At 38.6% G+C, this 102,580-nt stretch overlaps 5 protein-coding genes across 6 annotated transcripts; 2 read left to right on the plus strand and 3 right to left on the minus strand.

The window, feature by feature from the left end:
* Nucleotides 1-1,906: 1,906 nt before the first annotated feature.
* On the minus strand, nt 1,907-61,850 carry grk3 (G protein-coupled receptor kinase 3). Its single transcript, XM_084401143.1, has 21 exons — nt 59,763-61,850; nt 51,728-51,804; nt 31,949-32,022; nt 31,587-31,688; nt 30,773-30,847; nt 30,566-30,627; nt 30,405-30,456; nt 30,176-30,267; nt 29,991-30,090; nt 29,799-29,877; nt 28,458-28,588; nt 26,562-26,656; nt 22,079-22,186; nt 21,263-21,329; nt 17,482-17,582; nt 16,859-16,925; nt 14,908-15,003; nt 14,408-14,570; nt 12,746-12,882; nt 8,974-9,087; nt 1,907-5,667 (listed from the first exon to the last, which is right to left on the minus strand). The coding sequence occupies exons 1-21, from the start codon at nt 59,873-59,875 to the stop codon at nt 5,506-5,508; spliced, it is 2,067 nt and encodes a 688-aa protein (XP_084257269.1). The 5' UTR covers nt 59,876-61,850; the 3' UTR covers nt 1,907-5,505.
* A 1,563-nt stretch (nt 61,851-63,413) lies between these two features.
* cryba4 (crystallin, beta A4) lies at nt 63,414-66,506 on the minus strand. Of its 2 annotated transcripts, none has more exons than XM_084401251.1 (6): nt 66,430-66,506; nt 66,099-66,145; nt 65,699-65,817; nt 64,196-64,337; nt 63,871-64,013; nt 63,414-63,781 (listed from the first exon to the last, which is right to left on the minus strand). In XM_084401251.1, exons 2-6 carry the CDS (start codon nt 66,135-66,137, stop codon nt 63,634-63,636), a joined length of 591 nt encoding a protein of 196 aa, XP_084257377.1. In that variant the 5' UTR covers nt 66,138-66,145; nt 66,430-66,506; the 3' UTR covers nt 63,414-63,633. The 2 variants fall into 2 exon arrangements, with proteins under 2 accessions (XP_084257377.1, XP_084257378.1); XM_084401252.1 differs by having other exon boundaries at nt 63,493-63,781; nt 66,099-66,142; nt 66,430-66,462.
* Nucleotides 66,507-70,524: 4,018 nt separating this feature from the next.
* Nucleotides 70,525-72,584, plus strand: crybb1 (crystallin, beta B1; the record flags this gene model as incomplete). The annotated part of the gene is given in 7 exon segments (XM_084401249.1): nt 70,525-70,620; nt 70,624-70,683; nt 70,957-71,103; nt 71,482-71,600; nt 71,800-71,932; nt 72,009-72,151; nt 72,236-72,584. Coding segments are annotated over 7 exon segments (876 nt in total). The 3' UTR covers nt 72,414-72,584.
* A 589-nt stretch (nt 72,585-73,173) lies between these two features.
* On the plus strand, nt 73,174-79,589 carry acads (acyl-CoA dehydrogenase short chain). Its single transcript, XM_084400791.1, has 10 exons — nt 73,174-73,274; nt 74,441-74,604; nt 74,705-74,854; nt 75,977-76,088; nt 76,258-76,409; nt 76,602-76,772; nt 77,476-77,613; nt 77,685-77,780; nt 77,975-78,031; nt 79,068-79,589. Exons 1-10 carry the CDS (start codon nt 73,193-73,195, stop codon nt 79,218-79,220), a joined length of 1,275 nt encoding a protein of 424 aa, XP_084256917.1. The 5' UTR covers nt 73,174-73,192; the 3' UTR covers nt 79,221-79,589.
* An 8,554-nt stretch (nt 79,590-88,143) lies between these two features.
* cldn5b (claudin 5b) lies at nt 88,144-89,745 on the minus strand. Its single transcript, XM_084399728.1, has one exon. The coding sequence runs from the start codon at nt 89,595-89,597 to the stop codon at nt 88,944-88,946; it is 654 nt and encodes a 217-aa protein (XP_084255854.1). The 5' UTR covers nt 89,598-89,745; the 3' UTR covers nt 88,144-88,943.
* Between the last annotated feature and the right edge of the window lie 12,835 nt (nt 89,746-102,580).

Below are 102,580 nucleotides of genomic sequence, written 5' to 3' on the forward strand. Positions count from 1 at the left end.
AAAGTAAATAAATAAAAGGGTCAGTTTTGAATGCAATTGCATGAGGACAAAAACAAAGCCTTTTAAAGAAACAATTTAAGGAAAACACTTTCGAGTGGGGAGCTGACTCCAGCCTAGCAGCATTTTTATTTTCTTATCTAATGACATTTAGACATTGACTCGAGTCCAAATACTTTTGCGGCTGCTGCAGTTTCAATCAGTGCAGTTAAAAACATCTAGGCCCAAGAAGAGAGGCGAACGAGGACAGATATTACAACATGGGGAGGATGGTAAACCTCAAGAACCCTTAAAGGGGTCATATTATGGTACATGCACTTTCACAAGTTGATTGTACTGAAATGTGTGTTGGCAGTGCCTGTACACAACCATCATAAAATGATAAAAATCCATCCAGTGTTTTTTTTTTAAAATCTTCTTATATGTTCTCCCCCCTCTCAAATCAAGCCGTTCGATTTTGTGATGTCACAAAATCGACGCCCTTCCCACTATTGTTGATTGACAGCAGCGTTTCAACACAGACCCGCCCTCGCTCGTGAGTGAGCTGTCAATCATAGTCGGCGCGGACTGGCGCGGTCATTGTTGATACGCTTGAGCACTGTCTATGAGCAGAATGCCGTCTAAGCGATTGTGGTGTTCTGTTCTTGGGTGTAATAACGAACACAGCATCATTTGCGCTGAAGACGCAGTGGCTGAGTTTGTTTTCGAAGGGAATATTCCCCACGATCAACGTCAATGCTTTCATGTTTGCGCAAATCATTTCACACACCAGACTGCTTTACAAAACGAGGGTCAGTAACGTTATAAAGCTGGTTTTGCTAAGAAGCTGCTCCTGAAAAAAGGATCGGTACCAACTATTCGTGTTCCTGCTGCACCTCCAGAAGAACTGAAGTGAGTGTAACGTTTTATTAACCTTTATATTAATCTTTATCTATATTAATCTAATTTTATCTTTGCAAATCGCTTGCTGCACGCTTCACGATGAATGCGGCTGTTTACACTCAGGGTACATTACGGCATGTTTTCAATGTACGACGTTCTCAATACAATTCATAATCCCACATTTATAATGAACTAAAGCCTGGAATTGTTTACCCACTGATCTGAAAGGAGAGTCAAACTGGGTTCTCTTCAAATATAAACTTAAAGACTCTTTAATCAGAGGTCAGAAATGCGACCACTGACTGTTCATTGCATTTATATTGTGTTACACTGTATTATTATGTTTATTTTACCAATGTATTGTTTAATTTTATGTAAAGGCCCATTTAGGGACGAACATTGTGAATTAGCTTCGGCTAAAATGTTGTAGTATGTAACATGAGTTTATGTAACATACTTATCCCTATTCAAATAAACTTAAAAAACAAAACAAAAAAACAACGCGTTATGGTTATTGTGTTACAAAAGGTGTACGCACAGACCAGAGGGGCGGGGTGAGCAAAGCTCATTATCATTTAAAGACACATGCACTTAAACGGCGTGCTGAAAACAGCTGTTTTTGACCAGGTAAAATTAGTGTTTTCTTACAATACTAATGAGAATTTTTAATTAAAGTATATTACAAACTTTTCATTTAGACCCTAAAGAATCATATTAGCTTGTACAAAAATGGCATTATATGACCCCTTTAAGATTGATTTGAGCTTTGGTTATAGCGGCAGGATAACGGAGGACATCCAAGAGAGGACTGTTAACTTCAGAACACTAATGCACAGCTCAATCACACCGAGATCTGGCCACAGTTCCTCCAAATGGCTTTGACTCGCCCTGAAAGTTGCCTAATTGAGGTTTCAGTTTATAAATCTTGCACTGAAGAGTTAGCTTAAATCGACTGCTTTAAGTACCAGCGCCCTTGTTCTGATATAAACAGGATGAATCCTGAAAGCATGGAGACAACAGACACGGCAACACGAAAAAGGGGCTTTTATTTCTGAACTGTTTTTATAAGCAGTCCAACACACATGTTCCTAGCTGTTCTGAAAAACAAAACAAAAAACAAAAGATTTTTTTTTTAATAACAATTATCATTCATTGAATAATATTATCAATAATTATTATTATAATCATCATCGTCATCATCATCATTATCATCATAACCTTAAATGGTAATAACCCCAGACAGTAGTATTTGCGTTTGTTTGTGACACATGAAAAAGAGTTTCGGTTGACTGTAAACCCGGATACTCGACAGCTCCGTGCCCTAGGTAAACCCACGCACAGAGGGACTAGCTCCCCGACCAGACAATAAATATGAAAGAGAGCAAGAGAGTCCTGTATTAAACAAACAAAAATAATAAATCTGTAACTTGTAGGTACAATATCTAAACTTTTATGTGCAAGATCTGAGCTGATTCTTCACCACAAATAGTTGAACTCACATCAAACCCGATCCCTTCCCGAGTCAATTTGTGTCTACGTCGTAAAATCTTTTAAATAAACCTAAGCTCATTTGTTTTCATTTCATATACACATATATACTTAGATTTTTGTTAGTTTGTTTTTATTTTTTATTTTTTTATTCCTATTTAATCGCCCTCTTCCGTTTCAAAACCTGCGTTCGCCCACAGACAAATTCACCGCTACGGAACAGACACACAAGCACTTGAATGAAGCAAACACTGACGAAGTGAATGAAAAGCTACCGTTAAAATAAAATATAAAACCCCTGAATAAAACATGGATATTTAGGACTGGCGGAGGTGCCACCCTTCTTGAGAAACGGGCTAGCAGTTTCAAAACACGGTACCGGTCGCCGCCGGTCAGTAGCTTTGAGGCGTAGGATCGTTCGCCCCGCGGCACACTTGTTCCACGTCACCTGAATTTGGTCACATTTTTTGTACCCTTTCTCAAACTCGTCGACACTTGCCTGTTAAAACGTACCAATTTTAGTTTCGAAAATAAACAGCGAGCGTCGCATGAGCTTTATCATTGGTTCAAGGACATTTTCCTACAGTCGTTTGGCACATTTATTTTTTCATCAGCTCGTGAAGCGTGATGGAAAAGTGCAGAGATAATATTTCAAAACAAGCCATTTTGGTTTGAAAATATAACCCTTGAAGGGCACTAAAACATCCTCAGGATGGCACCTCCCAGACACTCAAAGGCTACAAAAAACTGGTCGACTCCCCCAAAACCCTGCAATTTTTGCAGGGCGTCGCATGCAAATCACTCGAAATGCACAGACAGGAGTCATAGAAAAAGAAAATTACTGCATGGAAAAAAAAGAACCTGAATATACATGAAGAAAACACTTCTTTAAAATCATCTCATGCCTGTTAAGCTGTGCTTGTTTTTCCATTCAAACCAAAAAAAAAAGAAAAGAAAGAAAAATAGACCAAAAATAAATGCACGTAACATGCTCAAAAAAATATGTCATCTATAGAAATCTGCATTTGCGTCACATTCAAAACAATATAAAAATTTAAACTATATTCAAATCAAGCCTCACAACAAATGGTTTTAAGTCGTCTCTCCTTCCACGATCCAAGCAGCCCACCTTACCGAACAACCTGTGAGTGCGAGCGGACTACCTTCGTTCTGAATAACAGTGTGTCTGCCCGTAAATGGATAATGGTGATGCCGCTTTGCGCGTCTCACTCTCAGAAGCGCAGGCATAACTAAACACAAAGACAGACAGAAGACCTCTTCGCACCTCATTATGAGATAAGTCATCCAACTCTCCGCTCTTTTACACCGATGGTCCTAAAAGAGGCGCGAACGCACAGTTCTCTCAGCCTGAGCGGTTTGCGCGCGTCGCAGATTGACAGATGTGAACCCGCCCACCCCGCCCGCCCCCAAGCTGAGACATAGGGACAAACACAGACAGGCAGAGACAGAGATTCGCCATATATGCAAACATTGTCAAGAAGATTATACTGTAGATGCACAGAGAAAGGATTCGTATATACAGTCGGATAAAAGACTCCAGGGATGCTGCTGCTGCTTTCTTCCTAAGTGGTCCCTCTAACCGAGACATCATGCATCGTCAACCGTCCACTGGCGTCTACGCACGCCGAAGCTGTTCGAGCGACTGGAGGTCTGCAGTTCAGTTTATTCCTGTGCGTTCAGGTTCCAACACTGTTCTCGGAGCCGTTCACAGGGAGATCGAGGTGACGCGGCCTGGACTCGAGGAATTCTCGGGTGTCTCTAGTCAACATTTATTTCATTGGCACTTTTTGCACTTCTGCGAGTTCAAGGGGGAGGGGGGGGTTGGGTTCAAGAAGGGGGCGTGTCCTCGTAAACATCCCGCCACATTCCTTCCCATTGTGTCAAGCAGCGTAAAATCACTCCACCATCGGAAAAACAAACAAACAAAAAAAGACGAAAAGAGAAACAAAAAATACATTCAAGGTGAAAGAAAACAATTCTTCCAGGTGACAACATGGGCATATCCTTTAAAGCAACAACACCTACATTTTGCATCGTGTACACACACAAGTACACGCATTTAATGCACGTGAACGGGCACGCAGCAACCCAACTGAATTTGGTGTTTACAAGGGCTGAGCACCAAAAAAAAAAAAAAAAGCTCCCTAATTTTTACACAGTTCGTTGTCCTCTAAGAGCACAACTTGGATGTGCACAACACTCGCAACTCATGCTGTTACACTTGTTCAATCCGACAGCGAGTATTACGGAAGTGTAGAAGACTTTTGTACTTTACAAGTACAGGACAGGGGTCGGGTGCCACAACAGTCCACAAATCAGAGTCAATTTAGTATGAAACTGCATGCATGCCAAGCACCCACAATGTTGACAGAAAGTGGTGCAAAGCATACGCTTCAAGAACTGCACAGTCAGTGAGGTGGCCTTGGCGTTTCCACAAAGGACATGAAAAGACAATGGGAGTAATATTGTTCAAGCCATCGTCTATTGAGATCGTTTCCATCTGATTAGCTCTCTCAGACCGAATGGCTCTAGTTTCCCTTGGCAAAAAGGATCCACCGGCTCCCACAGCAGAAGCACTGATACTGTCCGGCTCTAGCACACTGCCACTTGGGAAAGAAGCTCCAAGTGAACATTGGTTGGGTTTTTGGGACCCTTACAGCAGAGGCCTTTATCTTTGCCTGTATACGAGCATGCCAGCGTGTGCATGGAGAATGTGGGGTTCACAGAAGAAACTAGAGTGGCGTGCTCACAACAGAGGCACAGTATCCCAGCCTGCACCACTGGTCAAAACAAGGTCCCAGATGCAGCATTGACATCGCTGATTGTTCTTGAGCATTATCCTGGAGTGACGCCAACTGTGTGTGTGTATGTGTGTATGTGTGTATGTGTATGTGTATATGTGTATGTGTATGTGCATTTGATTGACGGACAGTTGTGGAACAGCAGCCCAGCAGAACCTTCCAAGATGGACCATGTGGCGGCTCACTGTGCCGGTTGGGAAGCCTGATGGTGCTGGACAAGCGTTTTGCTGGGAGAGAGTGTGAGAGCGTGTGCATGTGTGTGTTGATGAAAAGGATGGAGAGGAGCAGTGGACAAGGGTGGCGGGAGGTGGGCGGCTCACAGGCCGTTGCTGTTGCGGTGAGTGAGCGGAGGTTTGGACAGTTCCACCACGTTAGTTCGCCCCTTGCCGATGACTTTGGGGGCACGACGCAGCAGCTTCTGGGCCTCGGTGAATGCTTCGGTGAGTTCTTTCTTCCACTGTACGAACTCTGGGTCACTCTGTGAGAAGAGAAAGAACATTATAAATAAATTGTTCTAATAAAAAAAATGCACCAATATTTTGGTGTGCTTTGTATTGTTTCGTGCCTAGAGTATCGTTGGCATGCAAATGTCTGAAGGCTCATTAACGTGAAAGCTATTTGTATTGCACGAGCGGCCTGAAAATAGCATTTTAAATCAGCCTCTTATGTGGTTTAATTTCGGCAAGGTCTGCAACTGTGTGGACATGCACTTCCGATGTTGCTCCTGCGCTGATGGGAAAAAATATTCTCGGCAGAAAGCAAACTCAAAAACTTCAAGAGATAAGGAACGTGGCCTAGAACAAAAGTTCATAGCAGCACATACGGAAGCCAACAGAGACTGTGCTTTTTTTTCCTGGATAATTTAATATTTTCACATATAAGAAGCCCACAGAGGACGATATAAGAGCAAAAGGGGAAGAAAGAAACAAAGGTTGGGCATTATGACCGAGGCTTAATATTATGGCAACAGTATATCAGACAATATAACTGTTTTTACTAAAAGAAAATCATTGAAAAAATGTCTGTTTTGTTTTAATATTAAATTATCATGCTGCAATAGCTATTTATTGGGGGGATAATCCAGTCCAACATCCAATTAAATATTTTAATTTAATATCATATATAAAAAACAGTCAGTGCTTTACGTTTTCAGTCCTATTTTTGTGACTGAAACCAGTTCTCTTCTCTTTAAGAAAAACAAGGCCATAATATAACAGCCACACATTACACTAGGGCTGCACGATTTGGGGAAAATGTCATATTGCGATAATTGAGGTCAATATTGCGATTGCGATATAGCAAACAAATGGTTTCATGAGTCAACTTGCTTGGTTCTCAAGGAAAATAAATGCACACGCAGATTAGTGATAAACTGCCAAAAGAAAAAAGTTCTTTCCGTCCTTCGGATGAGACGTTAAACCGAGGTCCTGACTCTCTGTGGTCATTAAAAATCCCATGGCACTTCTCGTAAAGAGTAGGGGTGTAACCCCGGTGTCCTGGCCACATTCCACCCATTGGCCCTTACCAATCATGGCCTCCTAATAATCCCCTTCCATTGAATTGGCTCTATCACTCTCTCTCCTCTCCACCTATAGCTGGTGTGTGGTGAGCGCACTGGCGCCGTTGTACTGTGGCTGCCGTCGCATCATTCAAGTGGATGCTACACACTGGTGGTGGTTGAGGAGAGATTCCCTGATATGATTGTAAAGCGCTTTGGGTGTACAGTAGTACATATGAAAGTGCTATATAAATGCCTCATTCATTCATTCAAGAGGAGTGAGTGTTTTTCTCTGTTCCCTTTGTTCTTTGATTAACTTTAGCGACAGATATAATTAGTGGCTACTGTGTACTGTCCCTTTAAGACCAGCCGCTGCTGTCAGAGACGCGGATCTCACACGCGCCTCATTCTCTCACGAGTCACAACTCTTCACGTTCATCATAAGACTACTCTTATGTTATGAAGATACTCGACAAAAAGACATCTTGGCATAATTGTGTGTGTTATTGTTCGTTCAAGCTCGAAAGAGAACTGTATTCTGGCATGCTGTTTTGTGCGCACGCACGATATCAGCGCGCGTCTTTCTGTGTGTCACAGTCAGTCAGGACATTCACTGACAGCGCGTTCTTTTTTGTTTTATCGCGCATGAATGGTTTAATTAAAAGCATTTGCACGAATAAGAGCGGGATCATGTAACACTAGCCAAAGGATGCCAAAAATTAAACCTACCCGTCACTGGGGTTACGACCAACCAAGAGCGGTTGTGGTCACGTGTGGTCCGGATAACCGTATAGTAAGTTACCTTAACGGATGCTGCGTTATTTGCGTTAACAGCGCTAATTTGTTTATTTAATATAAAATCGCTAGCCTGGGTTTCCCCATGCTGCCTTGAGCGCGGCGCGATTTTATTCACACTGCTAGGCAGCCTGGATCCCATGGACCAGATTTTCGCCTCAGCTAGGGAACCAATCACAGAACGGGGAGGGAGCAGCAAGACGATGACGACATAACCGCGCGTGCGATCTGCTTGCAGTCGTCGAGATGGATGCTGAGGAGTTGAAGAAAATAATAGCTAGTGGAGATTGTAAAGTTGTCGACAATACGTCATCAGAAATCAAGTCCAGTGTGTGGGAGAAATTTGGAGTTATCTGAAGAAAATATTGTGAAAGGCTTTGCTGCAAACATTTTCGTGTTGGATAGCCGCAAATGTGGAACTTCATCCCCGAGGAAGCACGCAGAAACTGTGGTAACAAAGCAGTTCTATCGAACGGTATTTTTCATATTTAACACTGTTAAGTATGTGTGGTGTGCAGGGCGTGTTTGAACCCAAAATGGTCAGATGTAGCTAGACGAAATTGTGTGGCATATAGTGTTGTAGCCGCGTCTGTTCGATTGGTAAAATGTTATAAGGCTACTCAGTTTTGTGGTCACGTTAGCCATGTTCTTCATGTATCGGCCTTTTGACAGCTTCGGCTGAAGTTGTCCTTGTGTTAATTGTAATAACTTCTGTATGACCTGGCAATAAACATTTTTGTAAGTGTGTCTATAATGTGATAGTCTAAACTGATTTTATTTCGGGTGCGGGTCGGGTGTCGGTTCTATTTTAAGCGGGTCGGGTGCAGATTTTAATTAGTGCTGCTGGTGGGAAAACGAGTCGGGTGCTGTTTTAAGCACTGCGGGTACGGGCGGGTGCGGATTTACAAAATCGGACCCGTGCAGGACTCTGGTGTAGGCCTACACACAAATATCTGACCCATCGTCGTCTTCTTCGTTGAATATCTGTCGCTCTACATACGTCATCTGGTATAATTGAAACGATTGGCTATGAGCTACGTACAGGCGCATTTGATAGACATTTGTAGCGCCCAATAAACGGCTCTGGGCATTCGTAAACCACGCCTCAAATACGAGAAAATGAACATGTGGTTCCCAGACCACGTCTCAAAAAGAAAGAGGTCTGACGTCAGCCAGGCTATAAAATCGCCGCATTTTGCGTCATATAATCGCGTAGGCTTGACATCGCGATTGCGATATGATTAATCGTGCAGCACAACATTACACTAGGTAAAATGTATTATTGATTGTATATTATTATTATAAATTACATTATTTCATCTCATAAGTGACATTTAAATACAAAATGTATGATTTATTTTGATATTTAATACTATTACAAATAGTACAAATGCATAGGTAGCAATAAAAGTGAAGCAAGATGAAACAAGAACAAAAGAAGGAGAGGAAAACCCACAATGAGACAGTGAGAACAGCATGAAGGTGTCCTACCTCGCACTGCAGGACAAACTGTTTCCCTCCTTTGATCCTCAGCAGGATACACTTTTTGTCCTTGATCTGCGTCTCCTCCACAGTCACGATCTGCTCCATGGTCAGCAGGTTTTGCTGGAGGGAGGAAAGACTAATTAGCACATCCCTCTAAGAGTCTTCTCACAGACTATCCTACTGAGTTTGTGAGCAACACGCCATGCTACCCGCTAGCTCCGCATGGGTGGGATTTTATTCTATTCTTCAGGTACATGCTATCTATCAGCATCACTTGCACTGAAGCAGAACTTCTAGAGGTTGTCTCAGACTACGAGGGTGACAAGCTGTTCTTGTACTCAATGAGTCAGTGTTGGTACAACAGGCTGCAGACGTAGCGTCTCATGTAACCGTCTGATCTCGGATACCTGATTCCCATCAGACCGAAGGATAAATGGAAGACATCTCACTTCTGTACAAACATTTTTCCACTAAATGACAACCGCATTCAGTCTGGTTTCTATGGACCCTGATTTAAAATATGCTTCTACATGAAAATCGAAACCTTTTTTCCCCCCCTAAGCCGCCTTTTGATCATCGTTCCAGCTGTCAGAATAGAAAATGATTTTCAAACACCACTATAATCACAGCATAAAACAAGTGATGCAGTGATCTTTTTTAAATAATGGAAAAAGAAAATAATTCAATACTAAGGTTAGGCAGAATGACCAAAGTTTTATATTATGGTAACAGTAAATTAGACAATATAATTATTTTTGCTTAAAATTAAAAGTTTTTATTTTATTTTATATTAAATAACTATGTTGTAATTACTTTTTTTAAATATAATCCAGTCAATTAAATATTTAGTGTAATATTATCATATCAGTTCAAAAACACAGTACAACAAATAAAATAACATTTTGTTCATGGATCAATTTGCCAGAATAGAAAATGATTTCTCAAACAACACTGTATTAGAGCATAAACCTAGGAATGTACAGATTATTGTGTTATGATAATATATATATGTGACCCGTGCTGGAAAAATGAGTTGGAATGCATACAGGCTCATTACGAGCTACAGGCAAAACAATGTAAAAAAAAAAAAAAAAAAAAGTAAATTTTGGTCAAATTAGAGGTTTTCACAAAAAATGTATTAAACCCTCGTCTAGCAATCCCAATGCTCCAAACAGTAATTACATAACTAAAAGTATCTTTATTTGTACGTTTCTGAGAGGAGTACCTTTTGTTTTGTCCATGAAAATGCTGTTATGCCGTTGCTCGCTTCTCGAAGACTGGTGCTTCCCATCAGCACAAGTTTGTCATTGTTTTAAAGCGAAGCATTCCAACTAGATGGCATGAGCCTGAACCAATGAAATGTGATTTTCAAACTCATGCTGATGTAAACAAAACGATCTTACTCGCTCTGCCTGACACATCCAAAGCGTGCGCACAGACTCTCAGACAGCGTGCAATCCTGATATACACAGACTTACAGAAGCCCATTTCAAAATATCTGTCTTGGCGAGTATTCACACAAACATCATGTGTTATGTCTTAAGTTAACGTTTGATTAAATGTTGGGGAAAACATCTGATGTGAAAAATTTATATTAGATCCGTGCGATAAAGTAGGTCTTAATATATAGGGCTGTCTGTCTCAATGTTAATCAAACAAGTGTGTTATCATGGGGGGGTATATATATATATTTTCCTATATATATTTATTTATGACTTGGTTTGTGCCAAATCTAGTGCTATTACAAGGGATTTTAAGGTATGGTTGCTAAGTGATTTTGTTTTGGAACCTTCAGAAAACTTAGATTTTTCTCAAAATTTACTTCTGACTCAATCGACTTCAAACAGGTGCAGCTCATTATTATTATTTTTTTTTAAATGTTTTTATTTTTTTGATTCCAACATACATACATATGTGAAAATAATATTTTGCTCAAGACTCATTTTGCTAGCATGGGTCATATGTATATATTAGGGGTGTAACGATTCGTTTTAACAACGATTCGGTTCGTATCGCGATTCGTGGTCGTCGATATGATTCAAGGAAGATATTGGTTCATTTAGAACAATCCGATCCGAAACGATTCAGTGACTTTTTAGCCAAAAATTCTTGAAAGAGTGCACGCTACGAGGACAGTATAACGATGACACAGGACATGAGATTTCGTTTTTCTGAGGTGAGAGACTTTATTTCGTTACAAGTTATGAAAATAATGATAGAATAATGACACGGACATATAGCCTGACAACATCATCTGACTGCAGATACTGAATATGGACAACACGTTTTTTTTTCTAATTTAAAACGTAACGACGTTGCATGCTTGTAGTTTATTTTGTGCTTTATATATAGTGAAACGATATAAGCCTGCAGCACGCGCCGCCGCATTTGCGCGTGCAATTGAAGAGTGCGCGCTACTGCAGTATAGCGGCTGAGAGGACAGGAAAGTCCGTTTTTCTGAGGTGAGAGACTTTACGCTGCTTGTTGTCTTCGCGCTGCTGCTGGCGCGTCACGCATGGCGACGACGTCACAGATAGGCAGACTGAATCGAGTAACGTTTAACGCCTTTATCATTAAAAGTGCTAAGAAAAAAACATCCTTATAAAGTCTGACGTGCTTAAATCCAATGCGTTATTTCCTAGTATCGATACAATCGATTCATTACCTTTTAAAACGATGTTAGATCGATATATGTCGTCCAGAAGACCAATTTGCCGAGCACAGATTGATGTAGTTGGATCATAAGAATATAAATCGATACATCGATGTAGTTGATGAATCGTTACACCCCTAGTATATATGAATATAACCTATATAGCCAATATTACATCTCTATAATAAGGTTGGGCAGTATGAACCAAATTTATTTAATTTACCATTTAGATTACCATGTTGCAATAGCAACTTTTGGATAATCCAGTGAATTTAATATTAAATTGATAATTAATAATAATAATATGAACTATTTTATTTGGAACAGGATGGGTGCAAACTAAAATATCATACATAAAATTAATGAAAAAAAGCACAATATACAGCATCTTAAAATCAAATCAAATGAATGAATGAATGAATTAAATCCAGGTTGCCTCTCTAAAAGTCTCCATGTCCGTCTCCATGCATCTCGTCTCCAGCATATTCCACAGGAAGTGCATTTACCCTTCAGATTGAAGATTCGGGAGCTCAGGGAGTTAAAAATGCAGGAAACTGGTGAAATCTGCACTTCTTTATCTTAGTTACAGATCAGGGCAGAAACTCTCTGGCCCCAGGGAATCTGCAGTGACCTACTTCTGCATTACACAGACCTGCGCGCAAACGCAATCGCTTCCTCCGGATGGGAAAGACTGAGGGATTGGTTTAGCGGTGGAAAGAAGCAGAGGATATTAAAAAGAGAGGTGGGCGTCTCAATGTTTCACGGCTCCACTTAGCCACCCAGGCTGCAGGTGAACCTGCGTCACTATGGGAATTTCGCAGCAGGATGGAGCACTACACAGGGCATAAGCTAATCTTTGAAGTGATGCGATTCCTCCTCCCCTCCTTCTCAGAATATTTAACAAAATCATGATAATTCCTGGCCTAAAACAGATGATGAAAAATGAGAGGAGAGGGGGAATCAGCTAAAATGCACCAGACTCACCTTGAATTTACGTTTTTTTAAAGTTTTAGTCCAATGTTCCTACAGCGCAGGGACACACAGGCAATGTTCATTCTCAGAAAATGGTCGAATAACCCCTTATACAGATTCAAACACACAAACAAAACACACAAAAACACTTACCCGAGACTCTCCTTCGCCTCTCCACTCAACGCGGTTGGGAAATAGGTAGAAATACCGCCGCTGCCACTGTGTCAGGAAGGGGTTTCCTAGCTTCAGCATGTAGCCGTGCATAATACAGTCCTTCCCCAGCGCGTAGTCTGCACAGATACTCGCAATTACATAATGCTCAAATGTTGGACACTTAACATCATCTTGCTGTATTTACTTCAATTTTGGTATTTTCTCAATCATATTAATAAAAATCGTGTGTTCTGGAGAAGAAAGTCACATTTGGAAAGACATGAAAGTGAATTAATGACAGGATTATATTTTTGGGTCACCTATTCCTTTGAATTCTCACTGAGGTTTAAGCCATTTGAATTCCAGCTCACAACTCCTGTTCTTGTATCTTGGGGTCATGACGCATGCGATTAATTCAGGGTTTGCTAAATTACATGGGCTCTTTCAGATCTATTTCTGACCATCACACAGACGGTCATGTGATGGGTGCTGTGTCTTTCCCTTGAGGGAAGCACGTGGCTCCAGCACTGCTAACAAGTACGCAGGGTTCAAGCCTGTCCTTGAGGTCACTGGTGGAACTGACACTGGACCAGTGAAAGATGATTAGCTGACGTCACCTGGGCCTTTTAATTCATGCTGGAGAATGTAGCACTACCGTAGCAGAGGCCGTTTTCTTCTCTCGGCACCGCTGTGTGAAATTACTGCTTGTCAATTCCGTAAACGGCTTATGATTTAATGCAAACTGGAGTTTCCACCCAAAAATAATCTTTTGGACCCCCTTAAAACTTGGGTAAATGACCGAGTGCTGCAGACAATGTGACGCCTGGAGTGGCTGTTCATTAATTTCATGAAAACACTCCCAAGCAATCCGCTATAGTTCTCAGAAGTTAGAAAATGAGAGTTTGCTGTATAAGAGCAAACAGGATGTTTACAAACAGCATTTCGCAACCAGCTGTTCTGTGTACATTGCCATGACACAAACACTAGTCACACAAATATGAAAGTGTATATGAAAAGATTGTTTTTTATTTGAATAGTTTTTTTTTATATTTATTATTTTATAAAATAGAATAAAAAAGTAAGACTTTTTTGAAAGAAATTAATACTTATTTTCAGCATTAAATTAATCAAAAGTGACAAAAGACATTTATAAATGTTACAAAATATTTCCTTTAATATACGCTGTTCTTTTGAAGTTTCTATTTATCAAGGAATTAAGAAAAAAAAAATTGCATCACAGTTTTCACAAAAATATTAACCATCACAACTGTTTTCAACACTGACAATAATGAGAAATGTTTCTTCTGCATCAAATCATCATATTAAAATGATTTCTGAAGGATCGTGGAGTAATGATGCTGAAAATTCATCTTTGATCACAGGAATAAATTACATTTTAAAATATATTTAAACAGTAGCTTGTAATATTTCACAAAATTACTGTTTTTACTGTATTTGATCAAATAATTTTAGCCTTGGTGAGCTTAAGGGATTTCTTACAAAAACATAAAAAATACCCACCCCAAACATGGAATGATCGTGTATAAATATAAAATAACATTTTAATAATAAGCTATCTTACATTAAGGAAATGAGAATTTGGGATATAATGCACAGAAATTAATGTCACAATAAAACAAATCCTAATGTGCAGTGTCTCACCTTCTTCATGGCCCTGCTGCTTGTTTTTGGCCCGCTTGCGCGCCTCGTTCTTATCCGTGTCACTGTTGACAGCGTCATACACAGTCTCGGCCACCTCCTGCTGCCAGCGCTCAGAGATCACCAGAGGAAAGTTCTTATAGAGCTCCTGATCACTGTCAAGCAGCTGAGAGGCGACACACAAAGATGACAATGACATTCAGTCTCTTTCTGTCTACATGGGCAGTCTTAGCGAGAGTAAGTTGCAATGTGGACCAGACTTTTTGCTGGAAGTCAAATTCTGGCAACAAGGGAGAAATTTAAAAAGCTCACAGCATAATGGAAAATTCCTGCAGATTTTAAAGCATGAAACCCAAGCTCAAGTGCTCTTAGATTTAATACAGCTCTCTGAGTGCTTACACTTGGGTACACTTGAAAAACTGTAGTCCACTGAGCCACTGAGCTGAAGCAAAGACATCAGCCTTGTTTGCCAGCCAGTTTGGTCCCACGGTGACTGGTTTTACCTTAATTCCCTTGGTGTCCTCCTCGTCGAAGGAGCCGATGTCAAAGGCGTCTGCAGCGTTGACCTCTCCTCTGGGGGGAATGAGGGGAGGGGGGTACTGCAACCAAACAGCAGAAATTCATATTACACAAACCATCTGAGAAATTATCATGGCAGGAATGTGTAAAACAACCGACTAGTTCATCTTGCAGAATTAAACGCTCATTTACATCAGGAACCGTCATAAAACATATAAAGCGCATTAGTGCACGACCACTTTTTCTGCTGCGTTGATTCCAGAAGTACTTTTTACATTCATATAAGTCTTTGTTAAAGCATTATAAGTCATAAAGCAAGCCAACCAGCTATGAGTTGAATACTTTTGGGCACGATTTGCTCACCACAACTCTACGATTGGTGGAATTTTCTGTACAGCATCATGGGTAATGTAGCTTTTCCCCACCAATTCAGTAAAAAAAATACTGTTGAAAAGACTGTTGCACTCTATTGGCTCAGTAACCAACTATAACCTTTTATTTAAAAAAAAAAAAATCATATTTATATATATATATACAGTACCAGTCAAAAGTTTGGAAACACTACTATTTTTAATGCTTTTGCAAGAAGTCTATTATGCTCATCAAGCCTGCAGTTTAAAAAAAACAAACAAAAAAAAACAAAAAAAACTGTAATATTATGAAATATTATTACAATTTAAAATAATGGTTCTCTTTTTTAATATACTTTAAAATGTAATTTATTTTTGTGATGCAAAGCTGAATTTTCATCAGCAAGTACTCCAGTCTTTGGTGTCTTATGATCCTTCAGAAATCATTCTAATATGATAATTTGATACTCAGTTATTATCAATGATGGAAACAGTTGTGCTGCTTAATATATTTTTTTGGAATACTTTTTTCAGGATTCATTGATGAGTAAAACGTTAACAGCATTTATTCATAAAAACAGCATTTATTCAAAATAAAAACATTTCTAACAATATAAATCGTTACCATCAACTTTTATCAATTTAACGCATTCTTGTTGAATTAAAGTACTAATTTCTTAAAAAAAAAATAGTTATTGTTCCCAAACTTTTGAACGGTAGTGTATATTGTTACAAAAGATTTCTATTCTAAATAAATACAGTTCTTTTTAACTTTTTATTCATCAAATAATCCTGAAAAAAGTATCTCAGGTTATAAAAAAATATTAAGCAGCACAACTGTTTCCAACATTGATCATAAATCAGCATATTAGAATGATTTCTGAAGGATCATAAGACACCAAAGACTGGAGTACTTGCTGATGAAAATTCAGCTTTGCATCACAAAAATAAATTACATTTTAAAGTATATTAAAAAAAGAGAACCATTATTTTAAATTGTAATAATATTTCATAATATTACTGTTTTTTTGTGTTTAACTGCAGGCTTGATGAGCATAAGAGACTTCTTTCAAAAGCATTAAAAATAGTAGTGTTTCCAAACTTTTGACTGGTACTGTATATATATATATATCATAGTCCTCATCATACAGAAATCTACAGATTGTGCACACTAATGGGAACACTGCTCACAGGAAGTGATTTGAGTGATTTGACAGTAATTGTCTTATAAAAATGTATTGTTGAAGGCTTCACTTTGTGCATTGATGGTGCTGTAAAGGGGATGAAATTGGAGTCACAACTTCCTGGGGAGGACTTTAGCGTGCTAACAGCCACTGTGTCAGCACTCTAATACACACTCTCCGTGATGATGTTTATCTAAATTCATTCCTTTTAAAGCAGCAGCACTAAAAAGAAAAAAATCTTAGCCTTGCTAATCGATTGTTGGATGGCTTGTCAACTATCCGGACTCTACATTAGATCAGTTAAACATTGCAGTTACACAAAACCATATTCTAACAGATTATACGTTATTCGACAAGGAGTCTTAGGGCTGATCCCGAAAACAGAAGGTCAAAGGTCTCACCTTCTGGAGATAGACCTGCTGCCAATCGATTCCCTTGAAGAACACATGCTCCTTTACCTCTGACGCCCTACAGTGTGTAAAAGAGATCACATTCAGACAAGTAAAGTCGCATCTATTTGTATAGCGCTTTTCCCAATAGACACGGTTTCAAAGCAACTTTACAGAAGATCACAATGTTAATGTTTATAATATCTTTATATTTTCATGCCTTATAGTTGTGTTTAGCAGATTAGAGAAGTGCGATTATATAATTTATATTTTGCGACGATACAAGTAATTTTGTGACAAAATAAAAAAAATAGGCTTTGCTATACAGTATATATTGCTTTACAGGTAAAGTAGGATGTACTTTATCAAGCATCACCACTTCTGAACAGCAGGTGTCAGCAATTCAGAACGAGCTGCAAATAATTCCCAGCATGCTCTTCTGCCTAATCTAAATGCTTTCAGACAGTCGCTCCATCCAGACAAGAGTCATCAAACTATTTTTTTTATTATTTGAGTAGTCCACAACAAACAAAATACAAATAAATAAATAAATAAATTAATTAATTAATTAACATAAAAACATGACAGCAGTATTTCAATGTCTAATCTTGAAGATGGAAGAGTGTTTGACTTACCCCCGCCCCAGACACCCCAATCTTTTGGCAACATCTCGCTGTAAGAGTCCTTCCAAGAGGGACTTGAGCTCAGGTGAGAAGGAGTCAGGCAACTCCACATTCTGTGGAAACAGAGGAACAGGAAGTGGCTCATGAGTTCGATTGCGGTCAAATTAAACACGACTTTATGCAGTGTTGCCTGGTGTTTGACAATTCAAATGAGTGTTTGCTTTTGTTTTATTAGCTTTCCTCATTAGTTACACAGAACATTCATTAGTAAAATGCAAATATACAGGAACAGCAAACTTTCTACTTGCCATCTAGATCAACAGAGCATTAACAGTACCCAGTGCTTAACGGTATTTAAATATCCTCATAATCATACAAATGAATGTGAGGACAACCAAAAAAAACAATTCGCTTACATAACAGGCAGTGTGCCAAATGCACATTCAAATCAAGGTCAACATTCACTAAAGTCACAGTAAATGCAGACGAACAACCGCAAATCAGGCTGTCAGGTACCATCACAGTAACGCTGAACTACATGCATTGCGTTATAGTTTTTTTTTTGAGTGGTTTTAGTATGTTTCTATGTAGTTGCTAAATAAACTACTGTTAAAATGTTTTTTATTCATCAAAGAATCCCGAAAAAAAAAATATTCACAAAAAAGGACATTTATATGAAATATTTCTAGAGCAGCAAATATTAGAATGTTTCTGAAGAATCATGTGACACTGAAGGCTGGAGTAATGATGCTGAAAATAGAAAAGAGTTATTTTAAATTGTAATAACATCTCACAATATTACTGTTTTAGAGGATTTATCATCAAATAAATGCATCCCACCTTTTGGACAGTAGTCTTTGGTTGCCAACTTTAACCTTCTTTGTCATGATTAAGTTTTCCAGTCCAATCTTAACTAAATCTGATGAGAGTATAAAACCACTTATTTTACAAGTTACCTTCTAAATCCTTGACTAATGAAATCTGGAGATAATTTTCCCTGGGAGGTTGGCATCCGAAAACAAAACCCTGAGCAGCTAAATTATTGTGACAGGATTGTCAGGAGTCCACTGGAATTTCTTTTATTTCATCAGGAAAAACAAAAACAAGATTTACTGCTGGACATTGTGAAAAAAAAAAAAAGTAAGAAAGTTAAACAACAGTCTTGGCTCAAAATCTTTGTGTTCCAGTTTCCAAATAAAACATGATTATCTTGCCTGTCAGAGGAAAACTGTTTAACGTCTTTAAGTGCATCATCCGGGTATTTAAAGTACAATTTTTCTATTTGGAAATTCTCAGTGTGAACACATTACTCGCACGATTTGTATTACAAAACGTCAAAGAATTAGGGCTGCCCTCGACTAAAGATTTTTCTAGTCGACTAGTAGTCGTTCATTTAAGTGATTATTAGTTGACTAGTCGCGTTTATATTAAAGGGTTCGTTCACCCAAAAATGAAAATTCTGTCAGTAATTACTCACCCTCATGTTGTTCCAACCATGTAGGTCTTTCGTTCATCTTCGGATCACAAATTAAGATATTTTTGATGAAATCTGACAGTTGTCTCACTCCTCCATGGGCTTTCAGAGGGACCGAAACTCGCCGGCCCAGAATAGTTATTAAAAACATCGTTAAAATAGTCCAAGTGACTACAGTGGCTATACATTAAGTTTATCATGCGACGACAATACTTTTTGTGCGGAAAAACAACAAAAATATAGACTTTATCCAACTATTAGTGTTCTTCAATGTGGGCCTCTGACGAGAGTTCACGAGAGCGCCAGGACGCATGCGCGAGAACTGCGATTATGGCGTTCTTCTTCTACTACTAACTTACTTGTTACTGGCTGCTCACTCCTTGGGAGTATTACCGCCATCTACTGTACACGATGATGTCCCGACATCATCAAGACCTAAATCACAATAAGTGTCGAATTCAATAGCTTACATACAGCGCGCGTCTTCCTCTGCTTATAAACAGACCGCTTTGCGCTTCCGGCAATGTCGGGACGTCATCTTGTACAGTAGATGGCGGTAAGCCATAAATCATAATAAAGAGCCTTTAATTGCCTATATATTACATAGCCTAATCAGCGCTAAAACGCACGCATAAAGCTTGCCACAGCTCACCGGCAAACGCTATGATTATGAGTGTATCATGAAAAAACAGGAGACGACGGTCTAAACATTTTAATAATTTATTGATAATGTTTTCTGTGTTTTTGGCTGCAGAGATTAAGTCACGATGCTGACTCGTCATCTCCGCAGTAGTGGACGCGCCTATATGCACGTTTCATACGGATTACATAATCGGAGAATATTTATTTTCCACTTGAATCAGTTCATTTAAAAGTAGACATTTCAAGCTTTCTATAGATATATTTCTCATGTCTGTGAGGAAAGTATACACTGCGTTTCGGTTCACTGAGACCAAGACTACAGAAAGCACATTCTGATTGTTTTCATTATTTTACAAAAGCACAACGTTTTGTTGTTATTGTGAGTCAGGAGTCTGAATGTAATTCCAGTAAGCGCTTATGCGCTTAAGCTCTTAACACTTATGCGCCTAATAATAGCGCACATTTATCTAGGTTAACATTAGAGCGAGCGGACTTGTAATGTTGCTACTACTACCATGTTTCAAGTGATAAGCCATATTATTTAAGGTCGATGAATGATAGGCAAATGTTTGGCTTTCTTGCCATAAACACTCTGTCCATCACAGATTGTATGATTTCTCCACTTCCTGTGGAGGTTTTTTTTTTTTTTTTCTGCGACTAACCGACTAATAAAATGTTGGTCGACCAAACCTCTTCTAATCGACTATTAGGCCGCAGCCCTAGAATAGTGCATAAATATGTGAATTGGGACGCACTTTATGTTTTAAGTTATGACTCATTTGAAATTACCTTCATAAGCAGCGAAATAGAGTCTAGCTACCTGATACTGTAATAAGCACAAAAATACATGGCACACTCAAATACTGTGTATTTCTAATTAGTTTTAACTATTTTCTATCAATACTGGAAAAAAATTTGAATTTATAATTGCCATTTGCACTGAGCTAAGTTTTCGCAATGTATTCTGGGACTGCCTTATCGTTGAAAGACGCATGCAATGCTGCTTTTGATTTTAATTAAAGCCAGGAGTCTCAAAAGGCAGCATATCTTTGCCTTGGGAGAATTCATGCCTAAGTAGACAGCTCACTTGTGTCTCAGCTTTAAAGGGAAACCACAAAAAGTCCCAAATCAGCATTAAAAACAAGTGACTTCCTTTCTAGTGACTACAACAGTCAAGAGCGTGGCAGCTCAGTGAGGACTAAATTACTGCAATGGTGAGAGGAGGACAGTAAATGCAAAGCGTGGATGCAAATTCCTCTCCATTAGCGTCCCGTTGTTAAACAGTGGGTGTAAAGGCACAGGTGCTCCAATGATGAAATGCTCGCTCTTCACTTCCACGGAAAGCTATGGCTCCTTTATCTATCTCCCGCTTCACGGCAATATCCGTCATTCAGCATTAAGAAGCTCTCCAAAAGACACTTTCCAGTTTGAACTTCATTTATAGGTAACACTTCACTAGAAGTCTTTAACGCTTTCAAACTAAGATCTGTGTGGTTGCCAAGATGTTCTATGTAACTGCTGGCCTATTTTTTTCTATGGGATTTTTCAGTCTATTTCATCATGCACAATGTAGCAATTTTAAATGAGATCACTCTCATATATATGTGATTATGTGTGAAGGTACATAAAGACAAACAATAGAGAATGGTAAAAATAAAGCTGCGTGTAGTTTCTTACCATGGTAAGGGTCATGCGGTCAATTTCATGTTTGTCTTTGGTCTTGTGCTGCCTGAATGGACTGTGCCTTTGAGAACAGAAGAAACAGAGTTCATGTAACCGCGCACAAAGTGCACAGCCTCGCAACGTCAAACAGAGGACACATGTGGTAATTTAGCAGTGACAGGTAGGCGGGAGGGGGGGGTTTCCATGAGAGTTCAAAAACCTTTCAATCTCAGTTGTTGACTGTGAGACACATCTGTGAGTGTGTGTATATATATATATATATATATATATATATATATATATATATATATATATTTTAAAATGATTATATTTAATTTTATATAAATAATTTTTAAATAATTACATTTTTACTTTTATACACATACATACACATACATACACACAGGTTTTATATGTACAATTATTTATGTGGAGTGTAAAGTTTAAATGTATAGAAAGCTTTCCATGCCTGTTTGACCCACTTTCATTCTGCTTTTAAGTGTGTGTGTGTGTGTGACATACCCCTCAATCGAAAGACATGCACCAGACTCCACCCCCCATTAGATCTTCCTCTCACCCCCCCCCACTCTCTACCTAGCAACCGTTTCAGTGGTCTCTCCTCCCCCTCTCTTTCTGCCTTTCTCTATGATGTCTGCTCCTGACCTCCTGCTTCCAAACCCCTGACATTTAAACCTTACACTCCACATCAAACAGGTGATAAACACAGACAGAGACTAAAAGAGAGAGAGAGAGAGAGAGAGAGAGAGAGAGAGAGAGAGAGAGAGACAGATAAAGAATTCATGAGCGGGCCGCTGCAGAGGGCGGTCTTACCCTCGCAAGAGTTTGAACAGCATGCAGCCCAGAGAGAACCAGTCGGCGCTGCTGTCGTACGCTGTTCCTTTCTGCAGAACCTCAGGTGCCATGTAGCCATGGGTACCTCTGCAAACACAGCAATTAATGCACATTAAAATCAAACCGTACACCCCCCCCAGGCTGAGCACACACTGACTGTAAACATAAAGCTCATTCTTATACATAACACAAACAGTCAAAAGAATTGCTACATTAGTCCACTGTACTAAAAACAAATTTTGTTTTCCATCCTCTCTCTGTCCCATTGAATTTACCATGATGTTTTTGCTACTGTGCCTTTAAGATTGCACCGTCTTTATTTAAATGAGCACATTTGTTGAATAACTGCTTTTTTTTATTGAAATGAGTATTAAATAAGTGCTGACATGTAAATGTTGGGGGTAAATATGTAAAATTGTCACGGCTATGGCATCATATCCACAAGAACTTCGTTTCAGCTTTGCATTGTAAACATCAGTTTGTCTGCTTATTGCACCAGGACTACCATTCAAAAGATTGGGGTAGTGATTTATTTTTAAATAAAGTATTTTTGTTCAGCAATGACACTTTAAATTGATCAAAAGTGACAGAAAGCTTTTGTGACATTATAAATGTCTCTTCTATTCAACCCTCGGCAATAGAATCGCCATTGGCTAGTAAATTTCGCCAGACTGATATACTAATTTTATTTTGATTCAATAATGAGTTTTAGTTTTGGGAGCTGAAGCCCATGTGGGAGAAAGTTAGGAATGCCTCTGCACCAGACCAGAAAACAGATTTATATATGCAGAACTTGCACCCTGGTCTGAACTCTCTGGATATGTATAAACTAACTCAATGCATTAAAGCTCACTTTAAAACACCATCGAGTATTTGTATCATATTCCGTTCGCGGTTTAAAATGGTTTTAAGTCAAAAAAAGATGTTGAAATATGTTATATTTAGCATTTTATGCATTATATTATCTACCTTGCTTAGCACGTATACTATAAACATTCTCTATTCATATGAAAATACCCCAAATCACGTTGGTCCACGTGAGATGATTGACAGCTGTACAGCGAATGAGAGAGCGCTGATATCATAAACCGACGCGAATCAGGAAGAGCAGAGACAGAGCTCGATGTGTTCGCTGTTTGAGCTCTTCAGATCGCATAATGCAGTGGAAAATTAATAGAAATGTTATTCTGTAATGACAAAATATTTTACAAACATGTGATAAATCATTATTTCTCCAAATATGCGCACCATTGGACTAAGAGCCCTGGCGGATGCTGTATAGTGCATGTATGTGAACACAAATAAACCGGAGAAGACGTGAATGACTGCTTTATGAGTGATGATTTCTATTCAAAATAACAAACGTTACAGATTAATTATTTTGCACTCCTGGCAACGTTACTAACGTTGGTCGCGCAGGGTTGCCCGAGGAGGACGAGACAGTGGGCCGCGCAGCATGTCAAACACGCTACACCATGCAAGCGTAGGTGTTTAGTCATATTTGTAGTGCATCCGCCCGTGCAAGAAATAAGTTTGTCACATGTGTTGCACTCTGCCGACCCAGGCTTTTTTAAGGTGAAATAAAGCCACACTTTTGAGCGCCGCTTACTGTGCTCCATGGCTGCAACCATTTTTTACAGTCTATGGCTGCAACAGAACAAGCGGGCGCGGCAAGGACTTCCGGAAATCCAGTGGCCACTATGGAAACCAAAACTTGCGCGTTTGGAACCGATGATCGGAATCGAAAACAAATATTCTAAACAATTCCAATGGCATCGTTATTTTTTAAACGGTTCCCAGTTGGAACCGGTTCTCGATGCCCAACCCTATATATATATATATATATATATATATATATATATATATATATATATATATATATATATATATATATATATATATATATATATATATATATATATATATATATATATTAGTTCCACCAAATCAGCTTATATTTTTAAATATCTGAACGTACACTCTTAACATCAGTCAATCAAGCATTATTATGATACTATGCTAATCAAGCACTATTTAATGATAGAACTTCAGTAATTATAACTAAAACTTGGTAACCATTAGAGATGTGACGGTGATAATATTCTCCCACCGGTTAATCGAATTGTGACAACACCGGTATTACCGGTTTCATCGTGGGGGTGGGGGGTGTTAGAGTGATGTAATTTTTTTTTTTACATGGCGTCAATTCATCATTCGTATTGAGTTTGATTGACATGCGATCTGACCAATCAAATTCCACCATTTTTGTGCAACAAAGCAGTCAGAAGAGTTATTGATTAACTTCGGTGGTTTTGAACTTGGCTTTAACTGAGGCAATCTGTCACGACACATTAAAGAGCCAAAAAACGGTAGGCCTATTTTATTTTTGTTTGACTGACCAAATTTGAAAGTTAAGACTTTGTTTCATATTAAATATTACCTGCTCAGTCCTGTATTTCAGCGCGTTGTCAGTGTCCTCTATTTTTCACTGCTTGAGATCATGTTGAGAACAATAACGCCCGATTTGAGGGTATAGGGCGCGATTTCGGATTCAACCACAGTGTTTTGAATGGTGGGTTCGTTATTATTCGTTATTATTCATGAAAAACGCAACAACAAAACGGACATTTTGGCATAATTTGTGTGTGTTATGTTTTGTTCAAGGCCGAAAAGAGAACTCGATACTGACGCGCGTCTTTTCCGTGTGTGCGCACGTGTGTGTAATAGGCAGGACTTACAGCGCGGTCTCTTGTTTTGTCGCGCTTGAATGGTTGAGCGTGATCATATAACGCTAGTCAACTGGTGACCGAAAATACGGATACTGCGTAATTGCTTAAAAAATTTTTTTTTGCGGTGCTGCGGTGGGCAAGTGATGAAACCGGTGTTGCGACTGAACACCGTGTAACACCGGTAACACCGACTATCGTGCCAAGCCTAGTAACCATGTATGCATATTTGTCATTTTAACTGAACTTAGGACTGGTGGTGGTGCTTAAGATATAGTTGGTCATTCAGTTACTGTAAAAAACAGATTAGAGTAATATATCACATAAAATATTATTAAAAGATAATACTACTACCACTAATACTACTACCAATATATAACTAATGATGAGCTGCTGGGTTCATGAATGTTAATCACGTTGTCTGCGTTCCCTCGAAATGATTTGCTGATATCAAAACTGGGATGAGCGTTAGCCAATGAGATTGCCGTTTGCACATTAGTTCCGCCCACTACCGGAGAAACCGGCATATCTTCTGCTTGTTCTTAAAAGCTGAATAATTCCAAATGAACTCCGTTATTTTAACAGGAAAATACGACAAAGAATATCATTTCCATGTAGGGCGTCGATTCTGTGTGGTATGTAAGGCTCTCCCGCTCTCTCTCTTTGTGTGTGTGTGTGTGTGTGTGTGTGTGTGTGTGTGAGAGTAACCCAGCGCTCTCAGCAAAACGATCGCGAGTCATGCACCTTCACACTAGTTTACGGTTCGTCAAATACAGGTACGCTGCGCATCCATTGAGCTGCATATAAATAGTACAGATGGCTTGACGGAGAACGAAACTCTCAAGCGCTCAATCAGTGTTCAGCGAGTGAAAATATAAACTTGAAATTAGACTAACACACACAGGTGAGTAAAAACTAAGAATTTAGCAGCCAATGGCTAAAGATAGACATTATTTAGTTGCCAGAGTGAAGATTCAGTCGCATATACGAGTGATTTACTCGCAATGAAGAGGATTGCTTCTATTTTAAATAAATGCTGTTCTTTTAAACTTTGTTCATCAAAAAAAATGGTTTAACAAATATAATAATAATAATAATAATAATACAAAGAAATGTTTCTCGAGCACCAAATCAGAATGATTTCTGAAGGATCATGATACTGAAGACTGGAGTATTCCAGTTTTGCATTACAAGAATAAATTACATTTTAAAATATATTTAAACAGAAAACAATTATTTTAATTTGTAATATTATTTCACAATGTGACTGTTTTTACAGTATTCTTGATCAAATAAATGTGAGCTTTTGAACTGAACTCTTGAGTGGAAGGGTGCATTGAGGTCATTTCAAAAGAAGGTGTGTAATTTTTCTAATGAACAAATGGATTACAAAATAAAATTATTCATTTGAACAATTCAGATAAAATGACACTGAAATAACACTGAAACATACTGTATACAAGTATGTGGTCGCAAACACCAAATGCATGTTTAACATGATTGCTTATATTCAATTCATTGGTTAAAGTGGCAAAAAACTGATTAGACTGGTTTAAGATTTTATAACTGGCTGCAAAAAGCTCCAATACGCTCAAACATGAGTATGAGACAACGAAGAGCTTGTGTCAACTCAGAGGAACACTGTCAGAACAAATCACACTTCCCCCAAACAAGAAACACTTTTATTTTACACTAATAAAAGATGTGGTTTTGATTCCTTGAGAAGAGGAACTTACACGCTGGCGTGTGGCTTCTTCTTGGAGAAATCGCAGGCCAGGCCCAGGTCAGAGATGCGTACGTGTCCGTGTTCATCTAAGAGGATATTCGCAGGCTGTGGGGAACAGCAAGTGATGTGGAGGTTAGGACAGTCAAAATAAATGTTTAAGAGCCTGATAAAGAAGACTGTCTTTTTGTGAGCAACACCTACAAAATTACTGTGCATTACTGTGATTCAATGAGTACATTTACTGAAGAAAAAAACAAAACAATAGTGTAACACTTTGTCTAAGTGCAAAGCCAAAAGCTTCCTGAAAAAAACATGACCATGTACACAACGGAAAGCGTGCACAATAGGGCTGGGTTAAAAAAATATTGCTTTCTCGATTTTAATTGATTCCCATTTTGAAGAACCAATATCGATTCTTACACCCGAAGAAACAATCTTTCAGCCTATGCTGCTTTCAGTTGATGAATGAACAAAGCTTTGTAGCGAGCCTCCCATCCAACAAATCCCAATTAGCATTGTGCTTTGTTACTTCTGTAAAGTCTCAGCTTTCAAATTCTGTAAATTTTATTACGAAATTCAAACAAACACTCTTTAATGTAGAGCAACAGATCGCTTTAGTGCCTCAGTAAAGCAAAGTGGCAGCGCAGAGCGCATGTGAACTGGTTGTCTCTTCCGCTTTACGACTAGTTACAGCGCATTCACACGGGGTGTCGGCATTAACGCTTCTCATTTACTTTGAATGGGTGACGTCATGTGTTGCTGAACTGAATTGTGGGGTCCGTCGAGCTGCCATTGCTCGCAGCAGAAGTTGAACATTTTTAAACTTTAAGCGCCAACGCAGATGCCAGCCAATCAGATCGCCTATGCAAATACCCTAGCGCTGACGCTAGCCAATCGCGTTAATGCAACACCGAAAAAGTAATGTGATTGGCTGTTGTCACTATGACGGTCGAGTCGAAATAAACATGAAAAACAAAGCAAAAATCAATAAATAAAACATTATAATATACTTATAATAAATATTATATATACATTTTATATATATGACCATTCCACCATTGAATGTAACACAATCCCAGCCAATGAGAACATATTTGATCTTTAATATACAGGTATTTAGACCAATGAGATTTCCTATGAGCCATATATTAGCATTAATCAAAAAATTATTATTAAAAAATGATCTTCCACATACAATTATCAGCTTACAGTTTTGGAATGATATGACGGCGAGTAAACAATAACGCATTTCATTTTGGGGTGAACTATCCCTGTAATAGACATTTCGCACTGGAAATCTTCCCATGCATTCTGGTTCTCAGGAACGTTGCTCAGAGGTATAAGCAAGCAAACGTGATCTATTTCATGCTGAGTTTTTCTTCTACACAACAGCAGTAATACTGCACCCCGCTCGCATGTGCAGTCTCCCGTTTCAGGAGCTTGCCAGGGAAGATCCTGCATATCCTCAGCAATCTGGCAGCGCGAAGCCCAAACATCTCACTTAAAATTGCATAATTCACAACGATTGCATAACTATACTCCTGCTGCTTCCACACGGAGGGTCGACAAATGACATGATATTAGCGGTCATCGCAATGGCAGGCTAAACTCTACGTTTGGGACTGTAGGTTAAGCTCCGTCATATGACGTACTTTTCCGTTTAAAGACAATAAACAGTGCTGCCAAGAGAGACAGCTTAGCCAAACTTAATAAAAAAATAACCTCAGACGACGACGCAGAACAGATTCAAGCTTACGTTACAAAATACACAAACTCGAACGGAACATTTCGTTTTCCCTTTTTAGCGGGAACAGGGAATCACAAGAACAGTTTTTCCAGTGACAGAGGACAGTACAAACAATCCTTTCAGTGTGAAAAAGAACGACTGGGATGGCGATGAACTTACTTTGAGGTCTCTGTAGACGACGAAACGATTGTGCATGTGTTCGAGGCCCAGTATGATCTCAGCTGCATAAAAACGCATATCCTTCTCGCTGAAGACCCCGTGCTGAGAGAGGTGATAGTGAAGGTCTCCGCCTGAAAGACAAGTACAATCAAACTGCATTATAAATGTATAAGATCAGGGATTCCACACCATGTAACCAATTCATTTACTGTTTGTAGGGAGTTAAAAAAAAATCTAAATTAAAGTATATTAAGCAACATAAAAAAAAAGAGCATAATAAAATAAAGCAAGATAAAAATTTAATAATAAAAAAACCAAACCAAACAAAAAAACAAATACTGAATAAACCCCGGAAAATGTATATATTTAATCGACATTTATAGTTTGAAAAATCATAAATCCTCTCTAATTATATTTCAAGTTGTAGGTCGGTTAAGGATCTTCTAGTCTACCAAGTATGAGTTTAATTAATTATTGTAATTTGATTGAGATGTCACATGAACAGCCACTTGAACAGTGTCCATTTCTGAGAATTCGGGGAAAATGTTGATCATTCTGATATGAAGGAAGGGTTATTACGACTAGATTCATGAGTGTCTAAATGCTTTTGTTGAGTTAAATCCACTGTTTCTGAAGTGTGTGATATGATTGTTTCCCAAATCAAGAAGGACGTTCAGAGAAGTGGCCCGTGCTGCAGCGCAGATACAGGAAGTGTGAGTGTGTCTGAAGAGGAAGCTCCGCCCCATGTTCAGGCTGACATTGAGTTATAGAGGAAGGCCAAAATAAGAGCCCTAAATGGCCTTCTACAATCTCACACTGGGTGGTGTTGGCTTGGATTGGTGAGACTATCTAAACTATAGCACAAAAATATGCTCATGAATCTAAAACAAAACATAAAATCGAATCAATATGAACACATAACACAGAGTCCAAAGCATTGTACTTCTGCTTTTTTTTTATTTGGAGTCTTAAAGCTGTAACACACCGGGCGAGAAGCGCCACGTAGCGTCTAGACGTATTGCACACAGATGCAGACATTTTATTGCCAGTTTGTGGTCAACAATATTGATTGTTTAAAGGTATTATTAAATTAAGATAATGTCTGTACAGCAGTCCTGATTCATAGCTGGGCGCTGGTGTGAGTACACACATTGAAAACAATGTGTTTGAATTTTAACCATGTAGTGCGATGCGACACTGCGCTTCTCGTCCGGTTGTGCGACCCCCTTTTAGTCTTTTGTGTACTGAAAAATTCATGTATTTTAGGTTTTGGCATTAAACTAGTTTTAGTATAAAAATTTGAACAAGCCTTTAGACCAAAGAGACGATGGCTGCCCTTACCATTCATCAAGTCCAGGATGAAACACAGTTTATCAGGGGTGTGGAAGGCATATGTCATACACACTATAAAAGGGCAATCCTGCAGAGAGAAAAAGAGATGGAGAGGGTACAACAAATGAAACAGGGATGTTACTGTGCAGTCTGAGTACGACGACGACGAGTTGAGTTTGCACTTGTGAACGTGTTACTCACCCCGGTGCTGACCAACGACAGCATGATTCTCTCATTGAGCGCCAGCGTTTCTCCCTGCTTCATTTTGATCCGCTTTTTATCCAAACACTTCATGGCATACCTGAGACACACACACAGTATCACATCCTTTTATCCAAACCCAAAAGAAGCTTCTTTTTGGTTTCATCCTTACAAACAGCACTTACATTTTCCCTGTGTCCGCCTTTCTGCATCCGTACACCTCTCCAAAACCCCCTCTACCGATGATCCGATGCACACTGAAGTCATTCATTGTCAACTACATGCAAAAATAAAACAATTAAATAAAACAAGATTTCAAAAGTTTTTAAAGGTGCATGAATCATTTTTGGGTAAATAAAGCACAAGAGACCAAAACGTAAAAAATGTAAAAAAATAAATAAATAAAAAACTCACATGGATGTTGAGCTCTACATTCTTCCACTGGCAGAAACGCGTGAACTTGTCGCTATAGAACAAATAGAAAGGTTTTAATGTTAAAATCATTCCCAAGCACCAAAATAACTCAAACACGAACATCTGCATTTTTTTATTAGCTTTGTAGCCGTCTGTGTCACCTTTCAATGAACTTCTGAAAGATCTTTCCTCGAAGACTGTCACAGATTTCAACTATGTATGGCTGGAAGGAGACAAGCAAACAAATGCATCAAGGATCTGTTGGGAGTCCCTGCTTTCTAAACACTTTACTTCCTTTGTGTTAAATGCACAAAAGCCTATCTGCACCCGGAAAAACAGGTTTGATTATATCATGTTGGGGGACTTACCTGAAAGAGATTTGGAGGAACTTGTTTCTTTGCTAGGTGAGTCTGGACATGGTCTACTGCCTTCTTAGAGAAGGGCTGTGAGAAAGGAAGGTAGATTAAGTGACATTTGCGATAAGGTAGGTCAAAACACTAAAACAACAAGAACAGCTTCCCCTGAATAAACGTCAAGCGTCGACATTAACCTCCTAAGCATTCCTGGTTATCACAACATAAAACAGTGTGACAATCACACAGGCCTTGAGTGTCCTATAGGCCATTGTGTTGGTTCATTCAGGCTTCCTGTTTCTGAAAAGCTACTACTACTGGAGACTGACGGAGGCTAATGGTACTCTTGTTTTCTCGACAGAAATCATTTGAGTCTCCGGATCTTCAATGGACAATAAGAAACATCATCCCTCCAGCTAGCAGCATTATAGAACCATGTTCCTTTGCATGCATCATAGTAGGGCTCATGATTATAAACAACATTTTAACAAAATATCATAAAAAAAATAACAATAAAAAAATATATATATCGTTTAGTATATACTATTATTATTATATATAATGCAAGTACTCATCTTCACTGATTAGTTCACTGTTGGATCACTATTTGATCTTGCAAATAATCATGTAGCGAATAGAAAGCTTTGACACGACAGGAGCAGATCTAGATTAGATACTGTAACCAACACGTTGCAAAATTAGTAGAACTGAAATGCAGAGACAAAATCTTGAGTATTGTTCATTATTTATTAATTTTGCAGCCCTACGTTGTATAAATGAGAAATTGCTGCAAGTGACCATTTTATAGATCCTGAATTTTTTTTCTTACATGTGAACACGACAGAAGCTCCTTCATTATGTAGACGTCGTAAATCTGTCGACTGCGCGTTAGCCTCTCCTCTTCTGAATCCAACTTCTCGTACTCTTTAATCTGAAAGGGACAAATCAAGACTACCGTCATCTCAGAGACAATCTCACGCTGTTTAATAGGACACATGGTGTTCTTCTGGTCAAATGGAATGGGAAAAAAAAACAACATATCAATTAGCCATGTCTTTGCGGGTCATAACCAGCATGACGATAAGTCAGGTCAAATACAAAAATAATCTTTAGTAAAAACATGCACAAATACCACAAAGCCCATTGAAGGGAATATACAGATGCTTGCTTGCATAGAAAAACCAATTTTACCTCCTCATAAAACTTCAGCTGTGGAACGGCCTCGTCGATCTCGTTCATGCAGAAATCCTTGAACAAGAGGAAACCTGGACAACAGAGGCAGGAAGGCAAACAGTTAGATAAGGTGCAAAACAGAATGAACGATAGAAAGATTTGACCTTTTTGAGAGTGCGCAATGCAAGAAAATGTATTTATAAATATAAAGCAAATAAAACAGCAGCTATATTGATGCCTCTGAAAGCTCCCGAAAGGCATTCATGCCAAAGTAAACAAACGTATGACTAGAGTAAATAATAAAGAGACAACTCAAATAGCAGCTTTATCACCATGAATACATATAATATGATTTGCTTTGAAGGGGGAAGTTGTTCCAACGAAGCAGAATTCCATAACCAAATCAATATCACGCGGTGAAGAAAACACAAGAAAGATCACACGCGGTATATATTTTATGGATATTCATCATAAACATGCATTCAGCCTTGCAAAGAAAGTTCCTGATTTGTCATGGTGTCATGAAAATAAATGTCATTGAAAGGTTATGTTTTTATGCACAAGAATTTCATATTTTCAACCTTTGGATTGAGGATAAAATATGACGCAAACTGCTTCTGGGATTCACCGAAACAGTTTAGCTCTCATTCGTGACTTGCGGATACCGGTACAGTGCTGATGGTATACGCTCTCAATGAATGAGGGACGATAACAACAACCTAACCAGTTGACTGCGGATTAGTTACTGTTAAGAGGATTATCCTTAAATCACAGGACAGACACCACTATCCTAATTCAGAAAATCCCCCATCAGACAGCCACCTTGACCTTCCATTTCACTCGATCCTGCCAGCTGGAGCATTTCCCTTCTCATCTTCAACTTGTTTGCTTTTCAACAAAGCACAGCAGAAGTTACCAGTTAAACAACCCATGCGCTCACGTGGTGACGACGTGGCACAGAGGGAGATCATCAGCATAGACAGCAAAGTTGAGACTGTTCCCATAGCAACAATAATGGGCCACCATCATGAGCGGAGGGGACGGGCCTCGGATAGAGATCGCTGCCCGTCTCAGTGTCTGACTGGGTGACCGCGCAGGGCAAAAGTCACAGGATGAAATGCAATTCAAGGGTGTCAAGAGTGCTATGGCCCTTGCAAGTCATATAAACAGAGCAGATGAAAGATGCAGGAGGAAGGAACGTTGTTCTAGAGGTGCCAGTTCTAGCGTTGGGCTATGAGATCTGAGAGCGTGGCCACTTCTGATACCTGCAGCATTAGTGCGAGCTGATTACCACTGTTAAAATAGGAGGGCAGTGCAGACGTTAATTGGATCACAGTGGAATTATCTTTTAGGAGATTAAAAGCAACAAAAAAAAAAACACCACAAACATGGTGCTGCTGGGCAGCTACAGCACAACATCTATACATATTCATTTTAAATAGTGTTTTAAAAAGACATCACAATAATACAACACAGCTAAAATTATATGGGCATAATAATTTACATTTGCGCATTACATTAACAGATGCTTTATATTCAAAATGACTTATATCCAAAAACAGTGTTGTGATACTTTATTCTCACCAGTCCATGCAGATATATTTTTAATATCTTTACAAAACAAACATTTCCATAATTTAACTTATTTTTAAATAGCCTATATATTTAAAAATGTGAATGTACGTATGTGCATTGTCACTTATATTTTATAAATGTATAAAACGAACAGCTAATACTAGGATGCATTAAGATAATGAAGGGTGATAAAGCAGCTCAGATAAATATGGCCTGATTTCTAGGGACAAAACTGTCATTCTTTTCACAACCAACTACAATCTTCAGGTCTGAAACTGCTCCTTTTCACAGTCCAATCAATTCACAATGGATAAAGTCATGTCTTGTCCTGCTATGTTCATAAATGCATCACAATAATGAATTAAAATTGTCAGTGAATGCTGGTTCACGTTGACATCACTGTAACTCAAAAAGCAGAATGCATGAACTGAGGAGCATTTACACCAAAATATTACAACGCAAAGCTGAAATTACATGGGGCCGAATAGTGTTGTCAAAAGTACCGACTTCGGTACCAAGTGGGTACTGAAATTTAAAAAATGTGACGACATCAGCATTTCCCTCTAGCATTTTGAGCACTGTTGAACGGATTCTTAAACACCTCTGATTGGCCATTGTGTTCACGCGCTCAACATACTGTATATGTCTGTGATTGGCCGTTTGAAAGCAGGCGACTATCAGCGGATCCGTCTATCGGTGGTTATATTATGGATCCGCTGAGAGACGCCTGCTTTCAAACGCTCCCGTGTGCATCTTGCGCAAGCGCTTGGTGAAGAGCATCAAAGATAACTATTTACAACATGTTTTTGAAGCGCTGATCGTTGTAGCCAATCACAGACATACATGTTGAGCGCATGAATACAATGTCAGTCTATGGGATATTTTACCCATTTTCACAAGTTCAATCACTTTTAAAAGTACTCACAAACTCTTCCACAAGCTACACTATTTCAGATATAGTTAATTTCCATGTCACAAATCGGACCCCCAAGTATGAGCAATAGTAATGAAAAGTAGTAGTGATACTAATAAGGGCCTTTCAGCACATTTTCTTCTCCTCTTAGTATCTTCCCCGCCGTCCTCTTCCTCCTCTCTGTTATCTCTCAGACACTCATCTTTGTTTTCCTCCCTTTCCTGCTGTCTGCAGTGTAGAGTCAAGAGGTCTCAAATACAATCCAGAGAGGAATAAACCCAGCGGCTAGTGACACGAACACAGATGTATGAAAACGCATGGATCACAGTGAAAACATATTGATCAGATGGCAGTCATATAAATGAGATGCACAAATGCAAGGAATCAACAGGCAGATGAGGGTAGGTACAAACTGGTTAAAAACTAGTTTAACACTTCCAGCTCTAAATGTCAGATTAGCCACATATAAACACACACACACACTGACTGCACATCAATTGAAACTGCAGATAATATCGTCTAATTCAGGGTTTTCTCATATCCTTATGTTCTGAGCAGGAATGAGTAGGTGAGCTAGAGTGATAGATATAGAAATCACGCTGTAGAGGACGTGGCTTACGTCACAGAGTTAATGGATTACCCTTAATCGTACTTTGAATGCACAAAACAATCTCTCTCCTTGATTGCAGGATTCTGACTCGAGCCCAAGTACAGGTGGGGTAAGCTTGCTGACGGACCACTCAGTGTGTGCTTTCTCTTGAAGCACGGGAGATCTGGGAGGACGGTCACTGAATCACATAATTACATGTAGGTCTACAAGGAATCTTCACTATTTTTTTATTTTTTTACCACCGTGTTGATTCAAAGTCAACTTTAAATCAAAATTGCCAAATCGCCATTTAGTCTATAGCTGCATACATGGAATTTATTATATATCTGCATTATACACACACACATACATATATTAGGGGTGTGACGAGACTCTTATCTCACGAGACGAGACATGAGATTGGGTTCACAAGAACGAGACAAGACTTTTGCACAATATTTTATCAAAATCCTCAATAACAAAATTCATGACTGGAAGAATAGTCTGCAGGTGCATTTTGAAATGTTTTACCTAATTATCTTGTAATGAATGTCATTTCAGTTCTACTTTGTGAGTATGAATTATCAAATGCATTGAAAGACAACAATAGAAAAGCACTGTAAAAGATTTTGCTACAAACTGGTTTGAGGCTGTGTGTGACCTCCACAAATTGAACAGAAATAAAAACAGTAAGTAGCAAAAAAAAAAAAAAAAAAATCGTCGTTTTATTAAGTGCAAACAATAAGTGCAAGCAACCATAATCAAAGTACTGTAGCACACACTCTTTATAATTGTGAAATTGCGGTTTTATTTTGCACCGGCAGTTACAGGGTTAAGGCGTTCGGGAAAAGGCCGGGTCGAGAGAAACGACCAAGTGTACAGTTGTTCCTCCGATTTGTTCTGATTAAAAGTTCAGAAACGGAGCCTCCCTTGTCTGTCGTTCTTCAGACGTTACAGTAACCTCTCCATATTCAAAGTGCAAACAGAGAGCAAAACGGAGACCAGAGCCACAACCACACAGTCCAGAGATAGGTTTGATATTGTGAGACAGGCTATTGGGGAGCTCGTGTTTTACTTCCACTTTCAAATTCGCGATCGCACGTACTCTGTGTATAGGGAGCAGCGGTGCTGAACACGCATCCTACAAGACAAGACATTTATCAGACGCTCAGGCTCTGTTACGCAACGAATCCTCCGGCCCTCGTCACGCGATCAGTGAACCGTGATTCCTGCTTCGCTGTGCGACTGCAACTCGTGCTGGATGAGCAGAGCAGACGTTTACAACGGTTTTTATTTTTTATAAAAACAGCAAAGCGACAGTGGAGGCGGTGCCGCGGTGGGAACCGCAACGTAATGTGAACGTAGCGGTGGCAACCGTGGCATATTCTAGGTTAATTTCACCCTCACGCTCCGTCAAGGCGATATCATGAGACAGCTTTTCACTCGAAGAGAAATCTTGTCACATTTTAGTCTCGCGAGATCTCGTCACACCCCTTATATCTCTCTATCTATCTCTCTATCTATCTTTTTTAGGGCTGCATGATTATGACAAAAATCATAATTGTCAATTATTCCCTTGCAATTGTAATTGCGATTATTAATTACGATTATCACAATTTACATTGAATGATGTCTTGAATAGCTTTATACCATTGTACCAAGCAACTGCATGCCATATTTTTAAATAAAAATAAAACAAGAAGCTGAAAACACTGTTCCTGAAAAACTTTAAGCCTCAAATGTCAACAATACATTGGTTTGGTTTCTTTAAATAAATAAATAAATAAAAAGTTAAAATATGCATGGTATAGCAGGGGCTTTCGCACTGGGTAGTTCTAGGAACTTAGTTCTAGGAACTAGCCATCAAGGTGGTTCCCCGAGAACTAATGTACCCAATATGGCCGTGTTCCTGGTTGCGTTCCCACCACCAGTAGGAAATCTGAAGTGACGTAAGCCACGCTTGTTGATGTGATTTATTTTGCATGGCAGACTTTTATGTTGATTTGAAATCAAAGCAGAAATACATAATCATGTTTCGCCTGGTCCCCTCAAAGTTGCGTTGGATTTTCTCCTTAGTGTAAAGATTGAGAGGTCCATCTATCACTGTTTTCCATGTTCGTAGAGTTACCCTTAATGTGACCACTTACCACTGGGTTGTCTGAAGTAGTCGTGATTAGTCGTAACTAGTCATAACATGCTCTAAACACACCTCTTAAGCACGAAGAATAATGTAAGTGAACTTTTTTTTGTAATCGTGGCATCCGTAATTGTAATCGCGATCAGAAATTCGATTAATTATGCAGCACTAATATGTATATAAATACGCTTTAACTATTTACATGCATGTGGGTTACCTGCGTCTCAGAGTAAATGCTGTTCCACAGGAACTGTTGTCATTTACATGAGTGGAGCATCTCAAATTCCAGCTCTGCATTTGCTGTGAGTTTAGGCTTGCTTATAACGTTCATCTGGGATTTCATCAGATTTGTTAAACCTACGCCAATGTTTCTACACGTGAACTATTGTTCATCGCGATTTCAAAATGAAAGTTTAAATCATCACTCATGAGTTTGCATGTTTTGATGTCCACATATTCCTGGTCAAGAAATGACAGATTAAGGGAACATTGGAATTAAACGTTGTTTGGCCAATATTGAACAAGTTATTATGTTGTATGTGTAACAACAACAATCACTAGGCCGTTGGTGCCCTCTGTAGGCATGTGTTATAATATGTAATGTAAGTAAGATTATTGTTTATATTATGTATTTTAACACTTATGTTCTAGTAACCATATGATTACTTGCTTTTTGATATTTTATTCGAACCAAGTATTATTGCCTCATTGTTATAATATATTTATTTAAGTCATTTTGAAGGCTTACGTCTTTGCTAATGGTTTATTTTTATTACCTCAAAAAAAAAAAGAAAGAAAAAATGTAAAATGGGCTATGAATGCCGGATCTGAATGATAAATGGATAAAAGCGTCTGGCAGAAGAAGAATTAGCTGAGAGTGCTATAGTCTCATTAGCAGTTAAAAGCATTATCAAATGAGCCTAAAAGCTACATAAACATTGAGGGGACTAATAAAAGGCCTGACTCTCTCCTCACCACTTGTTTGACAAGACTGATTCTGCCGTTTTTACCAGCCACCCGGAAGCGTATACTGAGATCTCAATACTGAGATGTGGTACTCTATGAGAGAAGGGGAGGAGCGCTCACATGCGTGTGCAAGAGTGCAGGCCAACACTAACCACACTGCCCACGCATAGCCCCAAAACACAAGGAACTACATTAGAGTTTACTGTTGGCCACTGCAAAGGGAATTAAACACCATTTCGTGGGCGACCTTCAAGAGCTAGCTTAGTAGGCCAGGTTAATGTGTCTTTATTTTACAATACCTTCCCAACAAGGTGAGTGTCTCAGTGATGTTTACAAGGCGAACGAAGATGGAACATGGAAAAACGGACAGCCCATTAAACACACACAAGCGCACACAGACACACACCCATGCGCATACACACACACACACACACTGCAGACTCAGCAAACAAGTGTCAGTTTATTTTAGGTCTAAATTGTCATGACTATTTCACACACGCCCTTGCACTTTCTTATTCTGTTACACACACACGCAAACACTTCCCTATGCAAAGTTTCAATATTAACAAAAGCAAAAAGACATCATGCTCATGTCAGGCCGAATAGAGAATGGGTTTGAGACTCACAGCCAGAGCTTCTAAATCCTTCTAGTCTCGAGCATCATGACTATATATATATATATATATATATGATGAATCACCCAAAAATGAAAGTGCATTCCTCATTTCCTCGTGTTGTTACAAACTGGTTTGACCAACTTTCTTCTGTGGAACGCAAAAGGCGGCATTTTTAAGATTTTTTTTTTACCCTACAATAAAAATAAAATTGTAGTCCAAACCTGACTTTCACACACACACACTATCCCTTGCTCACTCACTCACTTGCGCTCACTCACTCGCACACACACACACACACACACACACACTCGCTCACTGGCGCGCACACACACGCTCACTGTTGCTCGCGCTCTCACTCACTCGCGCACACTCACTCTCGCTCACATACTCAACCCGTGGAGGACCGTTAAAAAATTAAACATGCTAGTCTATCGCAGACGCGCTGTAGGTTGTCGCCCAGACACACTGACTATACGAGATGAAACGATCGAATCTTGCGTCCCGACACCCGTTGTCGTTTACGCATCCCCACGACACCCATAGGTCAAACGGATCGTGCCAAAATCGCGCTAAAATCGTGTAATCTGAACCAGGCAGGTAATAAACGTTTGACCTATCACGCAAAGAACCTATTAAAGCACTAAGACATGGGAACAGTATAGCTAACATTCACATTTGAATATTTATCGCAAGTCATATCGTCATCGCAATATTAAACAATGTTATCGCACATCGCAGCTTTTCCTTACATCGTGCAGCCCTAGTATCTACAGAAGGAAAAATTAATGCGGGTTTGGAACGACATGAGGGTGAGTAAATAGACAATTTCAGCTTCAAAGAATAAAAACAGTAAAATAGTAAAGGCATATATCAAGATTATCATCCGATAATGATAAAAATGCTGTGCTACGCATTAAACGCAGATAATTTCCACGCTAGAGAGAAGAACTAACATTTTTTTCTTCCTGGTAAAAGTAATACCAATAAAACTTCAAACAGGTTATTTGTCATCCGTCATGTAACAAACCTTTCATCAAAGAGCCCACATGTTGTAAACTAGCTGCCGCCGTTGCTTACTTAAATGACACATCATCACCTTAAGGTAAATTTTCCCTTGATACTGACTTGGCATTCTGAATGCATTACTACTTCATCTGGAAACCAAAACATCTACTGCTCAGCGGGAAACTCCCGTGGTGGAGCAGCTTGGAGCAGAAGATTGCTCTTTTGGAAGCTATGGCTCATTCTTCAAGCAGTCATCTCACAACGTCAAACTGGCAGGTTTGGCAAACGGCCGTGCGTTCAAGGAAGGTCATAAGCTTAATTTGAAAAGCCGCAAACGTCTCCAGCTGCATATTGACAAATTGGTGACAGCTTTTTAAAACAATCATTCAAACACTCCAAGAGTCAACAGGATGTTCAGTATCGCAGTGATCTAACCTACAGGACCTGATTGGTAAAACCGGTGGTAAGAAAATAACTTAAGAGCCGTGTCACACGACTAGAATAAACACCGCAATTACAGGGCAAAGGCACATATACAGATACAGCCCGAGTCTGCCTGGGAAAATAACTGTACGACAGACCACAGCGCGTAAAAAGCAACATGGGCCCTGGGCCAAAACTGGACAGAGGACGAGAGACTGTGGCAGAGAGACAAAAGAGAAAACAGCCTGAAATGATTAGAAAACTACACAACATGGTGACCGGCCAAGAGACAATGATTCTGTGAGAGAACGCCTGCAGTCACGGCATATAAATGCAGTTCTAAATGCTTAAAAGGATCAGACACAAATTGGATATGTTTGGAAGTGAATCAACCCAAAACACAGAAAGGATGTGAATTTCGGTCATTCGGACTGCTCGAGTACCCGACAGATAAATACATGGGATGCGTCAAATATGAAGTGATGGGGCGAGCTCTCTGGAATGCTTTTATTGAATATACAAATTAAGTGCGTGCATAATTATGCAAGTTGATATTTTGAAAATATTTTTTCCAAGCACATTTGACCAATTCCAAACCACATAAATCTGAATAAGTACTATTCATTTTGTATTTAATCATTCATAAGTAGGGTTGAGAACCGAGAATCGGTTCTTATCCAGAACTGTCAGTGTTTTTGAAAAATACGCACTTCACACTTTATTTTTTAATCAGTAGGGATGCACAATATTTCGATATCGTCCGATAAATGGTCTTTTTTTTTTAAATGTTATCGTTATCGATCCGATAAGAAAATTAGGCCTATATATCAGAGCCGATAGATAATAGATTATTTACTTCAGTTAAGAGATGCGTGCTGTTCGCCATGATGGTTTTGAATGAATTATAAATTGATGACTTGTTTAGATACACATTGTGTAGGTAACTATAAAATTGACTCTATTCTTCTCACACTTCACCAGCCACTTACTTTAATGTATTTCGGGAGAAGTGGATGAATTGACGTGTTGTAGCCTGACAGATACAATTCTCTGAACTGCAGCGCGTACTAACAATTAGGTTAGCTAATGTATGAAAGGTATTGCGGAGGATTTTCTTTTTCCGGGTGGATCATCAAGACTATTGGTCCTCCTAGTTGTCAATCATTCTGGTGATATGTTTACGTAAGGCCGTCGTACGTGCTCGTCCCTAGGTAGTTTTCGCTTTCTGCGCATGCGCACTTTTGGGTGTATGTGTGTGGTGAGCTACGGTTTCAGCCATTCATTGAAGCTCGCCTCACCGGGTTTTTTCAAAATGTCTGAGGGTCGCAAGAGAAAAAGTGTCAACAAATTGTATGACGAGAAGAGAAAGGCCTCTGAAGAAAGAAAGAAGACCAGAGTGTTTTTGGGAGAATATTTCACAGGCTGGCGTGCGCTAAAAGCACAGGTTGGGCTTCCCACTGATGCCTCAGTCACGAAGTTTCTACTCAACAGGTAAAGGAAAGTAGGCTTGTATGAGCCATGCCAACAGCAACTTGTAAACAGAGCGTGCACGAGGAGAACTAGGCTCGTGCATGCTCTCTCGTGCACACGTTTAATAGGCGTTCCCTCTCGGGAGCAGGTAGAGTGTTGCGCATGTGCATTTTTGCAAAAAGTGGAGAGGGCGGTTCTTTTCTAAAATTCGGGAAAATCCTCCGCTATACCTTGAAGTAAATAATCTATTATCTATCGGCTCTGATATATCGGCCTAATTTTCTTATCGAATCGATAACGATAACATAAAAAATGACCATTTATCGGCCGATATCGATATATAGTGCATCCCTACTGATTAAAAAATAAAGTGTGAAGTGCGAGGATGCTGGTGGAAAGGACGAGCCAACGAGCCAGCATACAGACTCAGACCATGATGACGAGAGCACAGGTGCGGACAGGCAGGAACTGAGTGAGCAAAGGAAACAGAAAAGGCAATATATAGGCAAAGGCAAAAATAATCAAACATCAAAAAACATCCATGGTGTTTTATGGTGTCACGGTTTTCATTTGACAGTTAAAAGATCAAAACATTTTGCCAACATGGGGTCTTGTGTCACTGCAGCCTTTTAACATCAGTGCAAAACTAGGGTATGCAAATTAAGAGAACTATTCATCAGCATGCATTGATTAATCCCATGTTGTAGCCAAAAAAAAAGAAAAAAAAAGGTGCAACCAACACATGTACTGGTGGGACCGACTTAAAAATTTGTCGCAAATGCAGTGGGAAGAATGAGTCTAGAGCCCGGCATAACTAACTGAACACTACTATAAAGTGCTGTCATCTAAATGTATTTCTAACTGACATTTCCTCTCTCTTTGCTCCACATCTAGGATGTATTGCTTTCACTAACCTTGTTGCACTGCTAAGTGGGATTGCCTTCTCCACATACATGCAATGTGTTCAACACCGCTTTGCCAGGTAGACTAGCTCTCCAGAGCATCTCCTAGCAGTTCACACAGCAACGGGAAGAGAAAAGCAGCCTTCAAATATTAATATGGTCTCTGGTCTATACTCAAAGGAGAGACAGCCACCACAAACTAGCCATTGATTTTGTCTCTTCTATGTCTGGACTGCATGTGAGCAACACAATGCAACAAATATATAAACTCTAGTATGTAAATAAAATGTGTTAAAATTCACATCATACATAATAAATGGTAAATGGAAAATGGAAAGGGTTTTTAAGACTTGTTAAGAATGTAAAAATGAAGCTGGTAAAAGATATAGATGTAATTGATAGTTCCTGCAAACATTAACAATCTATATTACCAGGTCATTTTATTCACTGACCCCAGTCACCACGCATTTTCTAAAAGTGTCCCTTAAGCTGCGTAATTTGAGTATCCCTAGTGTAGGCCAAAGAGAGAAAGAGAGAGGGCGAGTGGGGTGGAAATAATGACATTGACTGGCCAATTAATTCTCCAAATCCCAGAGCAATTAACAGAGGCTGGTGGATCAAAGAAGTGTCAATTAATGCAATGCTAGTGTACACATGCACACGTATGCATGAGCTCAATCACACACACATCTGGGCACAGGCGCTCTGACTCGCTGATAAAGGACACGCATCAATATGTTGCACTCTCGGGCACGTATCACAATGGCATTACAGACAATGGTCGCACCAAATGTGTGTTTGGCCCATCTAAACGCAGTGAAAACGAAACCTAAACCATTAATAGGCATTGATCAATCCAACCAATCAGAGCTACCAGCCTAGGGCCAGAAAGAGGATGGGTCTAATTATCCTACTATTATATCTGAGTATAATCTGTTAGGGGTTTTATTTGCTTCCTTTGAATGGAAATCATCGATTTCCTAATTCATCTTTTAATTTCATTTTCCCGGTCGCCAAGCAAACAAAGAATATCTTTGGCGTTCCCATGGAAACCGCAGTTGCTAAGCAACACAAAACTCTGAAACATCCATTCCAGAACTCTTGACAGATGGAACGAGAGAGAGATAAAGGGAGATGTGAATGAGGGAGGAGGAGGGGTGGACAGGCAGAACACAAATGAAGAAACCAGGAGGAGGGCAGATAGAGGAATAACAACATAACAACAGATCGGAACGTTAGGGAGATCAATAGGAGCTGTGAACGCCTCCCTCGGGCATCAAAGCCATGAGATGCATGCAGCAGAATAAATGACAGCTGACCGACCGAAAGCGATCGCAGAGATACGAGGATGGTTTTAAGATGTGTGCGCACTGGGACGGAGTGTACTGTGTCCTTTGACAGCTCTCTGGCCTGTCATCGTGAAACCATTAATGACGATAAACAGGGAGGCGGGGTCTGCATGATAAGTGATGGGTCTGGAGGGGGGTGGGCCAGGAAATGAAGAGACTGCTCATCTGGCTGTGTATCATAAACAAGTACTCTGACTCACAGCAGAGCAATCACAGCTATTGATGGTATTTTCGTTTGTTATGGATGACCCTGACAGGACAAATTAAGAAGCGGGATCGCACTAATACTACGTCTGAACTAACATTAAATATTCATTTCTTTCATTCAAAATGATGTGTGAAATTGCATGTAAGAGTGGTTTAAAGGATTACTTCTGACAAATTTTTTAATTGCGTCATTTGCTCACCCTCACGTTGTTCCAAACCTGTTAGTCTTTCTTCCGGAATACATAAAATAAGAAGCTTAGCAGAATGCACTATATACACAAGTCTTCTGAAGTTATACAATAGCTTTGTGTGAGAAACAGACTGAATGTAAAGTCACTATTCTCAGAATGTCATTCATGCATGTGCATTTTTTCATCAGTAAAATATGCCTGTTCTTTCACAAATTACTATTATCATCATCATCATTCCTGTAGCTCAAGCAGCAGGGCATGTCATTGCCAAGGTCATGGGTTCAATTCCCAGGGAATGCATGAACTGATAAAGTGTTATAGCTTGAATGCGATACAAGTTGCTTTAGATAAAAGTGTCTGCCAAATGCATGAATGTTAAATGTGTTATTGATATCCTTTCATGCCACATGGAAGAAAACATCTATAGTTTCATAACAACATAAGTAGGGCTGCACAATATATCGAAATATCGCAATATGCATATCGCAACAGCTTGCAATAACTGGGATCATGAACAAAAGACAAAGAGAAAAATCACTCACTGCTCTTTGCTAAATAACTTTTGTAGCTGCAATAAGAATCAGTATCGCCTATATTTAATTCAAACAGTGAAAACTAAGCAGAGTTTATTTTCACATTTGATTATTCAGTTTGTTGTTAAATAAACCTAATGTAGGATAACCCGAAACCCTAAACCCTGTGGTTTACACTGTTAAAATAATACTTCTTATGTTTCAGTAAAACACTGCTGTTCACTTTCAGAAGTTGTAGGGATGTTTTCTTGTCACAAAAAGAGTGTAAATAAATCTATTTTAAAGATAATTTAAGTTTACTTCACACACTTTTTAAGCATTATCGTATCGCATTATTTAAAGGTACAATATGCAAGAATTTTTTGCCGCTAGAGGGCGCTACATTCCAAACAACAACAACGGCGTAGCTTGATGACGATGTGAAGGAGCGTGGAATGATGGGAACTGTCGTTTTAAACTCCACATTGGATGTAAATCAGTCAGACGGGAATCGAAAAATCATGGTCATGGATGAGGTTAAGTTCTATTTTTATAAATGTTGCGTTTAATGACACGCTTTTTGTGGCGAGGGGGGCGTGGTTCAGCGCGGTCTGCAATGGGAGAGAGAAGAGACGAGCAAGTAGGTCAAGTGCAAATGACGAACACCTGTGTCTTATTGCAGTGATCCGCGTGGAGAGACCGCTTATAAGCCGCGCGCTGGAACGAGAGAGAGACTGAAGAGAAAATTGGACGCAGAGAAAGAAAACCGGTGGATCCGAGCTCTCATTTTTGAACTGTTTTGTGCCGTCGCGGTTGCCACGGTGAATGTGCGTTGTGCGCGACTTTTGTTTGTTTTGCTTTATTTTAATAAAGTACGAGTCCCAGTCACGCCGACCCCTGTCTTCTTCCTTCCTGACTCTTGAACCTCATCACACTTTTATTTCATTAAAATGAATTAACCGCAAGAAAAGTAAGGTTTAATACTACATTGGTTATCATAGATGTTACTGTATGTCGAATTCATTGTTGTGATAACGCGGCGCAGTTTTACGTGTTCTAAACAATTGTTGTAAAAGTACATTCGAACATACCCACATCATTTGCCAAAATACTGATTAATCTTTATGTATAACACATGCTATGTTTATTTACATGGCCATAAACACCAGACGTGATAAACAATGTCAATAAACTAAACACAAATCTAAAGCAATAATACTTCCCTTACATAAACATAACTATTACCGAATGCTACATTTGGAAAATATAAAATTAAGCATGCTTTGTCGACAGAACCAGCTGCAATCATTAAAGAATAATTGTGTTCCATAACGACTGCAAGAAACAAGCTAACGTTTGTTGCTTGATAGACGCTACAACTACAACTTCCGCATTTGTCCAGGACTCCACGCAGTACGAGCGGAAACCGAGGGTAACGCGGATATGACGCAATTGACTGGCGACTCCCAGCTCCCCCCTGCTCTAACGCCCCGTTTCCTTGGTTAAAAATCGCAATTTTCTCACGATTTAAAAATAGTTGGAAAAATTTGGGATATTGTAAGTAATCACCTTAACAAAATATATAACACTGGTCTTGAGATTTTGGGATATTTTAATGCAAAATTTTTACATATTGTACCTTTAATGAGTTCTCGCATATCGCATTTTTCTTCAATATCGTGCAGCCCTAAACATAAGGATGAGTAAATGATGATGAAGATGATGAAGAAGGTTCCCTTTGGGTAAACTACTCCTCTACATCTCTGGTTGTCATGTTAATGTTCAAACTGTAGCACAACAGAACAATAACATTAATTTCTGCACAGGGTTTAAGACCTTGTTCCAAAAATTCTGCTTGTCGCAAAAAGCTAAATTGATGTCAGCTGCTACAAAGTGAAGCATGCTAACAAGTAAAAGATCAACAGGAGTAGAAGAGTGCAAAGGAGAGAGAGAATTGCACTGCAGTGCAGCATCCTCTGTTTCACAGTACCAACATCACTGTCCAATAAATCATGTGTCATGAAGAGGGGGATGTAGAGACATCATCAGCCCAAAAATTGCTGTCAAACAGTCACGTTTCTACACAGATCCATGCATGCAAGTGTCCATGCACCGATACACCAACGTCGTTCAGCTAACAGGGCTATTCATCTTCAACCTGAGCTGCCCCACATTATTTATTACAGCCAGTCGTGACTTCCCAGACAAACAAAGCATCAACGCAACAAGCTTATTGATCTGCAGAGCATGCAAGATCTTTGGTGCATGCAGGTCATGGAAGAGTTTAAGAATGGGGGCAAAATTATTTATCTAAACCTGTGAGCGTAGAAAGAGAACAGTGATAAGCTGTGAAATGCTGCACTTGTCGGGCACAAAGGGGGAAAATTATGTTTTTTCTCCCATTACGGCAGACAGATACTGGTCAAATGGCTCGAAAGGACTGTTAATCACTTCAAAACGTACAATGCTGAGAAAAAAAATGCATTAAAGTCAATCAAAACATTCAGAACAACGTTGACAAACGATCTTAACCTAAGTATTAAACTTCAGCACGACATCTCAAATCTTACGGAAGAAAAGGAAAACATTTCAGACTTGGATAAACAACCCCTTTGCTCCATCTTTCAATGTTTACTAATGCTTTTCATATTATAACATGTAAAGACGGTATCTAGACCATTCCAGATGTGCCAGTAAATCGAGTTCTGCTGCCAATAAAGTCAAACATCAAACGCTCGTTTTTTTCCATGCGAACGTCTTCATGGCTGTGACTGTCAAACCAAATTAAATCAATGAAGGAGGATGGCATTTTCCCCCTGTCATTCTCGGCCGACAGACACCCCTGAGCCTGAGCTTTTCATCCTCGTGTTTTTCCTCTACATCTCCTCCTGCTAAACAAGATTCATTTCTATTAATTTCTCATGAAATTTTAATGGTAAAAGCTACTTATTGCTCCCTATTAGGTCTCATATGACTAAGTGGATCACAAGCGAGTGTAGGGTCTTCACAGTAGGTAGTTTGGGCAGTAAATCAAGACAGTCTGCTAAAAAGAGACAAATCATATGAGAAACAATGCAATATTAACGTTTTCTGGATGTTAACGTTTATGCACAAAACAAACCAATACGCCACAGCTATGACAACTGAACGCGACCTGTAAGAATTAACTCATCAACATTATTCGGTTCATCAAATAAACACGAAATGCCACAGCAACGAGGGTTAAAAGACAAAGACAGAAGGGAAGCATCTGATTATGCAACCAGCGGCTGAGTCATTATCTCCTTCCACTGGTCAGATGCAAAACCGAGACATTTGTCATTCAAATTCAGTACGGTGAACTAGCGGCATCGCAGCAGACTTTGGTTTCCTGCTTCACGTCTCTCTTCAGAAAGGACCTGGAATATTTGCAAACATCAGATATTTGCATTAGTGAAAATACTTCATTTAATTAATGCTTTTTTGTTGGTTTTACTAAGCTTTATAGACATGTCACTCGCATAGCAGTTTGATTTCCCTGTTAAGATCACAAACAGGTTCCCCACTCAGGAAGGCCACTTGTTTATATATATACACAAGAGTGACTCATCATATGCTATGCACTTTTGTAACAACACTGACAGTCACACGAACGTATAGCTTATGAAAACATTAATAATACATAAACACTACCAGTCAAATGTCTGGATGCACCTATGCATTATTTATTATTCGTTTTTTTCAACATATTACAATAGCTTCTTAACTACAAGAGGTGCATCATGGGATGCTTTTCAAACAGTACTGAAGGGGGATGTATGATTTTAATGGGCTACTTCAAAAAGGTTAAAAGTTTTATGTCAACATATAGAGCAGAGAATAGGCTGGGAATAGGCTGGGAATGCAAATGTTCCTCAACTCATATCGGCACTCGCACTGTCTGACACACACCCGAAGCGCGTGCAGAGAAAGCTGCCTCTCGGACAGCGCGTGATCCCGAATTCAGTTCTCTTTCGTGGCTTATTGCACTCAAACAATCAAATACACACACAGTTAGGGGTGTAACGATATTCGAACCGAACCGAAAACCCGCGATACACCACCCACGATACGAATCGCGATACTCTCATGGCGTACCGAACACGCCCGCCCCGCCCCCTGCTGTCCCGGCTCATTGGACCTCATGTCTTATGTGTACACAACGAATACAGCGTTGCCTAACCACCATTAACCACATTTAATCGCATTAAGCTCAGTGTTTTGTTACATTCGATAATAAGCAAGGTGTAATCTTTCAAATTCTGTCTATTTGATCACGAAATTCAAACATTAAATGTCGTTTTGGCGCTCTTTGATGTGGCGTGACGGATCACCGCACTAGGCTCCTCATTTAAAGCGGCAGCGCGGAGCGCGAGTAAACGCGATTCTCTTCCTCAGTTACAGAATAAACATGAATGGACACCTGAAGGTATGTTGAAAGATACAGTATACTTACTGAAAGGCATCATAACTCGTGTAATTGCTCAGTCAGTGTTTCAACAGCGGAAATGCGTCAATAAAACGCTTAGTTTTTCACATAGCTTTATTTACCTCAGGCAAGTCATTCAGTGCCCACAGCTTGTTGGTTTGCTAAGGAAATGAACTCTTTCACTAAATAAATGCACAATATTAGCCTATATATTATATTTGACTTAACCTGTTAATGACATCTTGATTATTTAATGTATGTTTAAAATATCTGTCATGAAAATGACAGCAACTGTGTAAATGATTATATTTCAATAATAAATTAGAGTAAAAATGTTAATGTAAAAACTGCCTCATGTGCAGTTTACATGTTTTCATACAATTTGTTACTTGAGTGTTGATTATTATATCTAAAAATAAATAGCAACTGAATTTAGGCTAAAAGTCTAGGCTCTGTTGTTAAGCTTTAATGTTATAGTAATGTGCAAGTAAGGGCTCCCATATAGTTTACAGCATTAGCAGATACATTTTTTTTATCCTTTGTTTACTTGTAATTGAATTAATTTAAAGACAAGGACACAATTTGTTAATTAAAGCACTGTTTAAAAAAAAGAAGAAGCAATTTTAGCTTTCTAAACCCCCCACTCCACCTAAATGAACCGAACCGAGACGTCAAAACCGTGGGACATACCGAACCGTCAGTTTTGTGTATCGTTACACCCCTACACACAGTTATGTCAAAATGCCAGTCTTGAGTGAGTATTCACGTAAACACAGTCGGTTATGTCTTCAGTGAACGTAAACAGTTGGGAAAGAAATCGGATGTGTGTCAATGGGATGTGTGCATTAGCTCTTAAAGTGACAGCAGTCTAATATAGTATGCAACAAAAGAAAAAGAGAATCACTTTTGTAGCTTTAATATGAATCAATGTATATTGAATTAATCTGAAGACTGCAGGTTTACATTTGATTATTCAGTTTCTGTATCGTTTCTTACTTGAATGCTAAATAGATTTAATGTAGGCCTATCTGAAAAACTTAAAGCACTATTTATTTCATTTTTATTGTATTTGTCTTATTGTTTGTAATTTGTCTCTTTGTTCTTTTTTTAATATAACAAAGATAAACTAAAAAAAACACAAAATAACTAATCGTCTATCCTTAGTTTCAGGTGTTTTTGTATACCTGGATGTTCTTGATGTTAAGTTTTCAGGTTGATATAACTATACATTACCAAGTTGAGCAAAGAGTTTCTAGAATTTAAATAGTTTTTTTTGTTTTGTTTAAATTGACGTTAAAATTACATTGTCAGATTTGTGACAATACTTAGTACGTAATGCTAAAACACTGCTGTTCACTTTCAGACGTTCTAGTGATGCTTTTGTTCCCAGAAAGAATGTGAAACATATATAGGTTATATCATGTTCAGTTTTTAAATAGATTATAATACATTATCGCATCACATATTGTGCATTGCATATCGAATACCGCATTATTTAACACGTTTTCACACTTTTTTTCAATATCATATGGCCCTAATTTTACTTTCAGTACACCCTGAGATTTTAAGGTTACATTTAATAATTCACATATTCACAGATCTCTGATGTCGGTTATGTGACATGCAGTTAAACAAATAAAATATAAAAAATGTATATATATATATATTCAAATATATTTAATCTTTTTAAGATCAAATTTTATAAGAAGCGATTAAGGGTTTTATTTTTTTTACAATTATTTTAATAAGAAACTTTTGATCAACTCAAAAACCTCAGTTTGGGAAACCCTGTTCTAAAATATCTAACCTGGCTTTTCTCATTTTGATGGTTGAAATAGTAGGTGATAAGAATCTCAGCTAACATAGCATAACATAAGACACTATCAGCGTGTTATTGTATAATCCATGGAGGCAATGTGAGCGAAAGACGTCAGGAGAGGGAGAGAGAAACCACTGAAGCAGATCCTCACTTGGGACTTCAGACACAAAAGTAAGTAAAAATTAAAGTTAATCAAAATCTGGGGCTGGCTGCCGTGTTCCCATGATGCCTTCACAGCTCACACTTCACACATTACAGCAAACGCCTTTTCTCCAAAAGCGCCAAGCGGAAAAAAGCGTGCTTTCACTAGGGTATACCTGAGGTTATTTGGGTATATGCATTCATCAAACTACAACAAAAGCGCATTTGTACGACACGCTGTCTGACAAAGAGTTTAACTGTTCAGGTGACTGTTCAGAGAAAAGCAGATATAATGGCCAGTGATAAAGAACAAAGAGCCTTCTTTGACTCAGATAAGAAAAAAGGAATTACAAGATCCTTATTTAACTTCATGGTGATTAAAATGTTCTCCTCGAGGGTATGTGGTGTTTTCTAGATGCTTATTCAAAGAATTACTCTGTTTGGGCCCTAAAAATATCCCTTATACAAAGCTGAAATGACCTTTTGGCAATGCAAAACTGGGTCAAAGCAACAAGAAGCATTGAGAAAACTCACCAATCTTCTGGTTGAAGATTTTGTCAAACGCGAGTTCATCCCTTTCCTCCAGGTACTTCTGCATGACACTCCGAATACTGCGAGAAAATGGGTAAAAATAAAGAGATGACTTTAGTTCAACACTTCATATGCAAAACAAACAACATTCAACCTCCACACCAGCTAAAACCCATCTCGCCCTGAGAGAGGCGCAACTGGAGTCACTGAGGGGAATATTTTCCTGAAGTCAGCCTCCCACACTTGTCCTTCCACCTCGATCCCGGCCTTAGTTTAGATTTCTCCACAACCACCTGCTCAATTCTCTGCCCATCGCTTCCCAAAGGAGGGCACTGCCGCGCTGCCCTGGGAGAGGGTGTTAATGAGCAGCAAGTTTGGGAGACTGAATCAATTAGCACCCCCTCCAAGGGCTCATTATCACCCAACCACAGCCCCACAGAGTCAGAGTGCAGGTCAGGAGAGATAGAGGTGTCCCCAAACATGCTCCTGCAGTCCTGGACCAGAAACAGACACTCCTGTAGTGACCTGACACATTACGGCCAATGGACAGGGCTGATATCAGGATTGCTATTATAAATAGGGCTGTGCAATGATATATTAATATTCATTATATTCATATAGTAATTTATTTGGCAATATTGTGAATATCATGAAGAAATAACGCACTTTATGTTTGGCCTAAAGACAGCGTGCACTGCAAAAATGGCATTGGAAAGTTTGATCCTTTTCTCTGAATCGATTCATGGCTCTAATTCAACTATTTGTTTTTATCATCATTCAAAAATGTTCATTAAAATGGTAAGATATTTTTTTTAAAGAAATATATACTTTTATTCAGCAATAACACATAAAATTGAACAAAAGTGACAATAAATACATGTATAATATTACAAAAGATTTCCATTTCAAATAAATGCTGTTCTTTTGTACTTTCTATTCATCAATCCTAAAAGATAAAAATATTACTGTTTCTACATATATAAAGCAGAAGTTTTCAACACTGAAAATAATAATAAATGTTTCTTGAGCAGCAAATCAGCATATTAGAATGATTTCTGAAGGATCATGTGACACTGAAGACTGGAGTAATGATGCTGAAAATTCAGCTTTGATATCACCGGAATTTTATGTTATTTTAAAATATATTCAAATAAATAAAAAAACAGTTCTTTTACATTGTAATTATATTCACAAAATTAGAGTTTTTCTTTAATTTGTGATAAAATAAATATAGCCTCGGTGAGCATAAGAGGCTTCTTTAAAAAAAAAAACATTATCAACCTCAAACCTTTGAACAGTACTGCTGTTTATTAGCATGCATTTGTTATATTGGTGCATATAACAAAATAATTCTATTTCTTGCATTTAACATGCTGATAACCCACCCTTCAAGTCATTTCTAAGCAGATACATAAAAAGAGCTTTATCGGCTCAATATAGGCTTAAAAGCAACATTTTAGCGCGCGCCCTAGTAAACGACCTGACACATTACTGTAAAAACCAAAAGCTGATATCTGGAGCGCTCATAAACCATTCACTTGAGTGTTTGAAACCTCAAGCCTGCAATGAGCCCTTTTAAGACATAAACAAACTTCTCATTTATTAATGACTACATGTTTTACTCGTGCAGCGCATGCATATTTTATCACCTGGCCTAGCCTACATTATTATGACACATTAACTGGCCTTTAGCATCGCAGAAGTGGTAACTAGCTCAAAACCACCGACTAATGGATGCGATTTAAAACGTAGGATTGCGCCCGTGCGTTCAACCACAACATCCTCGACCCCTCGATGTCCGTCTCTCACTGGATTCAGACACATTCATCTCTCTGTCTGTCTGCAATCGCATCAGTTCCGTCCCACGGTCCAACGTCTACGTGACTGAAACAATCTCCAGTCTCTTCCACTCGTCTCGCTGTCAAACAATCCCGCCCAGCTCCTCAAACACTTCCAGTCATGCTGTCAAAATCTCACCTCTCTGCCAGCGGGCTCGCGACTGGCCCGAGGAGAATGTAGCAGAGCCGCGCTATCTCTCTCCGCCGCTACTTTCACTGCTGGCAAAGGACAAAGTACCTTCTATTTATTAACAAACGCCTTTATTGTACCATCAGCTTATGTTTTTATGCACACTGGATCCTTACCGCTGCCAATATGGGATATTGATATGGCTCTCTTACAACCACAGTTGTTTAAAACCGTTGCTTACTGAATAGCAACAAGCACTCGAATGTCACCAGGAGATTTTGATGTTGAACGGCTCGTGTAGGCTAAGTCAGAAGGTGCAGCTGGGAGTGGCACAAAGCTTATGGAGCCCGTAATAATGCTAATGATGGGGACGCTGATGTCAACGGCTAATGCTTTCACTCGATCTGTGGTAATGCCGCCCTGCTGCGGACTACTGTAATCCCTCAGAGCAAACAGAGCCACTAAAGCAGACTAATTACAATGAGGAGCGGATGTATGGCTTACCATTTGTTGAACAGAAAAGCCAAACGTTATCGTTTCAGATTCGTACCATGCATTACCACTTCATCCGGGACGCTAAATAGCCCACCGGCAAGCATCAAGCATCATCTCGGCCCATGGAGAGACACTATATTAGCCTTGGCGTAGGAAGGAAGATGATTAAGCGTAAATGAATCTCGCTGCGAGTTTACCGTGGCTCTGTTCGGATGCTGGCCTACTCACAGAAGTTGAATGCTTTTGCTATATGGGCTATATGTTGTGTTTACATGAGTGACGATCACTAAGGATCAGATCTATAAATAAGTGGGGAGGTAATCCCAAAGATTCCGTAATAAAATTAAGCACTTAAAATGCACTAAAGATATTTTTGGATCGAGGTTTAAAGACTCATCACATAAACAAAAAATCAGGGGAACGATTTTAAACTGCATGCTACAAAACAAAAGTCATGAACACGGAGGTTAATGCATGCAACTTTACATTTAACTAACAGTTAAAGCAACAACATTTTTATATCTTTTACCAGTGTTTGGAGGCTGGTACATTTTTAAAGTTAAGTGAATCAATCTGGGCACTTTGAACCAAAGTGCTTTGACCAAATTGAACAGAGAAAACAGTCTTTGCATTGACTTGTGCCTGGACTTTAAAGTAAACTCAAACCTCTTTTTAGTTGTGATAGCGTATCAGTCAACATCACATTCACACTGGTGTTTATTAGGAAGCCAAACAACTTGAATATAATACCAATAATAATAAATTATTATTATTATCATCAAATAATCATCAGGGCCTGAATTTCGGCAGGGGATTGCAGGCCAGGTATTGTGCATAATTTTACTAATTCCTGCAGGTTTAGCACTCATAATTCAGGTAATTTCTGCAAACATTTATGCAATATAACACGTTGGTTAAATGTGTAATTTAAACCACACAGATCATCAGATCAAATCGTAGCGAGCTGCACGCACGCCACAAGACTTTCACGTAAGTTTATCATTTGCACATATTTAAGTCTTGCAAACTTAAACATTCAAGCAATTTCAAACCATTCGCTCTCCAAGCGAGCCGAGAAGATAACTTAGCCTATCTAACAGCAAAATTATCGAGACATATCCTTTCTTTAAGTTTCGTTGAGGGAGATGGGTTTAAGAACAGAAAACACATAGCACGGTTAGAAACTTTCTTATATAGCCTAATAAGAAACTTATCTTTGTGTCCCTCACTCAAGCATGTGGATATTCGTGTTATTTTTAACATGTGAAACAATATAAACATGATAACCATATGCTGGCTCAAGTGTATATATATATATATATATATACACACGTTCTGTACAATAATCAAATATTGGTGTTTTTTTTTTTATGAGCCCAAATATTCCAATTGAATATTTTTGAAAAATGCCCATCCCTAATGAAAACAATACCTATTTTATTATATTTATTAATACATTTTTGGGGTGGGGCCACACATTTGAACCCAGCAGAAAAGAATCCTTAATGTTGAGCCCTGAGCTACACTGAGAGATCACTAATCACTTTTAAGAGTTATATAAACTTTAAAAACATTCCAACTACTGCAATTCCACGGATGCAGAGTCTATATTGAGACACGTTCATGTAAACTGTACAATAAAACCTTTGTGTTGAACTACAGGCTTTACATTGAAAACTGACAGTCATATCACCATAGTGATACCATGAGATGAGCAAACTATGAAATCTGAAATACCATTTCCTTTTGATTTGGCCTCAGTTTGTTACCAAAAGCAGGTTTAAACAACATTTACACAGTGTTCACTGTTCAGTCTCCCGACAGGGTTGTAAACAGCCAAATAACTACATAAAAAGTGACGGCATAGCCAATTTATCACTTTTACAGTTTTCGGACAGTGGCAATAAAAAAAATCCAATACATACATTGGACTTCTCGCATGATATCCCGAGAGAAAAGGTACAATCAACTCCAACAAAGACCATAACTAAAAATATACTAGGTCTATCTAGTTAATTTTAGTATTTCCATCTGATTAATGTATTCGCTTTCTAAGGCCCTGTTTACACCTGGTATTAAGATGAGTTTTGGTCGATGGGATTATATAGGCCTACATGGCATTTTAATCCGTCTCTTTTGTCCACTTTCAACCACTTCTGTCCCGAATTCTTCGAGGGCAGGGTCTATGGGCGGCTAAATGCATGTTTTTTTCAGATCTTTCAATCTAATGGACAAAATAAGCTCGAGCAATTTACATGTGAGCACACCCGGAAACGATTGAAAAACATACGCGAAGCGAACGAGCTTTCGTTTCTGCTCTGACAGCCGCTTGACCAAGTTCTACAGATGGTGGCGCCAGCACCTGATTTGGTGGTGCTGGGGGGATTTTTAAATCATAAAATTAATTTAATCATAAAATAACTATTTTTTTGCATTAATAAGAGCAGTTACTAATAATATTACTTGTTTGATTATTGGAAATATGCCAGTAAAGCAATGAGCTTGAATTGCGATGCAGATAAAATTAACTTTTATTAAAGGTATAATGAAGGATTTTTTTACTTCCGGGTGGATCACCTATACTATTGGTCCTCCTAATTGTCAATCATTCTGGTGAATCAATCAAACTTATTCAAAAAGTGGAGAGGGCGGGTCTTATCTAAAATTCAGAAAGATCCTCCACTATACCTTTAAGAACAGTAATGTGCAAAAACCAAATTTTATAGGGAAATTGAGGCTAAATATTCTACTCTTATTAAATGTGCCATAGGGCTGGGCGATATGGCCAAAAAAATCATTTCTCTGTATTTTTTGGTTAAATGGCGATATACGATATATATCTCGGCACTTTCTACGTTTTTCTATTTGGATAAAGAACATCTATTTATTTAAAAAATACAATAATTTCACATCCTGCCCAATGATATCCTACAAACAATGTTGATCTTGAGGGATACGGAAGCAAATATAGTGAATGTAACGTAGGCTATGCAATGTATTATGTGCAAAAAGGTGGTTAAAAATCACGTAACATTCTAACATTACAATCTAAAAACAAAAATAATGCTTCTGTTTTTACATAACAATGACTAAAGGCTAAACTAAAAACAAAATTATATTAGCCTGCATTTGATTACCCCATTAAAATGGTCACTTTCATAAAAATATACTTGTAGGTTTAAAATTCTACATATGGCACATTTATTGTCTCCAACAACAAATATTTGAGCAATATGTATATTTTAGTCAGAATTATTGCTCTACTCTTCTATTGTGCTCCGTCTGTTTGGCGCTTGAATTTTAGCGGGGATTCACTTGCAGAAGGCTCGTCCTCTCCTGACAGTGAAATGGACATATTTGTTTGACTTTCTAACATTAACAGATGGAGAATGTACCTGTGAAATGTAAGTTAAGCACTGACGAAAGCACCAAATCTCAAACGCATTATACAGCGCCAGTATCCATCTGTCAGTCAGCAACAGTATCTGTCAGAGCATCTGACAGGACAACCTGCTTTAAACTTGTTAACTATATCTTACCAGTTATTCTGAAGCCCTTAATATAAGCATGTGTCATGTTTAGGACAAACAGTACTATGTACTTTCACTGCAGCAGCTCACACTGCGTCCTCCGCTATTTTTCAGATGTGTTCGCATCAAACTACTGTATCGATATAAGCGGTTTTGCATCATTCCATATCGTTTCAAAAAAATATATCGATATATATTGTCCAAACTCGATATACCATTCAGCGATGATAAACGTAGAGTTCTTTAATGGCTTTCAGTGTAATTCAGAAACAATGAAGAAAAGATTTTGTTTTTCATGAGACTTTTGTGACTTCCTACTTTTTTTTTACCATATATTAGGGAGTGGAAATGGCTCAGGCAAAAATTGCTCCTCTGCCGCCATCTACTGATTATAGTGGTAATTTCATGTTTAATTGTTTTTTGAAAAGTGTTTGTTTGCCACGAAGTGTTAGTTTTTTTTTAAAACTTTTAGTTTTACAAATCATCACATTAGGAGTAACATTAAAACTGGATGATATTTAGAGCTTTGAAGTGCTGGAAAAACAGCACTTTCTCACTGGATCTCCAAGCGCTGTCGTGTGATCAAAGATTGGTCTGTGGTTAAACCTGTTCTGAGCTCACGCTGCGCTGTCTATTACTTCTCTGAGCTGATAAACGGTCCATGTAGCGCAGCTCAAACGAGTAGCGCGGTTTCGTTTTTCCATTTGATGTTCATATATAACAAAAAATGGCAGCTCTAACATGGTGTTGACACCAGTGCGACCTCTAGCAAAATGTAGTCGCATCGGAAGGAAAAAAGGGTCACAGCCTGGAGCCCTGATTGTCCTGGGCACATTATTCATCTTCAAACCAAACTTGGCGCTTCCCATAATGTTTATGCTTTAGGTCAGTGGGCCGAGAGTTGGAGGTCTTTTGAGGCTGTTTGAACACATTCGACCATATGAGCGTTTACACTATGAAGGCAATCAAGTCGAATGCGTTTTCGACTACCTCTGGAAGTGGTTGAAAGTGGACAAGCTCAAAACGTTTTCCACCCCGTTTACACCTGTATTTAGTGACGTCCGCTTGTGATACGATTGACCAAAATGCATCTTAATGCCAGCTGTAAACAGGGCCTGAGGGGCAAGTGTTGTTGAAAGCCTAGCTAATTTTAAGTGGTTTATGTACATCAATTAACTCAATAATCTGTGGGTTATTTGTTAGATTAATCAAATGGAAAATATTAGCAGACTGAATGTTAACTGGTACGAGATACGAGAACATTTATATACTCCCTTACAATAGATAATGTCATCTTTTACGTTTCCAAGGTATAACAGTTTAAAACAGTCACACAAAAAACCAACAAAGGACATTTGTATGCCTTCAGTATTCAAGTCCAAATGTGAGGCCAATGTCAGAATTTCGACCTGTTTACAGTGAATATCACCCTCAACCTGGTACAAATCTACAGGTGATAAGAGCCATTGATTCACACGGGGGAATTTTCCCAACAGGCCTCAGTAACTGCTGAACAACCTCAAAAACACTAAACACAGCACAAAATGTGTGACATAGGCTTTTTAACACAAGAAAACCCCAATAATTAGGAATGAGCCAGCGTTAATTTAACGTTACCTGCCAACGCTTAGAAAAAAAGTACTGTGGTGTCACCATGGTAAAGTGCTGGTCTCAGAAGAGGCCTAATTATACTATTCATACCATCGTTTTTGCTTGGCATTCTAAAGTAATTAAATAATATGGTATTAATAAAGTATATCTCCAAATAAACGAGCAGCTTGCCCGACAATACCATAGTACTTTTTCTGTAAGCGAAAGCAATAAGTAAACAGCAAACCCCTGTGTGTAAGTTACAAGAGAGGCCATTACTAAATGGTAACAGAGAATTTCTAACGCTTATTTAACGTCAAACTACACGAATATTCAGTCAAAATACAGGGGAAATTAATAACCCAATATGTTGGCACGCCAACCCACCTCTTCAAGATCAAATATTATAATATATTATGCATGAATTATGTGTCAGACAGACTCGTTTCGCTTACCTGGGTTCGGGAAGGATGATTTTCTTGCTCGCCCGGGCAGCTGGAGTAGACTTGCTCTTCTCCATCGCCATCAGGTAGCTGACATCGGCGAGAACCGCTTCGAGGTCCGCCATCTTCGAGCCCTCTGGGTCGAACCGACTCGCTAACGGTTACCAGAACCAGCAGTGAGGGAACGATGATGTTGCGCGCTCGCGCGCGGGCGGAATCAACAGCACGAGACGAGCGCGGGAGCTGTGGTGGTGGTGATGATGAGGATACGTGAGAGAGGCGCGAACATCTATTCCAGCCCCAGTTGTTTTATTATCGTGTTTTCAAACCACTAAAACGCTCTCAGAAATAAACCATCGTGGCTGAAAATACACGAAAAAAAAGAAAAAAAAAAATCTATAGGGTGCTTATCTATGAAGCAACGTCACCCTCAGGTCCACTGGAATTGCAGAAATGGCTTCTTGTTTCAAAGAGAAAGAAAATATGTGCATGGCATCATCTCCAGTAATAACTCTTAGATGGTGATAACGATAATATCGATTAAGCGATTCTAGCCTGCAGATGCCCCCATCCAGCACTCATCCTTCGGGTGAGTTTAACGCGAACGACCCACCTGCCGGTATAACGACCGTTAAAAAAATTACATACAAGTTAATGTGAGCAACCGTTCGTTCAGATTGATGGAAATAACGGCGGTAGCGGGTTAACTACAAATACATACAAGCTGGCCCATCAGTGTCATATGAAATCAATCCCCAAGATGATCCTCTAATCAAAACGACCGTGCAATCCGGTTAAAACCAACAAGATATAGAAAATAAGTCGTAAACGAGCGGACAAGACGATATCCTTAGGGTGTTAAAATAAGCAAGCCAGCTCGCTGCAAAAACCCAATAAGGAATGAAAATGGACGCCAATATTTCCCTGTTTGATCACATTTACCAGCTGACAGCAAACAAACGGACCGCATATAATAAGGGTAATATGTATCCTCCTCTTCTTAAAAGGCGTAAAGATGGTGGAAATCTGAAGCCCAATGGTTGGAGAAACATAAATAATGGCTATCGGTGCGACACGGGCTGGATTGTTTCCTGAATATCCACAAATGCGAGACTAAAAGCATTCAAGACCTAAACGGCATATATGCATATGTAAATATCCTGGTGATATCACATACAAATCCCCATTTTTGTAGCACGATGGTTGAGATCTGCCTGTCACTCCTCTTGCTGATCCTGAAGCTGATTGTCTTGATCTCACAAGCCAATTAAAGAGACAAAATTAAACTAGTTGTGTTTTGATGTGGCAAGTCCATTGCCTTGTGCGGTTCAATGCACACAGTTTTTCCTCCTTAACTGGAATTGCTTGCTCGTCAATTTATTTATATAATGAGAGCAAGAACGGCTGAGATGTTGCTCTACTCTGTAACCTACAGATGAGAGGGGGGCGCTAGAAAAGGAAATAAGCAAATGTGAACGAAAGCAATCCGAGTTTCCTTTTTCTAAAAAAAAAAAAAAAAAGTCGCGATGGTGTCACAAAACGTGGTCCGATGAAACAGCAAGGCAGGGATATATATAGAAAACACAGCTACTGTGCTTTTTTCAACACAAAAATAAAGAGCTCACCCTGAAATCTCTGCGCGAGATCTTGTGCGTCTCAAACTCAAGCTTATATGGACGAAACTAGGAGTTTCGCGAGAAAAAAACAACAACAACACGACGTGACTTTTAACCCCAATACGCTTCGTTCTAGGGTTTTAAATGTACTTTCCTCCAAACGAGATCTGATTTTGAATGTTCGATGTTACTGCCGAGAGAAACCACTCTTTTCTTTTCCATCCGTGTTTGGGTCGCAGATCCAAGTCTTCATCTCTTCCGACATCGCTCAACAAAACCACAACATTCGTCCACATAAAACACTCCAGTCCGATTCCACTCAGACCCTCCGGGAAAGAGTTCTGCTTGAGGTTAATCCAGATGGGAATATACGACTATTTTCTAGTTTTAGTGCTTGTGTGTGAGCTGAGCCCCACGGCGCGTCGTGAAGTGAAATTCAGGCTCTTCTGAGAGCTGCACTTCCTCCCAGCGGCTGGTTCGACGCAAAACCCGGCGCTGGTATTGCAAAACAAGGAACTGGAACTGGAACGAGGCGGAGCTGAATTCCTGTGAAGAAGAACGCGAAATTGCCCAACCGACAGATCCCTTTTCACAGACCGTTTTATATATATATATATATATATATTTTTTTTTTTTATGTATGTACATTTATAACACTATACTTTTTATCTAATTACAAAAAAAACATGTTAAAGCTTCTGTGAGAGTGTTTCTAATAGCAGCTATGGGAGTGATGGTAAAGTTGACATCTTTCTCTCTTCTGACTGCCGTTATCAATCTCTCTCTCTCATTTTGGCTCTTTTGTAAGTTGTGAAAATACTTGGTATTTGGTATTTAAGCAAATGGCAAAATGAACACAATACCGGTATATATATATATATGTATATAATGTACTACTCTCTCATTCACCGCTATGGAAGTTTACCCAACTATGATGACTTCCGCTTCTGAGAAACCCGCGGAAATGTGAAAAGGGTCGATAGCTAGTTTATTGTAATTTTATGCAAATGTAATATAAAAGTAGCTTTTTATAAAAAAAAATTAAACTTAAACAAACTTAATTAAAAAATATATATAAAAAAAACGTTGCACGATTGACGATGTTGATGACAGTTAAAACGCGTCATCACAGTCTGTGAAAAGGGTCAATAGTAGACTGTGGGCTGTATAGATAGTCTTGAATCTCTATTCAGTTTGATTTTATTTACATTTTATCATGGCTTTTGACTGAAATATACGTCAGAATTGTTGTTTTAATACATTTTGTTTTATTTCTCTTTTTTTCACATTTCTCTCGACTCTTAATTTACGCAGTGTATACTCTCTCTTTAAATAAAAGCGAAAGCACGCAAAAAATTAAATAAAAAACGAAGCACGCATAACTTCAAAGCCTACTACGGCGAAGGCTTGAGTTATGCATATTAAATAGATTCTGCTGACGTTGCTTAGTAACCTTCCTGAAGCGCCCATTCACGGTACCTCATTAATATTCATAAGTCAAGCCTTCTCCATAAAAGGACTTTTTAATTCGCTGTTTGAATAGCGCCCACGCAACTTTCAGCAAATCAGATGGGCCTACTGACGCACGTCACAGTACGTAATTAATATTCATAACCCATGGCTACATCATAGTAGGAAAGTCTAGTGTCTTCGCTCGCTGCGCCATGTTATCTAAATAAAATCGTTGTGTAAGCGCATCCCACCTCTTTTATCAACACTGTATCTATCATTTTTTTGTTTGTTTTATTGTTTGGGTTTCTTATTTCAACTCCTGGTCATATGATTTAATCTGACAAACAATGCCATTTAAACAAAAGTCATTCTAAGGTACAAGTTAAGCCATGTTATGAACTGTTTTCGTGCTAAATATATTTGGTTTCTCATTAAACCTGATTCTTTTTTATTGCATGCCTCTCTTATTCGTAATCATTTGGCTTGTAGGTTTATTGCTCCCTCTGACGGAAAAAGGGTGAAAGTGCATTTTATTTCCCTCCATGATTAAAGGCAGACTAAATGCATTCTTCACAAAACCAGTTTCAAACAATTTGTAATAAAAGGCACACCATTTATTATAATTTTTAAGTGTCCAAAAAGCCTCACTATTGCTTTGAGGTTTCAGTAAATGCACTCTGCTGTTTTATGTATTTATGTTTTTGGACACAGATCTATAACAGGAGGTCAGTGAGGTTTAAGAAAGACAGTTTATTTAGCATCGGGCAGAAAGGGGCATGAGAGTTTTTGCAAGGAGAGGGGCAAGGAGAAATCCGTTACTGCTGGATACGGCGGATGGACTGGATCTGAGGGGTCTGGGAATGGGAGCCAAACTCCCTGAAGTGTTTGTACTCCCCACAGTGGCGGTCACACTCCATGATATACTGGTATCCACGATAACCAGGGAACTGGTAGCACACAAACCTGTCGCATGCAGAGAGAAGAATTTATAGTGGTGAACAAACAAAGCATGAAATGGAAGCATTGAGGGGGAAAGCCATGCAGATACTCACGCTCCGGACTGAACACGCAGAGAACCGACTTCGTTGTTGCACCATCCCATAGCCTGAAGAGAAGGGTAATCGTCACTGAGCTCTCCCTTGCGGCCCAGGAAGTTCTCCATCTCATAGATAGTCATTCTGCACTCCCTGTGGTTCTGTGTACAATCATATCAAACATAATGACATGGAGCTTTTTTTTCTCTCTCTCAATGCATTACTCAAAATGACGGTTGCAATGTGAATGAATTGCAATCATTGTGGATATTGTTATAGAACACCAATGCAAAATGGCAGGTTGGGTCAATTATGTATGATGTGGTTTGTTAAGTGAACTTACAGCACAGGAAATGGGTCTGAAGGAGGTCATTCTCTCGATGTGGTAAGCATTGCTTCCCCCGAAGGCATCGCACTGAGGGTACTCTCCACGCTCCAGCACAAACTGCTGACCCTGGTAAGAGCCGTGCTCGTAGCCCACCCACCTGAAGAGAGACGCAGGGTGAAGACAGGAGCTTTGGCAGAACTTGTGGACCACAGTGTTGTTATGGTTTACTACAGTAGGTTACACTTTATTTAAAGGCGTCTAATAATTATGCATTTAAGTGCTGAGTAATATTAAGTAATTACTCAGCTTACTATACTATAGGGTTAGGGTAGGATTAAGGGTAGCTGCATGTAAGTATGCATCATTTATAGTTATTATGGTAACTGCATGTAATATATGTAACAATGACACTGTAAAGTGTTACCATTAACTAAAACTATTAAAAATACTGTAAAATTTAAATACATATAGGCATATTAGATGAAAAACTAGAAATGCTGCCTTGGTTTAGGTTGAAATACTAAAGTAACTAAATCTGGAAAAATGTAAAGCTTAATAGAAATATTAAAAGACTAAGAAAACTGATGAAAGCACATAACACACTTACTAAAACTGAATGAAAATTTAAAATAAAAGCGAATGCAAATGCATATTAAAACATGATATTTTGAAATAGAAGACTGTCATGGCATTTTCTTGTAAAACATTCTCCAATGATCTTTGAGAAATCGTGATCAATTATCATGGAGAAAGGCTTGCACACATAATAGCAGATTTCTTACAAAAAAATACTTTTTTTCAGAGGCCAAACAAGACAAAAGTGTCCAGTGCAAGGACAAAATGTTTTCTATTCACATCATCATCAGTGTAAAATAACACTTGTGGCATCAGTACATGGATAGGCCCATGAACATTCAATTTTTAGACTGTCCTTGTACATCAAAACTTCTTAAGTGACCTCTCTGCTCAAAAAAGAAAAGAAAAGCCAAATGAAATAAGGACACGGTTGTGAAACAAACCCCTGATGACCAAGAATCACCATTACTATTACTCATACCAATGGGTTTAACAAACCATTAACTTTAGATATTAAACTTCTGGCACTGAACTAGCACTGTTTATACAACATGAATGATAAGCAGACTTACTTTAAGGGCGAGACCTGAGCCAAATTTAGAGAAGTGGGCTTTTTTGACTAAGAAACCACTGAGAATATGGTAGCAAAACTCCCTAGCAACCTACTAGAATACCTCAACATGCGTAGAACTATTTACAACAAATAGTAGCAAATGCATAGCAACGCCTTGGCAACCACCTACAACTCTCCAGCATCATAACAGTGAGTTCTGCATGGATACCACTCGCATTTTCTTCAGAAAAAAACGAAACAAAGCGAGCTGTTTTTCGTGTGTGTGAAGGGTCAAATCATGGTTTGGGTAATCCGGAGTCACAGTTAGTCTAAATAATTGGCACAAACCTCTGGAACTATGGAACAAAGACTTTGGAGAAAACACTCACGCTCCGCTCTCCACTCTCAATGAGCGCACGGACTCGAAACCGAACTCCATGACATTGCAGCACTCTGAGGTGAACTCATGGTGACGACCCTGGAAGCACTCCTCGTCGTACACGATGATCTGGAAGACAGAGGTTTGGCACCTTTAAAGATTTCAAGGGCACAATTAAGACTTGCACGTTGGGAAAAAGACCAAATGGGATGTGAGCTACTATAAAAGTTCAACACCAGTGGTTGCATATCAAGAATTATTCCAGCGAATTACAGCAAAACCTTCCAGATAACAGCACTCTTGAGCACTTGCAATCATTATGCAATCTATTCAGACTTGTGTAAGATTCTTTAGAAAAGGAAATCTTGTTTTGCAGATCCTGATGCGTGACAGCACTGTGTCAAGCGTACCTTCCAATGGCCAGAGAACTTGGTGCAATGGTGAGTCATCTCGTCTGCTAGAAAACAAAGAGCAAGTTTGTACAAGTCAAATTTGCAGATGAAACGTGTAATTAGTCTATTAACCTGACAAACAAATGCTCAAAACGTGCTCAGAATGCGGCTGAGCAGCTAAATGAGAAGTTGACTATGTGACTAAACTGACTCTGTTTTTGGAGTCGTTCTCTAGTTCTCGGAGCAAATGAGAGGAAAGCCTCTCTGAAAGAAGCCGAGGCCGGTGGCGGTGTGAACGTATGAGGGAGGTGGGGGACAGACAACGGGCCCGTAGCGGAGAAGAACTCACCTCGCTTCGATGCCCTTGGGACGTCCTGATGTGAGAGTGAAAGCTGGGCATGTGCATCTACCCTTTTAAAGCCTCCCCTGGCAAAGGGCCCAGTAAAAGCCCCGGCTCAGCAGCGAGGGAGGGGCCTGCCATTGTCCAGCTGACAAAGGAGGGGTTAAATCCATACAGCTGGAGAAGTGCAAACGCCACACTATCCCCGCCGGGCCAATCTCTGCGCCCAGGCCTGGACACTCGAGTCACATGCACATACATGTTAAGGGCCGACGCGGATCTGAGACGGTGTCATGCTCAGGGAGAGATGTGGTGGTCTTGGTCTCGTTCCATTACGGTGCTCTGGTTTTGGCTTGGTGAATGCGTTAAAAAGAAGCAGTTATGGAGATGTTATGCACTTACAGTAATAAAAGAAATTCAATTATTTAAAATGTGTGCATGTGTGCTGTAAGCAACGATTCAAAATGCCCCTTGTTTTGTGCACTAGAAAAATCTGGCAAATATAAATAATATACAGATATCCTTTGAATTATGTGGAGGAGAAAAATAAATTTAGGTCCCTATAATTTTTAATAGTTTCACATAGTTGAAAAAGTGGGGAATTTATACACTTTAAAAAAACATTGAAAAATTAAACATGCTGAGGATGATTATGTATTAATCACATCTTACATTTTCTAGATTTTTTTTTTTTTTTTTTTTTAGATGAAAAATAGAAATCTAATGCATTTTGCGAAAGCTTTGTATGTTCACGTCGGTAAGATTTTTTAATGCCTTTTTTTAATGTTATTATTCTCTTATGCTCACCAAGCCTGCATTTATTTGATCAAAAATACTGAATATTGTGAAATATTATATAATAACTATTTTCTATTTAAATATATTTTAAAATGTAATTTATTCCTGTGATCAAAGCTGAATTTACTCCAGTATTCAGTGTCACACGATCCTTCAGAAATCATTCAGATATGGTGATTTGCGGCTCAAGAAACATTTCTTATTCTGATGTTAAAAACAGCTGTGCAGTTTAATACAGCATTTATTTGAAATATAAATCTTTTGTAACATTATAAATGTCTTTACTGCACTATTGATCAATTTAATGCATCCTCGCTGAATAAAAAAAACAAACATGCTTTAGAACAATAGTGTATGGTATTGTAATATTATTTGTCGCATTGATCTATTTATTGTCATCATAGGTGTTATTATTTATATAATACAGAACTGGCATTTCCATATAGTCTCAGAAACATAGGGAAAACCTGACAGAAATAATTTAACCACTCTGGATTATTTGTTGTTTTTATCTGTAAAACACAGAATTCTGGCTTTTAATCATTGCAAATAAAGGACATATAATGTAATATATATAAAAAGTTGTTTTGTCACAGTCACATTTTTTGTTTGTTTTTATATATATATATATATATATATATATAAAAACAAACAAAAAATGTGACTGTGACAAAACAACTTTTTATTTGTATATATCACATTTCATATATAAAAATGCAGCTCAAGTTCATGTCAGAAAACAACAACATTTACGACCGGTATATAAATGAAGATAGATAAAAACAGTAAAAGCCTCCTATAAAGCTAAATCATGTTAAGGTTCGTAGGCTGCTCCTATTTTTCAAAGGTTATTTCTAATCAGAGCGTCAGTGAAGCGAGATACATTGCGGTTGTTACAGGGCTATTGCAGCATTCATTTCAGAAGATTGTAGCCGTAAATCTCCCAGCGCAGGTTCAAAGAGTGCCAGTGAGATTCTGTGGAACTCCATGTGGAATCCTTCAGTTGCATAACAAGCTCATTCTGCATCTGCCATCACACTACATTTAAAGACACAGGCATGTTTTAAAAATGCCATTTAACATGTAATATTAATCCAAAGAGATCATGGCAAACACAATGATTCCCAATCCCAATCTCATTATTTATTTTAGGCTTAATATTACATTTTCAATGTATTTGTATTTTTCGATACGGTATATAGACGTTTCTTTTCTTATGGCCAATAGTATGCCCCAATAGTAATAATAATAATATTAAGTGTATTGAATGTAATACATTGTGTTAGATATAATATTTAATATGTAGCTATATATACTACATCCATACTACAATATTTTTTATAAATATTTTATTTATTTATTATTAATTAATATTAATATTAATTCAAATAATTAAAATGATTAATATTTATTATTTTCCATTGATTTTGTTTTATATATATATATATATATATATATATTTATATATATTTATATAAAACAAAATCAATGAAAAATATGAAAATAATAAATATTAATATTTTAATATATATATATAACAAAATCAATGAAAAATATGATTTTTTTAAAATCTATATTTTTTATAAATATTTTTAAAACTACATTTATTATTTTCATATTTTTCATTAATTTTGTTTTATATATTTACATAACAAAATCAATGAAAAATATGAAAATATAAATTTTCTTATGGCCAATAGTATGCCCCAATAGTAATAATAATAATATTAAGTGTATTGAATGTAATACATTGTGTTAGATATAATATTTAATATGTAGCTATATATACTACATCCATACTACAATATTTTTAATAAATATTTTATTTATTTATTATTAATTAATATGAATATTAATTCAAATAATTAATATTATTAATATTTATTATTTTTCATTGATTTTGTTTTATATATATATATATATATATATATATATAACAAAATCAATGAAAAATATGAAAATAATAAATATTAATATTTTAATATATATATAACAAAATCAATGAAAAATATGATTTTTTTTAAAAAAATCGATATTTTTTTATAAATATTTTTAAAACTACATTTATTATTTTCATATTTTTCATTAATTTTTTTAAAATATATTTACATAACAAAATCAATGAAAAATATGAAAATATAAATTTTCTTATGGCCAATAGTATGCCCCAATAGTAATAATAATAATATTAAGTGTATTGAATGTAATACATTGTGTTAGATATAATTTTTAATATGTAGCTATATATACTACATCCATACTACAATATTTTTAATAAATATTTTATTTATTTATTATTAATTAATATTAATATTAATTCAAATAATTAATATTATTAATATTTATTATTTTTCATTGATTTTGTTTTATATATATATATATATATATATATATATATAACAAAATCAATGAAAAATATGAAAATAATAAATATTAATATTTTAATATATATATAACAAAATCAATGAAAAATAAGATTTTTTTTAAAAAATCTATATTTTTTTATAAATATTTTTAAAACTACATTTATTATTTTCATATTTTTCATTAATTTTTTTAAAATATATTTACATAACAAAATCAATGAAAAATATGAAAATATAAATTTTCTTATGGCCAATAGTATGCCCCAATAGTAATAATAATAATATTAAGTGTATTGAATGTAATACATTGTGTTAGATATACTATTTAATATGTAGCTATATATACTACATCCATACTACAATATTTTTTTATAAATATTTTTTTCTTTTATTATTAATTAATATTAATTAAAATAATTAATATGATTAATATTTATTATTTTCATATTTTTCATTGATTTTGTTTTATATATATATATATATATAACAAAATCAATGAAAAATATGATTTTTTTTCCAAAAATCTATATTTTATTAATAAATATTTTTAAAACTACATTTATTATTTTCATATTTTTAATTAATTTAGTTTGATATATTTACATAACAAAATCAATGAAAAATATGATTTAAATAAATATGATATTATTATATTATATGTAAAATTTGTTGTTCTCCAACAGTGTTAGTAAACATCAAGAATGCATTTGAAGTAAGAGTGTAACTCTGATGCAAACATCACAGCAGTTATACTCAAGAGAGTCAGAGAGCAGAGTAGAGTGGATTAGCATCACGTGACCTCTGACCTGTGTGTGTACGTTTCGTCCATATGTAGCCTATAGCATAGAGTGCAGGCTAAAGGGGAAAGTGCTATTGTCAGGGCTTTCCATTGACAGTAAAATGCTTACAGGCGCTCAGGGAGAGCCTTCTGGGCTATGCGATGACCCTGCGGCTTTGGCACGGCCAAACTCTGATGACGACGTGTTTCTATTGTACGCCGAGCGCCTCTGCACTCCCCTTGCCAGGGTATAAAAGCTAGAGCACTGGTCAGAGGGGGCCAGCACGAGCCAGCCATCCCAGCACAGCTGTACTCAAGCAGGTAAGAGCCCAGGTCAAGTGGATACAGCTACAGCTGGGAGTCCCTTCACTATTATCTCATGGATGTAGTATAGGGAATTGCCCTGGATTCACTTATTTTTCTGTTTTGGTTTTTGTGGGATTGAAAGCAGCCATTTTAAATGCAAAGCCCAAACCCTACCATCCCTAACATTCAACCCCTGTCCCACAACACCAGCCCTGATGGATATTTTGGAGTATGTGCACCAATTTCAAGCCTCATGACCTTTCCCACCCTTTGCTCTTTCTCCCACAGACGTTCTTGAACCCCTTCACCATGTCTCAGACCACCAAGTCCGCCTCCAACCAGGGCACTGATGCCAAGGACAAGGGAGCTCCCGCCCCTGCCCCCACCAGCAAGGCCCTCAAGACCGGAGACCCCGGATTCATGGGGAACTACAAAGTAAGTATCTGCTTTTGAAGGACTGGATTTGGGCAGACAAACCACCAACTGACATTTAAGTAATGTTGGGATTAGCATGAAACCTACACTCTTAAAAAAAAAATCAATGGTTCCATGAAGACCCTTTAATATCCATTCCAAAAAATGATTCTTAAGATTATTAAAATGTTCTTTTAAGAACTGTTCTCTGTGGAATCAAAAGGATTCTTCAGCAGTCTTAAAAATAACTGTTTGGAAAAAGATTATTATATAAATGTTTTTCACACTAAGAAAAATGGTTCTTTTAAGATGCTTCCCAAAAAGGTTCACTGCAATCCATGAAGTCAATAGCGAGTAAGTGGGATACCTGCTCATGGTCTACGTCTTCTTCTCTTGCAGATCTTCCTGTTCGACCAGGAGAACTTCCAGGGCAGGATGATGGAGGTCCAGAACGAGTGCATGAACGTTTGTGAACGCGGAATGGACAGAGTCCGCAGTATCATTGTTGAGTGCGGCCCGTAAGTCACTGACCAATGGATTGTGTCTAATGTGGATGAGAAAAGCATAAATCAGTGTTATTTTAGGATCATTGAGATACTATTATACAGTTGATTTAGTTGGTACCATCCTTTCCCCTCCAAACTCATGCTGTCATCCCTTCTCCCCCCCCTCATCCACTGTCTGGTACACATCTCTCCATGATGTGCATGTCTTCAGCTTTGTTGCCTTCGAGCAGACTAACTTCCGTGGCGAGATGTTCATCCTGGAGAAGGGCGAGTATCCTCGCTGGGACACCTGGTCAAACAGCTACCGCAGTGATTGTCTCATGTCCCTCAGACCCATCCGCATGGTAGGACACTTCGCAACTTCTCCTTTACACTAACTGAATTCAAATGCATGCTTCTAATTGGTCATGATGCCTACAGGACCCCATGGAGCACAAGATCTGCCTGTTTGAGCTGTCCGACTTCAACGGCAACAAGATGGAGATCCAGGAGGATGACGTGCCAACCCTGTGGGCGCATGGCTTCTGCGACAGAGTGGGCAGCGTGAAGGTCCCCGGTGGAGCGTGAGTAACACATCAAAACTAACCAAACAGCAATAATATCCCATCTTTCACACATTCTGAATGACTCTCTTCCTCTTTTTAAAGTTGGGTGGGATACCAGTACCCCGGCTACAGAGGATACCAGTATCTGTTTGAGTGCGGAGACTACAGACACTACAACGAGTTTTGCGCCTTCCAGCCTCAGATTCAGTCCATGCGCCGTGTGAGGGACATGCAGTTCCACCAGCGCGGCTGCTTCAATATGACCGCCGCTAAACAGTGAACAGTGAACTTGCAGCATAGCAACTAGCCTTCTCATGGCACTTTTTATCCCCGTTCCTCCCCCTTTTCTCTGACTTCTCCCACCCCAGAATAGATTCATTTAAATGGTCCAGGACATAAAACTGACTTTTTATGATGCCAATAATAAACATGTTTTGGAAAAATAAGAAAAGCTGACTTGTCTTGTTACTCTTTCCTAATTTTCTCATTAGCATTAATCATTAAAGAACGCAATACAAATACACAATTCATTAGGCCAAAAAACTATTTCTTAGGGGAAATGTTAATATTCAAAATCTCTTTTATTTGATCTATTTTTGTGTAAAAACAAGCAAAAAAAGAAAAAGAATCTCATGGAAAAAATATTCCATCATTCAAATATAATATAATATAGGGTTGTAAATGTATATATAATAAATCAAATATACATTTATTTAAAACATTATAATATAAACTTTTAGAAATATTTTATTTCATCTAAAGACATTTCAAATAAAATAGATTATGTACATTTAATTATTATAAATTAATGTAAACTCAAATCATGATAAGTTGAAGTGCCATGTAAATACTGTTATATTCACAAATTTAGTCTAATGTCTTTAGTATTGCAATGCAGTTTTTCTTTGAAATTTATCTTGCTCTCTTTTACTACGATTTCAGTGCTTTGAAACCTTAATTTACTTACACATTTCGAATGCATATACATTAATCAAATAATATAAAATAAAAATGTATTTTAAACTTAAAATAATAACATCGGCGTAACGTCATGGTCACATGATACGACCGCTTCCTGTTTGCTGTTGCGAAAGCAGACCTATTAGAGCCAAGATGGCGGCGCTTTTCAAAGCACGGAGAGGTCAGTAGAGTTACTGATTATTACTGCATGTTTACACCAGTGTCATCACAGCTCATGAGCGACTCTGTCTGTATGTAACATACCGCTGGATGCATTTGCAGCTGCTTCATTAAAGGGACCAGTGCAGAATGATACTAAGCACATCAAAGTGCACAAACATCTGACTGTCTGAATCTCTTTTGGGAAATTGAATAAATATTAACATAGAATTATTCCCTTTATATGACGCTGTTTCGGCTAGGACTTAATTTAAGACAACAAACTAGTCATCGAATATAATAAGAAAATCATGTGCAGTGCTTAAGTTACCTTATTAAAATGAACTTGAAATGGTTTCTCCATTATAAGGTATGAACACGTTATTATATATGAAATGTCAGTTTACTGTGTTCGTGTTGTTTTGGGTGGTTATTGTCATTTATGGGTTTAATCTTTACCCTGACAGCTGACTGTTTCATTCAAATTTTATAACAAATGTCACTCAGGGTCCTGATTTAAAAAAGAAAATCACACATTGTGAACTTCGATTTGTTATATGAAAGGATTTAACCATGTACACAAACACAACACTACACTTTAATGCTTTTTTAAAAACATTATAGCTATTATGGACAGTGCGCGCAGGTTCTCCATGATCTTTCACCTACTTTTATTCTGCAGGTTCTGCGCATGCGCGTGAACTTTTATTTCATTCGCGTATACAGTGGTGTGCAGTGGTGAAAGTCCTCACAGTTATTTTTTTTTTATATAAATCAAATATAAATACATGTCCCAGTTACACTTAATGTTGTCGCATTTTCCTGGTTAAATATTACCTGACATTACACACAAAAAAAATGTTATTAATGTTCTATTTATTAAAACCAAGTATAATTCTCATCAAGTTAGTGTTTTAAGCAGTTTTACATTTATTCCATAATAATAACTAAAGGCAGTAACAATTTAAACAATATATTTTATTTGTTCAGCTGTTCTTTTTAATAGAATAAAACTTATTTTCGGGTCATCAATCTCGGTGAACACTGGTGATAATAAGGTGGATAGGTGTCATTTATGCAAGTTAATCCATGTAGCATTAATCGCTCTCTTAAGTTGTTTTATCATTATTCATTTGAAAATTCATACAGTATATATGCTGATATCATCCCTGTTTCTCTATCCATCAGCTCTAGGCATGGCGGTAGGCCATGGCGTGCGCTGTTTGACCCAGTTGGCGGAGCTGCCAGAGCTGCACCAGATGATGAGGCAGACGTGTAGAGACTACGCCCAAAAGGAACTTGCGCCCATCGCTGCCCAGCTGGACAAAGATCACATGTTCCCAGCCAAGCAGGTAAAAGAAACCTTCGCCATGGAGCTCCACAGTCTACAATAGTCATTGCCTCTTGATTTGAGCATGTGAGGATGACTGTGGTTGATTTTGACCGGTGTAGGTTCAAGAACTCGGAGCGATGGGTGTCATGGCTGTAGAGGTGCCAGAGACTCTGGGTGGAGCTGGGATGGATTATCTCGCGTACTGTCTCGCTGTGGAGGAGCTCAGCAGAGGATGTGCCTCGACCGGAGTAATCGTCAGTGTGAATAATGTGAGTCGCCTTTTACTCACGCCACGTCCAAAACCAAACACATTCTTCCCTACTATATAGTATCTGAAAAACTTTGTCTGAATACATGGTTAAAAGTACCCCGATGACCTACTACTTCCACCAAGATTCTTAAGTGTGCATTCGATAGACACGGGCCATGAGGCCACGGGTGAGGATTTAAGAATGGCAGTGAAGTGACGCAACTGATGCCGTAGGTCACATGATAATATGGTGGATGTAGCACATCCGAATTTCACTCATACTACATAGAACATACTTTTTTAATGCTCAAAACGTAAGTTACATACCAAATGTAGTATCTTCTATACTTATAATTCTGCTGAAACATCTACCTTTACTTAAAGGGGTCCTATCAACATCGCAAATCTAGTAAAGTTTTTAATATTATATCTCTCTATATTTTTTCCCTCTTTTGGAAAGTCGTTGAAACGCTATCGTGGATTTCTTTTAGAGCAAATACAAAAATTATATTTGCTGTCGCCTCCCATTCACCGCTATAGAAGTTTACCCAACTATGCTTCTGATTATGCTTCTGATAACCCTGGAAATGCTTTTATACATTTTCATGTTTCTTTAGTGTGTAATGTTGCTGTTTCAGCATGAAAAAGCTCTGCAAAGTCATAAAGCACAAAGTCCCTCCAGCGGGAGTTATACATATATATACATATCTATCAGTGCCACTGTTTCTGAACTTCCTGAAACGCCTCCATTGTAGTCTTGAGTTTTCTTCCGGGAACGAACACGTCACAATATTCCTCATTTAAAATGTAAAAAATGTGCAAAAAAGTTTTTTTTTTTTTTTTACATTAAAGGTCCCCTTTAAGATTATGGTTAAACAACAAACACATGCATTGCCCATATGGCAAAAAAAAAAAAAAAAAAAACATATATATATATAAAATGTATTTCAAAATATATCAAAATTAGCCAAAAATACACTGCTAAAAATACAATTCCAATCTTTAAATTCATTTTGGGTCATTGCAAAACATATTATTAGGAAAAAAAAAGTGGGATATATTACAAAATATATTTTCAGTTTTAAAAATGTCCTTAAGCTTCACTGTTAACAACATATATTTAGGAAATATTTGTTTTTAGTCACTGTACCTGGGTCCAATTCTGAAATTTGGCACAGAAGAACAGAAAAAGCAGTGGATTACGCCCTTCACCACCGGGGAAAAAGTGGGCTGTTTCGCTCTGAGTGAACCAGGTAAACACGACTGCATTTCCGTGAGCTCTGAAAAACACAGGTGCGATGTCACACACTATCTATAGATCCATAGAGTTGTCGTGTTTACGGTAACATCAGTGATTTCAGCTGTGTGTGGTATGAAATGTTGTGCTAAAGACATGTTTTTGTTTTGTGTTGTTGCTATAAGGAAACGGCAGCGATGCAGGTGCAGCATCAACACTGGCCCGGCAGGAGGGAGACGAGTGGATTCTGAACGGAACCAAAGCCTGGATAACCAACTGCTGGGACGCCTCCGCCACCGTCGTTTTTGCCACAACAGACAAGAGCCTTAAACACAAGGTGCTAGTTGCAATGATGAATGATCCAATTTGAAAAAGATTGATTATACATTATAATTGTAATTAATGTTTTTTTTTTATTTCAGAAAAGTGTGAATAGCCATTTGATTTGGTATTCAAGGGGTGAATAGGGGACATTTTCAAATAAGAAATTATAATTAATTATTTCAGTAATGTTTTTTTTATTCTACAGGGAATTAGTGCCTTCCTAGTGCCGATGCCTCATCCGGGGTTGTCTTTAGGGAAGAAAGAAGACAAACTGGGAATTCGAGCTTCATCCACTGCCAATATCATTCTGGAAGACTGCCGCGTCCCACTCGGCAACATGCTGGGAGAGCGAGGAATGGGCTTTAAAATTGCGATGGTATGATTTTAACATGCTGTTGTCATGTCAGTGTTTTCTCATATATGTAAAAATGATTCAAGCAAACTTAAAATGCTTCTATAAGTTACTGTAAATAAAACCATTTAATTTTAGGCAAGTTATAAAACTAAAGCACTAGAGCTGCATGATTAATCGTTAAAAGAGCTGTGATTTCATTCCTAAATGACAACAATTCGCCTGTGTCTATTAAACCTTTGACAAAATCACACCGGAGTATTCAGATCTGCGTTGGCGCTACCGCTGATATAGAGAGAGGAGTTGTCATGTGTACGTATGAAACAACTTCACAAACAGTCTTTTCAACCATACAGTTATTTCTGTGTTACAAATATTTATATTATCACAGAAGAACTGGGATAAAAGTTTATAGTTCGGATATAAACACTGATGTCTACGGAAGCGATCAAAATAGAGCAAATCCCTTTTAGAAAGTAACATAGCGCTTCAAATAACGATTGTATTAATTACATTATTACACCAGTAGGTGGCGACAAGTGACTGTAAATTACAGATTATTTTGTTAAGTTGTCTGTTCAGAATTGCGGAAGAATCGTGATCTCTGTTTTAAACAAAGGAAACGTGATGCTCAATTTATCCAGAATCGTGCAGCTCTATAAAGCACTTTCACGTTTGCTTTGTTTACTTGTGATCTAATGCAGATGTTTAATGGCTTCTCTAACAGCAAACTCTGGACAGCGGGCGGCTTGGTATCGCAGCGCAGGCTATCGGTATCGCGCAGGCAGCGCTGGACTGTGCGGCTGATTACGCTCATAAAAGAACGGCTTTCGGCGCTCCGATTGGAAAACTGCAGGCAATACAGGTAAGGAAGGAAGTGGGAAAGTTTAGTGTTTTCATCTTTCACCTGGGATGATCTATAAATGCCTCTTTCAGTTTAAACTGGCAGACATGGCCTTGGCCACAGAAAGCGCTCGTCTTCTCACCTGGAAAGCTGCAATGCTGCGGGATGCAAAGAAACCTTTTACTAAGGTTAGTGTGTCTTCTCATTAAAAATAAATTAAAAAAAACGCTTGTAAAATTCATGGTAAATGTGCTAACTGATTGTTTATACTTGATAAACTCCAAATACCCTAGAGACCACATAAGAAACTTCCTAGTAGACACTGTTAAAAATCTAGCTTATAAATATATACTGTATATATATGTGTTTCTTTGTTCTCCAGGAAGCTGCCATGGCTAAACTGGCTGCATCTGAAGCTGCTACCTTTGTCTCCCATCAGGTAATCATACAGAAATGTTGTATATTGTATACAGGGCTTGACATTAACACCCGCCAACCCGCCAAATGCAGGTGTATTTCAACAGTGGCGTGTAATGCAGTCATATCTAATAGCCACTTAGGAGCGTTGAGTTTTACATATAATATATACATTTTTCAAATGTATAACTTCTTTTTCGCTGCTTATTCTGCTTAAAGCTACACTGTGTAATTTTTTAAGTTGATTCTTAGCAAAAAACACTTTGTTCTTTCAAAATGACATGTGCTCATTAATGTGTAATTACTTACATAATCAAGTATTCTCGTAAGCGTAGAATCTGCCATTTAGAATACATACGAGCGAGTCGCTCGAATGGCGGCAGCCATGTTGCGCCTCCATCTTGAAAATACATTAGCCAAAGAGGGACATACCTGGAAATTCAAGCTTCGCCTTTCGCGTTTTACACTCAGTGGCACCGTGACGAATGCGAGGGGGAGATTACTCGCGACTGCCGGCAGATTTGAAATAATACGGCCACCGTAGGAGTTAAAACGCCCTCGGAATGGGAGGAGCTAGAAAGTAATATTCAGTTGGTAGTCATAAACAATTTCACCGCTAGATGGGAGAAAATCCTACACAGTGTAGCTTTAAAGTCAAATAGACACAAAAAAATTAAAATAAATGCTGGTCTTGGCGAGTATTCATGTAAACACAGTCAGTTATGTTTTAAGTGAACATGAACAGTTGAGAAAGAAAACGTATGTGTAACAGTATAATGGATCCGTGCATCAGGTCTTAAAGTGACAGCAGCCCAATATTCCTGCTGCCAATTTATGAGATAATATTAAAAATATCTATATGGCAGTCTTTCCCCATGGTATCGATGTCAAAACTGTGGCCAGTGATAATGCTGAGTGGCTAGTAACTTAAGAAAACCACTAGCCACAGAGCAAAAAAGTTAATGTCAAGCCCTGATTATATATATTTTTTATTTCTAAAGCAAGAACATTCACACATCATAGATCCAGTAACATCAGTATTGTGTTTAAATGCGAAGGCCATCCAGGTTCTGGGCGGAATGGGTTACGTCACAGACATGCCTGCCGAGAGACACTACCGAGACGCCCGCATCACAGAAATCTATGAAGGCACCAGTGAGATCCAGAGATTAGTCATTGCAAACAGCATTCTCAAGGAATATCAACAGTAGAAGAGCTGATGTCCACGCCAACACGCTCTTCAAAACACTGCTGTTACATTACAGTGCCTGGATTGGTTGAACTATTACTGTGATTGGCCAGTGCTGAATGAAGGAACGCCTGATGATCTGATTCTGAGTGACATAAGATCACTGTTTAAAGTGCATTTTCATATTTGTGCCACAAGAGTGCAGTAGAGTGTCTGGATCTTTTGCATTGAATCATACTAGAGCACCAGCCATAAGGATTAACTTCAGTTTGACCTAAAGAACTTTGCTGATTTCAGTGGGAATTGAAATGCATATCTGATTGTACATAATGAATTGGATGTATTTGTTATGCATTTTAAAATAAATAATAATATACAATTTTATTACTACAAATTATCTGACGTTTTTATTGAAACAGCAAATTCCCTACTAATAGTCTACTACTAATCCCTACTCTTGGTTCTAGGTAAATTATTCATGACATGGGACACAGTTTGAGGATTTTGAAACTGCTTACATGCACTGGCACATGTTCCCGATGTTTCTTTGGACAGAATATGTGGTCAATTTAATTACAATGCTGAAATTATCGACAATTTTCAGTGGGCTCCAAAAGTCTTGAGATCATTAGCGAAAATGCTTCTATTTTGCCTTTTCTTGTTTGAAACCTGACCTGAACTGAAATGAAAGTCCTAGTATTTGATCACATGATTAATAATTAGTAATATTTCTTATTCATGTGGATAATTACTTTACCGTTTTATGGTTTCAGTATCGTAAAACAATTTATTTCCAGGTTTATGTGATTTTTTTTTTTTTTTTTTTTTTTTTTTTGTATATGGTTCTAAATTAAACAATTTATCTTTAACCCCTTCAGACCCGTTTTTTTTTTTTTTTTCTATTAGATTTTTTCATGTCCACTACCATGGATGCCATGACTGAAGCAACATAAAAATCATTATGTTTTAACCGTAGTTATGAACATATGTATGTGAACTTGTGTTGAAGATTTAAAAAAGAACGCACAAACTGTATAGCAATCACCAATGCAATAAGAATGTCTCAAAAAACTTGTTTGAGATCCATTTAAAAAAAAAAAACCTGTTTAAATAATTAACACTCGTACATCTGCTGTGCGCTCCCTTTTTCCTGAGCTCATGGGGAAATGAGCGCTTGACCAGATTTGGCTTCAGTCCCTCCTGCTGCTGGACTCTAATCTACCGGCACATCAGGGAAGAAGAGGCGCCATCACTTCTTGTGTGCAGTTTCTGTCAGTTAAGAGCATGTAAGCTTTTCTCACAGGACTCAGAACTGGGTCAAAGTTCCACAATTCCTGAGACCAGAAACGATGCTGATGATTTTAATGAGAATAAAGGTCATGGCTCTTGGCTTTTGTTGTCATCGCTATAACAATGCGTGAGATTATACTTAACCTGGACTGGTTTCAGTGGCCCACCAAAAAGTACACTTAAGTCCATCAAAGACACTTAAGATAAACACATTAAAAATGTATTTAAAAATATATATTTTTAAAAAGAAAGATAGCAAAAGCATATTATTCAAAGCAAAATATTCACAAAAGGAATAAATGTTATGATATTTTTACGTAGTACGGAGCCCCTAAAGGGACATGGTGAATTCAATACTTTTGCATTATCTTGTAAATGTTTTGCGTTCGTTTTTGCGAAGGAACAGAGGAACGCATACATTTAGGGAGCGAACGCAAAGTTTCTCGGAGGAACGCAAACATTTTGGAGGTAAACGCAAAGTTTCTCGGAGGAACGCAAACATTTTGGAGGTAAACGCAAAGTTTCTCAGAGGAACACAAACATTTAGGGAGCGAACGCAAAGTTTCTCGGAGGAACACAAACATTTTGGAGGTAAACGCAAAGTTTCTCGGAGGAACGCAAACATTTAGGGAGTGAACGCAAAGTTTCTCTGAGTGAATGCAAACATTTAGGGAGCGAACGCAAAGTTTCTCGGAGGAACGCAAACATTTAGGGAGTGAACGCAAAGTTTCTCTGAGTGAATGCAAACATTTAGGGAGTGAACGCAAACATTTAAGGAGAACACAAAGTTTCTCGGAGGAACGCACACATTTAGGGTTCAAACGCAAAGTTTCTCAGAGGAACGCAAACATTTAGGGAGCGAACGCAAAGTTTCTTGGAGCGAATGCAAACATTTAAGGAGTGAACGCAAAGTTTCTTGAAGGGAATGCAAACATTTAAGGAGTGAACGCAAAGTTTCTTGGAGGGAATGCAAAGTTTCTCAGAGGAATGCAAACATTTAGGGAGCGAACGCAAAGTTTCTCGGAGGAACGCAAACATTTAGGGAGCAAACACAAAGTTTCTCAGAGGAATGCAAACATTTAGGGAGCGAACGCAAAGTTTCTCGGAGGAACGCAAACATTTAGGGAGCAAACACAAAGTTTCTCAGAGGAACACAAACATTTAGGGAGCGAACGCAAAGTTTCTCGGAGGAACGCAAACATTTAGGGAGCAAACACAAAGTTTCTCAGAGGAATGCAAACATTTAGGGAGCGAACGCAAAGTTTCTCGGAGGAACGCAAACATTTAGGGAGCAAACACAAAGTTTCTCAGAGGAACACAAACATTTAGGGAGCGAACGCAAAGTTTCTCAGAGGAACACAAACATTTAGGGAGCGAACGCAAAGTTTCTCAGAGGAACACAAACATTTAGGGAGCAAACACAAAGTTTCTCAGAGGAATGCAAACATTTAGGGAGCGAACGCAAAGTTTCTCGGAGGAACGCAAACATTTAGGGAGCAAACACAAAGTTTCTCAGAGGAACACAAACATTTAGGGAGCGAACGCAAAGTTTCTCGGAGGAACGCAAACATTTAGGGAGTGAACGCAAAGTTTCTCTGAGCGAACGCAAACATTTAGGGAGTGAACGCAAAGTTTCTCTGAGTGAATGCAAACATTTAGGGAGTGAACGCAAACATTTAAGGAGAACACAAAGTTTCTCGGAGGAACGCACACATTTAGGGTTCAAACGCAAAGTTTCTCAGAGGAACGCAAACATTTAGGGAGCGAACGCAAAGCTTCTTGGAGCGAATGCAAACATTTAAGGAGTGAACGCAAAGTTTCTTGGAGGGAATGCAAACATTTAAGGAGTGAACGCAAAGTTTCTTGGAGGGAATGCAAACATTTAAGGAGCGAACGCAAAGTTTCTCAGAGGAATGCAAACATTTAGGGAGCGAATGCAAAGTTTCTCGGAGGAACGCAAACATTTAGGGAGCAAACGCAAAGTTTCTCAGAGGAACACAAACATTTAGGGAGCGAACGCAAAGTTTCTCGGAGGAACGCAAACATTTAGGGGGCGAACACAAAGTTTCTCAGAGGAACACAAACATTTAGGGAGCGAACACAAAGTTTCTCAGAGGAACACAAACATTTAGGGAGTGAACGCAAAGTTTCTCAGAGGAACGCAAACATTTAGGGAGTGAACGCAAAGTTTCTTGGAGCAAACGCAAACATTTAGCAGGCGAATGCAAAGTTTCGCGGAGCGAACGCAAACATTTAGGGAGCGAACGCAAAGTTTCTCTGAGCGAACGCAAACATTTAGGGAGTGAACACAAAGTTTCTCTGAGTGAACGCAAACATTTAGGGAGTGACCGCAAACATTTAGGGAGCGAACGCAAAGTTTCTCTGAGTGAGCGCAAACATTTAGGGAGCGAACACAAAGTTTCTCAGAGGAACGCAAACATTTAAGGAGCGAACGCAAACATTTAGGGAGCGAACGCAAAGTTTCTTGAGGCAAACACAAACATTTAAGGAGTGAACGCAAAGTTTCTTGGAGCGAACGCAAACATTTAGGGAGCGAACGCAAACATTTAGGGAGCGAACGCAAAGTTTCTTGAGGCAAACACAAACATTTAAGGAGTGAACGCAAAGTTTCTTGGAGCAAACGCAAACATTTAAGGAGTGAACGCAAAGTTTCTTGGAGCGAATGCAAACATTTAGGGAGCGAACGCAAAGTTTCTTGGAACAAACGCAAACATTTAGGGAGCGAACGCAAAGTTTCTCGGAGGAACGCAAACATTTAGGGAGCGAACGCAAAGTTTCTCGGAGGAACGCAAACATTTAGGGAGAGAACGCAAACATTTAGGGAGTGAATGCAAAGTTTCTCAGAGGAACGCAAACATTTAGGGAGAGAACGCAAACATTTAGGGAGCGAACGCAAAGTTTCTCGGAGGAACGCAAACATTTAGGGGGCGAATACAAAGTTTCTCAGGAACGCAAACATTTAGGGAGAGAACGTAAACATTTAGGGAGTGAATGCAAAGTTTCTCAGAGGAACGCAAACATTTAGGGAGAGAACGCAAACATTTAGGGAGCGAACGCAAAGTTTCTCAGAAGAACACAAACATTTAGGGAGCGAACGCAAAGTTTCTTGGAGTGAACGCAAACATTTAGGGAGCGAACGCAAAGTTTCTCGGAGGAACGCAAACATTTTGGAGGTAAACGCAAAGTTTCTCGGAGCAACGCAAACATTTTGGAGGTAAACGCAAAGTTTCTCGGAGGAACACAAACATTTAGGGAGCGAACGCAAAGTTTCTCGGAGGAACGCAAACATTTAGGGAGCGAACGCAAAGTTTCTCAGAGGAATGCAAACATTTAGGGAGCGAACGCAAAGTTTCTCGGAGGAACGCAAACATTTAGGGAGCAAACACAAAGTTTCTCAGAGGAATGCAAACATTTAGGGAGCGAACGCAAAGTTTCTCGGAGGAACGCAAACATTTAGGGAGCAAACACAAAGTTTCTCAGAGGAACACAAACATTTAGGGAGCGAACGCAAAGTTTCTCAGAGGAACACAAACATTTAGGGAGCGAACGCAAAGTTTCTCAGAGGAACACAAACATTTAGGGAGCAAACACAAAGTTTCTCAGAGGAATGCAAACATTTAGGGAGCGAACGCAAAGTTTCTCGGAGGAACGCAAACATTTAGGGAGCAAACACAAAGTTTCTCAGAGGAACACAAACATTTAGGGAGCGAACGCAAAGTTTCTCGGAGGAACGCAAACATTTAGGGAGTGAACGCAAAGTTTCTCTGAGCGAACGCAAACATTTAGGGAGTGAACGCAAAGTTTCTCTGAGTGAATGCAAACATTTAGGGAGTGAACGCAAACATTTAAGGAGAACACAAAGTTTCTCGGAGGAACGCACACATTTAGGGTTCAAACGCAAAGTTTCTCAGAGGAACGCAAACATTTAGGGAGCGAACGCAAAGCTTCTTGGAGCGAATGCAAACATTTAAGGAGTGAACGCAAAGTTTCTTGGAGGGAATGCAAACATTTAAGGAGTGAACGCAAAGTTTCTTGGAGGGAATGCAAACATTTAAGGAGCGAACGCAAAGTTTCTCAGAGGAATGCAAACATTTAGGGAGCGAATGCAAAGTTTCTCGGAGGAACGCAAACATTTAGGGAGCAAACGCAAAGTTTCTCAGAGGAACACAAACATTTAGGGAGCGAACGCAAAGTTTCTCGGAGGAACGCAAACATTTAGGGGGCGAACACAAAGTTTCTCAGAGGAACACAAACATTTAGGGAGCGAACACAAAGTTTCTCAGAGGAACACAAACATTTAGGGAGTGAACGCAAAGTTTCTCAGAGGAACGCAAACATTTAGGGAGTGAACGCAAAGTTTCTTGGAGCAAACGCAAACATTTAGCAGGCGAATGCAAAGTTTCGCGGAGCGAACGCAAACATTTAGGGAGCGAACGCAAAGTTTCTCTGAGCGAACGCAAACATTTAGGGAGTGAACACAAAGTTTCTCTGAGTGAACGCAAACATTTAGGGAGCGAACACAAAGTTTCTCAGAGGAACGCAAACATTTAAGGAGCGAACGCAAACATTTAGGGAGCGAACGCAAAGTTTCTTGAGGCAAACACAAACATTTAAGGAGTGAACGCAAAGTTTCTTGGAGCGAACGCAAACATTTAGGGAGCGAACGCAAACATTTAGGGAGCGAACGCAAAGTTTCTTGAGGCAAACACAAACATTTAAGGAGTGAACGCAAAGTTTCTTGGAGCAAACGCAAACATTTAAGGAGTGAACGCAAAGTTTCTTGGAGCGAATGCAAACATTTAGGGAGCGAACGCAAAGTTTCTTGGAACAAACGCAAACATTTAGGGAGCGAACGCAAAGTTTCTCGGAGGAACGCAAACATTTAGGGAGCGAACGCAAAGTTTCTCGGAGGAACGCAAACATTTAGGGAGAGAACGCAAACATTTAGGGAGTGAATGCAAAGTTTCTCAGAGGAACGCAAACATTTAGGGAGAGAACGCAAACATTTAGGGAGCGAACGCAAAGTTTCTCGGAGGAACGCAAACATTTAGGGGGCGAATACAAAGTTTCTCAGGAACGCAAACATTTAGGGAGAGAACGTAAACATTTAGGGAGTGAATGCAAAGTTTCTCAGAGGAACGCAAACATTTAGGGAGAGAACGCAAACATTTAGGGAGCGAACGCAAAGTTTCTCAGAAGAACACAAACATTTAGGGAGCGAACGCAAAGTTTCTTGGAGTGAACGCAAACATTTAGGGAGCGAACGCAAAGTTTCTCGGAGGAACGCAAACATTTTGGAGGTAAACGCAAAGTTTCTCGGAGCAACGCAAACATTTTGGAGGTAAACGCAAAGTTTCTCGGAGGAACACAAACATTTAGGGAGCGAACGCAAAGTTTCTCGGAGGAACGCAAACATTTAGGGAGCGAACGCAAAGTTTCTCAGAGGAATGCAAACATTTAGGGAGCGAACGCAAAGTTTCTCGGAGGAACGCAAACATTTTGGAGGTAAACGCAAAGTTTCTCGGAGGAACGCAAACATTTTGGAGGTAAACGCAAAGTTTCTCAGAGGAACACAAACATTTAGGGAGCGAACGCAAAGTTTCTCTGAGTGAATGCAAACATTTAGGGAGCGAACGCAAAGTTTCTCGGAGGAACGCAAACATTTTGGAGGTAAACGCAAAGTTTCTCGGAGGAACGCAAACATTTAGGGAGTGAACGCAAAGTTTCTCTGAGCGAACGCAAACATTTAGGGAGTGAACGCAAAGTTTCTCAGAGGAACGCAAACATTTAGGGAGCGAACGCAAAGTTTCTCAGAGGAATGCAAACATTTAGGGAGCGAACGCAAAGTTTCTCGGAGGAACGCAAACATTTTGGAGGTAAACGCAAAGTTTCTCGGAGGAACGCAAACATTTAGGGAGTGAACGCAAAGTTTCTTGGAGCAAACGCAAACATTTAGGAGGCGAATGCAAAGTTTCGCGGAGCGAACGCAAACATTTAGGGAGCGAACGCAAAGTTTCTCTGAGCGAACGCAAACATTTAGGGAGTGAACACAAAGTTTCTCTGAGTGAACGCAAACATTTAGGGAGTGACCGCAAACATTTAGGGAGTGAACGCAAAGTTTCTCTGAGTGAGCGCAAACATTTAGGGAGTGAACGCAAAGTTTCTTGGAGCGAACGCAAACATTTAAGGAGCGAATGCAAACATTTAGGGAGCGAACGCAAAGTTTCTTGAGGCAAACACAAACATTTAAGGAGTGAACGCAAAGTTTCTTGGAGCGAACGCAAACATTTAGGGAGCGAACGCAAACATTTAGGGAGCGAACGCAAAGTTTCTTGAGGCAAACACAAACATTTAAGGAGTGAACGCAAAGTTTCTTGGAGCAAACGCAAACATTTAAGGAGTGAACGCAAAGTTTCTTGGAGCGAACGCAAACATTTAGGGAGCGAACGCAAAGTTTCTTGGAACAAACGCAAACATTTAGGGAGCGAACGCAAAGTTTCTCGGAGGAACACAAACATTTAGGGAGCGAACGCAAAGTTTCTCGGAGGAACGCAAACATTTAGGGAGAGAACGCAAACATTTAGGGAGTGAATGCAAAGTTTCTCAGAGGAACGCAAACATTTAGGGAGAGAACGCAAACATTTAGGGAGCGAACGCAAAGTTTCTCGGAGGAACGCAAACATTTAGGGGGCGAATACAAAGTTTCTCAGGAACGCAAACATTTAGGGAGAGAACGCAAACATTTAGGGAGTGAATGCAAAGTTTCTCAGAGGAATGCAAACATTTAGGGAGAGAACGCAAACATTTAGGGAGCGAACGCAAAGTTTCTTGGAGCGAACGCAAACATTTAGGGAGCGAACGCAAAGTTTCTTGGAGTGAACGCAAACATTTAGGGAGCGAACGCAAAGTTTCTTGGAGCGAACGCAAACATTTAGGGAGCGAACGCAAAGTTTCTCGGACGAATGCAAACATTTAGGGAGCGAACGCAAAGTTTCTCGGAGGAACGCAAACATTTAGGGGGCGAACACAAAGTTTCTCAGAGGAACGCAAACATTTAGGGAGCGAACGCAAAGTTTCTCAGAGGAATGCAAACATTTAGGGGGCGAACACAAAGTTTCTCAGAGGAACGCAAACATTTAGGGAGCGAACGCAAAGTTTCTCAGAGGAATGCAAACATTTAGGGGGCGAACACAAAGTTTCTCAGAGGAACGCAAACATTTAGGGAGCGAACGCAAAGTTTCTCGGAGGAACGCAAACATTTAGGGGGCGAACACAAAGTTTCTCAGAGGAACGCAAACATTTAGGGGGCGAACACAAAGTTTCTCGGAGGAACGCAAACATTTAGGGGGCGAACACAAAGTTTCTCAGAGGAATGCAAACATTTAGGGAGAGAACGCAAACATTTAGGGAGTGAATGCAAAGTTTCTCTGGGGAACACAAACATTTTGGCAAAAGCATTGAAATATATTTCTTCCTCCCAGTCCCATCTCATATTTTTTCCATCACCATGTCCCTTTAGGGGGCCTGTACCTTTTAGTATATTTATTAAATTCAACTGTATTTAAACACAAGCCGGGAATGTATTTATTTAGAATTTTTTTATCAGAAACAAAAAATCCCTAAACAAAATGACATTGCTATTTCTACAGTTCTTTTATTAAAGTGTACACTTCAGACACGTCAAGGATATGAAGCATGCATCATTCATGTACCAGTAAAATAATGCAACAGGGCACATTATTAACAAAAAACTTTTTTATTTATTACTTTGTACAAAATTGTATGAGACCTTTTTTCAGTGAATCTGAGCATATTCACTCAGGAGGTTTAGATTATCAAAGCAGTCCTGTGTAAAAACTGCAGCCTGGAGTCTATAAGCAGAACAATAGGCATTATTCAGTGTCTTATTGAAGCACAGACCGTGTCTAATTAGTGCAGTATCGTAAAGCAAAACAAAAACAAGAAATATAGACCCTCCCTTCAACACTACCCCCCCCCCCCCCCCCCCAACCACATCGATGTCCGTTGACCCTAATATCATTAACAAAGACAAAAATACCCGTGTATATCTAATTCATTATTACCATGACATACTGTTAACATAACAAATGACAGAAAAACATACTCAAACATGTTAATACATTATGTTATTCCATTATCTGAATGCTAGTTGTAAAAAGACCTGTTGCATGTAAATGGATGTTGACAGTGTCCTGCAGTGTGACATGCTTTATTCCATCTAAAAACTATTTGAATCAACATTTCTTTGTATCATGACATGCAACTTTAATGAATATGGAATATTTGTCCTTAAAAAAATAATTTCTCATTTAAAAGAATGGTTATTGGTGAACAAACCAAATACTAAACAGATTTACAGCCTTGAAAGTCCATATGAGCAGAGCCACTAGTCCGTGGTTAATGGTTGAGGTGATCACACGTAGTTTCGTTTATCATAGTCCCCATTGAGAGATGCACTTTTTGTAGGTGGAGGTACATATTTGAGGGGATACGAGGATTTTTCATCTTGTGGACGGGAGAAACACAGAATTGCTCCTCCGACCAGAAGCATGGCAGATGCTGCCCATCCGATGTAGAGCGCAGCTCCGATTTCTCTCTTCTTTGAATAAGGAACATGAGGGTCGTAGAATTCTGAGATGATGTTATTGGCCATCCAGCACAGAGGAACCAACACAAACAAGCCCGCGATGATGTATATCACCCCTCCGACGTTGACTACTCTGGCTTTAATGGACTCTTTACTGATGCAATTGGTGCACTGAGCGCCGGCGATGGTGATCATCATAGCCAGGACACCCAATACAGCTGAGATGATCGTCAGAGCCCGAGCAGTCTGGAGGTCAGTGGTCAGCGCCAGGACAGAGTCGTGCATTTTACACTGCATCTGACCTGTGCTTTGAACCACGCAGGACATCCAAAGCCCGTCCCAGATGTTTTGCGCCACCAAAATGTTGCCCTCGATGAAGGCGGACACTTTCCACATGGGCAACCCGCAAGCCACCATCACCAAAAGAGTCCCGATGACGCTCAAGCCAAGTCCAACAATCTCCAGACATGCAGAAATCATCTTTGCAAAGTTGTTTTGATGCTCCTTCTCTTAGTTTAGAAAGTCTGGTGAAGTCTAGATTCCCCCGTGAATCTAAAACAGGTGTTTTGAGCTGAAGTATGTCTACATTGCTTGGCAGTGTTGCAGGATGAGATGCAGTTGGGAGTTTTGCTGCTCTGGTATGCAGGGAGGATACTGTTATAGTGCACTCACAACAAAGAGGAGCAGCTCCAGCCAATCAGAGCGCAGCGCGTCTCCAAACAGCCAATCAGAAGTGAGAGGAGCTGGACAAAGCTGGATAACGCTCAACTTCATTACAATTCTGGGGGTGCGTTTCCCGTACAACGACGTAACCTGTTTTTATACAGTCTATGGATGTAACTCGATGCTTCACTACCATAGTACGATGCATCGTTGAAGAAATCAACTAGCTAGACATGACTGTTTCCCGAAACCATATTGTCGCAAAGTGGTTGTTCAACCACGCTGGTTAATGATGTCACGCACGTGGTGGAGTAATAACTTATTTTAATGAATCTGTTTGAGATCGAAATAATGATAGATGTTTTGCTATAGATTACGGACATTGCATCTGAGTAACGTTACTGTTTCTCATTTTTCTCGGTTATTACGCACGCACGTGCGCATGCTTCAAAAACAGTGCTTTAAATCTCTTGACAAACTAAGACGTAAATTACATTTGCATTCTAAATAAAAGATACAGATTGTACTGAATGTCAGCTTGCTTATTTTGCTCAAGATAAGGATGTATTGAGTCCACATGTCATGCAGAAACTGCTTCTATCCACACCTCGAGAGCTGTCGTTCCAACCACAAAACTTGCTGCTTGCCAATGTTGCTTGGAACTATATGGTTTCGGGAAACATCGACTCGTATGCTGAAAACGACAGAACTTGAGACCATAGTTGGCATGCTTTCCGGAAACGCACCCCTATATCATTTTCAAAAAGTGACAGAAGCAGAGATAAGTCTGATTTCCTTGTCTTCCTGATATTCTGAAGAAATGCTCCTTACACAAGGGGGGCAAGTGCCTGGTATTACCGTATACTGTGTGGGTGGGTGTGTGTGTGTGTGTGTGTGTGTGTGTGTGAGGGAGAGCGAGCACACCTGCACCAAATCTCGGTCGCTTCAGCACATAGCCTAGTAATTTGTGCGAAACTTTTCAAATTTTATATGGGGTGTTTTGATGTTGTTCATTGAAGTTCTGTTAATTTGATAACTCGATCGTTTGGCGAAGTAACTGTAATGTGGTCAACAAGTCTTAAACAACTTTATAGGCGTCCGCTTAGAAAAGCCATAAAAACGCAGCACAACCAGCCAAAATAAACAGCCGAGTTACAGTAGGAATTCAGAATACATTAGAAAGGACTATATTTTCATCCATTTGCCTGACTATTTATCTAGCCGTCTTTCTCATTCACTTCAAATAGCTACACACTCTTAAAATTATTTGACACACAAGGCTATTTTAAGGTTAAGTAAAAGTTAAAGTGTTTCCAAACCTGTAAGACTTTTGTTTAACTTCGGAACACAAATAAAGATATTTTTTGATGAAGTCTGAGAGCTTTCTGTCCTTCCATTGACAGTCTACGCACCTACCATATTCAAGGTCTAGAAAGGTAAAGACATCATTAAAGTAATCCATGTGATGTGACTCCAGTGGTTTAATCTCAATTTTACAAAGCGACGCCAGTGCTTTGTTTGCACAAAGAAACATAATTCAGGAACACACACACACACACACACACACACACACACACACACACACACACACACACACACACACACACACACACATATATACCGGTATATATTTTTTTAAACAAAGCACTCGTTTCGCTTCATAAAATTTAAGTTAAACCATTGGAGTCACTTGGATTACTTATGATGTCTTCCCTACCGTTTTGGACCTTGAATGTGGTAGTTGCGTAGACTGTCAATGGAGAGACAGAAAGCTCTCAGATTTCATCAAAAATATCTTCATTTGTTTTCCGAAGATGAACAAAGGTCTCATGGGTGTGGAATGAATTTTTTGGGGGTAAACTAATACTTTAAGTAATATCGTTTTTTAATCTGGCTATTTGCAATTGAGTCCTAAATTGAAAAAAAAAAAAAAAAACTAGAAAATGTGTCAACCAATAATAATCGGTGTTTCAACAATGTCATTAGGAATTATATTGGCTGCGTCCAAAATCGCATTATTATTTCGTATTTAAAGTTATTACTCCACGACCACTAAAAAAGCTTTATATAAGTGTGTGTAGTGTGAATGTAATCTGGACGTACTACATTCGCCATGTTGTCATGTTGTCATTATCATGTGACCTGCAAGCATCAGTTGCGTTGCTTCGCTGTCATTCATAAATCCTCTCTCGTTGCCTCATGGGACAGTAAAGTGTCCATCGGCACACTTCAGAATCCCACCAGAAATAGTAGGTCATCCGGGTACTTTTTTCCTACTCTTTTACGAGTGCTGTCAATTCCAACATACTTATTTTATCATATAAAGTTTTTCGCCTACTATATAGCAGAGAAGTATGTGATTTTGGATTTAAACCAAAAATTGTACAGATTTTTCTCAATTTAAACAAAAATCTAATTGTTTGATATTTAAATCCATACGACATGGCAAAAAACATGCAATTTTTATTGCATTTTATAGCAATCTGAAAAACATGACAAAAATACGTCAATCTAAAAATTGCTGGGTTGTAGCAATGTTTGGGTCAAATATAGACAAACTCAACCGTTGGGTTGAAAATTTTAAATTGTCCACATTTGACCCAACATTTTTTAGAGTGATGGAAATCCTTTAATGTCTTTCACCTTGCGTGATACGGTTTTATCTACGTGCAGCCCAGTGTGTCATGTGTAGAGTCATAATGTATGATTAGATTTGTTACTTCCTCTCCTAAAGCATGCTGAGGAGTGGCGCTGGAAAAACAGGAAGAGGGGTGAACTGTCTCATATTTGTGATTGTGAACATGCAGCTGCAGAGAAAATGACGGAAGACGGCTACCGTACCACCTAGAGACTCAAGAGCCAAACAGTGTTGATCCTCTGATTCATCAGAGCCAATGACTTCAGAATGAAGAAACGAAAGTGTAAAGACAATTCATAATTTTTTTTCATTTCATATAACTTAGATTTCAGTTAATGGACAATGCTTTCTCACACGCAGCTGCTTTCCCAGAAGTGATAATTTCCTATGTCCAGAAGTTTTACTGGAGTGAACGCCTGCAAAGGAGGCTCAATTCCATTTAAAGCTATTGATAACATTTACTGTAATCAGGTTGCTGGGTCCAAAGAAGAAAAGAAAAAAAGAAAAGTGTAGCCTACCGGTAAAGCAGCTGCTTTTTCAAAGTGCAAGAACCATTTACTGCCAAAATTACAGTAACAACATTTGAATATTTCTAAATGTACATTTTCTCATGTAAACTGACAAAAAATAATATTAAAACAAATGCAGTATATATAGTTTATTCTGTTTTATCAGCTTTTGTCTTAAACCTCCTTGTTGTTTTAGTGTTTATGTTGCCAACACTGTCCTGTGAACTGCATTTCGCTTTGTTTGAAAAAAAAAACAACATGTTAACAGGATGCCAGTAATTGCCTGATGACAGCGACAGATGATCATTGGTTGATTCAAGTTTTTTTTGTTAATGGGCTTACTTTAAAGTAAATGTAGCATGATGATCACAAGATAGACCACACCAAAACGCTAACGGTTACTACTTATAACTATTTATACTATGGGAAAATATCCCCCCCTAGGAACCCAAATTGCAACCATTGAAGTATCCTTGCTTAGTGTGGCATCTGTGCAAAGCGTAAGAACAGCCATTCCTCGTGACCTACTTAGATAGGGAGGAATCTGATAAGAAAATTACCATTTGGAAGGAAAAGTGGGGTTTTTTTGATAACAGAGAAATGGAAATGTGCAATCAGACCAGAATGCATACATTACTATTGTTAAACCTTAAGGTACGGGTTCAAAAAACAACAACTTTTAAAACGTTTGTTCTATGGAAACACATAGACAGATATAGATAGACAGATAGACAGATAGATAGATAGATAGATAGATAGATAGATAGATAGATAGATAGATAGATAGATAGATAGATAGATAGATAGATAGATAGATAGATTGATTGATTGATTGATTGATTGATTGATCCTGTCATTCCAATTCAACTTCCTGTTGATGTTTATATTCTCTTAAAAATGCAACATGGATGTACACGTTTAATCAGAACACACATTAAAACAGGGTCAGCTAATAACTGGCGTAATTTCCTGAGAACAATCAGCCCCTCATCCACAATGGAAGTATAATTAAAAAGAACACAAACAACGCTGCGTTAATCAAGGCTGATCTCAGCTCGTGCACTAGCCACGGATGTCCCAGCATTCCAAGGAGGCGATGTGTTTTATCACTTTCAGCAAGAATCGTGAGTGCAGTCCAGACAGGCACCTAGCACCAGAAGTGCACAAAAAATGCTGATGTGCATGTTTTCTCCAGATGTTTCCTCTAGTCTGAGCTCAGGGCTGAGGCTACGCCAGGTGTTTGGGTTTAAACACGTATCTAATGGGCCTCATCAGTAACATCAGTCAGGACGTGAGCACAGAAACAAAACATCAAGACCTTGTTCTCTGGCACCGCCCACAGCAGCTGAGAATCTGGGCCCGCGGATGACGAACAGTGGCTGAGGTGAGCCATGCTGTCACGTGGGCTGGGGAAGGATGGAGTATAGTGCGGAAATCCTGTCCTGTCTTATTATTTCCCTCACGACTATTGTTCTGGTGTGATACTGAATCCAACTATCCAACCAACCATTCATTTTCATATTATTAATCTTTCCTAAGCTTTCTAAACAGTTGTCAGTGATTTTGTCATCGCTTGAACTGAATATCTGACTTTATTAAAAAATGCTCATTATTGCATAATTTTAGACCTTAAACAGGTGGAAATAAAAACCTAGATTTGCATACTTATCAAACCATCAAAATATCATAGGCTACATTAAAACCGTAAGTGTTTGGGGCGATCAACCTGTGATTTTCAACCTGTTCTATTCATATTGATAATGTTGACAATATTTAAAGCTACACTGTGTAGGATTTTCTCCCGTCTAGCGGTGAAATTGTTTATGACTACCAACTGAATATTACTTTCTAGCTCCTCCCATTCCGAGGGCGTTTTAACTCCTACGGTGGCCGTATTATTTCAAATCTGCCGGCAATCGCGAGTAATCTCCCCCTCGCATTCGTCACGGTGCCACTGAGTGTAAAAACGCGAAAGGCGAAGCTTGAATTTCCAGGTATGTCCCTCTTTGGCTAATGTATTTTCAAGATGGAGGCGCAACATGGCTGCCGCCATTCGAGCGACTCGCTCGTATGTATTCTAAATGGCAGATTCTACGCTTACGAGAATACTTGATTAGTTGGTAGAAGTAATTACACATTAATGAGCACATATCATTTTGAAAGAACAAAGTGTTTTTTCCTAAGAATCAACTTAAAAAATTACACAGTGTAGCTTTAAAGGTAGGCATTTTCGGACAGGCTAGCATAGCAAGCACACACATGCTCGGACATAACACGCAATTGTATGTGAAAACCCATATTAAAGCAGTGTGAAAGTGGGTGAACGTAGGCTATTTAATTTTTGTAGCTAACTAAAAGTATTAACCTAACTGTACGCTATATAGCCTAGTTGTTAATGGATAACGAGTAAATGGTTAAACAATGAGTTTGTGAAATGTGCAAGCTTCAAGGTGATTTATGCCAATGGGAGTTTTGTTTATATTCAAAATTGCACATTGGAATAATCAAATGCCAAACTTTAAGAGTCATGAAGTACTTAAAATACCCCACCCATCTTTCATGATTTGCTAGTTTATAAACCTGCTATTTCACTAAATGAACAATGTGTTCCTCAAGTGCAGTAATGAAGTTTATATCCAGGTCCATTATCACCAGGAAGCAGGTCTGATTGTATCTTGTACATTAATGTTGTCATTTCTGAAGGAATTATAGCTTAGGTACTTCCTAGCTTAGGTACTTCCTATGGTGTTTGCAGTCATTGCACAAATATGACAATCGTTTTATCCAATATTTAGCTGGAAATTACTCATTTATGCCCCTGGGCAAACTGGTTATTTCTGGCCCCCTCACAGTGGTGAAAATTCAACTCATCTGACTCACTGTTTCCTTCAAATTTCCTGAGCCATTTTCCCTATCAAGCTTGAGATGAGTTGACATCTTTTAAGAATGAGGTTTCTGTAGAAATGGGAGTTCGATTTCCTGGAAATTATATTAGCTGACTATCAAATTTCTTTAGTATACGATACAAATTAGAAAAATAAATAAAATGTCAAAAGCATTTCTTGATTATAAAGACCTACGTTTGATGTTTGTACTTACATTTATTACAATTGTACTTACAATTGTATTAATTCTATTTTCTATTAAATTAAACTTAAAATTGATCAAACATATTTTCTGGCAGTGTTTTACTAACTAATAGTAAATATATTGCACTTAATATATATATATATATATATATATATATATATATATATATATATGTAATTCTTTGTAATCTTTATATATATAAAGATTACAAAGAAAATAATAATAATTAGATCCGAAATTAGATCCGAAAAGTTAATTTGAGTTTTTTTTATTATTATTTATATATATATATATTTCTATTATTTTCCACTTTCCTGCACTTACATATCTGACTATTTTTGAAAGCTTTCAGTTTGAACTGGGTTTTACGTGAACAGAAAGAAACGTTTGCCTTAACCCCCACCCATCTTGCTTCAATTGTTCGTCGTGAGAAGAGAAACAAAGAAACAGCTTGTACAGAACAATAAACGTTTCCTGCATGGACCGGGCATCTTAACCGAGGTGGTGTAAAGCCGCTCGAGCCACCTTTAATGAGCTATTGTATGGATGCTTAACACAAACCCTATGTGTTCCTGAGATGCCAGTTTCCCAAGCAAAGTTATTGTGAGCCTCAGTTGTTGCTGTCCGTTGGAGGAAGCGTTCAGAAAGCTTCCATGCCCATCCTGTGGTATGTTCTGTTTCTTGGAGCACTTTGAGACGAAACAAATAAGGTGCTTCAGCGTCACTGCAACTGGCACACATCCATATGTTTTGTGTGGTGCTTATGTAATCTTCACTGCTACCAGGTTACATAATGTCCTATACGAGATGCTGGATCACAGAATTTTTCTTGTAAACTGTTTGCACAAATAAATAACTTACTTTTATAAGTGATCAGACTTTTCACTTGTTAAGGTGCAACATTAACGATATTTTGAAAGGTAAATTTGTCTCACAAATTTCAATAACAATAAATTTGTCTCACGATTAAACAATAAAATAAAATGGCGACAAAATAAACATAAGATCCGTTCACACCAAGAACGAGCTCGAGCTCTTTAAAGCAGAATGGATTCTGATTGGCTGTCGTTCATCAGCAAAAAAAAAAAAAAATTCGTTCTGAAAGTGATTCCAATGATATTGTTTTTCTGTGCCGTTATCATTAAAGGCACAGTCACGCCAAGGACAATAACTATAACAATAAAGATATCTAAAAGTCGTTCTAAACATAAAATAATAGCAGAGTCCACGCCACAACTATAGCGATAACAGCACGTAGGAACGATATAGTTGGAATCACTTTCAGAACGATTTTTTCCAGCTGATGAACGATTAAAAACATTGACAGCCAATCAGAATCCATCCTGCTTTAAAAAGCTCGAGCATTTAAAGCGGCAGTGCGTGCTTAGAATAAACATTACAATATTGTGCATTAGTGTGGACGCTAATAGTTATTTTTATCGCTCTTGGTGTGAACGGGCCATTATAGTTGTGATGTGGACTCTGCTATTCTTTTATTATTTAGAATAATTTTTTAGAACTATATCGTTATAGTTATCGTCCTTGCTGTGAACGATAGCCTAACTATGAGAACTATGCGTGCTTAATAAATACAACGTTATCTGCGTTGGTGCAGCTGCTAATAAAGTTATTGTTATAGTTATTTTTAAAGTTAACGTTCTTGGTGTGAACGGTCCTTTACACTGACTGAGCCATATCTAAAGTGTACATGTAAAGATGTAGATATATGTAGGCCTAAACAATTTTGATCGATGCAACACAGCTTGGCAACACTGGCCTTAGTTCCAGGGAAAGAGAGACTGTTTGTAAATACTCGGATGAAATAGCGGGAAAGCATGATGACATAAGAGCCATGATTTCAATTAAAAAAACCAATTGTAAATTAGCGAGGCTATTGAAGAATGAAAATGCAACAACAATGCTTGTGTGATTGCCAAATAGCTGTGCTGCGATTGTTCAGATGTGGAACTGAGGCCTGTTAATTGCAGCTTTAATTGTTTGGCTGCTGTGTAACCAGCACTGAAGCACAGGAAGGTGACCGTGGTGAGCAGCTGGATGATTCCTACTGGATTTTCCCATCATTGTTTTCCTCCAGTTTGCCCCTGCGCTAGTGTGGACGCAAGAGCGATCGTCAGCAGCGCTGCCTCATGTGTTTATGATGTTTTTGTTTTGTTGCACCATTGTTTATGACTATCAGCTTTTGTCAGACTAATAACACAAAAGAAACTCTTAGGCTGAAGAGCTGATTACAAACCACAGATCGTTAAGTTGTGCCTCTCATTTTTCAGGATGCTTTATTGGGCTAACTCTGGTGCCATTGAAAGTTATACCAGATACACGTTTGACTCTTAACACATTATTTGTAATGCGTTACTCGTTACATCAAAAAAGTAATCTGATTACATAATGCACATAACTTGTAAATGCGTTACTTTACTCATTACATCAAAAAAGTAATCAGATTACGTAATACACATTACTTGTAATGTATTACCCCAACACTGTTCCGAGGTTCAAATCCAGGCTAAATATGCAGTTTTAATAAACCAAGAATTGCAGCTGAGCCACAGAAAACATGAAAATTAATGTATTTAGTCTCGGCAGAATTAATCTGCTGATGCTGTTGATTATTGTTCTGCAGATCAAGTACAGGAGCTTGCTACTGCCAATACATACACAATATGCTGCTGTGAGTATGTAAAACATACTACTGCTGCTGCACAAATATATCAATGACCCATAGCAGATCTATTCAGGTGGAGCTGGGGAAGGTGGAGGGTTTCAGCGCGCTGCGAACTGCTATTGCGAATGGTAACTCAGCCATTTAAATGTTGAGCAGCTCATTGGCTACAGATGCGACTTGAACCAATCAGCTTGTGCCAAATAGTTAACGGTGTAAGTATCATCAGCTGGCATGAAGGACCCATCAGCCTGCGCCATCTAGAGTTTCATGATGGAACTTGGCATTTATATAAAAAAAGATTTCTATTTCAAAATAAATGCTGTTCTCATAACTTCCTATTTAAGCGCTTAAAAATGTAGCACGCGGTTTTCACAAAAATATTAAGCAGCACAATGTTTTCCACATTGATAATAATAATTATAATGTTTCTGTTGCAGCAAATCAGAATATTAGAATGATTTCTGAAGGATAATGTGAAAATGTAGCTTTTCCATGTAAAATAATTGTAATAATATTTCAACATTACTGTATTTTTGATCAAATAAATGCCGCTCTGGTGAACATAAGAGGCTTCTTTCAAAAACTTTAAAATCTTTAAATGGTAGTAGAAAAATCAAGCACAAGACCTCTTTAATATTTCAGTTTTTATTCTAAACATCAATGAGCTTATCTGGAGAACCAATTTAGACTTTTGCTTCTCATGTTCTCACTTTTTTTTCCTGAAGAAATAAATATATTTTTTCCAATACTAAATGATCTCATCTATGCTATCCACATTTTTAACTCTATACTTATGCCATATGTCAGGAATTGTGATTTATTTTCTCCTTTTCGAGATATTAAATAATTTTTGCATAATTTAGGAGATAAGTTGATACTTGATATCCTGGCTCTTCCCAGTTTTGTAATGGCATTGAATTTTTGAAGCTCCAATAAGCGCATCCATCCATCATAAAAGAAATCTATCCGACTCCTGTTGGTTAATAACTGCCTTCTGAAGCGAAGCAATAGGTTTTTGTAAGATCCTCTCCTCTTCTCTTATATCAAAATAATCTGCCATTTTTCGTTATAACTTCTCGTTTTAGTCTTCTAATTCATGACCAGCGTTTTGTTTTGCTCTATCCTCTGCGTTTCCGTGTTCGTCAATTCTCACCTACCGCCTACCTACATCATACGGTCATGGGTCAGAGGTCACTCTTCCAAATCTCTCGTGAACGCGCGTACGACCGTTGCCGGAAGCCAGTGATTATAGTTTATAAAGTTTTAAATATAGATATTATTCTTACAAAAACCCATCGCTTTGCTTCAGAAGGCATTTATTAATGGTCTGACATGTTTCTAACGTAGTTGACCAAATCCTCACTAAACTACATGCAATGTAAGGCCCCATCCACACTACTGCGTTTTAGTTTAGACACGGAGAATTAAAACGAATACGATCTCCGTCCACACCAGCGTTTTAGCTGCGTATTAGAATTGATCTCCGTTCACATTAAAACGACTGAAAACGCGGATCACGTGACCATTCACCAACACTGGGCATGCGCGTGCCGGTGTAAACCTAGAGACTTTCAAACATCAAAATGTCATTTATTAATATGTATTTGTGTCAAAATGACATATAAACATCTTTTCCTATTCTATTTAGCCTGGAAACGCTTCCAACATGCTTGCGTGTCGCATGAAAAATAGGCGTCGGTTCTATTTCTAGCATGCACGTGTTTTCCGCGCGAAAAACTGTTCCATGTTCCAGTTTACTGGTACTGAATATTACCTGTGCATATTCCATGACTGATGAGACCCAATCATAGAGCCGAGCGTGAGCCTCTGCGTCATCGTTTCTAAAGTCCTCCGTTTTGACCCGTCTTCACTAAAACGCCCTCCGGAGATTCAAAACGCAAAACGGGTTCGGCAGCGTTTCTAAACTTCTCCGTTTTAGGTCTTCGTTTTTGCCGTTTTAGTCTGGACGGGAGGTGCAAACGTAGCAAAAGGTCTCCGTTTCTAAACGAAAACGCAGTAGGCCTAGTGTGGATGGGGCCTAAGATGGCATACTGGTCTGGGGTCTCATTTATAAAACTGTGCGTAGGAACCTTACTAAAAGTGTACGTGCGCCCGAAAGCCAAAAATGGCGTACGCAAAATAATATTCGGATTTATAAAACCGTTCGTACGCCAGAACCTGCGCAGAATACACTTTATAAATCCCAGTCAGCGGAAGATTTTGCGCACATGCGTCTCCTCCCCGAAATAACCATATATGGAGTTTACAACGCCTAGTTTTACTATGCAGATCCTCATCTGCATATCATTTGCATATGATTATTCATCCACGTGATAACGTTTAACGGTACAAGACACATTACATTAAAAAAAATCAAGTAGGTGCCTATCCTTGCCTTGTTTTTGAATACATAAATCAAATAGTGTAAAATACATTTCAGAGAAAGTTTTTCTCAATCTTTTCCACTGGCCGAATTGTATTTTTAATTGATACTTTTAATGGAAACAGATAGGCCTTGGGCATTATTTGCACGAAACTATTTTCTCAGACAATCTGGTATTATCATGATAAGCAGTTATCTCTGTGGTTAAAACATTAAAACAAAGCATGCCAGAGGAAAAGTGTTCAAAAACACTGCATTAACAACAAATATTTCTATTGACTGAATTTGAATATAAAAATGTTGTATTGTTTATACAACAATAAACATAAATGTTTATTTAAACTGTTATTTGCGTCAGTTTCACTAAACGGCCCAACGCGCTCGCTGGCGCGGACATTTAAGAAGGAATGGATATTTGCTTCAAGTGGCAGGCTTGGTGAGTGAAATTATATTTGTATTATCTTTCTGTATATGTTAAATTTTCTTTAGATTTTCTGTCTAAAAGTGACCAAAAAGACACTTAACTCCAGCTCACCATCGGTGTCGCCAATTCCCTTTGTCTCCAGAATGTGCGTAGGCCTACGCACGGCTCAAAGTTTGCTTAAAGGTGCGCACATTCTCCCGTCAAGTTTGTTTTTTATAGATCACAACCTTTGCGTGGGAACTGGCGTACGTACGTTTCCAGCCCCGTTTTGTGCGTACGCACGCTTTATAAATGAGACCCCTGGGCCGGGACGGGGTGAGGTAAAAACGTTAATAATTGTAACGTGTTATTTTTCCATAATTAATTGCACCAAATCAACACATTAAATCGACAGCCCTAATTGTAACAGTAACAGATGCTATCAAATATAGGTTGATTAAAATATCAGCATATGTTTTCAATTCAGTGGCCAGCAGTTTCTTTAGATATATCAATATTATTTCCTCAACAAACTTCAAACGTTCAGAGGAAATGTCTCTCTCAATATACAGGCCACATTCATTCACTGGCCTACTTCGTTGTTTTCCCCAACAAAGTTACAATGTCAGCATGTTCCTAATTTAAGCGACCTTTGCTGTGTTTTTAGAATAAACAAAACGCTCCGTTTCTGACACAGAGAGGAACAATTCCCTATAGGCCTAGTCGGGCCTGGTAACAATGTTTCCTGGGCAGTATTTACAGAGCAGGGTCTCACTATTGTGCTTCTCACCAGACATCTTCCTTTCCACTTTGTCCTCTATGAGGGAAATCACAATGCATGAGAATACATACATGACCTAGATAAATTGAGCACTCAAAGGCTCTCACATACATCCATTCATTCAAACCATTATGGAGAGCTACCTACGAGTCTGGATATGACGTTATACTGCCACCATGCGACTCTGCGTTAAATCAACATCATTTTTTTCTTCTTCTTTTTTTAATCAATTATTATTATTATTATTTTATATTTAACTAAATAATTAAATGCAGCAACACTGTAGGTATGTCGAATTATTGGTCATTTTGAA

The sequence above is a fragment of the Rutilus rutilus genome (genome assembly GCF_951802725.1).
Source record: "Rutilus rutilus genome assembly, chromosome: 25".
NCBI classification, from domain to species: domain Eukaryota; kingdom Metazoa; phylum Chordata; class Actinopteri; order Cypriniformes; family Leuciscidae; genus Rutilus; species Rutilus rutilus.

Coding starts and splice junctions, on each gene's coding strand:
- grk3 (XM_084401143.1), bottom strand. CDS start 59,875: ATGGCGGACCTCGAAGCGGTTCTCGCCGATGTCAGCTACCTGATGGCG. Junction 30,848..31,586: donor AGCTTCTGTCGTGTTCACAT/GTAAGAAAAAAA, acceptor CCTTTCTCACAG/CCCTTCTCTAAGAAGGCAGT. Junction 16,926..17,481: donor TTGGGGTGTCTGGGGCGGGG/GTAAGTCAAACA, acceptor TACACACTGTAG/GGCGTCAGAGGTAAAGGAGC.
- cryba4 (XM_084401251.1), bottom strand. CDS start 66,137: ATGACTCACCATTGCACCAAGTTCTCTGGCCATTGGAAG. Junction 65,818..66,098: donor AGTTCTCTGGCCATTGGAAG/GTACGCTTGACA, acceptor TCTGTCTTCCAG/ATCATCGTGTACGACGAGGA. Junction 63,782..63,870: donor CTGCGTGTTCAGTCCGGAGC/GTGAGTATCTGC, acceptor TGCATGCGACAG/GTTTGTGTGCTACCAGTTCC.
- acads (XM_084400791.1), top strand. CDS start 73,193: ATGATACGACCGCTTCCTGTTTGCTGTTGCGAAAGCAGACCTATTAGA. Junction 73,275..74,440: donor GCTTTTCAAAGCACGGAGAG/GTCAGTAGAGTT, acceptor TCTATCCATCAG/CTCTAGGCATGGCGGTAGGC. Junction 77,614..77,684: donor GAAAACTGCAGGCAATACAG/GTAAGGAAGGAA, acceptor TGCCTCTTTCAG/TTTAAACTGGCAGACATGGC.
- cldn5b (XM_084399728.1), bottom strand. CDS start 89,597: ATGATTTCTGCATGTCTGGAGATTGTTGGACTTGGCTTGAGCGTCATC.